A 103,149-nucleotide genomic window follows, 5' to 3' on the forward strand; every position below is an offset into this window, starting at 1 on the left:
GCATCATGGCCAGGGCTGTAGGATCAACATAACCACTAGACACAGCACGGAGGGTTTTCTCTATCTCTTGATTGGCTTCTAAGGGTTGACTGGGTCTCTTACAATAATTCTATCTATAGTCCATGCAAAGAATGAAATCGTAAAAGTTGGAGAAATTATCACTAAATAACTAAACACCCACACCCTTGGTTTCAAGCAGGCTTAATCTGAGATCAACCACCAAATGTAAATATAGTTTGAACAAGTACAAGTTTAGGATGATGGCTTTTGAATTATTGATCTTTTCTGCTGATTAAAATTAGCTTTTTCTTTGCCCTGTCATATGGTTTAGGAAGGAAAAACATAGGTGGCGGGAATGTACACAAGTGCATTGTTAGCCCGCACTATATTTTACTCAAGCTTTCAGACACACACAATCTGAACTTGACATGGCTACCATCTTGGTTGTCTTTACCCAAACTCTAAGCAACAACAGGCTTAAGGTACCAACTGGATCTGACCTGAAGAAATGGCATCTTTTCAATTGTGTAGCAAGTATGGAATACCATATAGTATTTGTGGGATAAAGCAGTGGGGACTTTTGGAGCAGAGAAATCAGACAACTGCCATGCCTGGCAGTTAAAGGGATTTTCCATTAGGAAAACAAGGAAGTTTATAAGAAGACTCACAAAATCTTTATCAGGATGATAATACTTGAGAATAATGTAACCTTTTGCTTTTGGCTTCCATTTATGAATTATGCTAACTGCTTACCGAGCTACTTCAGTCCTTTAAGAAATCTAAGAATAAAATCAGAGAAATTACAAAACACAGTGTAATTTTTGGTGTGGGGGAAGGGGGCTATGTAACTATTTCCCAGAATTTAAAAACTCTAAGGCCGTGATAGCGAAGCTATGTCACATGTGCCAGAGGTGGCACGCCGAACCTTCTCTATGGCTAAGCGTGCCGTACCCAGCTGCTCTTCTGGTTTCCGGCATTCCAGTTGGTCTTTGTGTGTGCCATAGCGCCAGAAACCCAAAGACCAGGTAGCCAGTGCACACATGCGCACAGGCCAGCTGGTCTTCGAGTTTTCAGCCTTCCGACACGCACATTCCGGTTTGGGCACTCAGTGCCAAAAGGTTTCCCCATCACTGCTCTAAGGCCTCTATTGAGGGGAGGGGAGAGAAAATAACTTGGTGCTGTGCCGGCTCCATTACTGAACATTCTTGCAAATAATACCCTGTGAACACAGCCATTGCTGAGATTTTTGGTAACAAAAGGAATGTCTGTATGATGTGCATTCTCTGGAAGGCTCAATCCCAATTTATTTTATCACACTTGAATTCAAAGAAAAGCTTACTGGAGCAGGATGCCTTAAAGGCAGTACACATCCTTTGCTGCCTCTGCTTGGTGTATAAATAGAAGCTTAGTCCAAGGATTTGTAAGTGCAGGATATTTTCACCACTGAAAAAACTCTGCTTCTGGTTTTCCACTCTCTGTGAGTGTCTTTCAGTGCATTGCAAACTCATCTGAATTCTTAGACAATAGAACGGCAGAAACCTTGCTGATTTACAACCCAGAAATAATCTACTTGTAGATCCTAATTGATTGATTTTTCCATTCCCAATCTAATCCCTGTACAAAACTGTCATTACATTCAGGGCCAATCATTCAATAAAGGCATTCAATAATTGGAATTAATTCAAAACACTGTATTGCTCATATCTCCTGCAACTACTGTCCATGTGTTCCATCAGGTATGCCAACATTCAAGTATGGAATAAGAATAAGAAAGTTCTGCCTGCCCAATACAAATCTATATTATTTCTCCTTTTCAGATTTCCTAAACTAAAAAGACATGCTTGAACATTCACATATTCACAGTCCTTAAAGAAAAATCCTGTGCTGGAAGAAGTATGTTCTGGCGTCATCTGCTGGCCTAGTGGATACATTACAGATTGCCATTCTAAAAAAAGAAGCAATGGTTGGGGGGAAAGAGGGACATCCCTCATCTTCCTCAGATAAAGATCTTCTTTGATTAGAAGACAGATATTTTCCCCCAGAAGAAAAAACTACAGAGGATGTTTCCATCATGACTGGACAATAATTAATAATAGTTAGCACAAAAACCCAAATAGGCACCTACATGAATAAAAAAACGTAGAGGATCTTTTTATAGACATCAGGAGACTCTGAGATATTGTCAGGCTGCCGGTAAGGGATGGCATACATTCAGGGGGAAAAGTAAGTAGTTGCAACTGAGTGGTTTTTACTCTTCAGTACCGTCCTATTTTACGCTCTGTGTAGAAGGTACGAAGGGCTTTTTTCACAGAGCAAAAGTGAGCAAAAGCTCTAAGTACCTTCTACACAGAGCTGATTCACCTCACAAAGCAGGAAGCTGTTTGCTGACTTGTCCTCCTTTTAAAGAACTATGTCTTTGTCTGTACTGGTAGTAAAGGATTGGGAAGGATCCTTACATGGAGTAAGTCATGTTTCTCTAAGAATAATGGAAAGTCCCACAGACGGCCCAGGAAGGACCAAGATTAGAACAGGGCTTTCAATGTCTTGATTCTTTTGACATAAACTGATCCCACATGGGGGGCCTGATTAGAAAACATGCATAAAATTAATATTACAGATAGTAGATGGACATGCTTGAGAAATTTAAAAGATTCTCAAAATACCTCATCAATCATGGGCAACCTACAGTCATTGGACAAGCAACACTGCTACCCCCAACCTTATTTCTGTGGTCTTGAGCTTCCAGGAAAATCGTGGCCCGACAAAACTGCACTCGTCAAAATAGCGGCGACAAAACCGCGTCGCTAAAGCCGCGATGTCATCACCGCGACGTCATCACCGCGGCGACAACAGCGCAGCGACAGAAGGGTGCTTTAAAAAAGTGCGGCGGCAGAAAGCCGATTTAAATTAAGGTAAGGGTTAGGATTAGGTTTAGGGGTTTGGTTTAGGGTTAGGGTTAGGGTTAGGGTTAGGGTGCTGAGTGCTTCGGAAGGCGCGGATTTGCCCTCCGCGGTTATGTCATCGCGCTAGGGTCGCCTTTTTCCTTAGCGCTTCGGACGGCGCGGATTTGCCCTCCGCACTTATGTCGGCGCAGATAAGGGCTTCGCGGTTTTGTCGGTGAACCCAGGAAAATCATGTTCCTAAAAGCCAGTGGCAAGCAGCTTGTGAGGCCTGGAAGCCATTTTTTGCGTTGGGCCTTCAGGCCTGCCATATTTATTTCTGCGGGAAACAAAGAGGGGGGATTATATGGAGTGGGGTATAATCAAAATAACATTCCTTTCTTAGAGAGTCAAGGACATCTTGCCCTGCACCTGGAGTAGCATGACTGAGAGGCATCTCCAGTTGGGACGGTGCTTGATTGGACCATGTGATGGACGTGTGGGTGCTGGGCAGGGACTTGAACTTTCTTTTGAGTGGGGAAAACCTAGAAACCTTCAGATTCAGGTTTTCCCAGATGTGCCAATATGGCATCTCTAATAAAATGAAACTTTGAGGAATCTCAAGCCTTGGAGGCTTCTTTCGTTGGGGGTGTTACCTGGAACCCTGACACCGCTGGTTGTTTGTTTGTTTGTTGTTATTTCAAAGCAGTTTTAAAACATTCACAAGAAGGCAGATTTGAGTATTGCACACCTCCACACTGGAGTAATATCAGAAGATGCTGAGATACCAATAGTTACAAAACAGATTTTTTTTTAAAAAAAGAACAGAATCTAAAAAGTTAAAACACAGATGGATAGTAAAATAAAGAGTTAAATGCTTGGCAAAAAAAGCACCAATAGAGTAGAGTCCAAAACCAGTGTCCAGTGTATTCCATAGTCTGGGAATAATACAAGAAGAGGACATTTTCAGCATGTTATGTAGATGGCTCTTGACACCGAGGTCACCTTCTTAAAGGCATCTCCTGAATGTGTTAATGCTAGGCAAGTTGAAGTAGTGCTCTGAATCCCTGGAAGGCAAAGAGCAGACATTTCTATTTTGTTCCTTAAGTCATCCGTCTTGTAAATTCTTTTCTCCAGCCATTCATATGTATATATTCGAACTAGACTGTGATGTTTTTCTGTGTCACATATGCATGTGTATGTGGGCCAGTGGTGGGTTTCAAGAATTGTTTGAACCTACTCTGTGGGTGTGCCCTCCTTTGTGGGAGTGGCTTGCTGCCCATGTGACCGGATGGGAGTGGCTTGCTGCCCATGTGACCGGATATGAAGATGCCGACGACACTTGTCAGAACCACCTTAAATTACCGCACACACAGCACTGGCATGCATAAGAATATGATGTAAAGTTGGTTTTTAAAAGGCATCTTTGGTTTGCATTAAAACAACTTCAACACACGCAATGTTCTGATTGCACCACAAACACAGTAGTCATCCTTACCTTTCACAGAGGCACTGAGTTTTATAAATATGAGCATGATAGTGTAGAATAATCATATCCAAGGACCAGTGGTGGGTTTCAAAAAATTTTGGAACCTCTTCTGTAGGTGTGGCCTGCTTTCTGGGTCCACTGGTGGAACCTCTTCTAACCGGTTCAGTAGATTTGACGAACCGGTTCTACCGAATAGGTGCGAACTGGTAGGAACCCACCTCTGATGTGGGCATATGCATAATGGTTCTCTTTTGAGAGCTGAACGCGACAAAATTTCATTTTAATGTACGCTGATTAGTGTACATGTAAAGTGGTAATAAAATTTTATACTATTCTACTATATACAATCCATTGATTTAGGCAGCAAAAAATATTGGATTGGAGTTGAATTACATAAAAAGGGAGAACTTCATTTCAACACTCAAACCACAGGAGCAATAGATCCAAGGAACCGCTGACCGGCTCTGCTATATTAGGCAAAGTCAGCAAATAGCAGTTATGGAAAGAGCTCCTCAGTCTTTCAGTCTGAAATTTCCCTAACCCATTTCCATGTGTTGCAGAGCAATGCTTTTGTATGTTACTTTACCTATTTTGCACCCCTTTCTTCCCATCTGTCCACAAGGCTTAATTTCTAGTGTCCTTCACTGAACCTGTTGTAATTTGTCTATGCCTATGTAGTCTATCTTTGTTTCTTAAGAAAAATAACACACTTGATTTGTTTCTATTGAATTTATTTGGTTATTTCCAGGCCATTTTTCCAACTAGCCAACTAAAGTTCAATGACATTAATTATCTCACCCCAAATTGTACAATGTGCAAATATGATAAATATTCCTTCCATTTTTTAATGCATATTACTAATGGAAAGATTGAGGAGTACTTTAAAAAAATATTTTAATTCATAAACATTTTGAATACAGTGTATTGTCAGGTATACCATTTACAAAAGAAGAACCAGAGAAAAGAAAGTAATAAATATTAACACATGTACTAATAACAATAGTAATAATATATTAACACATGTATTAATAATAGTAATAATATAACTAAGTAATTTTAACTGAGAATCTTTTTATATTAGCATATTTACATTTTTGTTAACTATATTGACATGATTGTAGTTGTAAATCAGCTTTATTTTTAATACATACATTCATATTCTTCCTTCCTCTAATTTCTACCTCTTATCTCTAGCCTCTCATCAAAAAAGGAGTATTGAGGAGTATTGAACTCAGGAGAAACCCCTGATGCCACTTGTCATCTAGCACGTCATCAGTTTGCCATAATTTCTCAAAGGTGCTATACGGGCTACTTCCTAAGGTGCCCTGAGACGCATTTCATGGGGTCCTGAAAAGTTCTAATTCTTAAACAAAATTTCTGAGATAGAATTATTTCTTTTAGAAAAAAAATGCTTATTAAATATTCCAAAATTACTTATTGCACACAGAGGGAAGTTGTAACAAACAACCACGTACAATGGCAACCACAAAATGAACATAACAACTTACCATAGCAGTAATTTTGAGAGTGCCGTATTTTTCAGAGTAAAAGACGCACTGTATTTTTCAGAGTATAAGATGCACCTTTTTCCCTCAAAAAAGAAACTGAAAATCTGGGTGCGTCTTATACACTGAATACAGTATTTTTTGCCTCCCGAAACCCCGCCTTCTTCACCAGAATGGCCATACATAGCCTTTAGGAGGCTTGCAGAGTGCTCCTGGGGGCTGGGGAGGGCAGAAATGAGCAAAAAAGGGCTGCTTTTTGCTTAATTCCCCCCAACCCGCAGGAGCACTCTAAAAGCCTCCCAAAGGCTATGCATGCACTTTTTCTGACACAAAACGGGCCCGTTTTCGTGAAAAATGGGCCATTTTTGCTTGTTTTGCCCCCACCCCCCAGGAGAACTCTACAAGCCTCCCAAAGGCTATTCATGCCCTTTCTTTGGGGAAAAAAACGGGCCCGTTTTCATGAAAAGTGGGTCATTTTGGGGAGGTCTACAAAGTGCAAAAACTTTTTTTAAAAATTTGTCTCTTCAAAATCTTGGTGTGTCTTATACTCTGGTGCCTCTTATACTCCGAAAAATACAGGTAGGCAAGTCTCCCATAGTTAGGACGACCAGAATTGGATTTAGAGTTTCTCTAGCTCTTTGCTGTCATCTAGTGGTCATTGGATTTTTACCGCAATAGTAACCATTTTGCCAGAGCTTCCACAACACTTTCTTAAGATTTCATGTGTCTGCTGGTCAACCGAATAAATAAGTACATTTAGTGGACTGCTGCTGTAACCACCACACCATATTTTGTAGTTTTCACAGCTGTACTTGCTTTTATTTGGAGAGTTGCCACAGGAATTTTTCAGAGCGAATCTCACAAAGGCTTCCAGGAATGAGGGGAAAAGTCAATTGGTGGTCTTCATCCATTCACCCTTCCGCTGCAATTTTGTAGCCTTACTTCAAATATCCTTTGTGATGGAGTGGGATGGGATGTGCTATGGGGTGGCTGAGTTCTTTTAATGTGCTTAAAACGTTCACTTTATTTAATCCTTCTTTCAGCCCACGCAGGCATCTTAAGTTCTTTTCAATCTGTCCTGACATATTAATTCTTTGGTTGAAAATGATTGTGCCTGACCAGTGGGAACTGCAATGATGGATGTGAAAGAGTCCCATGTGAAGGATTATTGGGAAATGAAAATCAGAGCTATGGTTTGGATCCCCCCCTCATTCTTGATGCCTTATTTTGTACATCTGATGAAGTATGCCAAGCAGCCAAATCAAAACCCATTCTTCCCATTGAAGGAAAAACAGTCTGTTGTGCTTGTGTGGTGGAAGCCTATTTTTATACCTTCTGTTTGTTCTGCAAGGTGACTCTGTTCACCACAATCCCACCAAGCATTGTTTTGAGAAGAATGCTCTTATATTGATTGTTTGTGCGTCAGTCCAGCTTTCTCTAGAGCGGCACTTGGGATGAAATGAGATAATTTCCATTAACAGGACATGCATTATTAGTCCCCTGTGCCAAATAGAGAGGCTAAGCCAAGGTTGCTATTTCTGGCCATGTTCACCTCAGGAAGGAACTTTCTCAGCTTTAATGGGATTTTGCTATTGTTGGTCGCCTTCTGTTTGACAGAGCGCCAGCAGGGTTGAGAATTGTTTAGAAAGCAACATGAAATATAATAAAGCCCTAACCATTTGCTGCAGCACATTCCAGTGTGGTGTTTATTTTGAAAGGGGGGGGAGTGTAATTATTGACTTTGGCAAGGGGAAAATAATAAAAACTCTGCTGCGTGACTCTTATCTGAGGACATGTTTATCACAGCTTTTGGATTTAAAAACTTATTGCAAATGTCACAGCTGAATTGTGTACTATTCAGCCATGTTGCCTTGGCAGTCTCTTCCCTCACAGAAAGCATCAGTTTTTGAGATTGTTCAATATTGCTCTGGAGAGCCAGGTTCTTGGGAATTATTTTAATGGCCACCAGAAGGCCATCATAACAATGGCATTCTCATTCTGGAAAGTTCTCTTCTCTTCTGAATCAAGCCTAAGCTGGCTCCTACTAGGTTTTAAAGGGGAAAAAAATCAAAACAATTTTAGTATTTTGCTTGGATGTTAAAGAACAGTATTAATGGAGTGGACAAATAGGGGTTCCTCCCTCTTTCCTGCCATTTCTGCTCAGACCAGCTTTCCATATTTTTGGAAAGCAAACCCACAGAAGTCAACAAAATCTATTTAACAGAGGTTAAAAAAGGGGGGGGAGGGTAGTGACTACTTTTCCAACTAACCATCTCACTTTCCAAATGTGTCAGTTCTTGAGTTCTTTCCACCTTAAATCATTTATAATTTGGATTTTTGTAATGAAACAGTGTTTACTCCCAAATAAATGGGCATGCTATTCTACTCCAGGTGTATCATTGACATCTTTTAGATCATTGGATCAAAAATTAGAATAAAAGTGGAATCCAGCTGATTATTCCATTGATTATTATTATTCCTGATACTTCACATTCAGTGGTGGGTTGCTGCTGGTTGAGCCTGGATAGGGCGAACCAGTAGTAGTGGCGGTGGAAGGCTTTGCCCACCTGCCAGGACGCTTCTGCGCAAGCAAGCACGGGAGCGCACCCGAATCAGTAGTAAAAAAATTGGCAACCCACCTCTGATCCCATTGCATCCAGGGGGATTTATTGCTAGATAAAATATCAAAGTTGGGATGGGACATTTTATGGTCAGTTGCAACTGTTTCTTACCAGGGAAGATAGGCATCATAGTCTAACAATGTCTAAAGAGTCTTTGGTTTGCCACCCTTGAGGACAGTATCATTAGAATGGTAGATTGTAGATGTCTATGTAGATTTACAGTCATCCAGGTCATAGCTGCCCTAAAGATGCTTTTTCAAGAGGCTGAAGAAGCTTCTTGGATAGAAAGTAAAACGTCTTCAAAGAAAAACCAAAAAGTCAGTTGCCTCTTGAAAGAGCATCTCTGGGATGGTAGATTGTAGACTTCTGCCTGATGAAAATAAGATAGTAGATGAATATTTGATCTCATACACCAAGGCTTTTCATATGGATGATGCAGTGTTATCTAAACTATTATTTTAGTGCAAGGAGCTTTCCTTAATCAGTTTCTCTCCAAGACCTCCCTTTAACAGAGCTACCTGGTGGACAACAGCTAGTAAAATTGCCAAATTGTGTGGACCTGTCCAGAAATCAGTGAAAGAGTCTGAAGTAAAGTACAGAACTAAGAATATAACAGAGACTTAAGAAAATTTGTCCAAACAGTCAAAGATCTAACTAGGGGAGGGTTCATGGAATTAAAAAAAAAAAAATCTGTGCCATTTTCGACATACATAATTTACCATTACTTTTTCAGGAGCTATTAATATTCAAAGGAATGTCACATTACTTTAAAATGTTCCCTTGCAATGCAATGTAATGTAGTACAAATTACATTTGTCTTCTCTTCCAGATGGCAGTTCTTGTAGAATATTTGGAGTGCAGCAATGGTGGGAATAAGCATTTTCTCAGCCTTGACAACTCCCCAAAGAACTATTTTGGACTCACATGGTATGGTTTCATTCTACAAATGATATTTTATAGCAAATATTAATAAAAGTAGAAAGGATCTGGGACAGAAAATGCCTAATCTCTTGGCTTTCCCCACATTTAAAGCACTAAAAGCATTCAAAAGGACAGAGATAATCAGAAGCATAATTTTTCTTTCATGGTGAACATGAAGATATTATGAAGCAGTTGACCAACCTGCACAAAATTGAAGTCTCTTCAAATGTGGCAGGTGTTTGGGAGGATGGAGTTACGGTTTTCTTCCTTGATTTTGAGAATCATAAGAATTGTCTACTAGAATTATTATTATTATTATTATTATTATTATTATTATTATTATTATTATTATTTATTTATTTGTCTTGTATGCCGCCCACTCCCGGAGGACTCCGGGCGGCTTACAAAAGACAAGGGAAAGGGGGGAACAAGACAAAGACAACATATTAAAAACAAAACCAACATTCACAATTTCTATGGAGGTAGATGCTTCTCAGCTCCCCCCAGCCTGCTGGAACAGCCAGGACTTTGTGGCTTTGCGGAAGGCCGGGAGGGTAGTAAGGATCCGGATCTCAACAGGGAGCTTGTTCCAGAGGGCCGGAGCTGCAACAGAGAAGGCTCTCCCCCGGGGAGTCGCCAGCCGACATTGGCTGGCAGATGGAATCCGGAGGAGACCCAACCTGTGCGATCTAATTGGTCTGAGAGAGGTAATCGGCAGGAGGCGGTCTCTCAGGTACCCAGATCCAATGCCATGTAGGGCTTTATAGGTAGCGACCAGCACCTTGAAGCTGATTCGGAGACTAATAGGTAGCCAGTGCAGCTCGCGGAGGATAGGTGTCACGTGGGTGTACCTTGGTGTACCCACGATCGCTCGCGCGGCTGCATTCTGGACTAATTGGAGTCTTTGAACACTCTTCAAGGGCAGCCCCATGTAGAGCGCATTACAATAATCCAGTCTTGAGGTCACAAGGGCGTGAGTGACTGTCTGAAGGGCCTCCCGATCCAGGTAGGGTCACAATTGGTGCACCAGGCGAACCTGGGCAAAGGACCCCCTGGTCACAGCCAACAGATGGTGTTCTAGAGTCAGCTGTGGGTCCAGGAGGACTCCCAAATTGCGAACCCTCTCTGAGAGGCATATAATTTCACCCCCCAGCCTGAGAGATGGAACAGTTGGACAATCTTTGGGAGGGAACATCAGAAGCTACTCGGTCTTGTCTGGATTGAGTGCCAACTTGTTTGCTCCCATCCAGACTCTAACAGCCTCCAGGCACTGGCACATCACTTCTACTGCTTCGCTGAGTTGGCACGGGGCAGACAGATACAGCTGCGTATCGTCTGCATATTGGTGATACTTAATCCCGTGCCGGCATATGATCTCACTCAGCGGCTTCATGTAGATGTTAAATAGGAGGGGGGACAGGACCGAACCCTGCGGCACCCCATACTTGAGGGGCCTTGGGGTCGATCTCTGCCCTCCGACCAACACCGACTGCGACCTGTCCGAGAGGTAGGAGGAGAACCACCGCAAAACGGTGCCTCCCACCCCCACCTCTCTCAACCGTCGCAGAAGGATACCATGGTCGATGGTATCGAAGGCCGCTGAGAGGTCAAGAAGCACAAGGATAGAGGGGTGACCCCTATCCCTGGCCCGCCAGAGATAATCGATCAGCGTGACCAAAGCAGTTTCCATGCTGTAACCAGGCCTGAAACCCGACTGAAAAGAGTCTAGATAATCGGCTTTATCCAAGGACTGTCGGAGTTGCGAGGCCACCACTTTCTCAACAACCTTCCCTACAAAGGGAAGGTTGGAGACTGGACAATAATTGTTCAAAATGGCTGGGTCCAAAGACGATTTCTTCAGGAGGGGTCTTACCACCGCATCCTTTAGGAGGGGTGGGAAGATACCCTCCCGGAGAGAGGTGTTCACAATCGTTTGGATCCAGCCACGTGTCACCTCCCTGCTGGTCGACACCAGCCAGGAGGGACACGGGTCCAGTATACAAGTGGAGGCACTCACCGCTCCCATGGCCTTGTCCACTTCATCAGGAGAAGCCCGTTGAAACTCAATCCATAAAGCATGCTCAAGACCCTCCCCCGGTACCTCGGCTGGTATCGTGCAATTGGAGTCCAGCTCTGTCCGAATCCGAGCGACTTTATCCGTCAAATACTGAACAAATTCCTCAGCTCTACCCTGTAGAGGGTCATCCGCATCCCTCCCTTTCAAGAGGGAGCGGGTTATTCTAAACAAGGTGGCTGGGCGCGATTCAGCAGATGCAATAAGGGCGGCAAAATGCGAACATTTCGCCGCCCGTATTGCCACGAGATAGGCTCTAATAAAGGCTCTCATCAGTGCTCGGTCTGACTCAGATTTACTGGCCCTCCAGTGGCACTCTAGGCGTCTCTTTTGGCGTTTCATCTCCCGGAGTTCCTCGGTGAACCAAGGAGCCCTCCTGGATCCGCCGCCTCGGAGAGGTCGCAAAGGCGCAATCCGGTTTAGAGCCCCCGCCGCCGCTATATTCCAAGCAGCGACTAAGGACTCCACCGAATTGTGGACGATAGTGTCAGGTATTTCTCCAAGCGCCGTCTGAAACCCCATTGGGTCCATCAGGTGCCTGGGGCGGAACCACCTAATTGGTTCCTCCTCCCTACAGTGGGGGATTGGCCTCCGAAAGTCAAGCCTCAGCAGGAAGTGATCAGACCATGACAAGGGCAAGGTTTTAATGCCCTTCAACTCTAGATCACATCTCTACTGCTCCGACAGAAATACAAGGTCAAGTGTGTGACCCGCTGAGTGAGTCGAACCTCGAATTACTTGGGTCAAGTCCATGGCTGTCATGGAAGCCATGAACTCCTGCGCCCCATCAGAGCGTTCACCAAGTGTAGGCAGGTTGAAATCCCCCAGAACCATAAGCCTGGGGAACTCCACCGCCAACTCGGCTACTGTCTCGAGGAGCGAGGGGAGGGCTGTTGCAACGCTGTTGGGAGGTAGGTACGTTAGCAACAGACCCACTTGACCACCAAGGTCCAGCTTCATCAACAGGGACTCACACCCGACAAACTCCAGAGCAGGGATCCTATGAGGAACTAAAGACCCTCGGACGATGACAGCCACTCCTCCACCCCTTCCCTGGGATCGCGGCTGATGAAGCACCTGAAAACCTTCTGGGCACATTTCAGTGAGGGGGACTCCTCCCTCTGGGCCCAGCCAGCTCTCAGTAATACATGCCAGGTCTGCCCCCTCATCTAAAATTAAGTCCCGGTCAAGGGGAGCTTTGTGAACCACAGACCTGGCATTTAGCAACAACAGCCTGAGACCAGGGCCCTGACAATTCTCGCCACCTGGCCCTGGAGTGGAACTAACAGGGCCGGAAGGAGGGATCTCTGTGATGTAGCGAATCCTCCTTCCCCGGTAATGGCCAGCCCTGAAGTTCCCGTCATACCTGCCCGTCCCCATAGTGACCGTAATGCTCCGGCCCTCCCCCGCTACCGTAGACCCCACAACCCCTCCCACAGCTCCCACACCATCCAGCAGGCAATCCTTAACACTCATTCTAGGACGGGAAGTAAGTCTGGGCCCCTACCACTTCTGCAGTGGCACTCAGTGGAGGAGACACCAGGCAATACTCTCAACCCTCTCATACACACGCAGCCACTCACCCATGCAGTCCCCACGAAATAAGTTAAACACAAAAAACACAACAGTATGAATTTAAAAAAAAGTGGGTGCAAACATCAACCAAGCATACCATTCACACTACATTCCTAAAAAATTCGCGGAGCACTGCGCTAGTGCGATGTAAGATAATGGTGTGCAGATGGAGGGCGAGCTGCTCCACTCTTCTCCCCTCCTCTGAGTCCTAGAAGAGCTTCCCAGGCCACAGGTCCAAAGTCAGTAGCATATAAAGTGGCTGTAAGCGGAGAGGGCACGGGATAAGGGTCCGGTATTGGTACACAGCAGCTTTCCAGTCCTACGTCCTCCGGATCCAACAAACAATTTATGGCCCCCGTGTCGGGGGGGGTAGTTCTTCCAGAATTCCAGGACAGCACTATTTCTATCTCAGACAGATCCAGATACCACTCTGCCATCAGAGGTAAGAATGCCAGTTTACCTGGCAGAAAATGCTACTGTTCAATATTACTTAAAGCCCAACCTATCTGAAAGGTGAGGATCTCCTGGGTAAAATGACATGATGCAGAACAACTCTTTCTTCCAAGGATTGAAGACAGAACTTTTTTTTTTAATGAGACAAAGTAATTGACCCATTAACTCAAATACAGACAAGCTCCATAAAACATATGTTCATTATTTGAAATACCTATTCTAGATAGGTAGATTTCATTCATTGGCAATGAACCTAATTGGAAGTCCTGAAGGTAATAATCCCAAATATTTGGAATTTCTCATTTACTGGGTTTCAATTAACATAGCATAAATAAAGGGGGGGGAGGTGAAATTAAATGCAGGGGGAAGTAGATAGCATCAAGCTTTCTGTCCCAAGATGTCTCAGACCTTAGAAAGACCCAGTTTAGATTGCTCTTTCAACTTAAGCTGCCTCTTCCGGTTGTTGTAGGATAGAGTCATATAAACCATGTCTACATACATGATTTTGTGCTTCTTAGATGAAAGAGAGTCTGCATAAGTGGTGTACAATAATGTCTCATGATCTGAAAAGCATTCATTTATTCATAAGCATCCTAGTCGATCAAATATGCCACTCCCTAAATCAGTTTTCTGCTGCCCTCTATATGTTACATTATAGGAAACTGAGGTTCAGAACATCATATACATAATATTATGCCCTTCAGCCATTCCGAATGGCTGATTTTTAATTGGGGGTGTTGACATGGTTCCAAAAAACTTTAATTTCTTCAGAGAACAACAATTAATCCACTACTAAGGTTTTTAAAAAAGTCAAAATTTTCCAATGAAATCATGAACATACAAAGATTTAAAGCAAAATTTAGAAATCAAAATAGGAACCATGTGCATAATGAAGAACAGCTATAGTTCTCTTTTCAGTCACCATCACTAAAAAACTAACGTATTAAAGAATAATTCCATGCAAACCTTCACTTAATACTGCATAATAATGATGGCAAAATAACATTTTTTTAAGAGCAAAGTTGATGATCTATTTTTTGATGGACACAAATTATCTACAAGTATCAAGGATATTACTAAACTTGGTAAACATTTATGTGATGTTGGCTAAATATGGAAGTAACAGGTACATGACATGCAGAATTACATCTAGAAAGAGCCGAGGTGGCGCAGTGGTTAAATGCAGCACTGCAGGCTACTGCTAGATCAGCAGTTCAGCGGTTCAAATCTCACCGGCTCAGGGTTGACTCAGCCTTCCATCCTTCCGAGGTGGGTAAAATGAGGACCCAGATTGTTGGGGGCAATATGCTGACTCTCTGTAAACCGCTTAGAGAGGGCTGAAAGCCCTATGAAGCGGTATAAAAGTCTACTGCTATTGCTATTGCTATAAAATATGCTATTATTGCAGTGCTTAAAATTATGTTTCTGAAAAACTGCAATATATACTGCAAGTTATAGTTCTTTATTGTTTTGGGTATCTTAGCTCATACTGTAAGATTAATCCAGCAGCCTTACCTGTTAGAATATTCATGACTGGGAGAGACATGGTAACACGGTCAGCCAATGAATAGGCATAGCAATTAAGTCAGCCAGTTGGGAGATTCAACAGATCTGAGTCTGTGCTGAGAATTGAAACCAAAACACAACTGATCTCTGTCTGCTCTAAACTCTGAGATGAAACTATTCTCTCCTCTTTGTATTCTGCTTGTAACTTCTACCACATTGAAAGAATCTACTATTGGTATTGTACATTTATTCATCTGTTATTATGTATATAAAGAAGTTAACGAACCCAGCTGAATCAGTTATCTGTGTGTGCTTTCTGGATTTGATTTTTTTGCAACAAACTCTGACATTCCCCAGTCTGACACTTGCCTTCTCTCCAGAGGTGGTGGGACTGGAATTCCCAACAAAAGCAGTAACGCTCTTTGCTTTGTCCAAATGAGTTTTTAACCAGTTAGTTGTAAAACTGAAAGAAACCATATTTGTTTTATAAGAGGTGACTATCTTCATTTGGGCCCTTGTGTTGGAACACCAGTTCTCAAACTTCCCAGCATGTTGGTTGGGAATTCAAGTAGTTATCCTAACACACATGAAGGACAGCAGGTTAAGAGAGGCCAGCACTGAGGAACTTCCTCCCATTTATTTTTCACAAAGCCAGCAGAATTCTCCTTCTAAACACATAAAAGCCAAGCTGTAGTAAGGAGACTTTATTTTCTTTGCAAATAACATTGGGGCTGCCAGATGGCTAAGCTTGGAGGAAAAGTACAATGAGATAAACAAGATAGAGCTATTGTGTTGGCCTTGTCCTCACAGAGATTAGCTAGACAGACTGACTTTGCTGAATAGCAATTCCTTTGACTTCTTCAATGTAAATAAGATTACAGGGAATCTTTCCAACTCTCTTTAAGTTTAAGTGACTAATTAAAGGGTGATTGTTCCTCAATTATTAGAATTTTGGAAGAACAGATTGTAAGATAATTTACTGATTTTCTGTTATAAATTTAGTTTATTGCTTCAATATATCTGCTTATTTTTAAATGATTAGGCATTAATGAAAGCAATCATTGATAAATTATAGCATAAAACATAGCATTAAGTTCATATATGTTTAGATAGCAATCAATTTATAGACAATTCATAGAAGAATCAATATATATCATGCCTATTTTGCCTTTTAGTCATTTTTAACCGTTCATAAATCAAACATTTTTCTGTCACTTTTAGCTACAGACCTTTAACAGGCTTCCTATGAGAATGGAACCACAGGAAAATATACGACTGATTTGATATTTTGAGATGAAACTGATTTCATCAATGTCAACAAGGTGGCATTTTGGAGGTGAAGTAGAATACTGTGTTTTCCCGAAAATAAGACCCTGTCTTATATTTTTGAACCCCAAAATAAGCACTTGGCCTTATTTTCGGGAAGGTCTTACTATTTTGGGGCGCAACTTGCGGGTGGTATGTGGGGAGGGGGAGAAGCAAGACGCGCATCTTACCTGACTTCCAGGTCCATGAACAGCGAGAAACGGTTGGAAGTAGTCCCACAGACTACTTTTCTTTCCCTGCACATGGCAGTTCAGAATGGAGTAGGGAAGCAGGTTAGTGAAGGGATGTGGTTGCTTTGGGAGGGGTGAGGGACCTGTATGTGTTTGTGTGTGAGAGAGAGAACGGGGCGGGGGGGGGAGACGGAGAGAACACTGCTGCCAGCCCTGAATCGGATCTCTCTCTCTCTCTCTCTCCCTCCCTCCCTCTCACACACACCACTCTTCTTTGGGATCGCAGCACAGAAGCTCCTCCCAGGAAGGCTTCAGATTGAGCATTTTGGGGAAGTGTTTCTGGTGCTACGATCCCAAGTACAGAACGATCGGCAGGAAAAGGGGGTGGATTTTCCCGCCGCCCATCCTTTCTTTGGGAATCACAGCACAGATGCCCCTCCCAGGATTGCAAGGCTGAAGGCTTCGGATTGAGCATTTTTTCGGGGGGATGTCTTTGCTCCGATCCCAATAAAGAACGATCAGCAGGAAAAGGGGGAGGAGACCGACAACTGGGAAGGTGCTCTGGAGATCTGGGTCAAGTTGCACAGCCTTCACTGGCTCAGCTGATCAGCGGGCAGCAATCAAAGGGCTAAACCTCCATGAGGTGATAGGAAAGGGAAGGGCTGCCTCTTTTTCTGGCCACCCTATGCCTTCACTAGGACTTATTTTCAGGGGAGGGCGTATATTTATGTCCACCCCCAAAATCGGGGTTGGCCTTATTTTTGGGACAGGTCGTATTTTCGGGGAAACACAGTAGCAGAATAATTATGGTGTTATTCACGCCATCAACATAGCTGGTTGGGAATTATTGGCACTGAGGTTCAGTAAACTGATGGACACCAAGTGAGAGAAAAGTGAAAGTGCTCTTGGAGGCCTCATTTGAAAAAGCAACGGGTAGGTCACGACAAAAAAAAACCCTTCATTTTTAATACATTTAATTAAAATTAAATACTGTTAGTCAACTTACGACCACAATTAAGCCCAACATTTCTGTTGTTAAGTGAGATGTTTGTTAAGTGAATTTTGCTCCATTTTATGATCTTTCCTGCTACAATTTTTAAGTGAATCGGTGCAGTTGTTAAATAGTAACACAATTGTTAAGAGAATCTAGCTTTCCCATTGACTTTGCTTGTCAGAAGGTCACAAAAGAAGATCACATAGCCCCGAGACACTGCAACGGTCATAAATAAGAGACAGTTGCCAAGCATCTGAATTTTGATCATGGGGATGCTGCAAAGGTCGTACCTGTGAAAAACAGTCATGTTACATTTTTCAGTGCTGTTGTAATTTTGAACAGTCAAAATTGAACTGTTGTAAGGTAAGGAATACCAATATGAACCCTAGCCCGCGATGGTGAACCTATAGCACACGTACCACAGATGGCCCACATATGTGGTGGCACACCAGCTCTAGCGTGCATGTGCATGCCGGCCAGATGATTTTTCACCCTTCCAGAGGGCATTGGGAGGCCGTTTTCCCTGGCCCTCCGGGAAAACAGCTGGGGAAGGTGAAAAATGGCCCCAACGGGCCAACCAGAAGTTCGGGAACTAACTTCTGATTGAGCCATTGGGGCCATTTTTTGCCCTCCCCAGACTTCAAAAGAGCCTCCGGTGCCTGGGGAGAGATTACGACACATGCCGGGGGTGGTGGTGTTTGCGCACACATGCATGGAGGGTCACACATGCATGTGCAGGTGGGCAGGGAGATTGAGTGGGCACATGCCCACGATAGCGCCCGCATGCACAATTTTGGCATGCTGTAAGAAAAAGGTTTGCCATCCCTGCCCTAGACTATTCCTCTCTCTCGCCTTCAGATTAGCATTTGGTAGATTCTGGAGCTTTTGAAAGGCTGCAGCCAAAGTTCTTTTTTTTGCCTGTGGAAAGTTCTGGGGCTTCAGGTTGTATGGGTATGAGTTAAAAAGATTTGCCAAGCAGTGATGCATCAACTACCTACATTTAAAAAATAGGCAGAGCTTGCATCATATTGTCATGTCCAGCATCTTGACTTTTTTGACATCTATGGATATGAATCTACATAATTGCATAATTCCATGAAAATGGAGTCTCATGCAAATTGCAGACTGGGGAAAGAATAGACAACTTGTTTTTCTTCCCCTGGGTCTCTACTTCAGAAAAAGGTCTAGAGCCTTTATTTCTCATATTAAAATAACATGAATAGCTACTTAAGCAATTGCTGATTTAGAAAATGTTAAACTGCTTTTTAGATATTCTGCAGATTTTCCACTGAAATTGTCCATTAAATAAATATTTCTCAGATATGAGTCTCAGCAAGTTGGATCCATATATCCTTATTCTTTTAAGTATAGTATGAAAGTTACGAGAAGCTAGGGCTACCAGAGTGCCTCAAATATTTGGATGACCTCGGATAGCAGCAAGGAATGGGTGCCTTCTGTATTTCGCTATGGCCATCTATTGATCATCCACATTTTTGCAACTCAATAGAATTCAATATCTTGTAAAGTAAGATTCTTCAGAATCAATTTAGTGATTAAATGGAGAAATGCATGTGGTTTTCACTGCAGCGTTTGGGAAATAGTTTGCAATTGCTTTCTTCCTAAAAGTTTTTTCTGACTTTCCACCTACCCTGTAGCTTTGTTGGTTCTCAATGGTCTCCCAATGCTGACCCTCTTGGCTTTCTGGAGATCAGGTATAATCATAAGTGTTGCCCATGCTGTGATTCTACAGCCAATATCAAATTACCAATTACTTATTTCTTTCCATGACTTATTATCATTGTTTTGAAATATGTTCTTTGTTACATCCTTTCAAATAAAGTTCAGAGTATTTCACTGGGTTTTGTTATTGTTGTTATCTCACAACCACTCTCTTTTGCACAATATGTTTTTCTTCAGAAGCTAAGCATCTTGTTGTTATCGTTTTCCATCTTCCATTAAATTTGTAATCAAAGAATGGATTATAATCTTTGATTATTCTCATTAACTGCCTTCTAGAGCTGTCTGGCTGCATAATTAGTACTGCATCATCTGCACAGCATTTCATTTTATATTCTCTTCCTTTGAAGTTTGATTCCAGTTATTTATCTGTCTGCCAGCACTTCTAAAGCAATTACAAATAGTAAAGGGAAACAGCAGGCACCCTTGCCTGATGCCCTTAGGTATTAACTAAAGTTTATGAAAAGTATTCCATTTCCAAAGTATGCTTTGGTTTACTATGGATATATACTTTCCACCCACACTTTGATTTTTCCCATCCTTCTCTTTCCTGATTTGATATACCAGATGTTTCCCGGGCCCATTTACATTCTCAAAATGATTTTGTTTGACATAATTTTAAAGCTCTTCCAATTCTAATAAGACTAATAGTTGTTTCTTTATTTCTTTTAATATCTGTCATTTGGATTAGCTTTGTTAATACTTTTCTTTTCTTACAATTGCAGTTTCAATCTATTTTTTCCTGATTTTTGTAATCCTTATAATTCCTTTCATAAAACAACTCTAATCTAGTTGTCTCTGGACATCTCTGCATTGCATTTATATTAAAAAACATTTTAGTTCTCCTTTAGATTTTTGTAGAATACCATAATATGCTTTCTTGGATCAATAGCTATTCATTCATTCTACATTTGAAAAGCAATTTTTCTCCTTGAAATCATATTAAAATTGGATAATGATCTTTATATGTCATTGGAGAATCTTCACTTCCCTGATAGATGCTATAAGACCTTAGGAACCCAACAGATATCAATTCTTGAATATGCACGATGTCTTGCTGAAAAGAACATATAATCCCTTGCTTTGGGGATTTTTAGCCTCTAAACATCTGCCAAGGCTAACGTGTTCATGTCTGAAAAATCTTTTTTGGGATCATATGGAAAGAATAAAACAGGATCTTGAAAGGAGGAAAAACAAAACTTACTTGGCTGGGACTGAAAGCATATTATGGTACTTCAACAATGAATGCAGTGCCCTTGGTGAACTTCTTATTTCAAATGGCACCCATTCCAAAAACTTGCAGTGCTGCGAAGAGCAATCAAAAGATTCATATGGAGTGCGAAAAAGTTTTCTTGTCCTCTTCTGTTGTAGGATTCCAAGCTGATTTACTATATCTGGGCTTTGAAACATCAGGTGACACCAGACAGCAGCAAAGACATATATGGTAGGGAACTCTAGCTTGATGCCATCTTTTGATGATTGACCAAGGTTCTGCATCAGACCCGTTTAAGTCCTGATTTCAGTGAATGAACTAGAGCAGTGTTTCTCAATGTCAGAAATGTAAGATAAATGCACTCCAGCTACCAGAATTCATGCTGATTGGGGAATTCTGAGAATTGGAGCCCACCCTAATGTTGCTGAGGTTGAGAATTGTTAAACATTTTCCCTACAAAATCTGCTCAGTATGAAGTGTGATTCTCAGTTTTAGAACCTTAAAATAATCTTGTCCTATTGAGCTGCCTTTTAAAGACCTGGAACCTGTATCTGAATTTTTACAAAAAGCACAGCATCTGAAGACATTATTTCTGCCCAAAGTCAGGGGATTCTGTAGGCTCGGCTGCCCTCTGCAACTAAAGAAGGGAAATACACTGTAATTCAAATTGGCTTAAAAAAAAACCCTTAGCAACAAAAATACCTTTGCCCTTTTAAAAACTAATGGGTTATAAATATATACAGAAACCTGTATCTTGCCCAAACTTTTTTCCTTGTCAGCTAATTGCCAGTTCCAACTGAAAACAATCCTAAAAAATATTTTTGTCCAATAGTTGCTAAACCATTGTCCTTATATGTACATCAGTTAAACAGGACACAGTCTAAAATAGGGCAGGACAAGACAAAAACTGATTAATTCAATTAATGACTATTGGTTAAAATTATTTGCCTGTAAAATAAGACACTTCATTTGTAAAAAGAATTGATCCTCTATTTGTATCTACATATGCAAATCATCTTCTTACACACACATTGCTTTCTATAACAGAAGTTATATAGTGAAAGAGAAATCACACAAATCTATGATTAAGCCTATGCAATACTGTGAATCCCACTGACTTCAATGGCTCATTCTCTCATGTAGCAGCTATATAGGCTATTTCTGTGTTGGAGATGAATGTGTTTGATTTTGTTTGATTTGATTCCTTTAAATTAAAGTGGAAATTAGGAAATTAATTCGGGTGGAATTTAGCTTTCCTTCCATTTATTCACCTCCACATATATAGATGAATGACTTCAGTGGAGAATAGGTAAAAGTGTTAAAAACCACCATGGAAGCAGCAAGGATTGACTTGCCCCTTTTCACATCATGCTGTCTTGCTTCAGGCTTCCATTAGCAATGTCTTGAGTCATTTGTTTAAATTAGCTCATTTCGCATATTCAGATCTTCCCTCCCCACAAATTATCAGTACGTATTTGAGTTATAAAAGCAAAATCCTGAAATAAATGCAATACTGCAAAACAAGGGGCAATGAATCAGTAGTGGGTTTCAGCTCCCGTTGCAACTGGTATGCTCTAACGGGAGCTGGGAGTGCACCACGGGCATGCACGCATGCACACGCATCGCCTGCGATGCTCCAGCTGCTCGGGGGATCGTCGCACAGGCGCTATTGGCCCGTTTCCTTCAAATACAGGTAAGGAACAAGGGCGGGCGGCCCCTCCAAAGCACCATTCCAGTACGGTGGCTGCTGCTTCCGGCAGGCACCGGTACGCGCGTATCAGGGCGTACTGCCGTCAACCCACCACTGCAATGAATGGATACTAATAAAGAAGAGAACAAACCGAGAACTGAGGAGAAATTTCCTGACAAAACAAACAGTGGGTCGACTTGCCTTCAGAAGTTGTGGGTGCTCAGCGGATTTTTAAGAAGAAAGGTTTTTAAGAAGAGATTGGACGATTGGACAGTCTGAAATGTTAAAGGGTTTCTTGCATGAGCAGGAGGTTGGGCTAGAAGACCTCCAAGGTGCCTTCCAGTTCTGTTACTCTGTTAAATTTTGGTATATAGAGCACAGCTCATAATCAACATTTCTCTACTGATGCACAGAAAGAAATGGGAATAGAAAACATGTTAGTAACGTCAAGTGGCAAAAAGGAGATCCTGGAGTGATTAAACAAAGATTCTTGTAATTACAAGTGGGGGTCTTATTACAAGAGAAAATATATAGATCTATATTTGGAGTATAGAAAACAAACTACACGAAGCAAGAAGACCAATGTTTGCATACTTGTCAGGACAATGTTGAGGTAGTTTCCATGATGGCATAAACTAGTTAGTGAACATTAAATCACAACTCTTTATACTATGTCCAAAAACCACCACCACAAAAGTAAGAGAATTTCTCTTGTTGCATTCTTTCCTAAACAATCTTCCTTGTCTCCTCAGCTGTCATAGCAACTTGACAAGAACTATCATTGTCCCCTGATTGATTGTGATCAATATGTTGCTCACCATTTTTTTACAGATTCCAACTTGCATCCAATTGCTATTTCACAATCCTGGCTTATGCATATCTTCTGTCGGTAATAGAGGGCAACTGCCTATTGTTCCTACCACCACAATTCTGTGCCAGCCAACACCTTGCAAATATCAAGTGACAAGTTGGTGCAAATGTTAAATGGTCTTGGGCCCTGGAAGCCCAGCTACCCAAACATTAAACCAACACCCAAGACCCCCCCCCTCCCTTGTAGGAAAATATGCCATTGCAAATATTTACAACAGCTGATTTAGAGTTATACAGTTTCCCTTCAGCCATAAACCAGAACAAATACTTAAAGATTTATTACATCCTTCCCTCCAGGGACTTAAGTAACTGTAGTTAAATAATAGAGCAGTTAAATAACACAGAGTCCCATTATTTTACTTCCAGGATTCCTGAGAGGCATATTGTTTTCCAAAAGGATTAAGGTCTAAAAACTAAACCTCTAAATATGTCCTTTGTCATTCTCAGTGAATAAAAGGGCCATTTGTAAAATTTTCTTTTATTTGCTACAGAATTAAGCTCTGTTGACTCTTGAGCCAATCTCAGAGTCTTCTAGGCTTACTAATGGGTGATTTGTACATTTTCTTCTACATTGAGGAAACCTCTTGAAACCAAATCCTTGCGATGGCTTCCTCCAGTAGTTGTAATAACTCTGAGACAATGGCCATCATTTTTACCACACTCAAATTTAATACCTGTATGTATAAAGTTATTGTTACAACTGACCTTAGCATTAAATGCTGCAACTGACACAATATGACTGAAGCTCGTAAATTAATATACATTGCTTCTATCTTAGTAAATAGGATTGTGTGAAAATTTGGCCTTGCTTGACCAAAGTCATGATGGGTAATAGTAAACAATATCATGAGCCTATTTAGTGATGACCATGGCATATAGAATACTACAACTTTGGATTAAAAGGAGTAAATGGTAGAAGATGAGGATAAATTAGCTAATGAAAAAAGGAAGAAAAATAGACCTGCTGTATAGAAGTATAAATGTAAGTTTGATTATAAAAGAAAAAGCTAAAATATATTGTATGTCAGAAAACATGAATTGTGTCATCTAGTCATATCATGGAGAAAGTTTATGTGGCTGCTAAGAATTGACACTGACTTGATAGTACCTAATGAATTTATTCAGGTGGTTGTGGGTTGGTGGTAGTTTCATGTTATACTCAGTGGTGGGATTCAGCCAGTTCACACTACTTCGGGAGAACCAGTTATTAACTTTCTGAGCAGTTTGGTGAACTGATGGTTGGAAGAAATAATTATGGTAGAGAACCAGTTGTTAAATTATTTGAATCCCACCACTGGTTATATTCTAATAAGTATGAAAATGGAAAAGTCCCTCATCAGTTTTGGGGAAATTCGTGCAACATTTGAATAAAATTAAGAGGAAACAAAGTGATCAACTGATTTAGCCTGAAAGTTAGAGAATATGGAAGAAGTAGTTTATGAAATTTTATAGGACTAATAGCAATGTGTCAAAAATAAGAATTGGAAATAAATGTTAGTGTTAATCAAAAATGTTGAAAGGGAAGTCTGTAGGAATAGATGGGATAACTGAAAAAACGTTAAGGCGTTTATTTTATAAAATCTATCTTAGATTCAGGATTCAAGGGATGGCATTATTATTCTCCTAAATAAAGAAAAATTAGTGAAACTACAAGTGGCTTAATTGGTAAATGGCACATTTCTGATTAAAAGAGTACAGGAGATGGTATTATGCAAAATGTGAGAAATACAACATAGCTTTATGCCAAGGAAGGACTGTGGATAGGATTTCAGCTCTTCAGAAGATCACTGAGGAATATAGAAATATGAGAAAGAAGATTTATTGCATATTTGTTTTAAAAGAGCATATGATAAAAATAGGTTTGGATTGTGAAGTTGAAAGTTGACTACTGAATGCAATTAGCATGGTATATGATGGTGTAAAATGTAAGGCGAAATAGAATTGCAAAAGGTTTAACTTTGAACAGGGAGTAAGACAAGGATATGTGGCATCCACTTGATTTCATGTACATGGATAAATGTATATAAAATATTTGGGGGTTGATATCAGGGATGTATTAGTTGAAGAGCAATATGGCCAAATATGACATGCTGTTGGCTGAAAACCAAAATCATCTGCAGTGAAAGATGATACAATAAAGCACAGATCTGAAAATTAATGTATCCCAGATCAATGTAAGCATTGTTTGACAAGGAAAATGGAGTGAATAATTGCAGTCTATATTTAACTGGCAAAAACCTAAAGCAAATACATTAATTTGCACTTTGGCAGAATGTTTACTAAAGATGAGAAGTGGAGAAATTTTAAGATGTGAAAATACTGCAGAAACACAGGGGGTAGCATGTGGTCTGTTACAAAACATGAACACTTGTCGAAGGAAGTAAAAATGGTTCTGTATAATTGTAATTGTACCCTCTTTATTATAAGGAAGTGAGAGTTGGTTTGTTAGGAGAAACATAAACATTGAATTCAATGGGAATGGGGTACTTAAAGAATGTGTGTGGTAAAATAAGGGGAAGGTCAAGAATGAATGAAGGTTAAATGAATGTAAATAGAAAGAAAAGTAAGTACAGTAACCAGCATAAATAAGTGCATTGTGTTCTATTTAATAATATAGAAAAAATTAATTATGTTTGAGTAAAACAAGCATATAAAGGAAGAGTGAGTGGATCAAGAAGAAGAGACTGAAAAAGTCAATCATAAATGGAGTGGATGTGAATCTTAAAGACAGAGAAGACATTTAAAGAGCAAGTGCATTGTACCGAAATATATGAAGCTATAATAATGGGAGTGAGGATAATTTGCAGGGGGAAAAAGTTGAGGTGAGATATAATAACTTGTGTTGTTGTAAATTAGTTTTAGCTCTGTTTACTTAAAGGCCAATGGAAACCCATATTGTTGCCATGATGTCCCCAGGACCAAATTTGATTCAAGAGAATCCTTACTTTTAAATCAGGGATTAGTAATGGAGGCACCAAAATTTTTCATTTCATTTCATTTTATTAAGCATTTATAGGCCGCCCTTCTCCCTGAGGGGACTCAGGGCGGCTTACAATAATAGGGGAGGGGAGTGCAGGACAAGACACAAAAAGAAAATGTGAATAAAAAATAATTAGCAATAAAAAAACCCAACATTCATTCAACATTCGGGAGGGGCGAGAGTAAAGTCTTATCCCCAGGCCTGAAGGGATAGCCAGATCTTGAGGGCTGTGCGGAAGGCCTGGACGGTGGTGAGGGTGCGGATCTCCACGGGGAGATTGTTCCATAGCGTCGGAGCTGCAACTGAGAAGGCTCTCCTCCGCGTAGTCGCCAGTCGGCACTGACTGGCGGATGGAATTCGGAGGAGGCCTACTCTATGCGATCTGATGGGACGGAGGGAGGTAATCGGCAGAAGGCGGTCTCTCAAATAGCCAGATCCACTACCATGGAGCGCTTTATAGATGGTAAGAAGGACCTTGAAGTGCACCCGGAGACCAACAGGTAGCCAGCGCAGCTCACGGAGGATCGGTGTTATGTGGGCGAACCGTGGTGCGCCCACAATCACTCGCGCGGCTGCATTTTGGACTAGCTGAAGTCGCCGGATGCTCTTCAAGGGCAGCCCCATGTAGAGCACATTGCAGTATTCCAGCCTAGAGATCACAAGGGCTCGAGTGACTGTTGTGAGGGCCTCCTGGTTCAGGTAGGGCCGCAACTGGCGCACCAGGCGAACCTGGGCAAATGCCCCCCTGGTCACAGCTGATAAATGGTGGTCAAAACTCAGCTGTGGGTCCAGGAGGACTCCCAAGTTGTGGGAACTAAATTCTACTTAGTTTGACTCCAACTAATAATAAAGAATTGTCAATAATTTATCCAATGAGGAATTAATTAATCTATCGGTAATCCTGAATGTTCTGCACTTTGGGCTAGAACTAGTGATCCAATGAAGGCCCTAACTGCATTACAACAGATCTTTAACAACTATAAAGGAGGCAATTACTGTTCCAGGAAAAGAAAAAGAAAAACAAGCAATAGAGGGTTGAAGAGGAGGGAGGTTATATTAACAGCCTTCTGACAACAATGTGCTTCAGCTGAGTCAAACATTCTCTCACACAAACACATAAGCATACAGACCCAAACGTTGTATGCTTCACTTGGTTTGAAATATAGCCCCAGCATTTATCTTGGCTACATTAACAAGATCTGTTTTACCAATACATTTATATTTATGATGACTAAGGGCAGATTATAGCTGTTAAAGTTGGTCCTCCTGACATGAAAACACGACTTTGTCATTAATACATTTTGTAATATAAACTGTGATGTCAGGTCAGTGGAAAGGGTGAAAACTTTCCTAAAGTATGCACACACCACTTTTTTTTTTCCAAGTAATTGAGCACTAATGGAATAACAAAAGGTCATAATAACAAACCATTACAGCTTTGGTCTTGGCAACCGAGCCCACAGAAGAATCTGCAAGAAACAGCCATCATTTCTCCAGTGTTATGGCATAAGGATGACAGAAATGGTACACAGATGTGAGTACAGCATGGCGGTAGCTATGTGAAAGCTAAACGATCAATTAGTCTGTTGTTTACCAAAAGCTTTCTTAAGTGATGCTAACCAGAGCTCAAGGCAAGAAAGAAGATCCCAGAGACTGTCATAGGAAGCTCTCAGAGCATGCGTTCAGGGCTAATGTGACAGTTTTATTCAATCTAACATTTCAAATGAGCCACCAGTGCAAGATGCAAGAAAGGATGGGATTGAATGATGCTCCAATTTTCTTATCCTGTCTCACAAATTGAGCGCATGCAACATCTAAAGTTAAGGGCACAAAGGAAAAGCAACTTCACATATAGTTATCAGACCCAACATTTTGCAGTTAAACTTTAAATGATGCCACAAAATGACTTTCCTCTCTTAACACTTTTCAAACACATAGTTGCTATTGGATAGGAATTAGCACAAGACTTTGGAGAGGCATGAGGTTCAAAGTTTTTAGGAAGCTAAGGGCTGCAAAGGAGTTGGAACCATGGTGGGAAATACATGGTTTTCTTTTTTTTTCATGTGCTTTTACATTTTTTAAATAATAAGATGCTTATTTGAGGATTTGAGCTCCCATATGTTTTCCAATTCAAAATGATAGGGAGATATGCTTAATATTTAACTATTATGACTGGAAGGGGAACTGCGAGTGTCGTGTAATGCAGGTTGAGGTTGCCTATTACTGCACTAAGATACATATTGGGTGGTGCAGCTGTTTCATCCCTTTTGTTTGTGAATCTCTCTTGTCCTTCTCACATCTGAAGACTTAGCAACATAGATTCCAGCAGCTACATGGAATTAGAGGAAATGCTACAATCTGATATCATTCTGAGGTTTCTTTTATATTGTGTTTCAGAAATAATATAAAATTTACTTCTAGGAAGATGGTTCTTACTCCTAGAAGAGTGGGAATTCATACTGAACCTCATGTTCTAATGGACAAATCATATTGCCCTCAGTAATACTGATTTCAGAATAAATATATATGTAATATATAAGCATAAGCTATCAAAATATATACAGTATATTTCTGAATGGATCAGGATATAACTTCTAGCTCTTTGGCACAGTAAATAAGTTAGTCCTTTTGTAGCCTTTTCCAATTACTTTCAGCTGTCTTGAAAATCAACTTTGCATTTTCATACTGTACTAAGAAATTCTAATACTATATAACTTGTGTAACATCAAGATATAAAATATTCTATTATAAAATTAAAACAAGCTGAATTATGTTCTGAAATACTTTATGCAGAATCTATATATTAACATTTCTCCAAGCAACCGAGCACTTACAGGAATGCATTCCACAATACTGTAAATTCACATTTTTGTACCATGCACACTTTCAAAAAAAATAATCATCCCCAAATACGATGTTCTGTCCTCTCTATTGAAATATTCTGGTATTTTATGCACAGGGTTTTAAAGACTTTCAAACTCTTATTAACTCAAAAAAAAGTTTGAAAAAAATGGAGCTATTTTGTAAATGTACTTCAAATCAGACCATATATGTCACAATTGCAAATGAACGAAGGGTGCTTATTATTGAAAATATTAGAGGGGGGGAAATATCTACATATATAAACATATAAAAACACTTATACATTCATATAGACAGATGCATACCAGGGATGGGTTCTGGCAGGCACTACTACCTGCTTGTGTGTGTGCCGCGTGCGCATGCGCAGTACGGTTAAAATTGTTCTGCGCATGTGCAAAACAAAAAACAAGATGGCTGCGCCTAGGGGAGAACCTATTTGGGGGCATGGCAGGCCTGGGTTCCTGCTGGTTCCAGCGACCCAGGCCACCAAACCACTACTGGTTCAGCCAAACCAGTAGGAACCTACCACTATTCTTCCAAAAAGGATTATACATCAGGAATGATATACATTTATTTCTGAATACATTTCAAATGTTGGCAACTCCAGTTAAAAAGATTGTGTCTAGAAGGATATGCACGTGGGATACAGTATCAGAGAACATAAATTTAAGGGCTGGGTTCTTCCCAACACTCAGCCATAATATAGTTGTTGCAGTTTGGCCTAATGTGTTAAGTGATCCCAATCATTGTGGCTTGACAAATATGGCTTGTGGCCTAGTAAATGAACCCAATTGTAATTTATTCAATAATCCATGGTTAAGCAAGCTGTAGCTTAGCGAATATGAACCACATCATAATCTCAACCAGCTCAAAATTGCTTTAGATAACAAAGGAAAATGATTTAAAAAATTGAGTTCACAGACTTTAAGTTAGTTCTACATTGACCCAAACAGATTAGACCTAGTTAATATTATCAAGACTGAGAAACTCACAGTGATACAAGGAGAAAGCAGTGCGCTGGTTCTAATAGTTCACATAATCTGTTTATCAATAGTTTAACTATGGTATTTGTGTAAGTCATATCTGCCTGAATTTACAAATATACTAAGCCATATACCAAGTTTTATACATCAAAATGGCTAGATTCATAGAACGTGCGAAGCTAAAAATCAAACTCTTTTTTTAAAATAGTAACTCGTCTGACTCTCCTGGGTGGCTAGAATTAGAGCAGAAAGCATTAAAAATGCTCTTAAATTATCTTGGTTACATTTTAATTTATTTTCGTGGCAGCAACACTGTTGTCAGATAAGTGATGAGGTTGTAGGGGTAGGAATATTTTTTTGTTATTTGGACATCTTGGAGATAGAGTGGTAGAAGAATTATTTTCTTTTGACCATTTACCCAGCTGAGATTTAGTATCCTGTCCTGCTAAACTCTTCCCACACAGGCATGGAAAGCACTCTGCATTTGCCAGACGAGCTATTGGGATGATTATGGAATCCTTTCCCCTGCCCAAATTTATGGTGCCCCCATGAAAAGTTTACACTTAGTTGTATTTATAATGGCTTAAAGGCTCTGTAAAACCTGGACATTGACTCTGCTCTGTTAAGATCCTCTAGCTTCATTACACAAAATGAGGATGGATGCTCTAATGTTAGAGAACAGATGACAGGAAGGGAGCTTGTGGGATCTTCTGTGTTATCATTAAACTTGTCAAGCAATCAAAGAGTTATTAGTAGCTTAATGGGATTTTAAAACTGTTGATTAAGTAACTAATAAAACTAAATAGATCTGTATATTACCAAAAGTCTGATACCACTGCCTTCTTGAGTTGGTGAAAAGAAGAGTAAATTAACTTGCAGCGGAATAAACAAAGCTACCACTTGCTGTTACAACTATTATACTTAACATATTCTTTTACATTGCTTATTAGATTAATACACCAGAAGAAACATAGATCTTAAGACATACACAAACATTTACTGAATTAATTGATAAGACATGCTGATTCTTAAGCCCTACTGTAGAGAAATATGGAGGTGTAATGAACGGATGCATACTTATTAATACATACCGTATATACTCGAGTATAGGCCGACCCGAATATAAGCCGAGGCACCTAATTTTACCACAAAAAACTGGAAAAGTTATTGACTCGAGTATAAGCCTAGGGTGGGAAATGCAGCAGCTACCGGTAAATTTCAAAAATAAAAATAGATACCAATAATGTTTTTGAATATTTATTTCAAAGAAAAACAGTAAACTAGCGGTGTATTCAATGAAATACTTCACTCACCTCATGATGCTGATGTCCCGCTGTGATGATGATGTCCTGTGCAGCCGCGGGAGCGATGTCCCGCCTCCTATGACACACGGCACAGTGATTCCTATCATTGGATCACTGTACCAGAGGAGGTGGGACATCGCTATGTGGCTGCTTGCCATAACAAGGAGGAGGTGGGACATCGTTGCAGAGCGGCAGGAGGGGGAGGAAGGGGAATCGTAAGACAGCCCTGCATTACATTAGAACGTGAGGAGGGGGGATGGTGCGGTGCGCGCTGCGCGGCAAACTGACACAGAGGGAGGGGAAACTCACAGGGGCACTGGGCCATTCACGAGTGTCACCCAGCGGCATGGCCCCGCCCCTTTTTCTCCTCCATTTCGGGCAAATTTTTCACTGACTCGAGTATAAGCCGAGGCGGCTTTTTTCAGCCCAAAAAGTGGGCTGAAAAACTAGGCTTATACTCGAGTATATACAGTAATTATTTTTAATCAGAGATGGGAACTTGTTTACTTTCCTGTTATTATGCTGAAAAGGGCTATTGATATTCTACTCTGCTAAGAATGCTGAGAGAGAGGGAGGGAGGGGGAGAGAAAGAGAGGGAGGGAGGGAAGGGGAGAGAGAGAGGGAGAAAGAGGGAGAGAGACAGGCTCAAAGTCACCCAGTTCATGCTTAAGACAGGATTAAAACTCATGGATCCTGGCTTCTAATCCAACACCTTTATCCATCACGGGTAGTCCTCCCTTAACAACCACAATTGGGACCAGCAACTTCATCACTCGGCACTGCACTCGCTAGGCATAAAATTAAATGTCCACAATGAACTTATGTCACTTTCATTCAATCATGAAGCAAGTCACTGTGATTGTTAAGCAAGACATCACATGACCACAACTTGCAATTTGACTTCAACATTCTGCATTAACGCAAGCCAGTTGGGAACCATGGAAATGATGACCACATGAGCATGGGAAGCTACAATCATCATAAATGAGAAGAGTAGTTGCAAAGCTGGGGGCGGGATTTGATTTCCTTTGTTGTAACTTTGAATGGTTGCTAAACAAGACAATGGGAAAGCAAGGACGATCTACGCACCAAATTAGCTCTTCCAAAAAGGATGGGTAGATGGCAAAAAAATGTCAGTGATCACTAGATAGCAGCAAAGTGTTACAGTAAAGCTTTCTATCTCTCTTTGCTGCCATCTAGTGGTTGTCCAACATGCCTGTGCTATCCAATACCTTTGATTACATCCAGTAACAGGTCAATTGACTTCACTTCCAAGATAATGCCTCTCCAAACAATACAGATTCTTCATACCCTGAAGACACAATGTGCTGCTGTCGGCTTAACATAAGAAAATCATACTTTAAAGCTCATCCCGCTCCATTCTGGTAGCTTCCCAGCTTTGACACAACAATTTCTCTACCAACCTTCTTTATTAGGATTCAGCTTCTTGAGTTTCTTTCAGATCTGCCCACAACATCTATGCCCAATTTTCAAAAATGGCTCCTCTGACAAGTTCTAAAAAGGTAGAGAAGACAGCAAGGCCCCACCTTTTAGTTGAAGAACACGCGCCGTGTCCTTTTAGCACCATTTGAAAATTACTACACTGCTGCTATTCTATTTGAGAAAATCAAGAGACATTTTTGCCCTTTTCTGCTTTACAAGAACTCTGAAATGTATGTTTTTCTTTAGATGCAGCAGCCCTGCTTGTACTCATTGTGAAGTTCAGAAAATAATAAGGGTGCGTATGCGTTTATTTGCCAGTTTCTTCACACTTGTCAGTTTCTATCATGTTCCAGCTCTCTCTTTCAAACAAGATACTTGTTTTCTGAGCAGCTAGTCAAATTAAGTCTGACAGGATCCAGCAAGTTGCATAATTATGGCAAGTCTGCTTCCCTCTATTCTTAACTGTTTCTCCTCTAGTTTATTACCATGTGATTTCTTTGCCACATTATTGACACTTGGGAGATGCCCAGATGAAACTTGGGAAGGACAGACCAACCAGTCTTTTCCATTCCTGCCACAGAGCTTAACTGACAGGTGTTTTCCCCATTTATGAGGGCATGCTGAAAAGGGATAGCAACAAAGCCAGAAGAGAAAACAAATCACTTTACCTATAAGGAATAGTGCACCTAACAAATCAGGGCAATGCAGTGACTTGCAGCAGATACAACAGAGAAAGCAGAAAGATTGGCACTGGGACAGTCAAAATTAAAGTGTCAGAATGGTTCCATAACTGACTCAAGGATAGGCATTGAACTGAGTACTGAGGAAAGGCCCTGAATATCTTAGATAAATCAAATTAATACATCAACCCCTATTGAACACAATACGTCAACACTATTGATTTGATAGAGGGTACAAGTAAACCTTTCAGGGTTACACAAGAACCTATACAGCTTTTGCCGTCTATCTGGGTTTCTTTGAATGTACATACAGTCTTTCTAGTCCTCCAGAGATAAATATCTCTATAGTTAAAATGTATTAAATGGATTAAGTGAACTTTTGTAGTGCTGAATTTTAGTGATTTCACAATCTACAGTAGCTCCAGGTAGTTCTGCATAGCAGTCAAATCACAAATGTTAGGTGGGCCTAGATCAGAGGTCCCCAAACTCTTCAGTGCATAGAGCCTAACCCTTCATGAAGTTTCAGATTGTTCTTTGACCCTCAAACATTTCTTACATGAAAATAATTTAATAAATATTTGTTTAACTAATAGTACTGTGAATAACAATGATGACAATGAATAGCTACATCAACCCTTGGTGGTTGGTACTGATCACTTTGGAGTATCCTGCCCTAAATTAATGTATCTAGACAACAAGCAGGGACAATCCAACATCAACTCTGAAAAAATATCATCTTAAACTAGTATTCTGCCATTTCCAAAGAATAAGACTCCTTCCTGAGTTTATCTGGATGGTATAGATACTTTTGGGGGAAATATTAGCATTCTAACTGCTCACCTACTGTGATCAAACTCTCAACTAAATAAGGTCCGATCTACAAATGCTACCACTTCAGTTTGCAGGCCGAATGACCATATAATATATTTTGTCCTGCTGCAAACCAGCTAACACCAAGAAATAACCAAATTTCAGAGCTAAACAAAATCACGTCTAGCAATTCTCAGAGAAGAAAGCCTAGCTATTGGTTAGGCACTGCAGAAACTCCAGCCAGTTGAGGAAACCCTATACAAGATGCAAAGAAATGTGATCTTCTGATGCTGTATCACATAGATTCACATTATTTTTGGCATAGAAGTGGTTTTTAAAAAGTGTCATTTCCCTTTTTAGAATTTCCAATGGCTCTTTACTATATAGGGTCAATATTATTTGGGTCAATGCTTGTCAGCACGTACCTGAAGTTGTAAAGAAATATTCTGCAGGAAATATGATTAACCACAGGAACATCTGGGGAAAAAGGGTGCTTATAAAAAGACAAGAGGACATATCACGCACACAAAGTCCTGCATGGCGCATGAAAACCAGGTGTGGCTTAAATTGCACTTCCACAGAGGCCCCTGAACACATAAGTTGTTGTTATTCTCCTTCCTGTCCCAAATTTACCTGCCACTTGCCACCACTTATTTTAAAACCACAAATTACAATCTTGTTCCAGGTATTGTTGTGGCCCAACTGCAGCCGGCTGGTGGAATCTGACAGCGATGAACACTATGGGACTGCCCTAGAGGCTGAGGAAGACTCTGGGGGGTGTTTGGAGGCAGAGCAGGGACAGAGCAGAGGCCTGTTGGCCACCAGGTGGTGTCTGAGTCAGGGAACAGTGGAGAAGAACAGAGGGAGGCAGTCCCTGACGTACGTACGCGTAGGGCTGCAAGGAGGACGGAGCAGCTTTGGAAAAAGGGTTACAGAAGGAAATAGGAACAAGTGGCTACTGATTGGCCCCTTCCGGAGAGCTTATAGGTGGCGGAACAGGAGGGGAGTTTTGCAGGAAACAACAATTTACTGATCCAGCCGTAGAGAAAGATTGGGAGAATTTCATGAGTTCAAGCCTTGTTTCATAGAGATAGCTTTCTGGCCTCCCAGCTAAGGGGTTGCTTATCTCCTTCCTTAGTTGTGGCAGACAGCCAAGTCTGTATATATTGTAGAGGCTTGGGACAGAACAGGTATCCTAACAAAAATGAGGGAAGGAACAAAATGGAAGATTTGCCTACAACTGCTTATGATATGGACATATAGAACACCAGAAGTCTCCATACTTGCACAATAACATATTTGTAAATGGTTTTTTATTCTTAAAGCTTCTTAAAGACTTAATGCTACTAAACCTCCTGGCAGCAATTAAGATATTGAGGTGTATCATGTGTCCATATGGTTATGGACTACAATACAAAAACAATTTAACAAAATGCATCAGCATCTCCCATCTTCCTTCCCACCCAGCCCCCAGCCCAGTGTTCCTGTGTTTGATTATATTTCTATTCATTCACTTCTATTCCATTTCTATTAATTGAAAATTAGATTACAATATTTCAAAGATGCTTATTTCACACTTTGCCACAAGGTGGCAATATTACCACTCTGTATAAATGAAATCTATCTGCAATTGTCAATACATTTTTTTAAACAATCAAAAATAGAATTTTCCATAAATTAATGTCATAAATTAAATATTTTTACTTATATATGGATCAAATACAGTCAGAAGTCATTTTTTTCTGTTTTCTTTTTTGTGAAGGATAGCGTTCATCTAAAGGTTTTTGGTACTTGTTGCTAGAAATCTGTCCTCATTCTATGATTGCTGAATTCTCACCAGAACTGTCTTTACAGATCAATTTAGCAGGGAGTGAAGACATCTTTCTTGATTCAAGCACCAGAGGCAGTTTCCCAACTAATGCTGCAATGTCTGACTTAGATGCATTCCATGCTAGCACACAGGACCAATTCTGAGGGCTTCACATTTTGGCAGGTAGCAAAATCTTGTACGATTTTTAATGGACAAAGGTTTAACAAACATGAGCTTGAGTTACCCAGAGTAAAAATGCTTAGAATTTATTGATTGATTGATCCATAAAGATAGTCTTCATTTCTGAAATACAAAATATCTTTGCATCATTATATATGAAGCATTGCTTAAGGATTTTGTAAATGTGAAATATCTCCATGGCCATATTTTTTAAATCAATTAGTAACTAATTTATAGAAATTAACCAGTTAATTTATGATTTTTCAATGTTAAGCTTTAGTTTGTTTAATTTTTCTGGGACAAAATACACATTTAAAAAAATGAAATCCAATAAAGCTGGATCTAATAGCACTGTTTGTAAAATTCCCATATTTATTTATTAGAAAATTTATATTTCCGCCTATTCACACATGGTGACTCAAGGCAGCTTACAGGGAGAGCTACAAATTTAATCATGGCAACATAGACGCACAGCGGGTATATAAAGTCTGCACCTGTTAAAATGCCAGGTTTTTGAGATTTAAAAAAAAGCAGACATAAATCATTTCAGATTTATGGAAATTCCTCCAGTAAAGAGTTTTCTTTACAAATTTACACTGTTAATTCTAGGCAGCTCAACATCTGTACACTTGTTTTTACAAATGGTCAGTCATTAGTCATTTAGAAATAAGTGATCCAAGCATTCTGAAAAGGATTTTCACTTGTCTTGGCTATACAATAAAATACCTCATATTTTCATCATATCCTTATATTTATAGCCTTTTTGGGAAATAAGTAAACCAAAGACTATCCCAAAATATTTCAATCATATATCCATTTCAATCATGTTTCTAAAAAAAGGAGAGTTTTCTAATATGGAAAATTTTACTTTCACTATCACCAACTCAGTAGTGTTCAGACAGCAAAACACCTGTATTGCATTAAGAATACTGACTGAAAAAGGCTCTAACTCTTATTTGTTATTCATTCAGTTTGCCGTTCATTCAAATTTCTTTCAATTGCAATGATGATGTGTTGATGTAAATTCTCAGTCATGATGACAGTAATGATTTGCCAACAAACTAGGGATGACCCTTAGTGACCATATGCAAACAGCCTATGTATAAGTATCCAAATAAGAAGGAAGAAAAAAAATAATCTTAAAAAATGAGTACAGAATCCATATACAGAGAAATTACACCCCACTGCACAAGTGCCTCCCATCATGAGATTATCTTGTACACAGGATCCCCAACTTCAAGTGTTCCTGTTTCCTCAACTCCATATAGCCATCCAAAAGGAGGATTAGACTTATAGTCATGTTCTTCAGAAGGATCACACTTGCGATAACTGAAAATAAAGAAAAGAAATGGAAAAACAGAATTAGAAATTATTTTGGAATAAAATAGATCCTATACATTTCAGGATATAGATGAATAGTGAACTTCAATTTTGAAGCACAGGAGATAATAGATATTTATCAACAGTGATTATGATAGCATGATCATCTATTAGAATGGAATGTTTTCATGCAACATATTCTGTCATTGATTTACAGAGGCATTAGTGTCACAGCCATATAAAATGGATTTAAGCTAGAGACATTGCACAGAGGAAGCAATTAGTTTCTCTAAGTGAAACTGGATTTACAGTTTTGCATAAATTATTAGAAATATTGGAGCTTTAACTGCCTGCTCAGCTGTTTCAGAATTATAAGTCTAATAGATGCAGAAGCCCCTGCTTCAAAATCAGAAAGAGAAGAAGACCAGGAACTACGGGTAGGAAAGGAAATGAAGAAAAAAAATATTTTTAAGTGGTTTCAGTTAATTATTAGGATAAAGTATTTCAAATTATAACAAATGGGGAATTGCTTTAAAGAAGCTAGTTTGACTTATAAAAAATTGAATCTTGACAAATTAACTGATTTACACGCATACCATGTGAATCTGTCTGCCTAACATTGTATGTGTGAGCTACAAAAGATTTATTGAAAAGAGAGCTTAAAGTGCTAAGGTATTTGAAGATGTTAAAACAGTAAGAACATTCCTTATCATATATGTGGTGCTGGTTTCTGTTTGTAAATTGCTACTTTACGCTGAGTAACATTGTGAACTGATATAGAGACATCCAAACATCTAAAGAAGGAGCATTCATAAACATTATCTGCTACCTTTTCAGGGTTTTTAGAACTTCCTTTTCACCTATGATCCCAGTTTCTGGATCCACTGCTGTGAAAATGCACCTACATTTTTTTTTTTTTTTTTTTTTTTAATTGATTTTATTTGTAGGCCGCCCTTTTCCCCGAGGGGACTCAGGGCGGCTCACAGAAAACCAGGGAGGGGGGAATACAGCACTAAGACGACAACACATAATAAAATAATAAGCAACATGCATACAACATTCGGGCGGGGTAATGGTCCTTATCCCCAGGCCTGACGGGTGAGCCAGTTCTTCAAGGCTGTGCGGAAGGCCTGGACGGTGGAGAGGGTACGAATCTCTACGGGGAGCTCGTTCCAAAGGGTCGGGGCCGCTGCTGAGAAGGCCCTCCTCCTTGTGGTTGCCAGCCGACATTGGCTGGCCGATGGAATGCGGAGGAGGCCTAACCTATGAGATCTTATAGGTCGTAGGGAGGTAATTGGCAGAAGGCGGTCTCTCAAGTATCCAGATCCACTGCCATGTAGGGCTTTATGGGTGATCAATAGCACCTTGAAGCGCATCCGGAGATCGACAGGTAGCCAGCGCAGCTCGCGGAGGATAGGTGTAATGCGGGTGAATCGGGGTGCACCCGCGATCACTCGCGCGGCTGCGTTCTGCACTAGCTGAAGTCGCCGGATGCTCCTCAAGGGCAGCCCCATGTAGAGCACGTTGCAGTATTCCAGCCTAGAAATCACGAGGGCCCGAGTGACTGTTGTGAGGGCCTCCCGGTTCAGGTAGGGTCGCAACTGGCGCACCAGGCGTACCTGGGCGAATGCCCCCCTGGTCACAGCCGCTATATGATGGTCGAATGACAGCTGTGAGTCCAGGAGGACTCCCAAGTTGCGAACCCTCTCTGAGGGGTGTAAAATTTGACCCCCCAGCCTGAGTGTTGGATTAATGGCCAAATTTTTGGGAGGAAAACACAACAGCCACTCGGTCTTTTCTGGGTTGAGCACAAGCTTGTTAATCCTCATCCAGTCCATGACGGCTTCAAGCCCCCGGTCCATTACGTCAACCGCTTCATTGATTTGGCACGGGGCGGACAGATACAATTGAGTATCGTCCGCGTATTGATGGTATCTAATCCCGTGCCTACGGATGATCTCTCCCAGCGGTTTCATGTAAATGTTAAATAGTAGGGGGGATAAGACCGAACCCTGCGGCACCCCATATTTCAGGGGCCTTGGGGACGATCTTTGCCCTCCCACTAACACCGACTGCGACCTGTCCGAGAGGTAGGAGGAGAACCACCGTAACACGGTGCCTCCCACTCCCACCTCCCGCAGTCTTCGCAGAAGGATACCATGGTCGATGGTATCGAAAGCCGCTGAAAGGTCGAGGAGGACCAGGATGGAGGGGTGCCCTTCATCTCTGGCTCTCCAAAGATCATCCATCAATGCGACCAAGGCGGTTTCAGTGCTGTAACCGGGTCTGAAGCCTGACTGGAAGGGGTCTAGGTAGTCTGCTTCCTCCAAGGACCGTTGGAGCTGGAAGGCCACCACCTTCTCAACAACCTTCCCCAGAAAGGGGAGGTTGGAGACCGGGCGGTAGTTGTTAAGGACAGCTGGATCTAGGGATGGCTTCTTCAGGAGGGGTCTCACCACCGCCGCCTTCAGTGCGGCGGGGAAGTTCCCCTCCCGAAGAGAGGCGGTTACAACCGCCTGGATCCAGCCTCGTGTCACCTCACTGCAGTTAGAAACCAGCCATGAGGGACACGGATCCAGGGCACAGGTGGAGGAACTCACAGCTCTCATGGCCTTGTCCACATCCCCGGGGATAACCTCCTGAAACTCAACCCAGAGCTGTTGAACTTGGTCCCCCTGGGTCTCGGCTGGAACTGCGGGTGTGGAGTCCAAGTCCGTCCGAAACCGAGCAATTTTGTCCGCTAAGAATTGGGCATATTCTTCAGCTCTGCCCTGCAAGGGTTCCCCCGCCTCCCTTTTGTTCAATAGGGAGCGGGTTATCCTGAACAGGGCGGCTGGGCGGGACTCAGCGGATGCGACCAGGGAGGCTATGTGTGATCTTTTAGCTGCCCTAAGTGCCCTAGTATATTCCCTGGTGCAGGTGGTTACCATTGCTCGGTTCGATGCGGACTTGTCGGACCTCCAACGGTGCTCTAGGCATCTCCTCCGGCGCTTCATCTCCCGGAGTTCCTCGGTGAACCAAGGGGGTCTCCGGGATCCGCCGCCTCGGAGGGGCCGCAGTGGCGCAATCCGGTCGAGGGCCTCTGACGCTGCCGAGTGCCACGCAGCAGCCAGAGTTTCTGCCGGACTGTGGGCGAGAGTATCAGGAATAACCCCAAGCTCTGTCTGGAACCTTACTGGCTCCATAAGACGCCTGGGGCGGAACCACCTGGTCGGTTCCTCCTCCCTACAGTGGGGGTTTGGCCTCCGGAAGTCGAGCCTCAGTAGGTAATGGTCTGACCACGACAGGGGTATGATGTCACTCCCCCTCAGACCAAGATCACACATCCACTGCTCCGAGAGAAATACGAGGTCAAGCGTGTGTCCCGCTGAATGGGTTGGGCCTCGGATTACTTGAGTCAAGCCCATGGCTGTCATGGAAGCCATGAACTCCTGCGCCCCATCAGAGTTTTCACCGAGCGACGGCAAATTAAAGTCCCCCAGGACCATCAGCCTAGGGAACTCAATTGCCAGCTCGGCTACTGACTCGAGGAGCGAGGGGAGGGCTGCTGCAACGCTGTTGGGAGGCAGGTACGTTAGCAGCAAACCCACTTGACCCTTGAGGTCCAACTTTAACAGCAAAGACTCACACCCGACAATCTCCGGAGCAGGGACCCTACGAGGAACTAACGACTCCCGGATAACAACGGCCACACCCCCACCCCTTCCCTGGGCTCTCGGCTGATGTAGCACCTGACATAGATGTTGTCACATTTTAATTTCATGTAATAATACAAATGTCTTTAAAAATGAAATTTGTTTTGTGTGGGAACATGAGATTAAAATACCATCATTAAACTCTCTTACCTTGGACATGACATTTTTCCTTTCAACTTAACAGTTCCAATTAATATATCAATCCAATAATCCTATATCAAAAAAATTGTCTGATTAGATACTTTGCAATTGCATTATTTGACTATTTTCCAATAATATATATGTTATTGAGCAACATTTCTGCAGTTTCTTTTTAAACCAATATACTCACAAGATCATATTTTAAAAGCTATTAAATTTAACATCACAATAAAACTCTTTTGAGGCATATCTGCAATAACATTAGAACTCAGGTGGAGAAAAATAGCAATTCAAACACTCAGTTAACATAGACCTGTAAGAACAAGTTTGATCTAGTAGTTATGACACCGGGCTTGAAAGCTGGAGACTGGGAGTTCAAATCCTGCCTTAGCCATGAAAGCTAGTGAGTGACTTTGGGTCAGTCATTTTCTTTCAGCACAACCCATTTTACAGGGCTGTTGTTGTCGTCAATAAAATAGGAGGAGGAAGTTTATTGGATATTTTCACTGCTTTGTTTATAAAAATAATAAAGATGGGATACAAATAAATAGAATAAAATAATAATAATAGTAATAATAATAATAATACTTACTTCTTCATAAGGACTACAGCCTTTAATAACAATATTCGGCCGGAAGATAGTTATTGAAGCTTTCTTTTCTAACCTTGTATTTAGATCATCCAAGGAAGCTTCAGAAATCAGCAAGAGTGGACTGGCTTCAGCATAGGCAACCTTTAAAAATAAATACAAAAAATGTCTATCATTGATAATCATAAAGATTGGGATTTGTCTCAAAGAGCCACATAACATAACAAAATGACATAACAAAATGCAATCTTCTGTTGTGAACATTTCATTCCAGAGTTTAGTGCAATTTGATAAAACTACACTTTAATTTCATAAAATGCTTTTAATTAAAACATGACACATCTATTTTGTATTTTAATTGTAAACATACATAATTGCATTAAGCCTTGATATATTTAATTATGATTGGTTGAATACTGTAATCCTAACTGGTAGGTTTCACACAAATTGTTAAATCATAAATCAGTCAAATTTCATGAAGTGATCTTTATTTATGTATTTACGCATTTATTTAGTAGTAACAAAGTACCTATTTATTAGAAATTTAAAAAATGTATGCAAAGGGAAATAACTAAAGATATTTTCTAATCATGGGTGTATTTAAAATAGAAATGAAAATTATGAGCTTAAAATCAATAGGATGTGAAATGGCTTTTTTTCTTCTTCTGCTTTCAATGTTGCAATTTATATAGATTCTTCAATCATTCTTCACTATGAAAATAATCCCTTTGCTAAACAATCTTCCTGGCTGAATTAGTAAAATATGTTTACCATCATAATGAAATGTTAAAACCATATCTTTTTAAAACCCTGTATTTTGGCTGTTGCTTAGTATGGAATAATATGAGGATAAGACAAGATCTTCCAGACCTTGCACATTTAAAATGAAATCTCAGTGAAGCATTTTATATTAAAGCAAGAAATTTTCTTCCAATTACTAAGAATAATACGAATCATTTAATTTCTGTGTCTTATCTTTATAAATTCAGTGCTTAACTAATCATTTAAGCCTTATTAAAAACTCAAATATGTAAGAATCTATTCTGTTAGCAACATGCATGATAATTCAGTGAATTAATTCCCAAATTATTCTACATGTGCTGAAGAAAATAGTTAAAAGATATAGAATATTTATTAAGAAGCCTCAATAAACAGGGACAATGAAGCGGAACAAGCTTGGCTCCATTTCTTTTCCTTAATTAAATTTTTTGGCACAAAGATGGTACAAATTCTGCAGATATAAGTTTTTCTCTGATTATACATATTTTTGTAATACCATAAAGAAAGAGGTGTACATAAAATGGTTGTATGATTTATTCTGATCCCAGAGCAAACATTCCAGAAGTCACAGTATTATCATATGTTTCCAGGAAGTTGACAAAATACACTGAAACTTCCATACTATTTAATAATCCCAATACATTTAGTTAAATACAAATTATAATTATTTCAGTGGAACATAATTCTAAACATACCATATACCGTATTTTTCAGAGTATAAGACACACCAAGGTTTTGAAGAGACTTTTTTTAAAAAAAAAAAGTAGGTACCGTAGGTAGATAGAGGGAGAGAAAGAGAGAAATACAGTAAGTAGGTAGGGAGAGAGAGAGTGAGTAGGTAGGTTGCTAGGTAAAGAGATAGAGAGAAATACAGTAGATAGATAGGGCGAGAGAGAGAGTAGGTAGGTACATAGGTAGATAGAGGGGGGGAGAGAGAAATACAGTAGTTAGGGAGACAGACAGAGAGAGAGAGAGGGAGAGAGGCAGGGAGGGAGGGAGAAAGAGAGAGAGAAAGAGAAACAGATGGTAGGTAGGTAGTGTTTCCAGGTGTATTTATCCATGTGCTGGAGAAAGAAATAGCTGACAATCTGCAGCACCTAACTTTGTTTCTGCTGGCACAGCACTTGATCAATGTAATTCTCATCAATCAGTTAAAGAGCTTTCCAAAAGGGGGGAGGAGTTTTTGCACTCTGCAAACCTCCCAAAAATGGCATGAATAGCCTTCACAAAAACAGGCCCATCCCCCCCCCGCACAAAAAAGGCATGAATAGCCTGGGGGGAGGGGAGCAAAAACAAGCAAAAACCGGCCCATTTTTCACAAAAACCGGCCCATTTTTTTGTCAACAAAATTGCATGTACAGCCTGTGCTGCTTGGGGAGGGGGGGGGGGCAGCAAAAACTGGCCAGTTTTTTGCTCATTTCTGCCCTTCTCAGCCTCCAGTTCTCTGAAAGCTCCATAAGGGTATGCCCAGCCATTTTGGTGAAGGGGCAGGGCTTTGGGAGGCAAAAAAATGCTGTATTCAATGTATAAGACGCACCCAGATTTTCAGCCTCTTTTTTGAGGCAAAAAGGTGCGTCTTATACTCCCAAAAATACTGTAAATATTGGAATTAGGATAGGACTGGGGAGATCATGGATGAAGTCAATCTCAGAAAATTATTGGATGAGTTGAGCCATCCAATCTCAACCCAATCTGCCTCACAGAAGCTTGTATGTAAGCAACCTTGAATTACTGAAGAAGGAGGATGAGGAGAAGGAGGGGCAGAGGAGGAGTTGAAGCATTTCAGCCATTACTATAGAAGTATTCTTTGATACACAAAGTTATGGGGTTTAAAACTAACGCAAATATTATTTTTGAGGGAAACTGTATTCTTACCTCATCTTTTGGTAGAAAAGCAGACAAGAAATCTCCTGGCTTTCTTGTCACCATATTTGTTTCATAATGGATCAACCGATAAGGCTCTATGTTCAGGAAAGTAGTGATCCATTCAGCTGCTTCATCTCCACAATCCCTGCCTTGAGTCTGGAGTCCATATCGTCTTAATAGAACAAAAGAAACATTTCTGCAATTCCTTGGAAGCTAGGCACTCAATACATATTTCAGTATTTCATGTTCTTCCATGCTTCGCCTTTCTGTGTTCTGCTTGCATATAAAGCAGCTTAACTACCATACCACCCATGAACATCTAAAATTACTCCACAAATCTAACACCACTGGAATTTTAATAATGTAATTTAATAGCTACCTAAATTAACAGGAAAAAAGGATAGAAAGAAAGCCACAGTAAGACTATGAGTAAAAGTATAAAGATATTTACTGGGGGATGGGGGGAGCATTCATGAGTATTAATAAAAATCAAGAGTTAGAAATAATTATTTTAGCTCTGAGTATCTTCCTATCATACCAAAATAACTAGCTCTGAGAAACAGAAAGCAATGTGAATTGACTTTATAAGCTAACACAAACTCTTCAAAATATTAGGATATGGAGAATGTAGAAATTAACAAGCATGAATAAAAATATAAATTGGAAAAGTAGGAACAAAAAAAGGGACATTTCAAAAGCATTTTACTACATTAATTTAGTAGGGGATCAGTTAAATCTTATCAATAAATTATAAAAAGGAATACAATTCAGTGAAATTAAGAAGTATTTAATGATTAGTATAAATTATTAGTCATAACAATTGCAGAATTTTAATAGCTTGCTGAAATACATTCAATATAAAATATAATGCATTATTTTCTATAGTATTGAAATATAGTTTTTTCCTTTTGTACTTATGTTATGAATCTGAAATATTAGCTGGAAGCTGCACCTTTAAAAACTGAAGAGATTAATGAGGGCTGCAGTGTAATGACAAAATGATGTCAGCAAGCAGGTGGGACTGAGTGCCATTTCTGAGATTGGGCGATATGGGGTTATTTTGAAGACAGAGATTTTTAAGTTTAAGGGTTACATCTATCTCCTGATCTGCCTTCCACTCCTATTTTCTACTGCACAATACTGGACTTAGTGTACCTCTATCAGTCAGCAGATTACAACAAAATTATAGCCTCTGGAGGAATTTTTTAAAAAAGCTACAGTGGTGGGATTCAATTTTTTTTTACTACCAGTTCTGTGGGCGTGACGTGGCAGGGGAAGAATACTGTAAAATCTCCATTCCCTCCCCACTCCAGGGGAAGGTTACTGCAAAATCCCCATTCCCTCCTGATCAGCTGGGACTAGGGAGGCAGAGAATAGATGGGAGCCAGAACCTGCTGAATACCAGCTCTGCACCACCACCACCCCTCCAAATTCGGTTGTCCCAGATGGCCTTTTCATTTAAAAGGCCTGAAAGGCTCTTGGGCCCACAGTATGATTGTTGGGCAACCAGCATTTTTATTTTGTTATTCCACTTCCCCCACATTTTTGCTTACTATGCTCCATACAAGTCTGAGTAACTGGGGAAACATATGGAAACAAATAAATGGAAAGAATAAAATTTTATCAGAATAAAATTGAAAAACTTGTTAATTAGGAAGCAAAAAAATAAATAAAACTTTTAATACGTGCAATTCCAGATTGAATTTGTCTGTGGGAGATCAACAGGAATTCGCAGTGTCTTCATTCCTGGGGCATTCAGGATTAAATAGTCCTCTTCACAGGATACACTAATTAGAACCATGCGAGGAATGTTCTTAGCAGATAACATTTGTCCATCTTCTTTTATCACAGTCCAAAATCTACATAAGAAAGAGCATATATTGTTTAAAAACACTTACATATGAAACTAATAAGCAACAGAAATACATTGCAGCCTTTAAAATCAACTAGACTCAGCAGTATGCTGGTCCCAACTGGGGAATTCCACATGTATTAAAGTTGCACTTCTCAAAAAAAAAGAATTAAAACAAAAAATCTATTGTAAACCTTGCTAATGATACACTACTACTACATCTAGTAGAAAAGAAAGGGAAGAGACCATGGCCTCAGGGAATCATTTTCATTTCCCCCATCCCCAGGAAAGACAAGTTAAATTGGATTGGATTTGGATTTGTTGTTCTCAATATAATGAACTCTTTCTAATCCAGGGGAATATTGGAGTGGAATTTTGTAAATTCCGTGGCTCTTCATGTGTCCATTATCTATCAAGTGAACGGTTCCACCACAAAACCGCGGTCGACTAAAGCGCGTGTCACTAAAGCGCGGTGACAAAACCGCGCCGTCAAAACCATGCAACAACAGCGCACCGACAACAGCGCACCGACAGAAGCGCGCTGTAACATAACCCTAAAAATAACCCTAAACCTAACCCTAAACCTAACTAAACCTAACCCTAAACCTAACCCTAAACCTAACCCTAAACCTAACCCTAAACCTTACCTTAAGTTAAATCGCGCTTCTGTCAGCGCGCTGTTGTCAGCGCGGTGTTGTCGGCGTGCTTTTGACATCGCGGTTTTAGCACCGCGGTGTTGTCGGCGCGCTTTTGACTTTCGCGGTTATGTCGTGCCACGCAAGTGAACAAAACAACATCAAATGTGCTAAATGGGAAACGTTAGCTAAAAACCAGATACAGTAGAAGCTGTGTGTAGGAAAACATGCCAGGGAAAAATCCAAGAGATGCAATTGGTAAAAATGCTGCTCTATTCAAAGCTTACCCACATCAGTCTAACTAGGGCGTATGCAGGCCATCTGTGCTTTCCAGTGCATGCAAGCAGAGATGCACCATGAAGACCCTGAAGCAAAGGGAAAATACCTTACTTGACTATAAGGAAGAAAATGCAAGTACTTCCAGTGATCACTGCTTGTAAAGGGCTTTGGAAAAATTCCTGAAGCAATGCTTTTGCTAGTTTACTTAATCTAATTCTATACGCAAAAGGTCCAGCAAAAGATAGATTCTCACTCTTGGGTTTTGCAGCTAGCATTTCCATAACAACCAAGGCAGCATAACATTATTAAGAGAAATGATGGGCAAGCAAGATACTCTTCCTATTGAAAGGAAGGAGAGATTGGCTACTAGCCAATGCAATTAGGGATTCCTTCCGAAGAGTAAAACATCCCTCTAGAAATCAGGGGCAAGAAAGTAAAAAAAGGAATGGTTTGAATTGCGATGTAAAGATACTTACAGCAATCAGGATTTCTTCTAAATATATACCTGTTTCCTAGCAGTTTTCTTTTCTTTGCCCTATGTTTACCATTTATTTATAGTTTGCCCAACTTTAAGATCAGTGGACTTCAACTCCCAAAATTCTGGCTGGGAATCTGGGAGTTGAAGTCGATCCTTAAAATTACCAGGGTTTGAAAAACACTGGGTTAGGCCATCCTTCCATATTCCTGAGCTAGCAGGAAATTTTCTTAATACAGAACATTACTTCGAGGTTTTTTAAACTAGATCTCCTCTCCCCTCGGAGTAATGGCAATCACTTACCAAGGTCTTGATAAGTGGGGATGGGACAGGTGGGTGTTATTGATTTGCAAGCGCATAAGTCCTTAAGATTGCACAACAACGTTCCCATCGACCTGGATAAACAAGCAAGCAGTCCAGAACAATCCCTCCGAGTCCCAAAAGTGCTTTTTCAAGGGGCAATTGGACCTTCTGGTTTTCTTCAGCTGAAGAAGCTTCTTGGATGAGAAGCGAAAATTTCTTCAAAGAAAAACCAGAAAGTCCAATTACCTCTTGAAGAAGCACCTTTGGAACTGGGTGATTGAGAATCTCCATATAGACAATCCCTCCGAGGTTTACTGGGGATTCCTACAGGCTCGCGGGATCGGGAGTTGATGAACTCCAGCCCCAACGAATAACCCTGAAAGAAGCGGCCCTTTGGAAAGAGAGTCCGCGCCTCGAAGGCGCCCGCTTTTCCGCGACCAGCTTACCGGTCCCGCAGCTTCTCGCTCCCGAGGCCCAGCGAGGTCATCTCGGCTCGCTTCACAGACACCCCTCGGCAGGATTTGACCGGGTAGATGAAGAGAGCAGCCACCGTCCCCACCAGTTTCAGCCGCGGGCTGCGGCTTCGACGGCTCCACTGCCAACGCCAGGCCGCCACGACCCCGTAGAGGAGAGCCGCAGCGGTGCAAATGTAGGCGAGCAGAAGCGGCGGCGGCAGCCCTGAGAAAGGGACAAGGGCAGCGAAGTCAGCCATAGGGGCGTCTGCGAGGGAGAAACGGGCCTGCTCGCTGGGAGTGGTTCTCGGCCGGTGACTCTTGCAAGGTGGCCGTCGACTTTCCTCGTTTTCGTAATAACAGTAGAAAGCGGAAAAGGAGGGTCTCACTTCTGCTCATTAGCCCCCCCCTCCCCCCCCCCCCCGCTCCTCGAACGGCTCCTCTCCTCCATTGGAAACTCCGGGCAGAACCAGCCTTGCAACCTCTGCCCTTTCTAGGCAGATGGTCATCTCAGATCCAGGCAGAGACAAAATCGAGAGTTTGTTAAAGACAGCACTACACTTGTAGGCAGGCAATCTTTTAAGAAAGCTTTGGATACATTAAAGGAGGACGATCATTTGGGTACTAAATTTGCAGGAGAATAAGGAAACAGGGAATGCATTGATCCCTGGAAAAAGAACCACGGGTATAGTTTTTGTAGTGTCTGTGACAAAAATTAGTGAAAAGCTTCCCTCCAAAAAACCCCTTTTGGCCTAGTGCATGTGTGATTACTTTTTCCAGCATCAGAAAGGCTGCTTTTTCAATTTAGTATTTTCCCAACAAATCTTTATTTTCTTTAAAATATATTTATACTAGCAATAATAGAGAATCTATGAAAATGCACTTTTCCGTTTTCACCAGACACACCTATGAGTCACTACAGTCATCACAGATTTGAAGAGGCTGGATTGAACTCCATTGCTGGAATCAGAAGATAATGTAAATGTAGAGGGTAAAGTCTGTCCATGGATGAGAGAAAAAGCAAACAATTCACTAAGTCCCAACACACAAATTTTTGAATGACTATTGTCCAAAATAAAAGTATATTCGAATAAAAAATATTCTAAAAGGCAGACAACATTCGATTTTAAAGTGAAAGGTGCCAGATGGTGGGCATGAAGACAAAAATGATGACATATCACATATGTTTGTGTCAGATGTCTGGTAACTTTAGTTTAAGATCAGGTTCCTGGAATACAGTTTCCAAAACAGTGTTAGGAAAAGTTAATCATTCAAAATTATATTTTAAAAATGGACAACGGTTGGAAAACATATTGAATCCTTAGCGTACTAGTTGAGTAGGTATGAACCAACAATAAGTTGCCTTGCAAGATAGTCTTGGGATTAGATAGAATAATGTGAGCATACTTGAAATAAATTTGGAGTTTTATTAAAATGTAGTTGGCCTTTATGTCTCAGAACTAACTGATATTCTTCTTCCTTTTATCGGAGTGCTGCATGCGGCTTGGGAACAATCAAGACTGATGTCCCATCTCACTAAAAAGGTTGTGTGAAAGTTTCAATTGACCAAAGCCAAGATGAGTGATAGAGGTTAGTATCTATAGCCCATTTGATAATGATTATTGCATATGGAAGATTGTAACTGGGAAGGTAAGAAGACTGCATGAATGAATGAACAAAATGGAAAAAGGAGAAAGAAAAGGGGTGTGTACTTTTGTATTCACATAATGCCATGTTGTTGAGAATCCAAATTATTGGTGTGTAATGTTACCTAACATTAGGTAGCTGAATGGAGTTGGCATGAACAGTTTGAACTCCTTGGACCTGAGAAATGGACAGGGTTCTTGGGAGTGAGAGCTCAGACACCTGATCTTTAGAATAGAATAGAATAGAATAGAATAGAATAGAATAGAATAACAGAATTGGAAGGGACCTTGGAGGTCCTTTAGTCCAACCCCCTGCTTAGGCAGGAAACCCTATACCGTTTCAGACAAATGGTTATCCAACATCTTCTTAAAAACTTCCAGTGTTGGAGCATTCACAACTTCTGGAGGCAAGTTGTTCCACTGATTAATTGTTCTAACTGTCAGGAAATTTCTCCTTAGTTCTAAGTTGCTTCTCTCCTTGATTAGTTTCCACCCATTTTTTATTGTCCTCCTTAAGGTGCTTTGGAGAATAGCTTGACTCTCTCTTCTTTGTAGCAGCCCGTGAGATATCGGAACACTGCTATCATGACTCCCCTAGTCCTCTTTTTCATTAAACCAGACATACTCAGTTTCTGAAATTGTTCTTCATATGTTTTAGCCTCCAGTCCCCTAATCATCTTTGTTGCTCTTCTCTGCACTCTTTCTAGAGTCTCTTTAGAGCCATGTCCCACCTGGCTTGTTAAAACGGCTCAGGAGATGTTGCATGAGTAGGTTCTAGCTGTGGCTGACCTTAATAAAATAGTTTCAGATATGAAAAAGTTTCATGTTATTTATCATTTATCATTTAATGGGAACACAGCACAGCAGAATTTGAGAATTCTTTTTTTCATCTTTAAATTTCATAGTACATGATAGTAGTACCAAGAACATATATTGCAGAATAAAGGAAGAATACACACTAAAAAAGGAACTACATTCTTATATCAAATGCATAATTCTACGGTACATATAAGCTTGTGCATGTGCGAAGGAAGATGGCTGCCTGAGCTCGCCGCTCAGGTTGGAAGACAGAGAAAATACTCAGTCTGTGCTTTTACCGACCGCTGGACCTCCCAAACGGAAGGCTTTGGGAGAGAGGAATCCAGAGCGTCCGGAGGGCTGCCTGCTGGAAAGACATTCTTGGGCGTCCTGGGACGAGCCTCGGCGGTGTTGAACAACGTGGGACGGCCTTCGGGCACCGTTCCCCCCCCCCCCCCGCAGATGGTGGCTTTTCAGCTGACAGGCAGCGTTTCTTGCTGGTGTGGACCGAGAGAGGCAGAGAGAGGCAGCCGATAGGCAACGTTTCTAGCTGGCGTGGAGCGAGAAAGGCAGAGACATTCTTGGACGAGCCTCGGCGGTGTTGGACAGCGTGGGACGGCCTTCGGGCGGCGTTCCCCCCCCCCCCCGCGGATGGTGGTTTCTCAGTCAACAGGCAGCGTTTCTATCGGGGAGAACGGCGTTTTCATCTGGAGGGAGGCTGAAGGAGCCTGCTCCAGTGGCCTGATAATTTCTGGCGAGCGACTGCTGGGCACCCCCCCCCCCGCCCTCCTCTGCTGCCCCCCCCGCTGCCCCCCCCCCCTCGCCACATGAACAATAGACAGTAACGGCGCCTTCTTAACGAGGCCAACCTACAATCTTGGCCTGAGGGAGCTTTGGCCCTCTCTAATTGCTGGCTAAGAGAGCCTCGCCCTCCCCCCCCTGCTGCTGGGTGACGTTTCTTTCTTTTTCGGCTTTGGCATTTCAGCTGCTCCTTGTGAGGGATTGAGATTCACGCCGGGCTAGCCATCGCCCCATGGAGAAGGTAGTCAGCCAGGAACAGTACTGGGAGAGAATGGGAGGCTGTTCACATCTACTGCCATTCCAGCTCGGCTGGGCACCCCCTCCTCCCGCTCCCTTCGGCTTGGCCCCTCCTTTCGGTGAATTCTCCCCCCCACCTGGTTGCTGCTGCTGCAGGGCCTTCTACAGGGCCTTTTGCTGTTCGACATCTGACTCTTTTTTGAGCGCGGCTTCTGGACTGCATTTCCATCTGGCACGGCCACTGCTACCTGATACCACCCTGGACTTCTGGCCTCAGAGAGCGCCACCATTAGATGAGCGGGGGTACTTGCAGTATGCAAGAAAGCCCCCTGCTTCCTTCAATTACTCTGGACTTTCTGGATTTTTCCCAGAATCTGTCTGTTGCAGAGCCATCTGCTGAGAACTATTTGGCTCTCCCTGAACTCGCACTTTAACAATTTTGCGCTACTTTTATTCTTCTTATTTCCTCCTTTTTTTTCTCCCTTTTCCTTCTATCTTTAGTATGTTGAGTATATGGGATTGTATGTAAGTGTTTGAGTGACCCACTTTTATTGTTATTATTGTTGCATTTGTGTATTTTAATAATTACGTGGGGACTGATTGTGTGAGTGTCTGAGTATGCTTGGCTCGGAGGACCTGCTAGGGAAAGCGGGGGGTACCGGGGTGGTTGGGGGGACTACGGCCACGGGAGTGGGTCGGAGCATAGCGGTCATGACAGGGAGAGGCAGATACGGCGGGGACTTTAGGGCTGGCCATTACCGGGGAAGGAGGGTTCGCTACATCACAGAGATCCCTCCTTCCGGCCCTTTGAGTCCCACTCCAAGACCAGATGGCGCGAGCAGTCAGGACCCTGGTCTCAGGCTGTTGTCGCTAAATGCCAGGTCTGTTGTTCAGAAAGCTCCCCTCGTCCGGGACTTAATTGTCGACGAGAGGGCAGACCTGGCATGTATTACTGAAACCTGGCTGGGCACAGAAGGAGGAGTCCCCCTTGTAGAGCTGTGCCCAGAGGGATTTCAGGTGCTTCATCAGCCGAGAGCCCAGGGAAGGGGTGGCGGTGTGGCTATTGTAATCCGGGAGTCTCTGTTACCTCGTAGGGTCCCTGCTCCGGAGCTTGTCGGGTGTGAGTCCCTGCTGATAAAGTTGGACCTCAAGGGTCAAGTGGGTTTGCTGCTAACGTACCTGCCTCCCAACTGCGTTGCAGCATCCCTCCCCTCGCTCCTCGAGTCAGTAGCCGAGCTGGCAGTTGAGTTCCCCAGGCTTATAGTTCTGGGGGATTTCAATTTGCCATCGCTCGGTGAACGCTCTGATGGGGCGCAGGAGTTCATGGCTTCCATGACAGCCATGGGCTTGACCCAAGTAATTCGGGGCCCAACCCATGCAGCGGGTCACATGCTCGACCTCGTATTCCTCTCGGAGCAGTGGATGTGTGATCTTGGTCTGAGGGGTAATGAGATCATACCCCTGTCGTGGTCAGACCACTGCCTACTGAGGCTTGACTTCCGGAGGCCAAACCCCCACCGTAGGGAGGAGGAACCGACCAGGTGGTTCCGCCCCAGGCGACTTATGGACCCGTTGAGGTTCCAGACGGAGCTTGGGGTTATTCCTGATACTCTCGCCCACAGTTCGGCGGAGACTCTGGCCGCCGCTTGGTATTCGGCGGCGTCGGAGTCTCTTGACCGGATTGCGCCACTACGGCCCCTCCGGGTCAGTGGATCCCGGAGGCCTCCTTGGTTTACCGAGGAGCTCCGGGAGAAGAAACGCCGGAGGAGATGCCTAGAGCACCTGTGGAGGTCCGATAAGTCCGAGTCGAACCGAGCACTTTTAACTATCTGCACCAAGGACTATGTCCGAGCACTAAGAACTGCAAAAAGATCATACATCTCTGCCTTGGTTGCGTCCGCCGAGTCACGCCCAGCCGCCCTGTTTAGGATAACCCGCTCCCTCCTTAATAGGAGGGATGCGGGAGACCCCTTGCAGGGTAAAGCTGAGGACTATGCTCAATTCTTGGCGGACAAAGTAGCTCGGCTTCGATCGGACTTGGACTCCACCGCAGTAGATCCAGCCGAGACACAGGAGGACCACTTGCCACACCATCTCTGGGTTGAGTTCCAGGATGTTGCCTCTGGGGATGTGGACAAGGCCATTCGAGCTGTAAGTGCCTCCACTTGTATTCTGGACCCGTGTCCCTCCTGGCTGGTTGCCAACAGCAGGGAGGTGACACATGGCTGGATCCAGGCGGTTGTGACCGCCTCCCTTCGGGAGGGGCACTTCCCCGCCGTACTTAAAACGGCGGTGGTGAGACCCCTCCTGAAGAAACCATCTTTAGATCCAGCCATTTTAAACAACTTTCGTCCTGTCTCCAACCTCCCCTTTATCGGGAAGGTTGTTGAGAAGGTGGTGGCCTTCCAGCTTCAACGGGCCTTGGAGGAAGCTAGTTATCTTGACCCCTTCCAGTCCGGCTTCAGACCTGGTTACAGCACAGAAACCGCTTTGGTCGCATTGACCGATGATCTCTGGAGGGCCAGAGATGGAGGCTATGCGTCCATCCTGGTTCTCCTTGACCTCTCAGCGGCTTTCGATACCATCGACCATGGTATCCTTCTGCGACGTCTGCGGGAGGTGGGAGTGGGAGGCACTGTTTTACGGTGGTTCTCCTCCTACCTCTCGGACAGGTCGCAGTCGGTGTTGGTCGGGGGGCAGAGATCGTCCCTGAGGCCCCTAACATGTGGGGTGCCGCAGGGTTCGGTCTTATCCCCCCTACTATTTAACATATACATGAAACCGCTGGGTGAGATCATTCGGAGGCACGGGATAAAATACCACCAATATGCGGACGATACGCAACTGTATCTGTCCGCCCCGTGCCAACTCAATGAAGCGGTGGACGTGATGAACCAGGGTCTGGAGGCCGTTAGGAACTGGATGAGTGCTAACAAACTGGTACTCAACCCGGACAAGACCGAGTGGCTGTTGTGCTTCCCTCCCAATAATTTGGCTAATACACCAACGCTTAGGCTGGGGGGTCAAATTTTATACCCCTCAGACAGGGTCCGCAACTTAGGAGTCCTCCTGGACTCACAGCTGACTTTTGACCACCAGCTGTCAGCTGTGACCAGGGGGGCATTTGCCCAGGTTTGCCTGGTCCGCCAGTTGCGGCCCTACCTAGACCGGGAGGCTCTCACAACAGTCACTCGAGCCCTTGTGATCTCTAGGCTGGAATACTGCAATGGGCTCTACATGGGGTTGCCCTTGAAGTGCATCCGGCGGCTACAGCTAGTCCAGAATGCAGCCGCGCGAGTGATAGTGGGCGCACCGCGGTTCGCCCACGTTACACCTGTCCTCCGCGAGCTGCACTGGCTACCTGTTGGTCTCCGGGTGCGCTTCAGGGTACTGATGACCATCTTTAAAGCACTCCATGGTAGTGGATCTGGGTACTTGAGAGACCGCCTTCTGCCGATTACCTCCCTAAATCGACCAATTAGATCGCACAGACTGGGCCTCCTCCGAATTCCATCTGCCAGTCAATGCCGACTGGCAACCACACGGAGGAGAGCCTTTTCTGTTGCAGCTCCGACCCTGTGGAACGACCTCCCCGTTGAGATCCGTACCCTCACCACTATCCAGACCTTCCGCGCAGCCCTCAAGATCTGGCTCTCCCAGCAGGCCTGGGGATAGGTTCCCAATTTACCCGCCCGAGTGTTTGATTGCTGAATGAAAGTTGTGTTTTTACTATGTTTTCTTTGTTCACATACTGTTCTGTTTTTGACACTGCACCCCCCTCCCTTGTGGTTGTAAGCCGCCCTGAGTCCCCTCAGGGAAAAGGGCGGCATATAAATCCCAATAAAACTCTAAAAAAAAAAAAGCTTAGTAATCTCCCTAAATCAGACTTACTAGACAAAATAAGATTATTAATACTTTTGCTAATATATTCTTTCAATAACTTCAGATAATTAATCACATGGAAAAGCACTTGTATGTTTTATATTTTTATTTTTAAAAATCAAGTAATTCCCATGTCACTTCCAAAGTTTACATTCAGTAACTTGATAATATTGTTATAAGCAACAGCATATATTACAAATGTTAGTAATTTGATCTCTTAAAAATAAATCAGATACAAATTATGATATAAAGAAAACTTATCGATGCATATTTTATCTATCTTTGTGAAGAATATAAAAGAAATTAGGAAACATGATGCCTATCCAAACTTGACATTATCATAAGTTCCAAGTAAGAGTTAGAATTATAAAACATAAAAATATGGACTGACAGTGAAGAATTTGGAACTTAGAATTGCAGAGTTAAAGAAACCATTTAAGCTATTAAGTCCAAATCCTTGTCTGGTGCTAGAATCCAAATTAAACCATATCAGACAGATGGTTCTCTGCATGAACACATCAACCAGATAAGCACCCCACCATCTCTCATTTCATTGGTTCTGTTATCAAACTAGTATTGATTCATTCATTCCTTGATTCATTTCTTGATTCCTTGATTCATTCAATAATTCATTCATCAAATTTATATAGCTACCTATCTCACAAAAAAGTAACAATAAAACAGTAATACATAAAAATAATAATAGAGAAATTTTAAAAACCATGATTAAAGGTTAAGAGAAGGCAGCAGATGTCAATAACAGTAGAACCACCTAGGAATGTGTTTATGATACTTAATGGGAACCTGCCCTCCTATATCTTAAGTCAGTTATTATTTACCATATTTTTCGGAGTATAAGACGCACCTTTTTCCCTCAAAAAAGAGGCTGAAAATCTGGATGCGTCTTATATACTGAATACAGCATTTTTTTGCCTCCCAAAACCCCACCCTCTTCACCAAAATGGCTGTGCATAGCCTTTAGGAGGCTTTTAGAGTGCTCCTTGGTGCTGGGGAGGGCAGAAATAAGCAAAAAACGGGCCATTTTTTGCTCAATTTTGCTCCTCCCCAACCCACAGGAGTACTCTATAAGCCTCCTAAAGGCTATCCATGCCCCTTTTTTTGAAAAAAATGGGCCCGTTTTCGGGAGCTTTGCAGAGTGAAAAAACTTTTTTTAAAAAATGTGCTTCTTCAAAACCTTGGTGCGTCTCATACTAAGGTGTGTCTTATACTCCGAAAAATACAGTAATTAAATCCATTAATAAGAAAGATAACAGTCTTGACCTTCTTCCATATCTCCTTTCAGGTATATGAACAGGGTTATTATATCCCCCTCAACCATCTTTTCTTAAGGTAATCACACCCACCTACTTCAATCTCTCTTCAAAAATCTTACATTCTCATCCTTTAATCATCTTTGCTAATGTTCTCTGAACCTGAACCTGTTTAAACTTCTCTGAAACCTTAAAGTGTCTCAGTCACAGCACTAAACCATAAAAAACCAGAGTGGAATAATTATATATCCCATGATTTGGAAATTATACGTCAGCTTGATGTAGTCTGAAATTGCATTTGTCTTCTCTGCAGCATATCACATTGATGGCTCATGCTTCGTTTTACCTCTCATTAGCTTTCCATAATCATTATGTATTAATTACTATACAGAATTGAACTACGACAATGTTGTTGACTCAATTCTAGAAAGCAGAAAATCATTTATTTATCACCAATACAATTGCATTTAAAAAGTTACAGGATGTATTCCTAGATTAAAGATAGGAAATTTTCATTAGAAAAATAGCTTCAAAAAAGATATTTAAAAGATGTCAAAAATGCATTTCCATTTGGAAATTTCTATCACCACATTATCTTGTAAACATGATCTCCAACCTTAAGCGTTCCTGTTTTATCAACTCCAAAGTACCATCCAAACAGAGGGCTTGATTTGTATATATGCTTCTCAGAAGGCTCACACAAGCGGTAACTATTAGAAAAAATAAGGTCATAATGAATTACTCATAAAATAGTTAAAATAAGCAGATAACTTTGTTATAAGAAGCTACCAAACATAAATTTCCTACATGCCTGAAATTCCAGATTGTTACAAAATCTCACAATCGCATAGTAACAGCTATTTTGAAAGTCTAAAATTAAAGCTGAAATCTAAACATAATTGTTTGGACTATTGTTAAACTGAACTCAGTTGGACTTTAGTATAACACACATTCTTAAAAGTTGCATTGTACTTGAAATTGTATTTTCATTTTTTTAATTGAATAATATTCATTTCAGTTATTTAGATTAAGAACATTAAAGAGGAAAACTAAGTAAGACAACTGAAACATTGAAGATGAACTACCTATCTTGGGACACTTATATTCACCTTCATTCATGAAATGCCTAATTTTATTAACGAATTCTGAGGTAGCAAAAATTCACAAAACAAAGAAATGTTGCTATTGCATTTGCTCCAGTTTCTCCAACTTGCTTCCTCCAGGCACACTGGGAATGTAATTGCCATCCAGAAAACGGAAAGTCTCATCTCATATGGAGGGTACCAGTTTATGGAAAGTTGTTCTCAATAAATTTTTAGCCTCCCAAATGTGCAAAGATAATTGCCACATTTGAAAAAATCACAATCATGCACATAATGTGTGTGGATGTCTAACTTCAAATCAGTCTTGGTTCCTGGTAACTGCCTAGAGAAATCCTTGCAGGGTTTGGATTTTTTTGCTACATTGTTGGAATGGGTTTGCCATTGCTTCCATTCTAAGGGCTGAGAGAGGGTGACTGGACCAGGATCACTCAACTGCTGTAGGTGGGATTAGAATTCACAGACTCCTAGTTTCTAGCCTAATACCTAAACTACACCAAAGTGGCTTTCATCAATTGTATTAAAGATGTCAAAATATTTTATTACCTTTTCAAAGTATTAAGAGGTTCTTTTCTGTCTATGATGCCGGTATCTGGATCAACGGTTGTAAGAATACACCTACAACGAGAAAGCTGAATGAGGTAACCACAACCTTAAATTATTTTCAACCATGAAATAGAATAACAAAAAATGCATACCTGGGACAGGCCATTGTCCCTCTCATTTGTACGCTTCCAATTATAATATCATTCCAGGTGTCCTACAAAAATATAAGGATTAAGTCCAAGGCAATTCAACTTGCTCATATGACTTTTGCATTATTATGAGCTTTCTGACATGAACATAAATGTCATAAAAGAGACCAATAAAAGGAAAGAATAATACTTCTGAGTGATGCATTTCATAGACGAAGGTCAAAATATGTTCCCTGCTTTGAGTTTTAACTATTCAATTTTATAGAATGTCAATTTTATCTAGTCTGAAAATAAAGTGATACACCTGATAGTAACTTAATATATGTACATTATAATCACTTACACTTGTATCTGCAAAACATTGGTCAAGCTTTGCTGCTTGTACAACCTGAAATTCTGTTTCATAAATGGTATTTGCTTGCCTATTTGAGGCAATTTTATTTGAAACATTCCCACCTGCAGAAAGTATGGGGACAATTCCTACCCTTTTCAATCCCTTGCACCAGTTCCCCAATTTTCAGGAAATCTCCTAACCCAAGGGTCCTCAACCCCTGGGCCATGGCCCACTACTGGAAGTGGTCTGTTTGAAACTGGGCTGCACAAGCAATGGGTGGGCAAACACTTCACTTGCACGAGTGACAGGTGCTTGGGCTTACGTCAGATGTTGTATTCAGCAGGTTCTGACCAGTTCTGGAGAACCAGTAGCAGAAATTTTGAGTAGTTCGGAGAACCGGTAAATACCACCTCTGACTGGCCTTACCCCCATCTATTCTCTGCCTCCCAAGTTCTAGCTGATTGGGAGGAAATGGAGATTTTACAGTATTCTTCCCCTGCCATGCCCACCAAGCCATGCCCACAGAACTAGAAGTAACCAATTTTGAATCCCACCACTGGTCCTGCCCCCCATCTATTCTCTGCCTCCCGAGTCCCAGCTGATGGGGGAGAAATGGGGATTTTGCAGTAACCTTCCTCTGGAGTGGGGTAGGAATGGAGATTTTTCAGTATCCTTCCCCTGCCACTCCCACCAAGCCACGTAGTAAAAAAATTGAATCCCACCACTGGCTTACGTGTGATGCTCCATTTGTGCTCGCATTGTGTGAGTGCCAGTCACTCATACAGAACCATTCCCTCTCTCCCCACCCCAAATTGGACTGCCAAACCAGAAAGCTTGGAGCCCACTATCCTAACCTTCCAGAGGTGATTTTGACGAATGGCATTGGGGAAAAGAGGAACCAGGGAAAAAAAATCATGCTAGATCAGAAGACTTTTGCAAATCTGCCAGCATAGAAGAAAACTTTGAAATTATCTATCTGTCTATATATATGTGTGTGAGTAAAAGAAAACATAGTATGGCGAATATGCCTGGTTGATATAGGAATCATCAATACTGTAATTTCTCCAAATACTACTTTTTGCTACATATTACAATGGCACTTATTTTTGGAATGAATTTTACTTATGAAAACTAACCTTTAACCTAATCTAAAGCTTTAAAGCTGTGGAACACTAGTCTGCCACACAGGTTCTTTGGTTTTCTCCAAAAAAGGATACTTAGTGTATTTTTAAATTCTATTTTTCAGTGTAAGTAAATTAGACCCCTTACTGCATTGCTTCATCATGCATTTTGTTTTTACTACTGATTTTGTAGGATTGATTTCACCTTCAACCTAGAAATTCACTGTGACCAAATAAAGAGCAGATTGATATTTCCACTTGCCAGGGGAAATAACTGACATCACAACTTTTTATTGAAGTAAATGATTTTAAAAATATTATATTCAGCACGGTTACCATTATTATTTTTACCCACACTAGACACCTTCCCCCTTCAATTAATTTAGGAATATACTAAAGTTTAAAAAAGCTTCCTTTCACTGCAAAGACAACTGGCAATAACATGAACGTTTCCCCAATTTAATGCCTGCAGTATGTTCATTTTCTAGATTTCCAGCCAACTTCCTGGCTGACTCCTGTGAGAAGCACAAGTTTAAAAATGTTTTATTAAACAGTTACATGCATATGTAAGTGCAAAATTATTCTATATATAAACTAAAAAGTTATGTCCTACCTTACCTCCTCATGAGGACCACAACCAGTGACCAAAATGCTTGGCCTGAAGTTATGTATTTGAACTTTCTTCTCCATTCTAGAATTAAGCTCTTCCAAAGAAGCTTCAGAGAGAAGCATGACAGGACTACAGTCAGAATAGGCAATCTAAGAGAAGCATATTCCATAAATGAATAATGTCAAACATTTACACAAAATACAAAGAGATGGTCAGTTTGTAGCACAAAAGGAAGCAGCCCCAAAATAACTGTCTGTACGGGGAGGAGGAGTCATATGCTGTCATGTGAGGACTTTGCTTAACGACAATCAGTAGTCCCATTACTAAGCAGCATATTCATATTACATTGTGGTTTATAACCGCATTGTTTAGCAATGACAATTCCAATCCCAATTGCCATTGCTAACCAAGGACTAACCAAGGGAAAAGAATAAAGGGATGACAGAGAATGAGGTGGCTGAATGGAGTCACTAAAGCAGTAGGCATGAGCTTAACTGGACTCCAGAGGATGGTAGAGGACAGGAAGGCCTGGAGGAATGTTATCCATGGGGTCGTGATGGGTCGGACACGACTTCGCAACAACAACAACAAACCAAGGAGTATTTGTGATCTCTGGTAGTCTCATTAAATGATGTATTAAAATATCCGACCAGTCATTTGCTGAAGAAAAAATAGATTTGTCACATGATAATCAAATCTATTCAGGTTTTACAACAAAGAACCCAGTTATCCATCACTTGGAAACTGATTACAAGGCTGCTCTCCTTGCAAAAGGATCTCCCACACAGTGGTACTTTTTAAAACATTTATTCCATTATATTTGTCTTTTAGCATCAATCACCATTCCTATGCAGACAGTGTATAAGTGTACAGTAAGTTTAAGTGAAACTCAATTGCCTTTTTCTTGACAGCATTATGGAAATAGTCTAGCATCACCTTCTTACGGAATGTTTTTGACTTTGCAATCCTCTCTATTGCCCTGGTTCTGCCTGGTAATATTTCATTCAAATACTAATTACTATAGGTCCAATTCTATATAGAGTTTGGAGATTAGCTCTGTTTGCATGTGCATAAAGAAATGAATATGACTAATAATTACACACTTAAATACATTCAATTTGTTTTGAGTACATGATAAAAAAAGAATATGGGTTGAAAAAAAGATTCACTTATACTGTAACGTGTACCACTGATCAAAGCTCACCTTATCAGTGGGACGAAAAGGTTCCATTAAATCTTTTGAATTCCTTGGAACCATATTTGGTTCAAAACAAACCAAGCGGTATGGTTCTGACTTTAAGTAGGCTGTAATCCATTGAGCGGCATCTTCTCCACAATCTCTGCCTTGAACATCAAAGCCAAATATCCTAAAAGAATTGTGAAAGGCATTAATAAGATCTCTGCTACACACTACAATTACATTTAATCAGTGGTGAGATTCAGCCAGTTTGCACCACTTCGGGAGAATCGGTTGTTAACTTTCTGAGCAGTTTGGTGAACTGGTTGTTGGAATAAATCATTAGGGAAGAGAACTGGATGTTAAATTATTTGAATACCACCACTGCATTTAATAGAATTACAGAGCTGAAAGTGATCACAGATGTAAATTAGTCCAACTGCCTGCTCAGTGCAGGATTCACTAAAGATTCTCTGAAAGATGACCACCCAGTTTCTATTAGAAGACCTCTAACAAAGGAGTAGCCACATTTCCATAGGATGGCAGTTCAAATAGTCAGAAAATTCCTCCTAATGTCTAATCTAAGCCTCCTTCCTTATTGTTTTAACCCACTGGTTCTCATCCTGGTTGTTTTAACTTATTTGTTCTGGAACAGCAGATATAAGTCCCTTCCCCCTCTTCTAACTTTCAAATATTTGACAAACTTTCAGATATTTAAAGAACTTAACAGTACTTCTCAGACTCTTCACCATTTTGTTGGCCTTCCTCTGAACTTGACTGCATTTTGAGTGGTTGGCAATCTGTTTGCATTTATTACTGTGATCAAGTGATTGCCATTTACATTTTCTCTGCTAGTTTCCTCAAAAAGGCAGTACAGTCATTCTCTCTCACTCTCAGGAACAAACCTCAAACAAATCTAATGAAAACTCTAGCAAAGACCGGTGGTATATTCTTCTCCCTTCCAGAAGGCTAAGAAAATCCTTGGAAGCAGGGGCAAATGTTAATCCATTCACATTTTCACTCTCTTCTAGAAGGCTCAGAAACTCTCCAGAGGGGTTGGGAAAATGCTAGCAAAGTATGTATTTTCATTTCCCCCAAAAAACACTTAAGTTCCATAAATAAATTTCTAACTCCTGTTTTCTTTAAATAACTTTCCCTCTTCTCTCAAAGTTCTTATCATCTTTCAAGTCCATTTGTAATTTCATGAAATAACTCCAGTAAATCTCTTATATTTCAGTTTAAAAGGGTAGCATTTATAAATCCAGTATTTCTATTTATTTAAACTCTGTTAGATTGGGTAAAGGAGGCACACAAAGGCTTCAGTAGCAACAGCTCTTTATTGCAAGTCAAGTAAACATGCAACTGAGGAATGGTTGGGCAGCATCCTCTTTTAAAGGGATCTGTCAGACATCTTAACCATGGGATTCAACCTCTGTTCCTGCCGGAACAGAGGACCTTGGTGGAAACCTCTGTCAGTCTGTCAGCGGCCGGGGGGGGGGGGGGGGAGGGAAATATCAAACAAACTGTAATTGTTAAATCCATCTTAGAAATCATTTCAGTTTATCCCCAGAAGGATTTTGTTCATCTTGCTGTAACTTGGTTCCAGTAAAGGGTGAAAAAATCCAAGCACTTCACAGGCCATAAACTGAACAATTTCTTGAAATTAGCCATCTTCTACTATCAACTATTGTGCAACTGATAAGTAAACAAGATATATTTTCCCACACAGGAGCGCTTACTAATTAACTTCAAAGTCCAACTTGATTTCACAAAGCCTTCACATTTATAAAAGCTTTACAAAAACAATTTTGAAATCGCCTCCTTGCTGTATTTAAAAGAAATTGCAAAAAAATAAAGATCTTACAAAGCTGGAAAAATGTGACGCTATTTCTTTTTAAATGGATTGAAGAGAATTCCACACAACTAGTAGACATGATTTCCAAGGTTTTTCAATCTTAAAGGAGCAATGAGAAAGGTAAAATGTGATGAAACTGATGAAAAGGATGTGGTTTGTAGAATCTGGAGGCTGCATTTATGGCTCAAAGCATGATGGAACCCACAACTTCCAGCGATTGCAGTTGGTTGCAAAAACAATGGTTTCTATTGTCTACTCACAAAAACCAACTGTCTGAAGTACATATGGGCAATCTCCAGATCTCAGTTTCTTCCAAAGAAAGTTTTGGAAGTCCGGACCTCATTTGCAGCTGTCTGTTTGAGCCATAATTCCCTCACAATCATAGATTCTCATGCCTCACCAGAAGCGTTCTCTGAATAATCTTTAAGTAAAGTAATATCATGTTTCTTACTAGTACAAATGATGTGTATGAATATATGAATGAGGACTGAAGAAGGGGATGGAAATTACATCTTTATAAGTTCTCCTGTGTGCTGCTTGGGGAATCCAAGCATGGGTTAACTTTGTCCATTAGCCTTGAGACTGAGTTATGTAAATTGGTGACCACGCCTCCACTGGCTGGATGGGCTCAGTTTTCTTAACTCAGTCCAGCCGACGAGACGTATATCAATTCTTCTCCAGACTTCTGAGACAAATTTATACCCCTTTTCTGGATTTCCCTGCTTCCCTAAGTCCAACTAATGGACTTAGTTGGTGGAAAAGATCTGCGATGGGGAGGCGACAGTTCGCTGTCTGCCAGTTCCCTCTATGGCCCCCCTTTTACCGCTCAGGTATTTTTCTACCGTTTGGAGCTTGAGTTTTCCCCGCAGGCGATTAGAACCTTTGCAGGTGGCTGGGCGGCAAGCGCTTTGTTCCTGCCGGCATGGGGCTTTCTTGCACAGCGTGGAGTTTCGGCTGGCGCTAGCGACGAGATTTAAGAGCCCCCACTGCGTTAAGAGCCTCGGGGTCCTTGAATTGCCTGCCGTTCGCGGCGCAGCTTTTCTTCTCTTGCCACTGGGAGTTACCCGCCATTCGCGGCGAGGTTTGCCTTTGCGGAATGCTGATCACATTAGGGCAGCGCACCAGCGATTCCGGCATTATTTTCCCCCTGAGAGCCTAAAGGGACTGTGCTTGTGGCTTACGATTTGAATTTGGCACTCGTTTGTCGGGCGCCATGCTGGGGCCGTTTCTGACGCAGGCACTGCTGAGACCGGGCGTTGCCTCCTCTTGCAGTTGCTGATTCATCGGCCCCTCCCAATTCCCTCACTTCGGCTTTGTGTGCCTTGGGGAGGAGTTGTTTTCCTGCTGCCTTGCTGGCCACGCGGTCTCTTTGCCTTACAGTGAACTCTGTGCTTTGTGCCTTTTGAGTCTTTTCGAATCTCAATTCATTGCAATGGCTGATCATTCTACTGTGGGAGGTACAGTTGAATCCTCTTCTGATAATCAGGGTGCTGCCCAAGTGGGGGTTAGTTCAAGGCCTGGGAGAGCCACCTCTAGGGCCACCAGTCAGAGGCCCAGGGAGACCTCCGGAGCTCCGGATAAGAGCCACAAAAAGAAGGATAAATCTAAAGCACCATCTAAAGCCTCTGGAGAGGGTAGAGTTTCCCCTCCCACGCTCTTACCTCAGCATATTTCGCCAGCCCCACAACCTGCAGGCCTCCAGACCTGGTCTCCAGATCGTTCCTTGCCTGTTATCCCTGAATCTGGGGCGGGGTTGGGGATCCAGCTCCCCACAGCACTGCCCGAGGCCCAGGCTATTCCAATATACTCTATGCCACGTGCTGGGCCCTCTGCCACATTTACTCCCACTGCTGCAGGCCTAAGGCCTATGGAAGGCTATGGATAGGCTATATAGCTATCTGCAGCTATATCCAGGGGTGTGGATGCTGAGCTGTTTCGGAGGAATCAGGCCCCGGTGGTGGCTAGCACCCAGGGTGGGCCTTCTCTCCCAGCTCCACAGGTGGATCTGCCTGATCTGCAGACGGGGCCTGTTTCCCCCCTTCCCTCTACTTATAGTGAGGATTCGGCCTTGGTGGAGGAAGGGGAGTTGATTGATAGGGAGTTCTCTGATGATGAAGGCCTGATCTTTGATCAGCCTAATTCTTCTAGTCTGTTCAAGTCCTTATTGTTTAAAGCTAAGGCCACTACCCATATGGGAGAGGTAGCTCCCAAGGATAGTTCTGCTGTAGGCCTGGACACCACTGAACGCCTCTTTGCTGAGCCAGTTTCATTGCAGGAGGTGATTCCTTCTCCAAAGCTTTTCATGGATCTCATTCAAAAGCAATGAGACCAGCCAACTGCAGTTATCCCACCTAGCAACGGGACAGGAAGCTGTACACTTCTACCCCTGATTTGGAGACCCTTTTGCAATTTCCAACTGTGGATCAGCCAGTAGCAGCCCTAGCTTCCCCTGCCCTGATTCCATCTGAGATATCTGAGGGTCTGAAGGCTGAGGACCGTAAGGCCGAGACGGTTATTCGTAAGACACACCAGGCCGCGGCCTGGGCTTTACGTGCTGCTACTGCGGCATCGTTCTTTGATAGGACCTCGGTGCTCTGGCTTAAGCAGCTGCAGGAGAGGCTAGCCCCTGACGAGGTGCGCCTTCACCAGGACGTTACTAAAATTATGGCTGCCTTGGAATTTTCGGCGGATGCCACGCTTAATGCTGCTAAGTTTGCTTCTCGAGCTGTAGTCTCCAATGTGGCCTCCCGTCGCCTCTTGTGGTTCCGCCATTGGCAGGCTGACATTAAATCTAAATGGCACCTGGCATCCATGCCCTTCAAGGGCAGGGCTTTGTTTGGATCCGTTCTCGATCCCATTCTCATAGAGACTAGGGACAAGCGCAAGGTCCTCCCTTCCTCGGGAGGGCGCAATACCAGACGGCAGCAGCCATACAACAGACGCCAGTTCTTTCGGGGCGGCTATTCTGGCTATGCAGCGGCCCCCTTTGTTCCCCATTACAACAGGGGTTTTCACCAGTCACAGGACCACGGCCAGGACTGTGGGGGGGCAGAGATAGGGGACGCCAACAGCACCAGGCGCAATCCCACAACAGGAGATCCTTTTGTGGCTCGGGAAACGGGTCCTTTCGGAGGTACCGGTGACTCGCGGGGGAAGAGTCAGTGGGCGGGCGTCTGCTGGCCTTCGCTCATCAATGGGCAGAAACCACCTCAGACGCCTGGGCCCTTCAGGTGGTGAGGCTGGGCCTCACACTAGAATTTCTCTCCATTCCTCCAAGACGTTTCATCAGGTGCCCCGTTCCCAGGTGCTCAGTAAAGCGGCGCCTCATGGAAGCCGAAATAAATCATCTCATATCCATCAAAGCAATAGAACAGGTTCCCAAGGGGCAGGAAGGTCTAGGGTTTTACTCCATCCTTTTTCTGGTGCCCAAAAGCTCAGGAGCAGGGCGAGCCATTCTAGATCTGAAAAGACTCAATTGGTACATCAAGTACCAGAGGTTCAAGATGCAGTCGTTGAAAAGCATCCTGGCATCCATCCGCCAAGGCGACATGATGACATCAATCGACATCAAGGAGGCGTACCTCCATGTGCCCATTCATCCGGCTCATCGACGGTTCCTGCGCTTCCACTTTGCGGGCCGTCATTTCCAGTACAGGGCCTTGCCCTTCGGCCTTTCATCGGCGCCCCGCACTTTTACCAAGCTCCTGGCGGTGGTGGCGGCCTCCCTTTGTTCGGTTCCGGTGAGAGTGAATTGTTACTTAGATGACATCTTGGTCCTGTCAACATCCCGGGACCAGGCCCTATGGGATCTTCAGGTAACGATGGACTCCCTGCGGAGGCACGGGTTCGTGCTGAATCTTCCCAAGAGCCATCTACAGCCAACTACAATGCTGCTTCACTTAGGGACCGTCATCAATTCCGCCACTTGCCAAGTTTTCCTGTCTCTGGAAAGGCGACAGAGCATCCAACGGCTGGCTTCTCAGGTGTCAGCCTTGCGTCTCGTGCCCCTGGCTTTACTCTCTCAGCTGTTAGGGAAGATGATTTCTTGCATCGACATCGTTCCCTGGGCCAGGTTTCACGCACGACCACTCCAATGGTTCCTGCTTCCTTATCAAAGGTCTCACACCAGTCATTCTCAACTCAAGGTCCGTCTTTCACCCAAAGCCCTCAGATCCCTTCGATGGTGGGCGTCCTCCAAGATCCTGAAAGGATGCCCGTTCAAGGAACCGGAACGAATCCAGGTTACGACAGATGCCAGCCTGTTTGGATGGGGCGGCCATGCCCTGGATCGGGTGGCGCAGGGGCGTTGGTCGGACCGGGAGTTATCCAACAGCATCAATTGGCTAGAGCTACGGGCCATCAGACTGGCCCTGCGAGAATTTCAGGACATTGTGACTCACAAACACGTGCTGATTCTGACAGACAATGTGGCCTCCAAGGCGCATGTCAACCGCCAGGGGAGCACGCATTCCAGAGCCCTCATGATGGAGGTGGAGAAATTGCATCATTGGGTGGAGTCCAGACTGTTGTTCCTTTGAGCGGAACACATTTCAGGCGTAGCCAACGTCCAGGCGGATTGGCTGAGCAGAGCCACAGTGGATCATGCGGAGTGGCAGTTACATCCAGACCTCTTCCAGCAGATTTCCCTCCGATTCAGCCGTCCGGTGGTGGACTTGTTCGCACAACCTCACAATGCGCAACTGCCCCGTTTCTTCTCCAGGTATGTGACCCCCGGAGCGGAGGGAGTGGATGCCTTGCGCAGCCTGTGACCGGCCGGCCTCCTTTACGCTTTTCTGCCTCTTCCAGTGATCCCGGCGGTCATCCAGAAGATTCTGTCGGAACGTGCAGAAGTCCTCCTGGTGGCTCAGATTTGGTCCCGGCGGACCTGGTATGCCGACCTAGTGCATCTGTCGATCTCCCGCCCATGGAGGATCCCGGACGATCAAATCCAGCTCCATCAGGGGGCCCTCATTCATCCGAACCCCCAGTTGCTACAATTAGCCGTGTGGCACGTGAGCGGTCTATTCTGACAAACCTTCAGTATTCCAGCGAGGTCATCAGTACGATTCAGGCGGCCCGCCGACCTTCCACCACTCGAATTTACGAGGCTACTTGGCAGGCCTTCTGCAGGTGGTGCCGGCGGGCTGGGGCAGACCCCCTCCAGGATTCGGTGTCCCGAGTGTTGGACTTTCTACAATCTGGTCTTAACAAAGGTTTGGCACCCAACATGCTCTGCAGGCAGGTCACGGCTCTTGCCACAGTGATTGGGGGAGGTCAAGGACGCTCCTTGTCACAACATTCTCGTCAAGGCCTTCCTGAAGGGAGCGGCCAATATCCGACCTCCGACCGTGCACCGCTACCCTACTTGGGATCTGTCATTAGTGCTCAGGGCACTTATGGACTCTCCTTTCGAACCTATTTCTTCCATCAGTCTTCGACTATTGACTCTTAAGACAGTGTTTTTGGTGGCGATTACATCAGCCAGGCGGGTTTCCGAGCTGGCGGCTCTTTCCGTTCGAGCGTATCTCTGTATATTCCACCCCAGCAGAGTTGTTCTCCGCTTGGACCCAGCTTTTCTACCAAAAATCAACACGCTGTTCCACAGAGCTCAGGAACTCATCCTTCCGGACATTTGTCCCAACCCTTCTCATCCGCAGGAGCGCCAATGGCATCACCTGGATATGCGCAGGGTTCTTCGCCGCTACGTGAAGCGTACAGCGTCCTTCCGACGGTCTGAGGCACTCTTTGTTTCCTTTCAACCATCTTCCATGGGACAGAAAGTTTCTTCTCATACGATAGGGCGGTGGTTGAAGGCTTGCATCGCCCTTGCTTATGACAGTCAATCCCGGCAGGTTCCCAGGCGCACCACCCCTCACTCTACCAGGAGTGCGGCCACCACCTGGGCCATGCAAGCCTCAGTGGAAGAGATTTGTAGAGCAGCCACCTGGTCTACACCATCACCATTTAGCAGACATTACAAGGTTGATGTGTATGCCTCGGCTGAGGCGTCCTTCGGGCGGCGTGTATTGCAACAGGTGCTCCCCCCTGTGGGGGACCCTGGCCAGCCTGGTTCCCGCCCTGGACCTTAATTGCTTTGGCATGTCCCATGCTTGGATTCCCCAAGTAGCACACAGGAGAACGACCGTGGACTTACCTGAACGGTCCTTCTATGTGTGCTGCGAGGGGAATCCAAACCCGCCCGCAGCTTTGGCTGGCCAGGTGGTCATGTCTTAAAATTCATTATCTTCATTGATATGTTACCGCTTTGTGTCAGATGTTATTTCCTTATGACTTGCGTTTTTCTTGACTATGTTTGTATGCCTTTTGGCTACGGCCTTCATTACTACTATTATTGTTACGTTATCATTGTTCTTGTTATACATCAATAAACGGTTGACTTCGTACGAAAACTGAGCCCATCCGGCCAGTGGAGGCGTGGTCACCAATTTACATAACTCAGTCTCAAGGCTAATGGACAAAGTCCAATCCATGCTTGGATTCCCCTCGCAGCACACATAGAAGGACCGTTCAGGTAAGTCAACGGTCGATTCAAACGTAAGTTAAATATGATAAACTATTGATGGGATGAGAAAAAAAGACACCATGCCAGAAAATCTACAGCAGTTCTGCTGGTAATAGATAGAAGCTTGTCCACCTTACTTCTGAAATGTAAAGAACTAAAGGCAGGAGCAATAATGTGTCCTGTCCTTCCAAAGATAAATTGCAATCACTCAGGCACGATAGCAATAGGAATGCTATGTGGAGAAAGGTTATGAATGGACAAAAATAGTTCCATTTAATTAAAAGATTTGATTCTCTATGTTATTCTATTTATTTTCTATATATTCTTAATACCTCCAATTAGAATGTGGATTTTTATCTTCAATGTTTAAGATTGCATTAATCAGCTGAGAATATCTCTACACATTCTGTGTTAACTTGATAAGTACATTAAAAAGAATACATTAATTATCTGGGGATCAATCTTCTTGTTGGTATCCCCATGAGGGACATAGATCCTAAACTGGTTTATTAAAGTCAGTTGGCCCAAGACTAATATAAGAGTCAAACTAAGGAGATACAAGATATATGAGACTAGCATCTCTTTAAGCATTTTCTAGAAGCAATCATGAAGATACTAGACCGGTTTAGAAATGCAGAACTGTGAAGAGTTTTAATTTTGTACTTTTTCTAAATATAAGTCACCTTTTCCCTGTTCGAGAAATTGGAAAAAAATATAAGAAAAAATACCTGCAATCCCGTACTGGATTTTTGGTTGACAATCTGACTGGAATATGACAATCCTTCATTTCTGGAGCACTCAGAGTCAAATAGCCATTTTGATTGTTGATAGAGACCAATACTAGTCGAGGCTCTTGTCGAGCAGTCACCATGTGTCCATCTTCCTTTATCACAAGCCAACATCTAAGTTAAAAACATATAAAACTATTCTAAATACTTAAAAACAATTCAACCTTTCAAAACGTAACTTATGCTAAAATGTGAATGGTAGGCAGTAGACTGCTAATTTAGCATTAATTTCTATACTATTTCCAATGAATAAATGAAAAAGTTCTACTTTGAGGACTCAGGTGACTAACTTATTCTGAGCGCTATGAAAAAACAGTGTGCATGCAATTGCTTATCAACAGAGACATATTAGATAGGTGAGAATAGAGCACATTCCTTAAGATAAGACTGGCACTAGTAGCCTAGTGGGATTTTCTGGTTCTTCCCACTCATGACATATGGGTCAATTTTCAGCAATGTTCTACAGTTCTGAGGGAGAAGCAGATGAAAAAAGAAACAACCAAGATCTAGCTCTACTCACAATGTCACTTTGAACTCTCAACCTCTAAAAATGTTAAGTGTAAATTGCACACTTTTGCTTTTAAGAGAAAAAAAGGCTCTTAACTAGATCTTTTGGAAGCTTATCCAGAGAGTAAATGTTTGCCAGGAAATGCATCACAGCAAAATGAAAAAAGAAGAAAATCCATCTAGCAGAGCATTTGTGTCAGAGTAAATAAAAAAGGGGAAAGAAAATCCTGGACAAACATAAGAAGTTGGCATTGCAATTAAGCATTCAAAAACTAGATCCTTATCCTTGTTTGGATTGTAAATAATCCAACCCTGGTCGAATTTCTACAAGGCAACCCACATTATTTTTGTTTTATTAATTGGAAGAGGCTTATCATCAAAAGGGGAAAGGAATGAGAGGAAATTGAATGCAACTTTCAGAAGTATTTTTTATTTTTGTATGTACATTTACATGCTATTAAAAAAATTCTGTATGTACATGCATAGGCATCTGCATTGTTTGAAGCTCTTGAACTATCATAATTTAATCCTGATCAAATCAGTAAGGTATATTATGGAGTATCCTTATTCACCATATCAGAATAAAAAACGCAAAATCAAATCACAAAAAGGGGGGCATTTAAGCTATTAAATCCAACCCCTTGCTTTCTGCAAAAACTCTACAATTCATAGCCTACTACACCAACCTATGTATAGATTCCCATCTGAGGAATAATTCCTTTATAGTCATTCTTAATTTGAAGTATGGAAGCATTCACTGAAATAGTAAAAACTATTCTTCTAATACTGTTTTAACTCTGATTCAATGTTCTTTCATCTAAAGCTTTTATGAGATAATCACTATGTCTCAGCCACATGTAATTCATAAATCTCTAAACATAAAGTATCTAGTTTCCACTTATACACTTCTCAAGTATTTCTATTATTACTTATTTTTGAAGATCTTCCAAATTGCTTTTAAACAATTGAAAGGTATTTCAAACAGTCAGTCAAAATGGCCTAAGGAGGAGCTGTCATCTGTTTGTTTTCAAGTAGCGGTGCTTGTGCATGCCAACTGGAAGTGCTGTCAAAACATATTCTCCTATGCACACCAGCTTCAGCCTTGCCAAAATAAACTGCTAGTAGTAGCCTGGTTTAGTGTCACAAACATTAGGGACCACTATAGTAAACTTTAAGCTTAAAATGCAACTATCTCATTTTTTTCTTGAAATCACTAGTTTTATTGGAGGGGGAGATTGCACAAATGCATGTATCGTTTTAGGAAATCACAGTATACAAAGTTTGAGGATTCGTTTTAACTGATTTTTCTTTACCTGGTAAGGAAAGAAACACAAGAGGGTGCAGAAAAATACAGAGAGGTCACCAAGGAAAGAGGCTTCCCTAAAATTGCTAATTTTATCCCAACAAATAAAAGCCCTGCCTGGAAGAACCACTAATTAATGCAGAAACACACACCAAGAAAAGGAGAAAAATATGTAGGTCACTTCAAACCTGATGTGATTTTGGATTAATGCTTGAATAAAAATTCAGCCTCTGAGGTTTTAAACCAGGAGTTGCGACTTTACTTGTTGCCCAATGCAGCCAGTTCTGAGAACGTGACCCGAAATTCAGAACAGCTACACCAAGTAATGGTAATGCTAGGAGCTTGCTTGAAGCAATGCCGCATTAGGCAGTAAGAGCTGCTCCTTTCCCAGCCAAAACGACGGACGTGGACGTATTTATCTCGTGCCCCATCCCCACGCCGACCTCCGAACCCCTACCTGTCGCGCAGATCTCCGTCCCGGAGCCCCAACTTCGTTACTTCGGCCTGCTGCACGGCTACGCCCCTGCAAGACTTGATCGGGTAGATGAAAAGCCCGGACACCGTGCCCACCTGCTTCAACCGCAGCGGCCTTCGCCGGTCCCTCCATCGCCAGTACCAAGCCGCGGCCATTCCCAGCGTAACCAGCACAGCTAGGGCGGCGGAGACGGGGAGCGGGCTCAGCCCGAGCTTCGTCAGTGAAAACGAACGGGAGCCCGTCATGGCGACGACGCGAACAAAACCGTGCAGAAACAGCGCCGTAGCGGGGCGGAAGATTTTGAGAGCCGCTCGTTTGGAACAGGCGGAGCTACCCGTCCCTTCAACATTCCGGAGGCCGGAGAGCGGGGCTGGAGCTCGGCCGAATAAACCTATGGGGCGGCAGAGAGGCTGGGTTTACTTAGCGGCTGGGTCTCTTGTTGCGCCTTGGCTGGCTGGGGTACCTAAAGCCTGTCGTTTAATAGAAGGCAGGCTAGGACCGCGTTAAACACAGTATTGTGCACCAGAATTTAAAATGAAAACAGTTGAATGCAAATGGATGGCTGAATTTATAAGGAAAATGACCTTCAAGATCCCTTCCAACTTTGTTGTTCTGCATGAAAACTTGACGGGTTGGTTTTGATCCTCCAGCTGTCTTCATAGCAGTAACCAGATACGTGGAATCTCAAGCATAAAAGCAAACTAGATAAGACTCCAAGCCCGGTGACCATTTTCTCGGGAAATATATGACATCTACTGTAATCTAAGTATTTTCTCCACAACTGGTTTAAAGCATTCTAGACAGATGCAACCCCCCCCCCCCCAAAAAAAAACCCCAACAACCTGGCTTTCTGGATTGTTAATCTCTTTTATAGCTCAGTAACCAAATGTTGCTATCTATATTGGTGGTATGCCAACATACCACTCCTTTTCAACCCAGAATTCATTTTCCCTTTCTCAACAACTGATTCCAAGAAACATGCACAAATGATGGTATTGTAATAAGGGACACCAATGCTGTGTTCCTTAATATTATTTCTGCAACAGTTTGGGTTAGCACAAAGCACTCAATTTCTTCTCTTTCTCCTGTTTATGTTTGAGTTAGTCAATTTACAAGATTAATATTTAACTGGAAGGCAAATGAGCCAGATTAGGTTAAAGCAGGGCCTCTCAAACTCTGTGCTGCTATCAGTCACAAACACTTTGAGGAGACATAATGTTTATTGGATATGTACAAATACAACAGGATTGCAGCCAGAATTTAGTTCAAATCTCTGAACAATCTAGCTGTACAAACCAACTCCAGGACATGGCCTTCTAGAGTGTGGAAGCTCAGTGGCATTCATGAGAGAGGAGCTAATCACCCCTTTGCCACAAACATATAATTTGGGAACCTTTTCCTCAATGAATAAATGAACAAGTATCATATTTTTGACTCATTTGTTCAATTGGGTTTTTTATTTAATTTTAGGACTTGCATCATCACAATTGAGGTCATATTTATGCCAAAATATTGAAAATTCCAAAGGATTTGCAAAATTTTAAGATCCATACATATGTATGTTTGTGTATTTATGTATGAATGTGTGTGCCTTCCTTTTGTAGGAAGTTAAAACTCACCCCTCTTGGAAAACTAAAACATCCTGGGAAATATTAAGAAGGCCCAATATTATATTTCCCTGGATGTGAAAAGGGAGAAGCATGTTTTTAAAGACAAGAGTAGCTCCCTGCAGCTTCCTGCCCCCATCACCTTTGTCAATGAGCCATTAAAGCCTGAGCTAGTCTACTTTACATAATAAAGATAGGATTAGCCTTCTACAGAAACTCACCACATGACATCTGGGAACTCAACCAAACTTGGACTCAAAACACAGCCTAGAGAGTTGCCCCTGCATGGCCCCATGGGAGCCTGACAACCAATCAGAATACATTTCTTACACAGGAACAGGAAACAGAGAGGTGGGGAGTCTGGGGACGAACAGAGCATAAAAAACCCAGCAAGCCCCTTCTTTTCCTTCTTCTTCACTCAACATCTTGAAGCATGTGATCACCTTTTCTGTTCAAGCCCTCAAGCTATGTGGTCCTGTCCACCATTAAACCATCTTTCAAAGCAGCCTCCATGTTTCCAGTGTCTTTTTCTCCACTTGGAACTGAACCCAGGAGGATATTTCAGGAGGCCATTTTTTCCAACCCTCCCTCCTTTCCTTCCTTCCTGGATGTCATTTTATTTTATTTATTTTGGCCACCAAGAGCCTTTGGCATCAAGCACACACAGATGATGGAATTTATTCTTGAATTAGTGTTTCTTTTAAACCAGTCGATATCAATAGAATTTATTTCAAAATATACATTCAGGAATAATTTCATGTTGCATAATGTTACTTTGCACAGTTGCAGCATGATTTTAAATAACCTAAAGAAATTAATTGCCTTGTTTAGCTACAATCTTTAATAAATATAACCTAACTTCCGTTATTGATTATAACTCTATTACAATTAAGTTTTGATCAGCTTCCATTAAAGTATTTTAAAATCTACCTAATTAAAAATCAATAAATGTAAAATGTAACATAAATGCAGATACATTCAATAAATATGATCATTTCCATTTGTTGAAGGACTTAACTATTCTACTCCATTAAAAATTACAGTTCAGTAATAATTTTATAAAGAGCTGTGGGGATTACATCCAAGACTTGAGTCAGCCATTTGAAATCCTGAAGCCTATTTCTACATCCCTACAGTACTGTATGCCTTCCAGGGAAATGAAACGCAAAAAAGAAATATTTTTGTTCCTTTCAAGACAGCTAGAAAGAAGGAAGGAGACATCTGCTTTCTTTGGTGATATGAGGTCATAAAGGGTTGCCTGCAGTGGGGAAGATACTTCTGATGTCACAAAGGGGGCCTTAGCAACAATTGAAGCATAAATACAACAATAATTGCCTTGTGAGCTCAGAGTGCCTTTGGCTGGCTAGGTGGGTATGATCTCTGTCTTTTTGACACCTGAGATTTCAAGTGCCCAGAAGATTATTTCCAGCTCTCCATGAGCCCAGACTTCTGAGCTAGAATTTGAGGTTTCCACTTTCCCAAAAGCATCTTTTTCAAGTCCTTTCATCCCAACTGGTGGAACTCCTCAAGCTAATGTTACCTCTGGAGGTATTTCAAGTAAGTTTTTCCTTTGTTTGGGGAGACAGTAACCAGCTAGTTCTCTATGAGGCGTCCCCAGATGAAAAGATTCAATTTTGAACTGGAATTGATTTTCCGGTTATAGTTATTTTTAGGGCTCCAACTGATGGTGGTTGTGACATAGAAAATACTTTTAGTAGCTATGCTGATTCACCCACTATTTCTACACAGAAATAATTTTATTTTGGTAACTTCCCAGCTGGTCTACAAGAGGCGTTACATATGGAGTTGCCTTTAGTATAATAGTACTAAATAAAAACATGAGCAGCTTTCTTTCTACTGTTGTACTGGTTACCAAATGGGCTCTGCGAGACATAAAAAAAGAAATGGGGCCTTGATTTATTACATTTACATTTCATCTTTCTTTTAGGAATTAACTTTTTCATCTGTTCAAGCTTTATAAGCCTGCAAGACAACCTAAACTGCACTTTTCATAGTTGAGTAGGGATTTGATCCAGGATGTTTCTAATTTAACTCCATCATTATCACTCTTATAACAATACAGCTCTTTCACCTGTTTTATCTACAGGCATTGCTCTGGTGGAGTTGTTTTAATGGCTTGAATTTTAAACTTTGTGCTTGCTATTTTATGCCTTATTAGAAATTGTGGAGGAAACAGTTTGGGGTAATTCTATTACATTCCTGTAAATCGTCTTGCAATCTGGTTTGATGAAGATAGTATATATAACTTTATGGATACAGAGATGTTTTTAAGAGTGCGTGGGATGATGTATTTTTTAAAGAACAGGTCCTTCAAGGGCTACACTTTTACAGTAAGCAGGAGCATAACGTTCTGTTTTTGGGGGGCTTCTTGCTATTGAATCTTTTTTTAAAAGGGGGAAATCAAACCATTTGAGGTTCTCAAGAAATTAAAGCTTGTTTATGAGGAAAAAATATGGAAGTAATTTTGTTGCTCCAAAATGATATTTTGGAAGGTTTAATGACATCACTTGAAATTACAGGAGCATGGTGGTGATACCCTAGGGAAAAGCAGGTGGATTTTTTTAAAAATACATCTAGATTTTGTTTTTAGGATTAATCTGAAAAAATATCCCACATCCTGAGACCAAAGAAGAAGTGCTTGTTAAAGAAGCCACAAGAGCTGAAGCAGCATGGGAGACTGGAAAGCTTACATCAATACAGTCCTGAAAGACAAGAATATTGAAGACATAGCAATCGTTGGACATTCTGACAATAAGTGTGTATGGGCATCTAAACCAGGAGGTCTGTTGGCAGCCATTTCTCCTCAGGAAGTTGGGCTGATCACTGGGCAGGATAGAAAATCTTTCCTACAAACTGGGATCACCATTGCTGGAAAAAAGTGCAGTGTGATCCGTGACAACTTGTTATTAGAAAAAGATGCTGTCATGGACACCCGAACCAAAGGTGGTGACAGTAGGTCCATCTGCATTGGGAAATCTTCCAAAGCTCTTATCTTTCTCATGGGCAAAAAGGGGGTCCATGGAGGAGCCCTGAACAAGAAAGTGCATGATATGATAGCAAGCATGAAGGCAAAAGGCAGCTAGATATAGGGATTTGCCTGAATCGCTTTTCTCCTGAAAGGAGGACATGGGGAAAGTATTGGTCCTTGAAATAAAAGCATTTGATGAACACTTTGCCTATTTCTTTGAACTATGGATTGGGGTTGCTCTGGATTACCTATGCCCATCTGAAGGAGGGAAGGCAAAGAGATTATAAAGGTGGGAGAGGTGATCCCCAAATGTAAAATACATAAACCACTAAGCAGCAGACTAATTGGCACAATGTTTAAAAAATGCTTTGCCTGAACAAGTCCTCACTGGAATGAATAGATCCAGCATACCTTAGGGAGATAGCAAGTAGTCTCCACCAAGGAATGTGGAATTTGTTTTGAAGAGTCAAAAGAGCCAGACGCTTGGATTCAAGATTAGTTTGAGCCAGTGGTGGGTTCCTACTGGTTTGGACCGGTTCGGATGAATTGGTAGTGGTTTGGTGGCCTGGGTTGTTTTCTGGGTGCCGCCATAGGCGCCGCCATCTTGTTTTTTTGCTTCTGAACCTGTGCAGAACAATTTTTATTGTATTGTGCATGCATGGGCAGCGTGCATTTAGGGTGTGTACATGCGCACAGCGCACCCACAAGCAAACCAGCAGTAGAGACTGCCGGAACCCACCCCTGGTTTGAGCCAATGGCTTACATGGTTTTTGGCCACAAGTTCTAATTAGAATCATTCCAGCCTCATCCAAAGGTCTGATTTAGGCACACAACCAGGAACCAGAAACAAGTGACTTAAGAAACTTGATTGAAAAACTTATGATGGTTGACTCTCCCAGGGGTTCACTTTATGTATGATAACCCAACTATTGAGTCACATCACCATTCGACATTTGCTTCATTTTGCTTTTTGAAGAAAAAGAAAAAAAATACATGAAACATTTTGTTATCTTAACTTCTGCTTAAGCTCAAACATGCTTAATTTAATATATTTTTAAGAATACCCAAGCACATTATTCGAAAGCCTGAAATTCACTTCAATTCCTTTTTTTTAAAAAAAAGTGGTAACTGGTTTAGCAGCTGGCATTGATTCCTCCAAACTATCAACCCATTACGGACGTTCAGAAGGTGATTACACTTTTGCTATAGAAATTTCAATATGCAATATCCAGTGAAATTTACCAGAGTTGTTTGCTAAACAGCAAGAACAAATTCTACCTTTCTATTCCTTTCCTTTGTCTTAGTGCAAAGTTCAAGAGGATTCCTTGTATTTGTGCTTGATGCAAATCTATGCAAGAAGCTTATTATAATAAAAATGTAATTATAACCATTAAACTGCAGATTAGGAATTGGAAACCTCCAAGCCAGAAGTGGTATTCTGCCCAGTTCGCACCCAGTTCGGGTTAACCGGTTGTGGAGGGGCGTGAGGCTCCACCCACCCAATCAGATGTCATAATGGACCTTATGCGCATGCACACGCTCCCACTACTGAATCGGTAATGAAGAAAATAGGATACCATTACTGCTCCAAACACATTTGTCCAGATGTTTCTTTTGGTGTTTCTATTTGATCATTAACAAGAGGGCAACCGTCTATGGAGATTCTCAATCATCCAGGTCATAGTTGTCCCAAAGGTGTTTTTCTAGAAGGCAACTTTCTTCAGGTTTTTTTCTGAAAACATTTTACTTCTTAGAATTATTTTTGTAGAAATTATTACATTCCCCCCCCCCCGATCTCCTAAGGAGTGGTATAATTTTTAGAAAGGTTAGAATTTGGGCAGAGGGAAGTACTGTGCAAATAAGTGAGAGAAAATGGCAACGAACAAAAATGTATTCAACCCCGCCACCAATAAACAAGTAGTGGAACAGACAATAGAAATCTTATTTTATGGAAATAAAGGAGATGATAAAAATATCTGCACTTCCATTTATCATCTCCAGGGGAAATGCTCAGTGAGTCAAAACACTTTAACTGAACTCAGTGCAGTTATTCTGCAAGTAATTGGGCAATCATAGAATTAAAAATAGAACCATTAATAATAAATACCTGGAGAAGAAAACAGATTTGCAAAGATAATTGGTTTCACTTGCAGTTCTTGGGAAATCATTTTAGCAAGTATTACCCATTTTCAGCATCGGTTGTGCAAAATTACAGAAGGAATGATGTGAAGCTAGAGGTGGCCTTCACTGGCTGTGCCTGAACCGTGTATTATCCTAATTTTGTTATGCTCTATGGAGCCTGCCTTGTCAGGTGAACTCGGCATGGCTGGCAAAGCTCTTGGAGTAGGGGCTTGGAGAATAATTTAGTTAGGGCATGAGTAGGAGGCGGTGGCATCTAGATACTCCAACTAACAAACACAGTTCTCACCACAAAGGGAGGAAAAGGTAGGCAAATGGCTATGAAGTGACTGGTAGGTAGAGGAAGACTTGACAGCGGTCCTAGATTCTAATCCAGCCCGGCGATAATGCCATGTTACCAGTTCAGTAAATGAAGGTGCAAAAACAATTCTGGATGTATAGTTTCGATTAAAAAAAAAAAAATCACAACAGCACGCTGTGCCAGAGAAACATTTCCGCTTTTAATTGTTTCTGTAGAAACCCAGAAGGTTTTGATGAGTTAATTTAGGTTTCCCTTATCTTTTAGATAATGAAAGGGGCAGTAACATAAATATCAACATTCCTGTTTTCTCCTTGTGATAGGAGCTTTATTTTTGAAAACATTGCTGACATCAAAGCAAGCCTCTTCAACAAGAAGCTTAAAATAGAATTTTTCAACCTGTTTTAAAAATATATATTTTAATTGATTTTGTTTGGGGTGTATTTTTTGTAAACTCTGCAGAGCCAAAGGAATTGGAAAGTGCAGACATTTGTTGATGTAACAGCTTAGCCTATGTAATATTTCTTAAAGATTTTCTCATTCCCAATAGAATCTGGATTTTTCACAGTAGAGGGTGCTGAAGAGCAGTATAGAGATTTGAGCTTTCATAATAGAAATAGCTGCATCTCGTTATCCAGATAAGTATAAAATGCTGAACTTGGCTATGTATTTAGTGCATGTTCCATCTAACTACAGCTATAGTCTAATTTAAGATTTCACCATTGATTTCTACTTTTTAAAAAAGTAATATATCTTATTTCTCAGACATATACTGTGTTTCCCCCAAAATAAGACAGGGTCTTATTTTCTTTTGACCCCCCAAATATTGATTGGGTCTTATTATTGGGGGGGCTTATTGTTTTGGGGTTGCCGGGTGGCTGCTCTCTTGCGAGCGGGCGCCCGAAGAGCCAGGCACAGCCTCAGGAGCAAACGGCTCTGTTGCGCAACATACTAGCTATGAGGTGACCACGCTCACGACCAGCAACCCAGCCATCCCATTTTCCAGCCAGGCAGAGTGCCAGTGATATCCCAAAGGCACTAAGCTGTGTGGTGCTCTGCCCTCCCCCCTAGCTCCCGCGGCTTGATGCATTCGAGATACCCTTAGGTCAGTGCATGGCGCTCTGCCCGGCTGGAAAGGAAGATTGTGTGAGCAACTGTTCCATCCCCAGCTGGTGTGCCTCCCAACCTCACCATGCCCTGGCCCAGCTTTCCCTGCAGGGCCAGTGTGCCACCGTGGCACTTCGAGCATAACGTATTCTCCAGGTTGCAAACTACAGAGATCCACAGTCGAGTCTCTCGGCAGCGGCCGCTCTGGGAGTACGCTCTATAGTTGTGGGCTGGCTGAGGCAGAGCATACTCACAGAGCGTACAACCATAGAGCGTATTCTCAGAGTGGCAACTTTCGGAAGACTCGGCATCCTACCTCCGTGCTTTGGAAACCTCAGAAAAAGCCATGCGGCGGCAGCGGACGGTGGCGGCAGCAAAGGTGCCCTGGCTCTGAAGGGAGAGTTAGGCAATGGCATTGTGAGGCTGGGAGGTGCGCGAGCTGGGAGCTGAAAAGCTGCTTGCACAACCTCCCTCTCCAGCCATGCAGAGCCCCATTCACTGACCTAAGGGCATTCCGAAGGTGCCAAGCCGCAGGAGCTGGAGGGTAGAGAACATACGCTCATGCAGCTTAGCGATACCCCTAGGTCAGTGAATGGTGCTGTGCCCAGCTGGAAAGGGGGGTTGCCCTTCATCTGCTCGTGAGCGTGATCACCTCATGACGGCTGTGTAGTGCTGCTGCAATAGCGCAACACAGCCGTTCGACCCTGAGACTGTGCCCAGCTCTTCGGGAACCCGCTCGCAAGAGAGCAACCACCTGACAACCCCCCTCTCCAGTTGGTCACAGCACCACTCACCAATCTAGCGGTATCCTGAAGGCGCCAAGCAACACGAGCCTTTGCCCACCTCGTTCCTGTGGCTTGGTGCCTTCAGGATACGGCTAGGTTGGTGAGTGGCACTCTGCCTGGCTGGAGGGGGGGTTGTCCAGAGGGCTTATTTTCGGGGAGGGCTTACATTTTTGCCCACCCGAAAAAATGTGGCATGGTCTTATTATGAGGACATGTTGTATTTTCAGGGAAACACGGTAACCTGGAAAATTTATAAAGTAAACAAAGGCAGGGGGGAATGGGCCAAATAACAAATTGTGCCTTGTGATACAAACTATGTGGCTTATGCACTTGGGGCTGGCATCAGGATCGAAATATGAAGGGCCAGGTTTTGCACTGTGACATCACAAGGACATTTTGCATTGACCCAGAACACAATTAATCACGAATTAAACAAGTCCCTATTATGCTAGGCGGATTAATCAGATCATTTGGACAAGAATACCTAGAAACAGTGTGGACAATTATCATTATTCATGATAATTCTGTCATGCAGATGGCCTTGGGAGAAATATTCAGAAACTGTTACAAAAAACAAAAAGGGCAGAAGCATTCCGTAAACATTGGAAATTGAGAAAAATATCAGGAAGAGACTTGAACTGGCTAATCCCACCACTTGTCCCCCAAGTGATACTCTGGTTTTCCTATTTTCTATTTCTATCTGTTTGGGATATTCTCAAGTCAATCCCAACTCCTCTTTTCCTCACCCATCAGGAAATGGAGAACATCTCTGAGATTTGTAGATTTCATAGCTGTAAATGAACAGAATATTCCTAGATAATTGTTTGACTATCCATGCAACATTTGGAATGCACCTGTATATTCCATTGCAACTGATCATTTTAAACAATGTATTGATCAAAACCGAATGTATTAATAATGGTGGAAATGTATTGTTCTTTACTTGTCCTTCTTTTTTGGGGGTGGAATTCTTGAGATTGTAAGCTTGAGGAGGGAGACTGCCTCATTTCTTATGGATCTTACATCAATAACACTGGGAATTTTTTTGACTAAAGATGAGGAAGAGGGAAAGAAAGTAGACTAATATCATTCAACAAAGCCATGTATTCAAATTAATTGGTTAAATGTCTTTAATTTTCCTTTGTAAATCATTTTGTTAACAGATATGTTTATTAACAACCTAAACACAATACAGCCTTTAAACAGTTATACAAAATAAATTCTGAAACATATACTGAAAGCAGAGGCAAGCAAAAAAAAAGCATGGAAATGAATGTTATTTAAGCAGAAACATATCATTTGGGAATAGAAAAACTGGAATCTTTCCTCTACATAGATGAGAGAACTAGTTCATCCAGGCTGTTAGCCCAAGCTTCATACTTTTCCAGTGAGAGATACATCTGATTACTTTTGATTTCTGAACCATCTCATAAAGATAAATGTTATTAAATATTGTAATACAAATGTCTGTCCTACATAGGCAGGCAACATAAAATCCATCTATAAGAGATTTGGGCTGCTGCTGTAACAATTCCAGAGCTTGGACAATGAAGCAGAGCTATCCATGGCATTCATATACATTTGACATCTCCTTGGAAATTTTGGGTGAATTGAAGTCCCTACAGAGAGGAGTTTTCTCTCCCTTTTCTTAGAAACTAAGCCTTAGTTCCTCTGCAAGTATATTCCCAAGCAGCATAATTACTTTGGACTGGTAATTCAGTGTTGGCCTGTTGAGTCTCTTTCATCACTAGAGGGTTCTAGAGAAATGCTATCTATTCCAATAGCTCAGTGTCTCTCAACTTTGGCAACTTTAAGATGGGGGGACTTCACTCCCAGAATACTCAAGTAGAGCATCTTACAGAAAAACAAATGGGAAAGAGCAAAGACACAAATCATCTAGAAGGGTAAGCATACCTTTCACCTCTACATTAAAGCAATGAGGATAGAAGCTATTTTAGCAAAAATGCCTCCGTCTATGTCCCCTATAAAGAAGCAGATTGCCCAGAATCTCTGCTGAATGGTGAAAACCGAACCTGCTGTATCTCTGCTCTATTCATGTGGACTCTGAAACTGAGAGGACTATCGACCAGACACACTGAAGGACTCCACATTCTGATCTTTCAATACCATTCTCCTGATTTGCTCCCTCAGTCTCTGCTACACAGTCTTACCCCAGTCTTCTTCATCACTACTCTACTTGATTTTTAAAAAATACATGGGTGACAGTTCATTCCAGACAGTAAAACTGCAAGTTTCTTCACTTCATAAGGAGAGCCTATATTGGGTACTATATGAAAAATTCATGAACCATATCTGAATGTTTTTTTTGGGGGGGGGGAATTAATTTCTCTTTTGGAGTCCCCATTCTTCTTCAACCCTTCTTAGTTGGTCTGCTACTCACAATACTCCTCTGGTTGAACATACAGATGCTATGCTATTACAACCTTTCCTAACATGGCATTTTGGAGAAGCTTTTAGTGCTTGTATCTCAGATCATCGACCAGCATTTTGATGGCAATGTGGTCTTGCCAAAAAGGCAATTACTTCTCTTCTATTTCCTTAATTTCTCTCCACTTGCCTACTCTTTCTCCCACCATCTTTTATCTTTTCCTTTTTTCACCATTCTTTTGAATGGACTGATTAATTTTCCCCAAGAGTATTATATGTTTAAATCTGAACCAGTTAATTAGTTTTGTACCTTTGGCATTACATGTTCATTTTAATTGATTGATATTAAAGCACTTTGAGAATCATGAAAACTTGAAAACAGCTAAACGTTTTATAAAAAAACGCGCAACTGGATCAATTTTCCTTAGTCCTCCTTTGACAAATTGGGGCATTTACAGAAGATGAAGCATATATATGCAAAGAAGAAATTGCTGCACTCCTCAGTTGTGTTGCTGTTGTTGTTGTCTTTGTCCTCCTTGTCCCCCTCAAAAAGTAGTAAGATCTATCGTGCTGATGTACCCGTCCAAACAGCCAAGCCAAGTGGTGAAGTGTAGGCTCTGGCCAAACCCTGCAGGCCAAGGATCAAATAGCTGCATCCTTTCTGCAACACTTTGCCCACATTCTGAAAGTAGTAAAAGAATATTATTAGCATGAGGAAACAATTCACCTCCCAAAAACTCCAGTTTAACAAATATTTTTATAGCCCAAAGATTCCAGTTCTGCTCAGTCAGCACAATTCTCTGAGATTCTTAGAATGTCCAGTGGTTGGGGAGAGCAGGGTTGGATAGACACTTACCCAAGTAGTTCATTGAGTCAACTTGATTCAATCATTGTCTTTTAGGCCAATATATCTAACATCAGGATAAAATTGGGGTTATAGCTTGAACTGTTTTCATGCTGGTTTGTTCCAAATGGGACTTTAAATGCCTGAGCCATTGTTCATTATTCTCATGAAGTGTTGTTATGCATTTCATTTAAAGAAAAATCTTAAATATTTTTCTTTTTCTTCCATGCCTTCTTTTCAACTCAAATGGTTTCAGAGCAAATTACCAATAATGTAAACCAAGCAATAAATCAACAAAATCATAAAAAGGGTAAAGAAAGACAGATTAAAAAAAATCAGAGAGGAACAAATGTCAATTTCCATCCATCGGATTTTCTCCCAGAAAATTTCAATGCAAAACAAAAACAAAAACACAGGCATGATGTTCCTGGGCTAAATCTCATCAGTGAATATTGTAATGTTTTGCATTTTGAAATGGTTTTGAAAAGCTATGGATTTTATCACAACCAATAGCAGCCACAGGATCCTGGTGCTTTTGTCAGAATGATGAAATGCTGTTACATTGCAAGCTCCAGTCATGCGTGCAATATTGTGACACATGTGGAAAAGTGGTGAGGCTTGCTGTGATGCTTTCATTAGTCTGACTCTTGTTTTGCCTCCCCTAACCCCATTGATCCAAACAGTAGCTGGAAGCGGGGAAAGCAGCAATACAAACTTGTTTTAATATACACATGCAGATGCCCCACACACGCAAACATTGATTTCCCATTACAAAATATCACATTGCTTTATCAATACAGCTGGAAGGAGGGGGGGATGAGGACTTTCCTCTCCCCATTCCAGTCAAAACAATCAGTACCAATTTACAGGCAGGTTTGATTAGAACCTGAACAAATCAAAATGATATTTCCCTTTCCTTCTGAAGCTTTTAAAAAAGGAATTGTTAAATATTCTGTCAGTCATCTACTTTTAATCTATGTAAATATTAACATATTGTTTTATTGTGTCATTAAGGGCATGATTTCCTTAAAAGAGACAGGTAAATAGAAGAATCATAGATGGTACGAGGGACAAAATTAACCACCAGCCAAGGAAGGAACCCCCTGATTATCATCCTGACACTTAGCATTGCTGGTGTTGGACTGTGATGGGAGGGAAGGAGGGAGCCAAGGTGAGTTCCAAGAAAGGAAAATCCACAACCTCTGCCTCCCTTGATTCTACTCTCTGAGTAAAGGAGTGGGTAGGGCTCAGGAACAAAGGAGAAGCATTGGTGATCAGCGGTGGGTTGCACATTTCATTACCACTGCTTCGCTGTGTGCACGCCTGCCCGCTTCACGCATATATGAAGCAGACAAGTGTGCGCCTTCCGCACATGCACCTGGCATTCTACGCATGTGCTTTGCTTGCATGTGCACCTCCCATGCATACGCCTGGCCTGAAAAACATGCCTAAATAGGACAGCATAGAGCCGGTCTGAACCAGCTGAATACCACCTCTGTTGGTGATAGAATAACGTGGAGTGAATTTTAGGATACAACCTCTCCTGAATGGTAAATGTCTTTGGTAAAGTATATTTATCATGTTTAACTTGATTGACACATTTTTTTGAGATTTGCCAGAACACTGAACTATAAATCAATCAATAACAACAGGCTGGCTTTTCCTGTAACACTAAGCTACATAAAAATTGGTTGCTCAATTTGTGGTGTGAATACTGCCATAGTGAGATTCTTCTTTAGGAAGGCAGTGTTAAGAAAATCAGCTGTACACACCAGCGGAGCAAAAGACAGTGACACTTGCCTTTTAAAAAAATGTGCAATTGGGAGATTCATAACACGAGAATGTCTGTTTTGCCTTGTTATAGTGCTACTCCATTTACAGCATTTTGACAGAAGCTTTCTATATATTTATTGTACACAGACAAGCCTTAAGGTCAGCAGGTCATACAAAAGAGAGGGTATCGTAAAACAATCGTACAGGAAATGTCCTGATAGGCTTCAGTGGTGAGGAAATTGAGATATTGGCAACAATCAAGGGCAGTGCAAGACATCCTCTGTACTCATGGCATTTAACAATCCTTGCAATGTTTAAATAGCAAGGATTCAAAGAAAACATTTTTGTAGCCATGTAAAGGTGTGTCCGACGTCTCTTACTCTAATAGATAGTAGTGGAAGGACCCAGGAATGCTAAGAATGTATGAGAAAAACAATAGAAAAGCAGGGAGGGAAATTTAATGGTAAAGGAACAAGAAGGAAGAAAAATATTGAAGTAGGTTTATCCTTTTTAAAAAAAACCTAAGGTAGTCATGGATCAACATAACAATATCAGTACTGCAGCAATGATAGAAAAAGGGGGGGATACCATAGTAACATAATAGGTAGCAAGATGACAGAATATATATATCATATAAAAGGTGTGATATATAAGATATAAAAGATACAAAAGTATAAAATTTCCACAACACAAAACCACTATTTAGACAAAACTGCCATTGTTATTTTTTTTAAAAAAATAACCTTAACATGTAGATTTCGATTCCTATCAGCTAAGCCAACAGCAAAGGATTATGAGAGCTGTAATTCAGAAGGCCCAAAAGATAATGCCTGAACCTTTCTTTTAAAATAAGATGGATGTGAAAATACACAAGACCTGAAACATTCATAAAACATGCCGCTTCCTCCAATATAATCATCTTATAGATACATTAGATGGCTCCAGCCGATGGTGCAAATAACACAATGGAGAAAACCATTGAAATGGAATCCAAGCCATTGCCTTTAGCGTAAAAAACACAAGATCTAACAGCCTGGTGATCAGGTTCAAGATAGTAGCCACATGTAATTGCAAGCTCAACAGGAACCATCTCCTTTACTGTGACTTAGTTATTAGCTTATGGACTGTTCCCTGTTGCAAAAATGAACATAGGAAATTCAAGTACTTGATTAGAGGTAATATAAATAGTTTCTGTGAATGAATTTGCTGAATATGATCCAGTTATAGCACAAACCTAGAACTGAGGAGGAATTTCCTGACAGTGTGAACAATTAACCAATGGAACGGATTACCTTCTGAAGTTGTGGGTACTCAATCACTGCAGGTTTTTAAGAAGAGATTGGATAGTCATTTGTCCAGAATGGTACAGGATCTCCTGCTTGTGTAGACGACTAAGGTCCCTTCCAACTTTGCTATTCTGTTATTCAATTAAACTTTGCTTAGCTCTCTCATTCCAGAGTAGGGATAGAGAACTATTCTATCCAACATTCCCATTATTGTTCAAATTGAGCTAATTAATGTAGTTCAGCAATATTCTGAATATTTTGCAATACCCAGAGATTATTGAAAATCTCCTGGTTAACTGCCAATTGTAGGTGCTAACAGAAACAGCTTCATTCAGATATTTCTGTAATTAATAAAGCTAGGAGTATGAACTTGATATTCAAGAGGAAGGATAGGGAAAAACATTCAATTCTGATACATAGCACAAAACCCTGCACTGAGAATGAATTCTAAATTAAATATATTTCTTTCTCTAGATTCTGATTGGTGGATCTACAATACAAAGTACAGCCTACATCTAGAAATTTCCCTGCCTTTAGATTAGAGTACTGTATGCAAATATCTCCATACCTCTTTAAAATAGGAGTCCCATTTGCACATTACGGCAGTCAGGGGAATCTAAACATGCTGTGCAGAACTCTAAACAGTACAAATAACTTGCTTAATTAATCCAAGGGGAGTTAAAATGTAATCACACACGAACAATCTTTTGAGGGCTAACTCCATTTCCAGATTAATTAATCTTCTTGTATTGTGTGAATTACTTCTTGACCATTAGTTAACATTCCTTGGAAGAAGGCGGGGCTTAGCAGTGAGAAGACGGAGTTTCAGGCCATTCCTGAAATTCCCCTATTCCGGAGGAATTGGACGGGTCGTTTTCGATCCTAGCTGTCCTGGAGAGACAGTGAAGGTTTGGGGAGATCCAGTGACCTCAGAGACGTTCGCAGGTCTCAGGGGGGCTCGGAATTCAAGCCCTTTTGCCAACCATTTCTGGATTAGCTGTATGCTAACCGAAACTGCAGGTAGCCCCTAAGAATGGTAGAAGTTATTTCAACTGGTAAGCTGATTTTATTACTCAAAGAGAGATGGTCCGCATTAAAATCTAAGCTAATTGAAACCAAAGAACAGAAGAATCTAGCGGCAAATTGGTTTTTTTTTAATGGATTTATGGCTGGTGGTTACCCTATTTCTTAAATGTTTTGAATGCTGTTTACGTGGACAAAGGAAAGTTTACTTTACTTTAACACTCCCTCAGGCTCTCCTTAAGTGGGCTGTAAACCAATTTACTATAATTTGGCTTCTTATAACTTGACACTTTTACTGCTTGGCTGTGTTGGTCTAAGATCAGATAAGATTGCATAGCTCCCAGCGTGTCCTTACTTGCAAATATCTTCTGTGTCACATCACGGCGTCCATACTTGCTTCAAGTGATTCGTTTCAAATGATTTTTTCCGCTTTTCAAAAGTTGTTTGATACATATGAAAAATCTGAAAAAAACTGGACTATCTGTTGTCTTTAACATTAAAATATGAAGGAAAGAGTGAGAGCGTTGAATGTTTGAGTGCTCCTGAAATTCAAATGAAGAATGTCAGAAAGGAAGTCTCTCAACTTGCTGACACGTCGGGCGTCTGGTCTACTTCGGAGGCAGAAAGAGAAAGAGATACAACGCTTGAAAGAGGGGCAGCCACACAGAAAATTTATCTCAAAAGACAGATTGCAGGAGGAATGAGAAGCATTAAAGAATCTATACTTTACGAAACATTATTTGCACAATTTTCGATACCACCCTTGAAAATCAAAGACAAATTGAGTGGAACAAGCCAAGGACAACGTTATTACACCAGAGGCACCCTAAGCAAAAAGGTGCGAAGATATTTCTGTTTGGACTTGCTTATAAAAACGTTTGGGGAACTTGTTTTAAGAATGGCAATAGGACTAAGGAAGTTTTGCTATTGGAGAGACATAGGCTGATAGATTGAAGAATACAATTGAAAATTAGCTAAATCTAATTACTCTTATTTGTAATAGATATAGCTGAATAATAATTGATATTGATAGTAATGTATATAATGTGGAGTTGATATGATAAATAATAATTGGATATGAGAAAGGAAGGTTGGAAATATTTTTGGATTGTATACAAAGGTTATTAATCACAATAATTATCACTATTAAAAAATAAAATAAAATAGATACAGTTAAATGTTAATTAATATGGGGAAAATGTTATGATATATGATATAACTACATAAAGAAGGGAGAATGATAATAAACTATACTGCATGGAAGATGGAATTTTTGGTATTAAATATTATGGATGTTCAGCTAAAATAGGATATGAGGATTTGATGTTAATAGAGGATTTTACAAACAAGTAAATGAAATGTCAGCAGGTGTTATGGATTAATTCTTTGGCATAATTAAGGATGAAGGATGTTTAAATAACTGTAGTCAACTAAAAGTGGAGGTATAATGATGTTAATATGGTAAACATTTGAATTAAGATATTTGAATTAATATGAATTAATGGAAGAGATGCACCAAAACATGTTGTAACCAGCTGATATGCTTTTTTTATATAATATATACCTGTGTTCTTTTTTTTGTTTTTGTCTTTGTTTTTGTTTTTGTTTTTTGTTTTGTTTTTTCTTCCCTGTCTTGTCTTTTGTTCTTTTTGTCTTTTTTTTATTTTTTCTTTTCCCACTGGTGTGGGCATGTATTGTTTCAGATTATTATTCTTATTAATATTTTTAAATACCGTATATACTCGAGTATAGGTCGATCCGAATATAAGCCGAGGGACCTAATTTTACCACAAAAAACTGGAAAAGTTATTGACTCGAGTATAAGCCTAGGGTGGGAAATGCAGCAGCTACCGGTAAATTTCAAAAATAAAAATAGATACCAATAATGTTTTTGAATATTTATTTCAAAGAAAAACAGTAAACTAGCTCTGTAAGTGGAAAAGAGGGTCAATAAAAACAATATGGTATCAACAATAACTTTAAAAGTACAAAAACCTTAGCTCATTCAGCAACCAAGCTAAAACACAAGAGTTAAAATCCTTCAAAACTCATAGGCTCATAATATACATTCTACCAGTGTCCTGCCTGTGCCCATTGAATATACAACCTGCCCTGTGTCCATTAATTACAGCCTGCCATTGCCCATTGAATAACATATACAGCCTGCCTGTGCCCATTAAATATACAGTAGCCATTGTAAAAATTTGCTCTGGATAACAAATTATTATCACACAATACCGGTGTATTCAATGAAATACTTCACTCACCTCATGATTAAGGTGACCAGATTTTCAGATTGGTAAAGAGGGACACCTTTGACCGGGGGGGGGGGAGGGAGGGAGCTGGCCACGGCGGTTACTGCCAGCCCACGGCCTTGCTAGGGACGTCTGGTCACCTTAATTATACACATCCTCTCTCTCTCTATTCACTATGTCACGGCACACTAGTGTGCCACGGCACAGTGGTTGAAAAACACTGGTCTAAGAGACAACATGCACTGCAACAGAAGGAGTGTTCCCATAAAGCTAAGGTTTTCAGGACCTACAATTTTACCATCCAAAACAAGAGTGTCAGCATCGGTGTGCACAGAGTATAAGGACATCCCAGCAGCTCTCCCATTCATTCCCCAAAGGATTCCCAATGACCCCATAAAACATTAAAAAACCATTTTTACCATGTTCACACTCTTCCCTACCTATAAATACACACAGTGCTACAGTAATGCTAAGGGTCAGCAACTGTCACAAGGGCTTATAGACAAAACAGCTGAAAGAAAGGGGATCCGAGGTCAAGTCTGACTACCCCCAAAATGATGAATCAGCAGATTATCTGTTTGGGTCCCCCTTTTTCCTTTCCTCCCCTTAACCCTAGTTAGCCCCCATTCCTTTTTTTGTGTGTGTGTCTGTGTGTGTGCAGAGCATACTTATGGGTGACCTCATGTTGATGAGTCAGCAGTGTCTGGACTCTGCACACAGAAGGCTGCAGCCAGCAGATACAAGGGGGTAATTCAGTCCACCTCATCCCTTTGTAAAACACCCCCCACCCCCAGCCGCTCTGTGAAACACCCCCCACCCCCAGCCGCTCCTCAGCCCCACCCGTTCCCAGACACCTGATGAGTCAGCACTACTTGCCCAGATGGGGACAGCGCACCCAACGCTTAGGTAGTCCGAGAAGAAGCGGGGAAGGGCCCCACTTCTTCTTCTTTCCACCCCACCTCCGCAGAAGGAAAACTCAAAGCATCACGGCGATCCCGGGAAAAAGAGGCGAGCCGGGGAGCGGCGGCATTTCTCTCTCTCTCCCTCTCCCTCTCTTTGCCGCGACCTGCCGCCGGCGGGCAACAAGGACGGCCACCCACGCCGCAGATCCACGTCCAGCAGGGAGGAGGAGGAGGGAAACCCACCCACCTGTCAGCCACGGGAGAAAGGAAGTCGGCGAGCGGAGGAAAAGACGGGGGAAAAGGAAGCTCGGCGGGTGAAATGCGGTCCCCGCCAGGATCTCACCTCGCCCTCTTAGCCTCCCCACCCTTGACACACATGCACGCACACGCACCCTCCGCCTAGCCCGCCAGAACATTCCCGGGTGGGAACAGCCGGGGGTGGGGGGAAGAGAGAGAGAGAGAGACGCGATCGCGTTCCCGGCAGTCCAGAGCAGGAGGCGCTTTTTTCCAAAAATAAACACAGTGGATCATCTATCTCAGTGTTTCTCCACCTTGGAGACTTGAAAGTGTGTGGACTTCAACTCCCAGAATTCTGGGAGTTGAAGTCCACATATTTTCAAGTCTTCAAGGTGGAGAAACACTGATCTATCTAATTAATATAATTAGTTATAATTAGTTGGGAGGGAAAAGCGCTTGGTGCAAAGAAGGACTTTCTTTCAACCAGCGGAACCCCCTGGCGCAATCGGGCTGCGATTGGCGGCCGTCCTTGCTACAATCCGCGCCGAGCTCTGATGAGGGGGAAATTAGATTCCGGCTGATGCGGCAGGGGCTGTGCTGGTGGGGACGGGTGGAGGGGATGGGACTTGGAGTCCTACCATCTTGGCGAGTGGGGAGTCTCATCCCACCCCGCCCCGCCCATCCCCGCCAGCGCAGCCAGGCTGCGATCGGCGGCCGTCCTTGCTACAATCCGCGCCGCCCGCCTCATCAATGGGGTAAAGTCCTTACGTCCAGCTCTCATGCGGGCGTAAGGAAAGTCCTCTCTTTCCCCCTCATCAGAACACAAGCCCGGGAAGCGAGTGGAAGTTCTCTGCGCGACTGAAACGGAAGCCACGGCAGGAGAGTGAGGCTGCTGCCGGCCATTTCACCTCGCGCAGAGAACTTCCACTGGGTCCCGAAATGGAGGAGAAAAAGGGGCGCCCCTTTTTCTCCTCCATTTGGGCAAATTTTTCACTGACTCGAGTATAAGCCGAGGCAGCTTTTTTCAGCCCAAAAAGTGGGCTGAAAAACTCGGCCTATACTCGAGTATATACGGTAATAATTACAGTCAAATGAAAATGGATATATGATGATGGTGTTATGTATGAATATTTGAGTTAAAATGCTCGAGTTAACATGAGTTACGTTTGTTGACTGTGGAGGAGATGCACGAAAGTTTATTTGTGACCGACTGACACACCCTCTATAGCATGTAAAGAAAGATGTTGTACTTGTTTTAAATTAAAAAATTTAAAAAAAAATTAATTAAAAAAAAAACATTCCTCAATCCTAAAACAATATTCCTAGTGTTTCTTAAAGTTTTTCTCTCTCAGGACTCTTTCCCACTTTTAAAAATGATGGTGGACCAAAAGAGTTTTTGTTTGTATGGGTTTTATTTATCGTTATTTACTGTACCTAAAATGATGCATTCACTGCTGTTACTTCTTCTCATGATTGTTTGATGGGATATTATTCTTCAACACAAGCTGGCAAATAATTTTGATTTGGCAAACTCCTAATAGGAAGTTGGAGAACTCCCAGGGGTCTTAGGATCATACTTTAAGAAATTCTAGAAACCCTTCTGCCTTGATAGTTTTCATCCCACACAACAAGTAAAAGGGGGGGAGCAAAGGTTGAGGGTATTTGCCCTTTCCAAATAGAAAGATTAAAAGAGCAGGAACTTGGGTAGCAAATATGTCAGCTGCCCGGTATCCTATCAATAGCTTGAGGATTTAAAATAATGGTTGTGATATGGCAGATCAAGCTATCTATTATCATTGCTATTGGTAAACAAAGATGAATCTGTTGAATGAAGAAGGAGGTGCTTGGGTTTTCTCCATTGTACATACTCAACTATGATAAACTGTCCATGAAGGGATACTAAAATATAGGTAGATATATCCTCCAAATGGTTCTATTTGCCACTATCTTTTCTTCTGTTCAAAGTAGAGAAATCTGAAGACTTCATTGATCTATATAAAAGTTGATCATATATAAGGTACAATGACACTTTCTTCAGTCTAGCTCAAGAAAGTGACTGAAGCTTCAGTTTTAGAAGCAATTGTGTGCCACAGGAAATGCTTAAGCACAGCCTGAACAATGAAGCCCTGATCTCAGCAAGGAGCAAAGTAGTGTTCTAAGAAATGACATGCCTTTCTTTTGTGGTTACTTCCATACAAAGTACAGCAAAAGTTTTGAAGCAGGACATGAATATTTTATCAAGAGCATGAGCATACAAAACCACAGAACTCAAATCGTTTTTCTTTTGGTGGTTACAATGGCTAAATACAATTGCATACACCAAGCCTACTATCTTCACTATGTGAGTCAAAATGTTGGATTCAGCTGATCGCTACAATAGAGTGGGCAATCCCCGAGCTTCAGGGATCCCCAGCTCCACTTACTTTGCAGCTCTCGGGGCTTCTGAAATCACAAGCTGTGGCATGATTTTCAAGCAGAAAATGTCAACATTCCAAGTAATGCACCCACAGAAAGCAGAACTCTGAGGCAGGCAAATTCCTCAAAGAAAAATTCAGGAAATCTATAGTAGCTTAATATGGCTGAATGGCAAAGAAACACCCAAGAACATCTGCTTCTCTAAACCAAAATTTAAACAAAAATTAGAAAACTCTGGGTTACCCACTTGCCATCATTGCTTTGTCAACTGTACTCTCCAGAAAATACTAACGCAGCCACCAGGTATCAAAAACTGTGCTTCACAAATTGCAATGATCATGGACAACCCCATATCTGTTATGAAGGCTTTTTCAGCCTGGTGCTCTGCAAACCCTCAAAATCTTGGCCATAGTAGCTAAGACAGGCTGAGCTGAATAACTATATGAAAGATATCACGTTGCCCAAAGATGCCTTAAAATTGTTCTCTCATTACTTTTTTTTATTTCACTGAATGATGATCAGGGTGAGAAAAACATGTGGTCTTCTAAGTAGTGAACAATTACTAAGTAGAGCACACAATTCATATCATTTTTTTACCATTGGTTATGCTGACTAGACCTGAAAGACATTAGACTTCAACAATATTTAATATATTACACATGGATCATCACTAGAGCCAAACTCACATTTCTAGCCCAAGCTGAGAAGTTCAGTGGGTGATCTCAAGTCTTCATTATCTCTCAGTCTGCTTGGTAGACCTTAAGCTTCCAAAGGCTTGTAAGGGATAACAAGACAGGAATAAAGTGCCCTAAATTTCTTGGCTACAAGGAGCCATATGAATGGAAAAATTAAATAAACAGCAGGAATAAAATGTGAAATGGCTTCTCAAGCAGTAATAAGTTAATGCTGATGCATTCTCTAAATTGCCATCTAGAAGCTGTTCTGAAAAGAAATGTTGTCTGTTTTGCTGCTATTGTGGGAGGAAGATACACACTTTCTGCTAACTTGAAGCACTGACAAAATTAAGGTGCCAAGAAAAAAGCAACAGAAAGATAAAAAAAACATCTGCTGTCATATGGATTTGCTTAGAATCTTTTCCATACAGAAATGACACATCCCTCTATAGATCTCTAGGTAAACATCAACTTCACTTTCACACTGATTAAAATAATTTCTTTTGAAGAGGAAAAAAAAAACACCAGCCAACTCCCACGCTGGATATAACAAACTCTTTGTTTTTCAGAGATCATCCTCATTCTGTTGCAGGGCTCCACAGAGTATCTAAAACATCTCATATGCCAACTCAGATAAATAAAACCGCATAACATATTTATTTAGACCTTACTGTCTCTACACTGCAATACACTTTGTGTTGTTCACTGGAAAAAGAAAATTAGGTTCCCATATCTTAGGAGCATACAATCTAAATAGACATCCCTTCCTTGGCTCTACTATCCTTGCATTCTTTTGGAAGAATAATTCATTTTGTAATTCTTGTTCATCCCTGATTTAGCAATGGTTATTCTACCAATATTTTCACCTATTTTACTTTTTTCTTCCGTGTTGCATGATTTTGTCTCCACTCATCTCTGATTCTTCCATAATCACCATTCACTGAAGCATAATATGCATCAGCATCTGAGACACTTTTATTTTCATATATATCTACAGCACCTTCTGATAATACTTTCATTCCTAATTAAATCTACATCTGTAATTCACATGACTAGTCTTCTAAAGCATCTGAACTGCAAAGGTTTTAATGCAGGAGTAAACAATTCCTTGATATGTTTGGTTTTCCTTTATTATGGCAGAAAGTTTCATAGGCTTTATTGTATTGGTGGAGACTTGTGAAGACTTTGTTGCTGTCTCTCTCTGTATTGTGAATATAGTTGGTCTGTTTATTTGTGAATGCAGAATCTCTGTGTCTGTTGTGAATGCAGATTGCATGCCAGACATCAGGCTCATACTCACATCTCTGTGAATGGTAACTTTCTGTCGTGCACACTCTCAGGGCAGACCCACACTTTATGCCTGGCCCATTAAGAGTACTGTTCAAGCTACTCACCCCTTCCTGCCCACAGGATTGGATGAAGTTATCCTATTATTCCCAGCCTTTTGAAAATGCATTCTGCAGGCATGTTCTGCTGCTTCAATTCAAAACTATTTTCCAACCTGACATTTCTTAAGCCCTTCGGAGCAGATGGTAGCCAACACTTAGTCCTGTTCTAGTAGGAGCCCCAACCATGATTAGCGGCAGTGCTTGGATACTCCAGTGATCACCAGTGGATCCCAGGTTGCTATGTCCTCTCCCAGTCACCAGTCTCCATGACTTAGTAATGGCTTTAAGTCAATGAACAATCCACAGTCCTAGAAGCTCATGCTCTTTTCAATCCTTATATCCCCCAATGGCGTCCTTTCCATTTCTGGCCCAGGCTGAGTGAAGTCAGCTTCTTTTGCTTTCCTCCCTCTGCTTATAGGGCTGCCAACCTCCCCTTCCCTTTATTTTTCAAATAATGTTGCTACTTTGTTTCTCTAAAACTGGATTAACAATTTGTGCTTTCCACAGAGTTTCTGGGAGCAAAAAACCCACAACCTTTTCCTTGTTATTGTATCATTTAAAACTGTAGTATAAATATATTGGGGGGGGAGTCCACATAAGTGTCAAAAGAAATAATGTGTGAAGGAGTTTGAAGGCATTTATGTGGGCAAAAAAACGAGAAAGCAAAGGCAAGGCAGGAGAAGTGATGGAAAGAAAAGCAACCACTGATAGATACAGTGAAATCTGCCTTTCCTTCCTGGGTGGAAGGGTAAGAAACAGGAAATGATCTGCCTGGTCTTGCATAGTCTTTTACAGGTAGACCTCACTTAGTGACTGCCCTGCTGAATGACTGTTCAAAGTTACAAGGGTGATGAAAAAATAACTTTAGACCGTTCTTCGCATTTATGACCATCACAAAATTCTCAGAGTTACGTGATTGTGCATTTCATGGCTGGCTTTCAATGAACAGAATCAATGGAAAAGCTGACAGTACAATTGCATATCCTGATCATGTGATGCCTTGCTTAATGATCTCAGATGACTCACTTAGTGACCAACCGAGAACTGATGTCATCAGTTGCAGTCCCTTGAGGTTTCATTTCATAACTGCATCACTTAGCAACTTAGTTGCTGACCCCAATTGTGGTCGCTAAGCGAAGACTAACCTATACTCACCATTAAGGTGAATGAAGCAGTGTCCAATAACAGGAGACTCTAAGAGGCACCAACAAGGAGTCGGAGAAGAAAGCTAAGTTCTACATAGTATCCTTCATAGGACTTACGTCACTGAATCAAGGAAGGCATAGTAATGATGGGAAGACCGTAACAATGTCAAGAATTTCTAAGTTCCAGAGATCACTGCAGTTAACAGGATTGAAGATTTGTCCTTTTCTTCTTGTCTCTGAAATAGATTATATCCTAGAGTGGCTTTAAAAAGATCTTTCTAAAAACTCAGTCATCATTTCACTTGTTATCATCCTGCAAACACATAAGGCAGGGGAGGCGAAAGAAAGATAAAAACGTTAGAGGTGAGTAAGCCTTCATCCATGTTGGGATTGATTCATATCTAACCATCACCCTTTTCTTTGTGCATGTGCCAAAAATAGGAAGGAACTAACTCAAGACATGACTGCAATCCCAGCTATCCAGTGACCAATCTTTTTTACAGAGATTTTTAAAATGTTTGCTACAATTGAGCAAATTATCCATTATTATATATGTTGCAGATCTGCCAGGAGTGTGTGTAAGTTTGCCCTTGGGAGAAGTTGGCTCAGTGGATTTACAAGATGACCAGCTTACTGTGGAAGATGATACTAGTTAACAATTCCAAAAGGAAAAAAATAAATTTCAGCATCTAATGAGTTTTCAAAAGCTATTTAACTTCACAATCTTTTCCTTTACAAAGTAACAAACAAAAGGAAGGAAATTCTTTCACTTGAACTCCCCTATGGAACATCCGCTTGGAAAGTGAACAGAAAGTCTGACTGGCCACACCTTACACACACACACACACACAAACACACACACCTTCCTCAGAAGGCTTCTTTCAAAGGCCATCCAGTCCAAGACGTGTCAGTCACAGTTCTCTGGGAGGCTCCACACATTCACCTCGGCTATGCGAAGATGGGGAGGGGGTTTGTTGGTCGGGACTTCAGTCCTGACCACCCAGTGACTATTCTTCTGATACCCCAAATCTTCCTTTTCTCCAAAACACCTGACAGCAGGACAAGATGCAATGGATAGAAGTTAATCAATGAGAGAAGCAACTAAGGGGAAATTTGTTGACAATTAGAACAATTAATCAGTGGAACAACTTGCCTCCAAAAGCTTTTGAATGCTCCAACGGTGGAAGTTTTTAAGGCGGGACAGCCACTCATCTCCTGCTTGAGCAGGGTGTTGAACTAGAAGACCTCCAAGGTCCCTTCCAACTCTGTTATTCTGTCTTGCTCCTCTGCCAAAGTGCCCGACCACCCTAAGTCCCGCGTGTTCAATCTTACCTTGCCGTATTTTTTAAGTCTCTTCTTGCGCGCCTTACTTGCGCGCTCCGTTTTCCTTGGCGGCAGTGGCTGCTGCTCGCCGTCCCAAGCGAGAGGCTGGTAGTTGTCCGGCAGGACGGCAAAGGCCACCGTTTTGGAGGCGCAACCAACCAGCTCCTCTGCTTCAGGCTGGCCTTCGGGAACCGTCGGGGCCTCCACTTCCCGCCGTTCCTCCCGCTCGAGGATGGAGACCTTGTCCTCCGCGGGGCTGCGCCTCCGTCGGAATTTGGCCCTCAGAGCGCCCGCCACGGGCATCGCGTCGAGGGAGAAAAGCGGGGGCTCTTTCGAAGCCTTTCCTCCCTGTACCCCTCGAAACAGGCCCCAGAAGTCCCCTTCGCAACTGAGCCCGACAACAGGTGGAGCTCCAGGAGACAGGCGAGAGCGGGCTTCTGTCGGGTCCCGTCGCAGGAGACGGGGAGAGGCGGCAGCGGAGGGCCCTTCCCTGCTCTGGGCAGGGATTTTGCCAGCGTCTCTTCCAGAGTTCAACGTCCAGCCTCGCGTTGCACTGTTGACACTGCCAATCAGCGCAGCCTTGGCGGCTCCTCTGGGCTTCCAGTGCCTGGCCGTGCGCAGGAATGCAGCGCTTCAACTTGTATAAACAAGCCAGGAAGGAAAGGCCGGGCCTTTAAAAAAAAAAGGCATAATGTCCGGTAGCTGAAACCTCTTTTTTTCATCGGATACTAAAAGCTTTAGAGTAGGAAAAGTTGCGGTTCCAATCCCGCCCCCGTTTGCTTTTGAACCTTTGGCTATGTAATCTGGTTTCAACTTTGTAATATAAGTAAAAGTAGAATTAATAAGATTAGGTAATTAAAAGTTAAGAATCCATTTTAGACTATCCCGTTATAAAGGCTTACTTGAAAATAAAGAAACCCGTTTCTCAGTTCAGTTTAGAAACAAGAGAAGTGGAGTTCTTATGTCTGGAGACAGCAGGTAAGCCTTCCTAGGTGATCATGAAAGCCCCAATTCACAAAGCATTAGGTCGATTTACAATGAGATTTTAGAAACCTTTAATGGCTTATTCTGCAGAAGCTGCTGCTTTGAAGGTCCTTTTTCAGTCAAGGTGGCTATGGAGCCAAGTCAAGAAATACAGTGCCACAAATACTATTTCCTTGCCATTTCCCCTCACTATTAGCTTTATCTCTTCTATGTATCTGTGGTACCTGTAAATTGTATATATATTTGCTGTCTTCTTTCCTCTAATAAGTAACCTTATTGATTTCATCAAAAGAAAATACGATCCAGTTAATATTTAAAATATGAAGAACCTCATGAGTGACTTTTAATATGTTCTCTTGATTTTCTGACAGTATGGAAGTATTGCAATTTTTTTTAATTTCTTAAGTTTGATTTCTTAAGTACCAGATAAGCTCCTGATACTTGCTTTATTGGAAAATTTATTGAATGAAGCAATACAAATTTATTGCTTTTATTCAACGTTATATTCACCTGTCCAGTTTAACCTACATTTTTACTGTTTTGGGTGGTTTGTTATCCAAATGCTAAACAAGACCACTTAGATTCTATATTGAGGAATGTGCTACATCTGCTGATACTTTCATGTTTTTGGACTGCGCTTCGCTTCCTTCATTTCCAGTAATTTGTCCATGTTATATGGATTTGATGATAGTTCAAATAAAGGTTTTAAAATATTCTTATCCAGGTTGTAGATTGTTTACTCCTGTTAAGTGCTTCTCTTCTGAAAATATCAAGAAATCAAATTATTCTTAATTGACTTGATTTTGACAAATTTTGTCCTGATAAAATTTAACTTAATTACAGAGAGAAAAAGAAGTATATTTATGAAACAGGAGGTCCTGTTAACAGGAGGTTAGTAATTGTACAATGGCTAAACTAGACCTGCAATTAATCCACATTCTATTTATTATGCAACAGACAGACTAGGGAAGCCTTAGCAGCCATTCCCACCACTTTCTATTTACATAACAAACAAACCAAGAGGCTGGTTAATTGAATTCATATAATCAACACTCAAGCTTAATTTAGCTCTCATAAAAGAACTCAGGGGAGTAAAAAAAAGAAGAGAAAGATTTGGAATAAATACCACCATTCTTTTTCAAATTTCTAGTGTGTACTTTTCATGCAGACTGCAGAGATTTATAATCATGTTGCTTTCTGAATTCCCAATTGTCATCCAGCAGAATTCAGAGTTTGAGATATATCAATACACAGTATATATAAGAAATTCATAATACTGTGCTATGAACAAACTTCCCTGGCTTTAGGGTTCTATCTTATATTGTGTGCTATGATTGTTTCTTTAGTTATATATCTTGTTTGCAGAAGTTGATTTGCAAACTTCTGATTTCTTCAGACACAGTTACTATAGGAATTCAATATAGAAGATCAAGTATTATTTCATGCCTCAATGTCCAACTGCATTAGAATTTCCAAGTACTAAAATATCAAAAATTATACATCCCACTCAAAGCAATAATTAGAAAAAGGAGTTGTTTCTGATGCTTATTGCAAGAAAATGTCTACATACTGTATATTCTGAAATTGTATGAAAATACATAGACCTGATCCCTTGACTTAAAAATAGTTTAAAAGAACAGTTGGCATCCGCAGATGAACTGCAAGTTCCTTCTGTATAGCCCCGAGTATACCATTTGATGGGTTTCTGTACAGGTAGTCCTCAACTTACCATCATTTGTTTAGTGACCAAAGTTATGACAACACTGAAAAAAGTGTTTTACAAACATTAAATGGTCTTCACTCTTATGGTCATTGCATGTTGTAGCATCCCTGTAGTCATGTTATCAAAATCTGGTCATTTAGCAACCAGCATGTATTTACGACAGTTGAGTGTCCTGGATGTATCACATGATCACCATTTATAAACTGCCCAAGGGGCTTCCAACAAGCAAAGTTAATGGGGGAAAGTCGGATTCACTTAATGACTGCATGATTCACTTAA

The 103,149-nt window shown here is 41.7% G+C and overlaps 4 protein-coding genes and 1 long non-coding RNA gene across 6 annotated transcripts; 2 read left to right on the top strand and 3 right to left on the bottom strand.

Moving 5' to 3' along the window:
• Positions 1–29,336: 29,336 nt before the first annotated feature.
• Positions 29,337–35,051, top strand: LOC116507055. The gene is made up of 3 exons (XR_004255141.1): positions 29,337–30,940; positions 31,133–31,134; positions 31,625–35,051. It is a non-coding gene; the product is annotated as an uncharacterized LOC116507055 (long non-coding RNA).
• A 1,094-nt stretch (positions 35,052–36,145) lies between these two features.
• LOC116508041 (mitochondrial amidoxime reducing component 2-like) lies at positions 36,146–50,388 on the bottom strand. 2 transcript variants are annotated; one of them, XM_032216494.1, is made up of 7 exons: positions 48,457–50,388; positions 46,152–46,325; positions 44,476–44,638; positions 41,824–41,964; positions 41,241–41,302; positions 38,225–38,296; positions 36,146–37,404 (listed from the first exon to the last, which is right to left on the bottom strand). In XM_032216494.1, exons 1-7 carry the CDS (start codon positions 48,720–48,722, stop codon positions 37,278–37,280), a joined length of 1,005 nt encoding a protein of 334 aa, XP_032072385.1. In that variant the 5' UTR covers positions 48,723–50,388; the 3' UTR covers positions 36,146–37,277. The 2 variants fall into 2 exon arrangements, with proteins under 2 accessions (XP_032072385.1, XP_032072386.1); XM_032216495.1 differs by lacking the exon at positions 38,225–38,296.
• A 6,667-nt stretch (positions 50,389–57,055) lies between these two features.
• On the bottom strand, positions 57,056–74,260 carry MTARC2 (mitochondrial amidoxime reducing component 2). Its single transcript, XM_032215625.1, has 8 exons — positions 74,170–74,260; positions 73,568–73,976; positions 71,241–71,414; positions 62,162–62,324; positions 60,966–61,106; positions 58,896–58,957; positions 58,744–58,815; positions 57,056–57,807 (listed from the first exon to the last, which is right to left on the bottom strand). Exons 1-8 carry the CDS (start codon positions 74,243–74,245, stop codon positions 57,681–57,683), a joined length of 1,224 nt encoding a protein of 407 aa, XP_032071516.1. The 5' UTR covers positions 74,246–74,260; the 3' UTR covers positions 57,056–57,680.
• PFN3 (profilin 3) lies at positions 70,482–78,373 on the top strand. The gene is made up of 2 exons (XM_032215626.1): positions 70,482–70,521; positions 77,804–78,373. Exon 2 carries the CDS (start codon positions 77,883–77,885, stop codon positions 78,294–78,296), a length of 414 nt encoding a protein of 137 aa, XP_032071517.1. The 5' UTR covers positions 70,482–70,521; positions 77,804–77,882; the 3' UTR covers positions 78,297–78,373.
• A 5,249-nt stretch (positions 78,374–83,622) lies between these two features.
• On the bottom strand, positions 83,623–100,769 carry C4H1orf115 (chromosome 4 C1orf115 homolog). The gene is made up of 2 exons (XM_032215408.1): positions 100,173–100,769; positions 83,623–85,580 (listed from the first exon to the last, which is right to left on the bottom strand). Exons 1-2 carry the CDS (start codon positions 100,464–100,466, stop codon positions 85,461–85,463), a joined length of 414 nt encoding a protein of 137 aa, XP_032071299.1. The 5' UTR covers positions 100,467–100,769; the 3' UTR covers positions 83,623–85,460.
• Positions 100,770–103,149: the final 2,380 nt, after the last annotated feature.

Source organism: Thamnophis elegans, chromosome 4 (genome assembly GCF_009769535.1).
Source record: "Thamnophis elegans isolate rThaEle1 chromosome 4, rThaEle1.pri, whole genome shotgun sequence".
NCBI lineage: Eukaryota > Metazoa > Chordata > Lepidosauria > Squamata > Colubridae > Thamnophis > Thamnophis elegans.

Coding starts and splice junctions, on each gene's coding strand:
- PFN3 (XM_032215626.1), top strand. CDS start 77,883: ATGGGAGACTGGAAAGCTTACATCAATACAGTCCTGAAAGACAAGAAT.
- LOC116508041 (XM_032216494.1), bottom strand. CDS start 48,722: ATGGCTGACTTCGCTGCCCTTGTCCCTTTCTCAGGGCTGCCGCCGCCG. Junction 44,639..46,151: donor AATTCAATCTGGAATTGCAC/GTATTAAAAGTT, acceptor TGTTCTATTAAG/ACGATATGGACTCCAGACTC. Junction 41,303..41,823: donor GCTGTAGTCCTTATGAAGAA/GTAAGTATTATT, acceptor TTTTTGATATAG/GATTATTGGATTGATATATT.
- MTARC2 (XM_032215625.1), bottom strand. CDS start 74,245: ATGAAGACAGCTGGAGGATCAAAACCAACCCGTCAAGTTTTCATGCAG. Junction 71,415..73,567: donor GACGGAGATCTGCGCGACAG/GTAGGGGTTCGG, acceptor TTTTTAACTTAG/ATGTTGGCTTGTGATAAAGG. Junction 62,325..71,240: donor AATCCAGTACGGGATTGCAG/GTATTTTTTCTT, acceptor CAATTCTTTTAG/GATATTTGGCTTTGATGTTC.
- C4H1orf115 (XM_032215408.1), bottom strand. CDS start 100,466: ATGCCCGTGGCGGGCGCTCTGAGGGCCAAATTCCGACGGAGGCGCAGC. Junction 85,581..100,172: donor GACTTAAAAAATACGGCAAG/GTAAGATTGAAC, acceptor TACTACTTTCAG/AATGTGGGCAAAGTGTTGCA.